Here is a 144,179-nt window from a genome sequence, read left to right as displayed (position 1 = left end):
CCAAACTCACTTCAGAGTGAGCGTTCCTTCTGTACCCCAGCATGGCCTGCTTTGGACTGAAAGTTTGCAGTGAAAAAGTTGGGACTGGTCAGGCAGATTTCTTCCCTCTTGCTCTCTGTAAGTCTTACTTCAGAGTTGGAGTTGGGATAAGGGTGGGAGGAGAAGTAAAGAACAGGAAGGTTCTACTTGTCAGGCACAGATCTATACCCTGGGACCACCCTGGGGTGATGTCTCTGTGCTTATTATTTCTCTGGTGGACTCCTCAAAGACACTGCTGCTGGGGCCCCTGGACTGTGAGGCTGGCAATGCCTCGCCCCAACCGGAAACCACTGCTCTTTCTGCATGCCGTGTGCATCTATCTGATGGCCCATCCCCTTTATGGGTATCACATTGTCCTTTCAGATAGGGATTCTTAATACCCTTGGAGTTTATTTCTGGTCTGTGAGAAACACCTGTGCTTTTTTGCCAGTTAGCCATACAAGTGTACCTTACTTCCAGCACAGCTCTTTTCTCCTGGCCCCGTGGCCTCAGGCTTAAGCAACCATAACCTCTCACAGTTTTTGTGTGCTTCATTGCCAGGGGTCTCATGTCAACAACTCCCAATGACTCTTTTGAAGATCTCTTTCTCATTTAGTTGAGAAAAAATATTACCCACCCTGCACTATGGTGATTATGCACAGTTCTCCAACAACTTTCTCTAAGTAAGTTGTCTTTTTAAAAAATCCATTCATTCACCTGTCCGTATTCTTTTATATGCTTGAGGTATGTATTGAGCTAAAGTTTGCAGTTGTTGACCATCCCCTTTGCAAGTACTGCATCAATGGTCTATCTAACACATTGCTACAAAATGTAGAGATACTCTGAATCTGTCATTTCATTCTGGGCCTTTGCAGATTCAGTGAAAACTGAGGTAGAGATTTTCACTTTAACATCCTGGTACACAATCTCTCTGCTTTTAAATGATAGAGGTTCTTTGGTTAATCACTAGATTCTAGTCAGTAGAATATAGGCTTCATGAAGGCAAGGATTTCTGTCCTTTTTCTAAGGTGCTATCTCCCCAGCTCCTTGAACAAATGTGACGTATAGAAGGAATTCAACAAAATTTTGTTAAATTCATGTAGTATTTTACATATAAGAAAATTTAAGCTTATAGAAGATAAACTTTTCAAAGATTATTCAGACAGTAAACTATGGAGCCAGGATTTGAATAGTGAGAGAAAGTAACTAATAACGACAGTAAGTAATAAGTCAGATGTTTTATTTAAGTTTTTATTTTGTGTATATTTACGTGAGCTGGTATTTGCATAGAGATTTTAAATTCATCTTATTTTCACAGAAATATTCTGGAATTTGGTTGTCCTGTATTTCAGACAGTCATGGTAGCTCATCTACTGGACTACATAGCTATCTAACCTTGGATGGCCACACTGTCATCTGGTATTAGATAGATGAATTGCAAGTTCATTGTCACTGTATTACAGGCTGTTAAGGAAATAATCATAATTTTCTAAGCTTTACATTCATCAACTCATTTAATCCTCATAACAACCCTATAAAACAGATTATGTGCCCACTTTATGGATGAATTTTACAGTGTCAGAACCACGACGTGATTCCAGGCTATCTAGCTCCTAAACTTACTTTTAACTCTTATATTCTACTATTTCTCCAATGTAGGAGCATTCAAGATTTTTAGAGTCAGGAATCCACTTCTGAGTTAGCCAAATAAATTTTTACTAGATAACAGTGGTATGCAAGAGATTTGACTAAAACATGAATCAAGTACAAGTAGACAGAAAAGTTATTCATGGTTATTTTCCTTTGTTCTTAATTCTTAATGATGCTCTACTTATTGGACACAGATTCAGGGAAAGTAAACTTTAAAAGCACAGAATGAAATATTGAATTTTTATATTAGTTTTCTAGAGCTGCCAGAACAAAATACCAGACTGGGTGGCTTGAACCCAGAAATTTATTTTATCAGAGTTCTGGAGGCTGGAGGTCCAACGTCAAGGTGTTAGCAGGTTTGGTTTCTTCTCAGGCTTTTTTCTTTGTCTTGTAGATGGCTGCCTTCCCACTGTACCCTTATATGGTCGTCACCTCTTGGTTTTTGTGTGGTTTGTGTCCTAATCTCTTCTTAGAAGGACATCAGTCATATGGATGAGGGTCTACCCATATGAACTTGTATTACTTTAATTATCTATTTAAAGGCCCTGTCTCTAAGTACAGTCTCATTCTGAGGTAATAGGAGTTAGGAATTCAACATGTGAATATGTGGGGAACACAATTCAGCCCATAACAAATTTTATTTAAGGGACTATCGTCAACCAGATCACTCTATTTCAATAATGTCTAAGGACCTCTGCTTCCTTACTCTTTGCTATGGTTTCAATGCTTTTGTTCCCTCTAAAACTCATTTGTTGAAAACTTAATTTCCAATGCAATAGTGTTGGAAGGTGAGACCTAATGGGAAGTGTTTAGGTCATGGGATCTCCACCCTAATGAATGAATTAATACCACTATAAAAAGGGCTTCTTTGAATCGGTTCTCTTTCTCTTGCTTTTTTGCTAAAAAACAAGTTCCTCCTTTCTGGAGGATGCAACATTCAATGCACTATATTGGAAGCAGAAAGACCAAGTCTTAACCTCCTAACACCTACATCTGAACTTCCCAACCTCTAGAACTGTGAGATAATAAATTTCTGTTCATAATAAAGTACCTAGTCTCAGTTATTGTGTTATAGTGGCACGAAACAGATTAAGATGCTCTTCGACAACCTGCTTATCTGATTTTATGGGGTTATAAACAGGTCCATTAGCCATCCAGCTAATGCTGGAAGGAGGGTAGTATGATTTGGCTCCATGTCCCCACCCAAATCTCACCTCAAATTGTAATTCCCAGAATCCCCATATGTCAAGGGCAGGACCAGATGGAGGTAATTGGATCATGGGGGTGGTTTCTCCATGCTGTTCTTGTGACAGTGAGTGAGTTCTTACAAGATCTGATGGATTTATAAGCATCTGGCATTTCACCTGCATGCACTCATTCCAATCTGCCACCCTGTGAAGAAGGTGCCTGCCTCTCCTTTACCTTCTGCCACGATTGTAAGTTTTCTGAGGCCTCCCCAGCAATGAGGAACTGTGAGTCAATTAAACCTCTTCCCTTTATAAATTACCCAGTCTTGGGTATTTCTTCATAGCAGTGTGAGAACGGACTAATACAGAGGTGAAACTCAAAACTATTATACTATTTACTCACATAATTGTCTTCTTCATTTCTTAGTATTTTACTACTAATCCCAGTGAGAAAAATATCAGGTATTTCACCAACTATAATGAAGCCTACTTTTTAATATTTATCATCTCTAATTCAACAAGCAATATGCAAGAATTCACATGTGATATATTGTAAAATAATGAGCCAACTGGAAACATCTACTTTTTAATGTTTAATTTCCATTTCTTTTTGGTTTCAAATTTTTATTTGTGATTATTGGGGTACATGTGCAGGTTTGTTACAAGGGTATATAGCATGATGCTGAGGTTTGGGATTTTATTGATCCCATCACCCAGATAGTGAACATAGTATCCAGTAGAAAAATTTTCAGCCCTTACTCACCTCACTACCTCCCCTCTTTTGGGAGTCCCAGTGTCTATTCTTCCCATGTTTAGGTTTGTATGTACTCGATGTTTAGCTCCCACTTATGAGAATATGCAAGTTTGGGTTTTCTATTTCTGTTAATTTGCTTAGGATAATGGCCTCCAGCTGCATCTGTGTTGCTGCAAAGAATATTATTTCATTCTTTTTATGGCTGTGTAGTATTCCATGGTGTACATGTACTACATTTTCTTTAAGCTACTGTTGATGGCACCGACATGTTGATTCCATGTTTTTGCTATTGTGAATAGTGTTGTGATAAACACATGAATGCAGATGGGTTTTTTTGTAGAACAATTTATTTTCCTTTGGGTATTAAACTTGTTAATGGGATTGCTGGGTTTAATGGTAGTTCTATTTTTAGTTCTGTGAGAAAACTCCAAATTGCTCTCCTTGGGGGCTGAACTAATTTACATTCTAACCAACAGTATATAAGTGTTCCCTCTTCTCCACAGTCTTGTCAACATCTGTTATTTTTTGACTTTTTAATAATTGTCTTTTGAGAAGTGTCTGTTCGTGTACTTTGCTTATATTTAAATGGGGTTTATTTGTTTTTCACTGGCTTATTTAAGTTCTTTATAGATTCCAAATATTAGACCTTTGACAGATGCATCATTTACAAATATTTTCTCCCATTCCATTTATATTTATATATAAACAGCAAACAAGTCTTAAATATTCTCCCATTCCATAGGTTGTTTGTTGTGTGTGTGTGTATATATATGTTTTAAATATATATATTTATAAGTATATATATCTATATACAAACAGAACAAACAGGTCTTACATTTAAATCTTTAATTCATCTTGAGTTAGTTTTTATACATGGTAGAAGGTAAGGGTACAGTTTCATTCTTCTGCATGTGGCTAGCCAGCCAGCCCAGCAAAATTTATTGAGTAGGGAGTCTTTTCCCTTATTGCTTATTTTTTTCAACTTTATCCAAGATCAGTTGGTTGTAGGTGTGTGGCTTTATTTCTGGAGTTTCTATACTGTTCCATTTGTCTGTGTGTCTATTTTTATACTGGTACCATGCTGTTTTGGTTGATGTAGCCTTATAGTATAGTTTGAAGTTGAGTAATGTGATGCCTCTAGCTTTATTGTTTTTGCTTATGTTTGGTTTGGCTATTCAGGCCCTTTTTTTTTTTCCATATAAATTTAAGAATAGTTTTTTCTAATTCTGCAAAAAATGACATTGGTAATTTGAGAGGCATAGCATTGAATCTATAGATTGCTTTGAGCAGTATGGACATTTTAATGGTATTGATTCTTCCAATCCATGAGCATGGAATGTTTTTCCATCTCTGTGTCATCTGTGATTTCTTTCAGCAGTGTTTTGTAGTTTTCCTTGTAAAGATCTTTCATCTCCTTTGTTAGATGTAATCCTGGGTATTTATTCTTTTGTGGCTATTGTAAATGAGGTTCTGGTCTTGATTTGCCTCTCAGCATGAATGTATAGAAACAAATACAGTGCATAGAAATGCTACTGATTTTTGTATGTCAACTTTGTGTCCTGAAACTTTACTGAAGTCATATATCAGATCTAGGGGCCTTTTGGCAGAGTCTTTAGGGTTTTCTAGGTATGGAACCATATTGTCAGTTAAGATCAATAATTTAACTTCCTCTTTTCCTATTTGGATGACTTTTTCTTTTGCCTGATTTCTTTGACTAGGTCTTCCAGTAATACGTTGAATAGGAGTGGTGAGAGTGAACATCCCTGTGTTGTTTTAGTTCTTAGAGGAGATACTTCTAGCTTTTGCATGTGCAGTATGATGTTGGCTGTGTGTTTGTCACAGATGGCTCTTGTTATTTTGAGGTATGTTCCTTCAATGTCTAGCAATTTGAGGGTTTTAATAGTGAAGGAATGTTACATTTTATTGAATGCTTTTCTGTATCTGTTGAGGTGATCATATAGTTTTTGTTTTAATATTCTGTTTTTGTGTTGAATCACACTTGCTGGTTTGTGTATATTGGACCAACCCTGCATCCCAGGAATAAAGTCTATTTGTGGTGAATTAACTTTTTGATATGCTGCTGGATGCATTTTGCTCATATTTTGTTAAGGATTTTTGCATCTAAGTTCATGAGACATATTGGTATGTAGTTTTCGTTTTGCATTTTGTCTTTGCCAGATTTTGGTATGAAGATGATACTGGTTTCATAGAATGAGTCAGGGAGGAATCCCTCCTCCCCAATTTTTCAGAATAGTTTTAGTATGATTGGTACTAGCTCTTCTTTATACATGTGGTAAAAATTGATTATGAATCTATCTGGGATTCCAGAACTTTTTGGTTAGTGTATTTTTATCACTGATTCAATTTTGGAACTCATTATTGATTTGTCTAGGGTTTCAATTTCAACCTGATTCAATCTTGGATGTGTGTTTCCAAGAATTTATCCATTTCCTTTAGATTTCCTAGTTTGTGCTCATAGATGTGTCCCTAATAGTCTCTGAGGATCTTTTATATTTCTGTAGGCTCAGTTGTCATATCACCTTTGTTATTTCCGACAGTGCTTATTTGGATCTCTCTGTTTTTCTTTGTTAATCTAACTAGGAGTCTATCAATCTTATTTATCCTTTCAAAGTACAAACTTTTCATTTTGTTGATCCTTTGTATGTTTCTTTGAAGGACTCAATTTCATTTAGTTCTGCTCTGATTTTAGTTATTTCTACTATTGGCTTTGGGATTCGTTTCTACTTGATTTTCCAGTTCCTATAGGTACAATGTGAGATTGTTAATTTGAGATCTCTCTATCTCCTTGATGTAGGTTTTTAATGCTATACACTTTCCTCTTAACACTGCTTTTGCTATATCTCAGGTTTTGGTATGTTGTATGTCTATTTTCATTTGTTTCAAAAAATGTTTATTTCTGCCTTATTTTCATATTTACCCAAAAGTCATTCTGGAGCAAGTTGTTTAGTTTCCATGTTTTGAGAGTTTCTTTTGGTGTTGATTTTCATTTTTACTATGCTGTAGTCTGAAATGCTTAGTATGCTTTCAATCATTTTTGAATTTACTAAGATTTGCTTTGTGACAAAGTATGTGGTCCATCTTAGAGCATTTTCTATGTGCACATGAGAAAAAAGTATATTCTGTGGTTTATGGGTGGAGTATTCTGTTGATGTCGATTAGGTTCAATTAGTCAACTGCTGAATTTAAGTTCAGAATTTGTTAGTTTTCTGCCTTGATGATCTGTCTAACGCTGTCAGTGCAGTGTTGAAGTCCCCCACTATTATTATGTGGCCGTTTAAATCTTTTCCTAGGTCTAGAAATAATAGTTTTAGAAATCTGAGTGCTCCAATCTTGGGTGTGTGTAGGATAAATCTTCTTGTTGAATTGAACCCTTCTTCATTATGTAATGCCCTAGTCCTTTTTCTACTGTTGTTGGTTTAAAAAGTCTGTTTAATCTGATACAAAAATAGTGACCCCTGATCTTTTTTCCATCTGATGACAGATCTTTCGCCACACCTTTACTGTGAGTCTATGTGCGTTCGTACATGTACTATGGTGATATGGGTCTTTTGAAAGAATGATGGGTCTGGTTTTTGTTTGTTTGTTTGTTTTTGGTTTGTTTTTCAAAATAGAGACAGGGTCTTGCTATGTTGCCCATGCTGATTTCAATCTCCTGAGCTCAGTCAATCCTCCTGCCTTGGCCTCCCAAAGTCCTGGGATTATAGGCGTGAGCCACTGTGTTTGGCTGGGTCGTGTTTTTTAATCCAATTTGCCACTCTATTTCTTTTCAGTGGCTCATTTAGGCTGTTTACATTCAAGGTTAATACTAATATGTGGGGATTTGTTCCTGTCATCGTATTGTTAGCTACTTGCTTTGTAGTATCAATTGTGTAGTTGCTTTATAGGATCCATGGGCTGTTTATGCATGCTTTTGTGGTAGTGTATTGTTCTTTTGTTTTCATGTTTAGTACTCCCTTAAGCATCTCTTGTAGGGCTGGTCTGGTGGTGAATTCCCTTAGCAATTGCTTGTCTGGAAAATAGTTTATTTCTCCTTCACTTATGAAGTTTAGTTTGGTGGGATATGAAATTCTTGCCTGGCATTTCTTTTCTTTAAGAATGCTAAAAATGGGCCCTCAATCTTTTCAGCCTTGTAAGGTTTCTGCTGAGAAGTCCCCTGTTAGTCTGATGGGTTTCCTATCATAGCCTGATATAGTGCTTTGCTCTACCTGCTTTTAAGACTTTTTCTTTTGCATTGACCTTGGATAGTCTGATGACTATGTACCTTGGAGACGGTCATTTTATATAGTAGTTCATGGAGTTCTCTGGATTTCCTGTATCTGCATCTTGACTTGTCTAGCAAGACTGGGGACATTTTCATGAATTATGTCCTCAAATATGTTTTCTAGATTGCTTACTTTCTTTTCTTCGTTCACAGGAATCCCAAAAAGTCATAGATTTTACCACTTTACATAATCCCATATTTCTTGAAGGCTTTGTTTTAAATTCTGTTATTTTTGTCTGAGTTGATTTGAAGGAGCAGTCTTTGAGCTCTTAAATTCTTCTGCTTGGTCTAGCCTGTTGTTAAGGCTTCAAACTGTATTTTGAAAAATCTTGCAGTAAATTTGTCAATTACAGAAGTTCTGTTTGGTTGTTTTGTAATACAGCTGTGTTATCTTCCAAATCCTGCATCTTTTTTCTATTTTCCTTGTGTTGAATTTCAACTTTCTCTTGTATCTCTTTTAGTTTTTTTGTCATCAATATTCTGAATTATTTTTCTGTCACTGCAGACATTTAATGTTAGGACCCATTGCTAGGGAGCTAGTGTGATCTTTGAAGGTGATGAAACACTCTGGTTTTTTGTACTTCTGGAGTTCTTATGCTGGTTCCTTTTCATCTGAGGGAGCTGACACTTCTTTTTTTGAATTGTCTATAATTTAGATGGAGCTTTTTGATATTTTATTCCTTTTTTGCCTTGAGGTTATGACTGTAGTGGATGTTGTGTATGATCTGTTAAAACTTCAGACAAATTAAATTTAGCAGAGTTTAACTGAGCAAGAAAAAACAAACAAACAAACAAAAACTGATTCACGAATTTGGCAGCCTCCAGAAAGACAGCAGATTCAGTGAGACTCCAGGGATGCCTCATGGGCAGAACAAATTTATAGACAAGGAAAGGAAAGTGACATACAGAAATTGGACGTGAGTTACAGAAATAACTGGATTGATTGGCATTTGCCTTAATTGAACATAGTTTAAACACTTGGCGGTGTATGAGTGGTTGAAGTATGGCTGCTGGGATTGGCCAAGACTCAGCTATTGTTATAGGTGCATACTGCTAAGTTAGGTTGTCAATCTTGTCTACCTATTAAGTTAGATTACAGTTCATCCACAAGGACTAAACTGTAGAAGTATAGAGTCCTTCTCCGGCCGTATTAACTTGTTTCAACAGATCGATTAGCTTTGTTTCTGGATGCTGTTATGGGACCAGGGCTTTGTAGAGTTCCTTGGTTGCAGATAGCTTCATATGGTGGGTTTCTCAGACTTGCTTGGTGTAATAATGTATTCTTATTTGATGGTGTAATTTAGGCTGCAGTCCAGTAGATGGTGCTTAAGAGTAAGAGATGAGCTGGCAGGAGGCTCCTACTCTGCTTATGCTAGCCTTCAGCAGGGGTGGAGGCAACAGAAAAGCACAAATGCCCTCCCAACTCTTCCCCATTCCGCTAGTCTTCAGCGGGAGTGGAGCCCCTGGAAAAGCCTGAGAGGCACCTCTTTCACCCTACACTCCCTGGGCCCCAGCAGGAAGAGGCCCTGCTATGTCCACGAAAGTACACTGGGGAGGCTGTCTGGGGGTGAGAGATGACCCCCATCTCCAAGTCTGTTCCCAGGCTTTGGTGTTGTGCTCTTTAGTGGCTGTCACAGCACTTATAATTCCTTTGACCCCAAGGGGACTTTGGCAGACCGCACTCCCCCTTTCCTTAGTGGCAGTTCATATGGAGGGTTAGATCTCTAGGTGAGTGGGGTCCACCTCCCTTCTACTCCTTGCATCTGGTGAAGCACTCTCCCTCAGTTGACCAAGGAAGCAGTCTGAGGCACCCATCAATGACCCACACAGACCTGCTCCAGGTTGCAAAGGTGTCTCTGGCTGCAAGTCATGCTGCTCAGGAGAAACGCAGTAGGCTTCTGCAATTCTCCTCCCACTCCAGTCTTGGGATGAGAGAGAGCCCAGTTTCAGCACCTACTGCTAGGGCACTCTCCAAACTCACTGCTCATTTCTGGCTATGGGAACATTTTCCTCGTTCCAAAGCAAATGCTCCAATCTCTGGCCCAAGACTAAAAGGCCTGCTGTGGCTACCATTGCCAGGTTACCAAACAATGACTGACTTTGTATGAGCCCAGATTTAAAAAGGTGTCCTAGGCCGGAGGTGATGGCTCACGCCTGTAATCCCAGCACTTTGGGAGGCCAAGGCAGGCGGATCACCTAAGGTTAGGAGTTTGAGACTAGCCTGGCCAGCATGGTGAAACCCCGTCTCTACTAAAAATACAATAATTAGCTGGGCGTGGTGGCGGGCGCCTGTAATCCCAGCTACTGGGTAGGCTGAGGCGAGAGGATCGCTTGAACCAGGGAGGCGGAGGTTGCAGTGAGCTGAGATCGCGCCATTGCACTCCAGCCTGGACAACAAGAGCAAAACTCCGTCTTAAACAAAACAAAACAAAAAAAAATGTCCGCCTCTCAGTCCCAGGTCTGGAAAAATGCCTGCAGCTTTTCCCAGTGTCTTTCCCTCTCAGTATCTCAGCCTCTCCCCAAGCTAGCTCCCGGGCTTGGCAAACAGGGTGCTGTCACTTGCCTGGGCTGCGCAGATTACTAGCGGAAAGGTGAAACGCAGGGGGAGATTGGCTGTTCCTCTCACATACTAGGGCTTCACACATTATCAGCAGAACGCCGTCGTGGGGACTGCTTACCCACCTTCTCCACAGGGTCTGGGGTATCCTTTGCTATTCCAGTGAACTGCCGCTTTCCTTCCTCAATCAAAGCTTACAGAATTGATCTTTATGCACTATTTTGCTAATTCCAAGAGGAGGAAGCACTCTGAAAGCCTCCAATCTGCCATCTGGGGCGCTCATGCTCCACTAGCCATGTTGGGTACCTCCTCCACGCAGGCCACAGACCGGTGGCTTCCTCCTGGCGCGTGGGCCCCCCACCCCTGTGACTTGGACCCACTCAAGGGGCATCTCCAGCTCAGGGATTGCAGGGCTTGGAGGGGGCTGCACGCAGTCTGTGCAGGAGTCTGAAGGTCAGCGGAGGCAAAGGAGGAAAATGTGTTACAGACTGGGAGGGGCAGGGGAGAGCCATTTGCCTTATTATGTTACAGTTATTTCTCCTAAAATTAATATTTCTGTATTTGAAAGTTTTCAAATAGAACAACTCCCCTTTACAACATCAGGAAACATGATTACTACAGATCATTAATGTAATGTCAAAGCATATTTGAAAAAAATGAGTAGGGCAAACATTCTTAGTGAGATCAACTTTTAATGCTATACCAATTATTTTCATAATAGTTTATATCTTTAAAGTTAAAATACCTTGCAATTTACATGGCCATTTCTCACTTTCTTCTAATCTTCAAAACATAATCTGAAGTATTCCTGTTCTCATTTTACAGCTGAGGAAATTGAGGCTCAGAAGGGTGTTTGCAACCTGTCCAGGCACATAGCTAATAAGTAGCAGAGCCCAGATTGGAACCATGTCTGATTCTAATGCAGAGTCAACCTATTTTAAAGGCTTTCTTAATGTCCATGCTAATATCAATTTCTAAATTAACTTTCTTTCCCAAGAGATACCTTCGTGAAAAAAGGATTTCATGGTCAAATAATTTGTTGGTGGAGGAAAATATTGCCCATTAAATTTGCCATTAAAAGAATCACAGACATCATTTTTCAAGGCTGTGAGGACTCCTGTATTAATGAAGCATTTTAACTTTGTTAAATCTAGGCTTATTCCTTGATTCCATCGATCACTCAACTTTTCCCCCCCAGTAATTGCTACTAACACTAAGAGGACCTACATTAATAACTTTCTAAAAGATCAGCTTATTATCAACCATTCAAAAGGCCTGGGTGCTACCAACACTACCTGTGGGCAAGCAGTATTTCAGGTGTGAATTTAGCAAAAATTAGAGCCAGAAAGTAGTCTTAAAATAACAGAGAATATATGCCTTTGTTCTTTAGTTCTAAGTTAAAGGACATGATACACTATAAATGCTGTAAAAGTAAGAACCATTTCTAAACTTTGAGACATACAGTGCAATCCACTATCAAAAATATATGTTTGATACACATTTATTTCTCAAGTCAGTTTAACCATAAACAATGGTTATAAGAAAACTGAACAAGTTAAGTCTACTTTTCTTATCAGTAAGCAGCACAGCACTGGGGTATTCTGCTGCAGAAAGATCATTTGAAAAACCTGCTTTATGATTAAGGGACTTCTCAACATCATCACTCAATCACTTGGCCAATATCCCATATAGAGGCATATTTTCTTAAAGGGCCACATGCAAACCAATGATATACTAGAGAGTCTTTAAATGTATTTGAAAATAAATTATCTTGCAAATGGAAAGAATAATTATTTTCTATGGTAATTTTCTGACAAATCAATTCTCTTTCTGTTTTCTCCCTCTTTTCTATTCGTTTATTCACCTCTTTTTATTCATCCAAATTCTTTATTTCAGAACTATATAGTAAAGGAATATCAAGAGCTGACCAGAATGGGTAGAAATGGATAAGGGTCATTTACATCTTCTTTAGTGCAACAAAAGCACTAGGACATTTGGACAACCTCAAATATAATCCCTCATATAGATGCATATTAATTCGACAGATTCTGCTCACCTCCTCCCCACTAGAATGAAACAGAAAAAATCCAAGAATCTCTATTACAGCATATTTCAGTCAAGTCTTTTAGATAATTATTTCATATTGGTAGTACATTGTATTCTTGGCTCCATTAATCTTCCTTGAGTAACTGCTTGTGATGAAAAGTCCAAAACAATTTTGAACAATTCAGTTTTCCTCTAAACATTTAGTTCTTGCTTGCATGAGTGCCTAAATATACATACCCACCTGCCCAGCACCACAACTCCCCTACACACATTTGCCAAATTATTTCTCTTTCCAAAAACTGACTTCCTTTGGTAAGAAAATTTGAAAACCCAGCAGCCAGCCAAAGTCTGAAAACAACTAAACTACTTGTAAACTACTAAATAATAGTGAACTTGGATTTAATCCTACGGTTTGCACTCTACTCTCATCCTTAAACCTTGAAATTTCACCTTGCTATAACTGATGTAACTTTGTACATCAGAAAGAGACACCTAGCCTATTGTAAACTGCCACCCTTGAGTTGCTTTCATAGTGGCAATTTTTACTAATAGTCAACTTGTATTGTTGGAGCAAATAAATGATAACAGCAGCTAAGGTTGAAATTTCATAAATGGCCTTTCACTTTCTTCCTTGAATTAGCCTAAGTGGTATCCTTTCACCTGTTCCACAGTATTGAGGAAATAATGGTATTTTACCTTTGTGATGTGCTTTGCAATTTGCCAAGCACTCTCTCATATATTATCTTATTGTTGCTTATCTCTCTCACACACACACACACACACACACACACACACACACACACACACACCTGGCAAAGCATGAAAAGCAGATGTTATTCCCAGTTTTACCAAGGAGGCAACTAAGGTTAAAGGAGGGTAAGTGGGTTGGGCACAGTGGCTCACGCCTGTAATCCCAGCACTTTGGGAGGCCGAGGTTGGGCGGATCACGAGGTCAGGAGATCGAGACCATCCTGGCTAACATGGTGAAACCCCATCTCTACTAAAAAAAAATACAAAAAAAAAAAAAAAAAATTAGCCGGGTGTGGTGGCGGGTGCCTGTAGTCCCAGCTACTCGGTACGCTGAGGTAGGAGAATGATGTCAACCTGGGAGGTGGAGCTTGCAGTGAGCCGAGATCGTGCCACTGCACTCCAGCCTGGGTAAGTGATTTGCCCAGGGTTATGTACCAGTAGAGAAAAGGGATAAGACAGACAAGACACCCAGATTCTCATTCGGTTCTTTTCCCATTACCACACTACATCTAAAGAGTTAACTGGCTAGCCATATGCACAAAACTGAAACTGGACCGCTTCCTTACACCTTATACAAAAATTAAGATGAATTAAAGATTTAAATGTAAGACCTAAAACCATAAAAACCCTAAAAGAAAACGTAGGCAATACCATACAGGACATAGGGATGGGCAAAGACTTCATGACTAAAACACGAAAAGCAATGGCAACAAAAGCCAAAATTGACAAATGGGATCTAATTAAACTAAAGAGCTTCTGCACAGCAATAGAAACTATCATCAGAGTGAACAGCAACCTACAGAATGGGAGAAAATTTTTGCAATCTATTCATCTGACAAAGGGTTATATCCAGAATCTACAAGGAACTTAAATTTACAAGAAAAAAAACGACCCCATCAAAAAGTGGGCAAAGGATATGAACAGCCCATTCTCAAAAGAAGACATTTATGCAGCCAACAAACATGAAAAAAAGCTCATCATCACTAGTCATTAGAGAAATGCAAATCAAAACCACAATGAGATACCATCTCACACCAGTTAGAATGGCCATCATTAGAAAGTCAGGAAACAACAGATACTGGAGAGAATGTGGAGAAATAGGAATTCTTTTACACTGTTGGTGGGAGTGTAAATTAGTTCAACCATTGTGGAAGACACTGTGGTGATTCCTCAAGGATCTAGAACCAGAAATACCATTTGACCCAGCAATACCATTACTGGGTATACACCCAAAGGAATATAAATTATTCTACTAAACAAAGATGTGTCTAAAAACACACATAGACACATATGTTTATTGCAGCACTATTCACAACAGCAAAGGCTTGGAGCCAACCTAAATGCCCATCAATGATAGACTGGATAAAGAAAATGTGGCACATATACACCATGGAATACTATGCAGCCATAAAAACAGGATGAGTTCCTGTCCTTTGCAGGGACATGGATGAAGCTGGAAACCATCATTCTCAGCAAACTAACACAAGAACAGAAAACCAAACACTGCATTTTCTCACTCATAAGTGGGAGTTGAATAATGAGAACACATGGACACAGGGAGGGGAACACCACACACCAGGTACTCTTGGGAGGTTGGGGGCTAGGGGAGGGATAGCATTAGGAAAAATACCTAATGTAGGTGATGGTTTGATGGGTGCAGCAAACCACCATGGCACATGTATACCTATGTAACAAACCTACATGTTCTGCGCATGTATCCTAGAACTTAATTTTTTTTTTTTTTTAATACTGAGTCTCACTCTGTCGCCCAGGCTGGAGCGCAGTGGTGCGATCTCGGCTCACTGCAAGCTCCGCCCCCTGTGTTCACGCCATTCTCCTGCCTCAGCCTCCTGACTAGCTGGGACTACAGGCACCCGCCACCACACCTGTGGCTGATGTTTTGTATTTTTTGGTAGGGATGGGGTTTCACAGTGTTAGCCAGGATGGTTTTGATCTCCTGACCTCGTGATCCACCCACCTCAGCCTCCCAGAAACTTAAGTATAATTCAAAAAAAAAAAAAAAAAAGAAAGAAAAGAAAGAGTTAAGATGTAAGCTGATTAAATAAAAAACAAAACTGAACTGTATTTCTTGAATGAAGACTCTTGGTATCCAGTCAAGTTACTTGAATTTTTGTGTACTAACTAAATACTGCTTCTAATTTGGAAAATACATCTTCAGTTATTTGTATCATGAACTACAAAAATCCCTAAGAACTATAGCCATGTAGCAAGGTTTGAAAGTTAAACATAAAGTAATAAACCTGAGAGAGAAATGTATAGAGGTTGGGCAAGTTGAATTCTTTTTCTAGTTTTGTCACTGACTTACCGTGTTTCCTCTCTGGGTGCTGACTCTTATCTGTCAAGTAAGAACAGTAATACATACTTTGCTAACTTCCCACGGCTTTTTGTAGAACTCAGCAAAACAATTTGTGTTGCAGCTAAAAACAATGTCTCCATACAAATAAAGGGCCAGCAGTTGATTTACTGGACTGTTTTAACATTAATTTATTTATTTTAGAGACAAAGTCTCACTCTGTCGCCAAGTTTGGAGTGCAGTGGCATGATCTCGGCTCACTGCAACCTCTGCCTCCCAGGTTCAAGCACTTCTCCTGTCTCAGCCTCCCAAGTGGCTGGGATTACAGGTGCCTGCCACCACACCTGGCTACGCTTTGTATTTTTAGTAGAGACAGGGTTTCACCATGTTGGCCAGGCTGGTCTTGAACTCCTGACATCAAGTGATCCTCCCATCTCAGCCTCCCAAAGTGCTGGAATTACAGGGATGAACTACTGCACCTGGACAGCATTTTTAAATTGTGTGTTGTATTTCTGGTAAAATGAATAAAGTTCTGAAAATGCAATTACATAACTTTATGTTCCTTCCTGATGTACTAATGACTACCCTCATCTATTCTATGATTTTGCTTCTACATTTGTTTCTCATGAAGTTGTCATGGAGGGTGAGATGTACACTCAACAAAATATTTAATGGTTCATTTTTAGTGTGATAAGAATGAATCAGGTCGCTAGAACTTACCATGTATTTAAAAACTAATAATAAATCAGGAATCAAAAGTTTGTCATGTTTCAATCCAAACAGATTTTGTTACAAATTAGTCTCTTTCAACTGAAAACAGAAACAAAGCTAGGAGTATATTCTGTGCAGTTTTGGCAATTAGCTTTTTAGTAATACAAGTAGAACAATGAGTCAATGAAACTATCTTCTCATTCATACTAGTTCAATGTCATAGTTAAAAGCTGGCAAGATTCCAGAAAGGTAAAATAACTTTATATATGGATTACAAAAGACTGTTAGTGAGATAACTCATTTTTATTATAATACCAATTGTTAAGCTCTAGTTAGATGCAAAAAGCACTGTTCAACTTTCAGATGCTTAGCCTGGAGAGCTTGGGGTGTATGCCATTTGAGAAAACTTAGAGGTAATTTGATACATAGCAGTTTTACAAATCTTGAGACTTTTCAAGGGTAGAAATGGTAAATGTGGAATTATAAGTTTGTTAAGGAAGTTACAGAACAGGATGTTGACATCATGGTGTCTACTTTCCTTTTTATTATTTTAAGCCATATTTACAGCTATTTTAAATTTTATTTATTTCCTTTAATTTTACTTAATTTACTTTGCAGAATATTTTTGAGAATAAATATTGTCTCTTAACCTAGAATTTGAGTATTGAGACTCAGGTAGATTTAAAAAAAAATAAATTGGTTATCATGTAGTTAGCAATTAGCACAACTAGGAGTTGAATTGCAGTATCTTCAAAGCCCACACTCTTTCTACTATTCTACACTGTATCCTTTTATAGCTTTTCACCTCATAATTCTACCTCTTGTGATATACTGAGATGAAATAATGTATCAGAAGAAAACAAACAGTGGGGTGTGGGGGAGGGGAGGGAAGGAAGGAATTCAAGTGCTCTACAATAAGGGACATTTAAACAAATTACAGTACATCACTTAATGGACTATTATACACATTATAAAAAAAATAAGATTTCCCATTAAACGAAGGTTGAACTTGTGCAGTTTATCTATACTTCCTTCCAAACCACTATAAACCAAGAAAAAAAAAATAATATTAAGAATAAGCTATAAAGAGAATATGAATAAAAATAATATCACATGAGGGATGTCAACAAATTTTTGGAAAGTAGAAAGCTCACCACATTGTGATAATGAATGTAAAGAGCAGAGGCAACTGCAACCAAAGACACGGCAGACAGGGACACCAAAGAAAAGCAAACTGACCCTTCCAAGAAATGCCTAAAGGCTTGGGGCATACGGTAACTGTGGGAAGCAAGGGTGGGATGGAGCTTGAATGAAAGGCTGTGTAAGGGACATCAGTGGTTTCTAGGCTTACCCTTCCTCCTTCTTGGAAAAACACTGTGACCCTGTGGCCATGTAATTCAGAGGAAGGTACGGGCAGAGAATCTAAAAAACACATGAAGTAAGACAGGAAATTAGGTGAAGCAACTTAGAGAGCATTTGGCCCAAACAGGAGCAGAAGGGAGGTGACTATTAAATGTTTTTTAAATGGCCTCAAGGGCAGTTTAGGGACACAAAAAAGATTAGAGAGTAGTCTATCTTTTAAAATGTTTAATTTACTAAAGTTACAAATTCAAACTCTGTGAGCATTTAAGGTCAACTTAAAGATAACATTTTCTATTTGTAAATCCAGCAAATTTTAGTAGCCTTTTGAAGGATCTCTTGATTGATGTTCAGTCCCATTTTCTTGATGAGTTCATGATACCCGTTTAAGCACTTTAAACTGCATCATTCCTAGGTGCTCATGGAATTCTTATAACGCTAAAATAAATTTGATTTGAATTTTAAATCAAATTAAATCAATTACATGTCTTAAAATTGGAATTGCAAGGCTGATCTGTTAGCTACAGTTGGCTAAATTTTTAAAAATATTATAATTAGGCGAGATGCAGTGGCTTACACCTGTAATCCCAACCCTTTGGGAGGCCGAGATGAGCAGATCACTTGAGGTCAGGAGCTCAAGACTAGCCTGGCCAACATGGTGAAACCCTGTCGCTACTAAAAATATAACCAAAAATATTAGCTGGGCACAGTGGCATGTGCCTGTAGTCCCAGCTACTTGGGAGGCTGAGGCAGGAGAATCACTTGAACCCGGGAGGTGGAGGTTGCAGTGAGCCAAGATCGTGCCAGCCTGGGTAAGACAGCAAGACTCTTACTCGAAAATAATAATTAAATAAATAAATAAATAGTTACATAAAAATACAAAAATGCAGTAACTCTTCAATGCAAGAAATATTGTTACTTTAGCTTGATTCCCTTAAATATTGCTCTATTTAATTCTCAAGCTTCCCATTGTTAGAAGATAAACAACTCTTTCCCACTAAGGAATAAATTATGTTACCCACCACCACCACTACCAAAATTTTGAAGCTACCATTTCATGCCATTATAGCAGCAACCTTTTCAGCTCAAAGTTTCTTTTCTTTTCTTTTCTTTTTTTTTTTTTAAACTTATATTTTAGGCTCAGGGTGTACAAATGCAAGTTTGTTATATAGGTAAATTACATGTTATGGGAGTTTGATGTAGAGATTATTTCATCACCCAGGTAATAAGCATAGGTAAACTTTCAATCCTCACTCTCCTCACTCTCTCCACCTTTACGTAGGCCCTAGTGTCTATTGTAATTCTTTGTGTCTGTGTGGACTCAATGTTCAGCTCCTACTTCCAAGTGAGAACATGTGGTATTTGGTTTTCTGTTTCTGTGTTAGTTTGCTTAGGATAATGGCCTTCAGCTGCATCCATGTTGCTATTAATACAGAGCATATCATCTCATTCTTTTTTGGGCTTGGTGGTATCCCATGGTGCATATGTACTATATTTTCTTTATCCAGTCTACCGTTGATGGACAGTTAAGTTGATTCCATGTCTTTGCTATTGTGAATAGTGCTGCAATGAACATACGCATGCATGTGTTTTTATGGTAGAATGATTTATATTCCTCTGGGTATATACCCAGTAATGGGATTGCTGGGTAGAATGGTAGTTCTGTTTTAAGTTCTTTGAGAAATTGCCAAACTGCCTTCCACAATGGTTGAACTAATTTACATTCCCACCAACAGTGCATAAGTGTTGTCTTTTCTGTGCAACCCTGCCAGCATGTTATTTTTTTACTTTTTAATAACAGCTATTCTGACTGGTGTGAGATGGTATCTTGTTTTGGTTTTAATTTGCATTTCTCTGATTAGTAATGTTTAACATTTCTTTATATGCTTGTTGGCCACATATATGTCTTCTTTGGAAAGTGTTCATGTCCTTTGCCCACTTTTTAATGGGGTTATTTTTTGCTTATTTAAGTTCCTTATAGATTCTGGATATTACACCTTTGTCAGATGCATAGTTTGCAAATATTTTCTCCCACTTTGTAGGTTGTCTGTTTAATCTATTGATAGTTTCTTTTGCTGTACAGAAGCTCTTTAATTAGGTCCCATTTGTCAGTTTTTGTTTTTGTTGCAATTGCTTTGGCCTGAGCAGGGACTGGATTCATGTTCTTACTGAGAGCATTGTTTATAGTTGCTATAGATTCTGGATATTACACTTTTGTCAGATGCATAGTTTGCAAATATTTTCTCCCACTTTGTAGGTTGTCTGTTTAATCTATTGATAGTTTCTTTTGCTGTACAGAAGCTCTTTAGTTTAATTAGGTCCCATTTGTCAGTTTTTGTTTTTGTTGCAATTGCTTTGGCCTGAGCAGGGACTGGATTCATGTTCTTACTGAGAGCATTGTTTATAGTTGCTATGTTAAGCATTCTATGACCCAAAAAAGGAGGTTGTTGTGTAGCATGAATGCCTTAGATTCAAAATATACATCATCTAATTCTTCTGCCTACTCATAGAAATCTTCAAGTTTGCCACCTCTATCTAATTGGCTATATGCCTTACTGGATTTTGAATTTTTTGGTTCTTTTAAAAATATAAATGTCTCCCTGCCTAACATTAGAAACTGAATTTTATGAATCCTTCATTCATTTTATTTTTTTTCAGTGGTTGTGTGTAGGACCACACAACTCTTAAGAATAGTAATATGACATTGATTGATTTCTGAGAATCTACCATTGTTTTTTCCTACTTTTTTGGGCCCAACTTCTATTAACAAGCAACAGGAGGAAATATTCAGGGAGAAAAAAATGTAACTGGTTATCTATAATGTTGAAAATAATATTGAGCTCTACTTTACATATTCATTGAAGACTCTAAAGAATCTGAAATATGCACACAATGAAAACCAAATAAATAATTCCAAGCAGAAACAAATATGGTACAAGAAGTGACCATAATATACTACTTGGCTCAGCAATAACAATATTTACATAGTCATTAATACTATAAGAATTGATTAATGACTTAACAATATTAAATTATTGAAGGAAAAAGATGAAGAGTAGAGTTTAGAAGGTTAATTTCTTACTTACCAAAACAATAAGTCAATAAATAATATCTAAAATCGGTAAATCAAAATATAGATGTATAACATTATTATATAGAAACATGGCAGCAAATATCTGAAGAAAAAGTTAGTACTGTTAAAAAGAGATCCTTTTAGAAAATTGGACTTGAGGTAGGTGTGGGTATAGGTCAAGGGAAAAAAACAGGCAAGGAACCAAAGCACTTTTGACGTATTTTGGTACGTCACTTAATTCTCAAGCTTCCCATTGTTAGAAGATAAACAACTCTTTCCCATTAAGGAATAAATTATGTTACCCACCACTACCAGCACCAAAATTTTGAAGCTACCATTTCATGTCATTATAGCGGCCACTTTTTCAGCTCGAAGTTTCTTTCCTTAGTTTTTAACTTTTATTTTGGGTTCAGGGGTACAAATGCAAGTTTGTTATATAGGTAAATTATATTTGACCTTCTAGATTATATGTATATATTACTCTAATAAAAAATTTTAAAATTTTTAGAAAAATGCCAACATTTTAAAGTGATATTTATGAACATTATAAATACTTTGTAACATGGGAAATATTGTCCCATATAAAGAATTTAGGAAAGACAAATGTTTTATGATACAATGATTGCAACTACATTAACATGCCTAAGGGTAATGGAAATAAATAACTAAAAGGGATAATGGAAAAATGAAAACAGTTTTACTTGGGAAATGAGATTACAGATGACTGAAAACATTTTTAACTTTACAATATTAGCTTAACATCACTTTATTTCACAAAGCTTTTATAACATATACAATAACATTTTAGAATACACACTTCCTGTGGGATTCTATTAGCATTTTATGAAAAATCTAAGAGAGTCTATTAAATAGCATCCTCATTTCCAGCCATTTATACTCCAATATTATGAAATCCTTTAAGTTCCCTAAATTAAAACCTCCCATTCAAGGCCAGCCCAGGCACACGTATGAAGTCATCATTGAATGCCTAACTTTGCTTTTAAAAACATCTTCCTACCCCCATGTCTTATTCTGTTCCCTATATGCCAGAATAACATACCACCATCTAGTTCCTCAGGCAAGCACTCTCCTAGAATGCCAACTGTTTCCTGTAGTTTACAGCTTGTTTTAAATTGTGAGATTTGTCTTCAGTGTGGTTTTCTATTGTGGGAGTCATGTGTGTGTCCTGGATTGTGAAAGTGTCTTCATGGTATGTTTTGGCATTTTATTTCTTTTATGGACCTATGGGGCTTATCAACATAATGAGAGGGCATGAGATTTTATATTTGTGGTCCAGTCAGGACAGACCCTTTCCCGTTCCCTCCTTTGTGGATGGAGCCCACTTCCAGCAATCTCTCATGCATATAGTCTACAACCTAAACCCCTGTTTATCTCTTCCCCTAGCTGTAATTTATGTTGACCAAACAAACAAAACTAAAACCAAAGCCAAAACCAAAGGTTAAGGTACCTTTCATATCCCTTGGACAGGAAGACTTCAAGCTTGATTTAGCTGTTGATTCCTTTTACATTCAGATAACTAGTTTTAATTCTTGCTTTTTCACCTGTAACATATATTTCCAAAATAAATATTTTATCTAGATTTCCAAGTGTTTGTAATGGAACAGTTAATTAGGTGGGTTATTTTGCTGTGAAATTTATGACTGCTTTTGAGCACTTTGGTTCCTCATTAGAAAGTAAATTCCCTGGAAACAGGATTTTTCATATTTGTATCATCAGGGCTTAGTGTAGTAACTGGTTTACAACTGACATTCAGAACACATTTAGAGAAGGAATGTCTGTTTTCAGGTCACTGTGAGAAGTGCATATGATTAGCTAGGGGGTTAATGGCCAGATTAATAAAGCCAGCCTTCAAAGGGCATTTGCATTTTAGAAGGGGCTACCTATACGTTTACCTGGGAATTCTCTTTGCTTTCTCAATGATATTTTTAAGGGAGAATCTCCAAGGCTAACATTTCAAACACGAGATCTAGTAAGTAGGTGAGAGTTTTTGAGCAGATAAATTCCTCCCAAATTCCCACACCATACTTAGCAACCAACTTTTCTATGTATATGGTAGCTTCCTGGTTTCACCCAGTAACATGAGGTCATCTGATCCCTATGGTCACACTAGTTTTCTAGGGACATTTTTTTTTTTGAGGGGGGAGTGGTCAAAATGAGTTATAATAAACTGTTAAAATGAGTATAAGGTCTATTCTTTCTCATAGGGCAAGTAATGTTTTTATTTGTGGTTACAGCATTGGTCAGAATAGAGGGCAGAAAGCAATAAGGAATGAAATATTCTTAGAATCACAACATTATGGACTGTAAGAGATAGGTCAGAACCCAGATCTCATTTTACAGATTAGTTTTACAGATGACAGTTTAAACAACCACTCAGACAAGGGTAATAACGCATATACAGTGGGAACACGAAACATACCCTATACACTCAGATTTCCCCTCATGGCCATCTACCTTTACAGTCTAGAAGACTACAGAACCTCTAAATATGTATACTGGCTGTATGTAATTTTTTTCTAGCAGCAGAAATATTTCTATAACTGCATTTCATTTTATTTAGGCTAATACAAAAAAAGTTTGCATTCACAATATCAAACAAAATCCAGAACTAAATGTATTCTGGATAATAACAAAAAGCTATTATGCAAATAAATTGTCTCATGCTGATAATTCTCAAAATTATTATTATAAGTATCATAATATTAACTGTATTAACCAAGTCAATTCCTCAAAAGAGCATCTGGGGAACAACAGAGTGTGATAATGGGAATCAGTACTAACTTTTAAGGTATATTATTTACCTAAATAATTGTTCAAAAAACACTTGTTGACTGTGAAAGAAAAGGGAGCTAGGAATAGTAGAGGGAATGGTAAAGATTTTAGGGTCTCACAGATATGTAGTGGTAGAGCTGAGATTAATACCCAGGTCTCCTTTTTCCCAACTCCTTATTCTATCCATTAGAGCAGACTACTTTGCTCTTTTCTGAAGAGGCTTCTCAAAAAATGTAGAGAAAAATCATCATAACCTCACGGTTAAATATAAATATTTTCACAAGCATAAGCTTCATTGTCAAAAATGGAATTAAAGCATCTATTCAATGCTCTATCCTCTTGCCCAGCCTGTGGAAAGCATATGGTAAGATTTTCAGCCACATGATTCCAAACTAGACATTTATCACTTCTTACTGGAGTTCTGAAATTACTCCATGCTTTCCTTGAGTTGTGAATCAATCAGTTTTCACTTTGAAAAGAAATTGCATTTTCCACTGGTGAAGTCAACTCTATTTGCTTCCTATATGAGTGTGGCTCATTGATTCTCTCTTTGTGGGTTTTACATCTATTTCACTGAGGAGGCAGGTGTGGCAATGGGACTTTCAAAAAGACTTCTGGATGACCAGTGAAGAATCAGTTATACAAAATTGTGGTAGTCAATAACACTTGGGACTCCTAGGTCTCATTTTATTGTCATGACTTTTGAGTACAGATATTATAGGACAAATCAGCCTTTCTATGTGGCATGAAAAAAAGTCTTAATGATCTGACTTCCAATTTATTCCCCGCACATTGGTGAGGCTGCTTTTTGATAACAGTAGAGCCTGTGTTCTTTTGTTCTCTGTCTCATCCCTCCTCTGCTTTCTCTTTTCTCCTCATTTTTCCTTCATTCATCCATCCACCCACCTACCCACCTTTATCATCAGGCTTTCTATTCAGCATTTATTAACTTAAGACAAATCTATGGCTCTTAAAAGCAGCAAAATACTTTCCAGAGGCATATTCATTTTTTCTTAAAAAAAAATCCTTCCATGTATCAAGTACTCCTGAAGCACTACATGTAGAATGACAAAAGAGACTGCTTTCCTTGTCAAGTTACATCTTTCTAACTGCTTTAAAATGGGTATCTAAACTGTACATCCACTATCCTACCTGGGTCACAAAATGGTGCCACTCATACCACACAATGTAAGATAGATGGGCGGGAGGGTATCCTTGATTTTGTTTAAATACTTTATTTATTTTTTTAAACACTGCTTTGGGAAGAACTGAATTCTCTTATTTTAAAGATTTTTAAAAGGGGAAGATGCTACAATAACCTTTATTTTTTTGGTTGGTGGGGGGTGCCTGTTAGATTGTTACTAGGCAGGCTGTTTCCCTGGCAACAGGAGCAGCCATAAAAGAGCATTAGGAGTTATCTCGAACATCTTTGACTATAAAAATGCTGAAGAGGCCTGGTTGACATCTGGACTATATACAACTCTATTACAACAAAAGAAAACAAATAGTCCTTCAAATTCAGTCTTCATTTTATAGTTTACCAAATATTATTTCATTTGATTCTGACAACACTACTGTAGGCAGGACAGATATTAACTTCATTTTTAAAATATAATTGAGATGGGCAGTCTAGAGAGAGGCAGGCTTCTTTTGTTCTTCTTCCTCCTCCTCTTCCTTCTTGTCAAAGAATATTAGTAGTGATATCCAGTTTGCAAATGAAGGAGAAATCAGGTCTTAATTTAAAAAATTATCATCAAATATGAAAAGAAACATAAACTATCTTCAACAGAACTAGAAGACACTTTAACCTCAACCCCACAATAGGAGAGAGAGCTGCCAGGTGCACTAAAAGTCAGATAGCCCCATATTGCAGCCAAAGTCATTAGACCAAAATACTCCAAAATAGATGACATAATCTGAGACACGGAAACAACAACAACAACAACAACAACTAGTTCCTTCTCTAAAACAATGGAAATGGGATGAGTGTCAGTAGTAGGGGATTTCCTTGATTCTGTCTGGTACAGTGGCAGGAGGGGCAAAGCCAAAGAAGAAAATACATACATGTCACATTAACAAGCAGTAGTCTGTAGACGTGGCAGACAGGAGAAAAGAAACTCCAAAGAGAGTAACCCTGTAGTTGCCAATCTTTGTTGACTGGAGAGAGTAAAAGGCTACAACAGCTCTCTCAGACCCACAATCCTATCATAAGGAGAGTCACTGTCACCTTGGTAGGATTGTGTGAGCTTAAAATGCCAACCTACGGCCAGGCACGATGGCTCATGCCTGTAATCCCAGCACTTTGGGAGGCTGAGGCGGGCAGATCATGAGGTCAGGAGTTTGAGACCAGTCTGGCCAACATGGTGAAACCCCGTCTCTACTAAAAATGCAAACATTAGCCAGGCGTAGTAGTGGGCACCTGTAATCCCAGCTACTCGGGAGGCTGAGGGAGAAGAATCGCTTTAAACTGGAAGGTGGAGGTTGCAGTGAGCTGAGATCATGCCACTGCACTCCAGCTTAGGCAACAAGAGTGAAACTCTGTCTCAAAAAAAAAAAAAAAAAAAAAAGAAAAGCCAACCTACCTACCATATGAAATTGCATTAAAACAAAAACAAAAACAAAACAAAAGCAAACAAACAAAAAAAAAGAAATTGTATCAAATAGATGAGCCAGAAAGAAACTTACCTCATATAAAGATAAGTAATACTTGAGAATAAATCTGCACAGTGTTCATGCACAAACACTTCAAGAAAAGGAGAAACGGAACAAGCAGAAACAATTAGCAGATAAAACCACTCAACAGGAAAGAATGAATCAACTGAGCACATGAAAAATGTCACCAAATATATTGTCATAACTCAAAGAACTTAAGGAAATAGAGTTCATAAAGAAATGTAGTTGATCAGAAACATAGCAAAACAACCAAAGGAAATGCAACATAAGCTAACAAAGTTCAGAAAAGAAATGAAAAGGAAAAAATAATCAACTAAAACTGTGCAGCAGAGGAAAAAATACACTAATTGGAGATATATATATACACACACACACTTTATATATATACTATATATATACTTTATATATATATACTTTTAAAGTATACACACACACACACACACACACACATATATATATATATACTTTAAAATATAATTCAAAATTATAGTGAAGGAAAAAACCACTAACAGAACAAGCGAACTACAGCAAATGTGAATAATATAATGCAAGTGTAGTGTACAGTGTACATTGCTGATTATGTGTCCATTATCCATGCCTTCATTATCCAAGATGATTTTGGTCATATATCCTTCTTTTCCATAGAATCACGTGCTTTAGGGCAGTGGTTCTTAACTAGGGCCAATTCTCCTCTCACAAAGGACATTTAGTACTGTCTGGAGACATTTTTGACTGCCACAGTTAGGAGGGGATGCTGCTGGCATTTAGGGCAAGGAGATATGTTCCAGGCCAAAGTCTGATCTGTGATCTTTCAGGCCTGACCATAAGCAATTACAAAGGCTTTGCTTGACAGACTTCATAGGGGAAAGGTGCCCTTCCCACATGAGATTTAAACACAGCCAGTCTCTGGAGGGAGTTGTACCTGGTGCTTAGGTCCCCCTGAGCTGGCCATGTCTATAAACCTAGCTGCATTCCTAGACCAGGTACCTCCATACTGAGTCTTCCTTATCAGGGGGCCTTGGTTGAGACACTTTTCAGGTGCCTCTACAGAGACCTCCCTATTGGTGGGCCTTGACTGAGACACTCATCTCCACTCTAACTCAGTTCTTTTCTACTCCTAGCCCTTCCCTGCTCCCTTTCTGCAGTCCTCAAGGTTCATAAGATGGCAGGAAACTTTTGTTCGTTGCTCCTTAGCATTGAAACAATTTCCTCTGCCTGCACTGCATGTCATCTGATTGACCCATGTCCAGTGCTAGTCCACGGTAGGGGTAAAAATGGAACAACAATGAGCTGGCACTACTTTCCTTTTTGGTCTCTTGCTTATAATTTTATCATAGTAAGTGAATAAAGATGTGATTATTATTTTAATTTCAGCTCATTACCTTAACTGACTCTCAACACTTCACAGCTAGGCACAGAGATCCTACCAGACATCCTGCTATGCATAGAACAGCTTCCTATGATGTAGAATTATATGGTCCAAAATGTCAACGGTGCTGAGGCTTTTCGGGAAAACTGATTCCATCATCTGCTCTAGGGTCAGTAAGGTCATGGGAATCTCCTGGAGAATGCTATTTATCTAGGGGTGAGCAGATGATCAAATAAGTTGGCTCAATCCCACTGAAGTAGATCGCTTCATATTAATATTCCAGGATTGGGAGAGAACTTCCCTCAATTTTTATTGTGTTGGACATGAACAAAGAAATACGTAGTCCTCACTGAAACCGACAGCAATCTTGTTAACACAAGAGAAAACAACTTTGGGACACAGTTTATACTATGCCAGAGATGACAGGGAGGTCACTTGGGCTTTTGATGACAATATGGCTAATATAACTGTGGCTGAAGCCAACTCCACCTTTGGACCTTCAGAAATGTGTAATAATAAATTTTCTTAGGATTTAAACTAGTTTCCATTGGAATTTTCCTGCTTGCAGTGGAATTTTCCTGCTTGCAGTATTGTTACACAAAGACAAAAAAATTTTAAAGCCATAAAAAATGCATAATCTAAAAGCAAAGATATATTACATAAAACAGACTACACTAATCTATCAAGTAAAACGGATCTTAAAATTGAATCACAAAGCAAAACCCACTATATACTATATTAAGTAACCTAAAACAAAGTGACACAAATACCAAAAAATAAAAAGATGAATATCAGGCAAATGCAAGCCAAAATAAAGCATAGGTCATAATCTTAATATCTGACAATTTATAGAACAAAAAGTATCCAGTGGACAAAAAGGACATGTTAATAATAATAAGGCAAAACCCATAATGAAAATCTAGCAGTCATGAATTTATATGTATCAGAAAACATAATCACATACTATATAAAAAGTAAAGTAAAAACCATTGATAATAAAAGGAGAAATTGACAGTGATCCTTAAGCAAAAAGATATGTTTTTCTCACAATCCATGACAAAGCATATGAACCAAAAGAAAAGCAGTTTATAAAAATCTCAATGGGATACCATCTCACGCCAGTTAGAATGGCGATCATTGACAAAGTCAGGAAACAACAGATGCTGGAGAGGATTTGGAGAAATAGGAATGCTTCTGTTGGTGTGAGTGTAATTTAGTTCAACCATTGTAGAAGACAGTGTGGCAATTCCTCAAGGATCTAGAACTAGAAATACCATTTGACCCAGCGATCCCATTACTGGTTATATACCCAAAGGACTATAAATTATGCTATTATAATGACACATGCACACGTATGTTTATTGCGGCATTATTCACAATAGCAAAGACTTGGAACCAACCCAAATGCCCATCAATGATAGATTGGATTAAGAAAATGTGGCACATATACACCATGGAATACTATGCAGCCATAAAAAAGGATGAGTTCATGTCCTTTGCAGGGACATGGATGAAGCTGGAAACCATCATTCTCAGCAAACTACCACAAGGGCAGAAAACCAAACACTGCATGTTCTCACTCATAGGAGGGAACTGGACAATGAGAACACTTGAACACAGGGTGGGGAACATCACACACTGGGGCCTGTTGGTGGGTGGGGGAGGTGGGGGAGGGACAGCATTAGGAGAAATACCTAATGTAAATGATGAGTTGATGGGAGCAGCAAACTAACATGGCACATGTATACCTATGTAACAAGCCTGCATGTTGTGCACATGTACCCTAGAACTTAAAATATTAAAAAAAAAAACTCAGCAATAGTTAAGGAGCTATAATTCATATAAATTATATAGTACACAATACTAAATAGATTTTTTACTGTGCTCTGTTCTCTGAAAATAGAAATTAGATCTTCCACAAAAATTGACCTATATAAACAACACTTTACACAGTAATATTTTGGTACCTATGATTATGTACAGAGGGAAACCTGTTTGTACTTGGACTCGTATCACAAATGACTCCTTCAGAAGGAGTGTAAAAATTGGTCCCATGAGCTGGTTGTGGTGGCACGCACCTATAGTACCAGCTACTTAGAAGGCTGAAGCAGAAAGATTTCTTGAGCCCAGGAGTTCAAGGCTGTAGTGAACTAAGACTGTGCCACTGCACTCCAGCCTGGGTGACAGAATGAGAACTTGTCTAAAAAAGAAAAATGTTCCCAATGGCAAGAATTCTGTTGTTTTGATATCTCCTGACACAGGAAAAGAGAATTAGAGAGGGGCTAAACAGAAGAGATCCCAACCCCAGCTAAATAAGAATATAGGCAGTCTACAGTGTCCAGATAGTAAGGCAAGGATAAAATGATGTAAAGTTAATAAACACTGTATACTATGTGTAAAGCAAACTCTTATAAACACACAAAGACTGATAAATTTCTACTAAAGTATGAATACAAAACAAAAATGTGAAATCTTGGTTCAAACTGGCAAGGAACTAGTTAATAGTGGATATTTAGGTCAGACAGAATCAACAGAACCCAAAAAGAAGTCCGCATGAAAACAGAAAATTTTTCCTTGGCTAGTGAGTTTTAAGTGGATATTTCTTGAAGCACTTTTAACTTTTCTCTCATAATTGCCATCTATTGCCTTTGAGCTCTATGTTTACACTAAGTACACTGCCACATGTTTTTGTTACTTTACTGTACTCCCTTCAGCCTCTATATCTTGTCTATCATTGACATAAGGTGTTCAGCACACTTTTCTTCTTCACCAAAAATTGCTGTAACACCCCCCACAAATTTGCTAGTATTTGAGAATGGACTATGTAACTCATTTAAACCAGGGCAGCAGAATCTGCCAGCACTAGACTTTAAGGGCTAAGTTAGGTCTGAGCTTATTATATGGCTTTTAAGGGTGAAGGAACTGAATAATATATTATGAAGATTAATATCTCAGGGTGAATAAACAATTCTTCATGCTGGGGTAGTTCACCTCTTTGGGATGCAGGACTGGGCTATAAGAAGAAATATCTTCTAGTATTTAAAACCAAAAATCTCACATCTTCTCAGGACAGAATCAAGTGAGAAACAGATGCTTCAGTCAAACTGCCACTAAATAGTGATAACTATAATATTTTGCTCTGATATAGTAGACTTTTTATTTGTTTTGGAAAATGATTCTAAGATTTTTACAAACAGACTCTCTACAGAGCAATACTACTGAGCTGGTGACTACAGTAAAGTAACAGTTCTTGCATAACGATAGAAAAAGTGAGTTGTACTGTACTTTCTAGTTTGGAAAGTAATATATTGCTATGTATATAGCCAATAATAAATTTCATTTAATATGTAAGTAGTAGTTAATAAAAAAATTCCTGATTTTTTCTACTTTGAAAACTAAAAAGAGATAAGAAAATTTTAAAAATTTACCATTTAAGTCTCTTTGATTCTGGAAATATTTTAATTAGGTTCCACTTTAAAAAAAAAGTCGTTTCCTTATTACCTCCACAGTGAGTACATTAACTACATTTTCACAAACAGAAAACTTACATATATTCAACTGTTTACAAGACATGTCTCCATATAACACATTTACATTCATGTGAAGTACATGAACTTCTTTAATTGTATATATTTATAACTCTTACATCTGGTACCTTTTAAAACAGCTAACATATAGTATGCTTATTTCCTATAAGTTAATTCATATATGACTAAAGTGAGAAGAATCTCTTTTGAAGAATTACGATAGTTATATTCATACCATGGGAAATCTATAGTTTTTCTAAACGTAAGTTTCAAGCTAAAGCTTTAGCAATTTAAGTTATTTAACTAGCAATGCATGAAATTCTTATCAGATTATCCCATTTGGATTACCAGTTTAAGTCATTTCAAGTGGTTCACAATTATTTGTGCATTGGTTGGGGGGAAAAGCACCAAGGATAATAAATTTATTTTTCATATCATAGATGAAATCACAGCACAATGATTTCAATATCCCTTCAAAAATCTAATCATTTATAAACAGCATTTATTTCAAATGCTCAATCTTTAAGCTTTCTTAGTGTGATCAACTGATACACTAGGGATAAGAATGGAAATGGTTAAAAACAGATGCTATACATAATATGTACTAACTTAACAGAATTCAGATTTCTCCTAACATTGTTGACTTCCATTTTTGAACTGACTTCTTTAGATCTAAAAAGAACTCTGAAAATAAATGTAACATTTATATATTTGTCAACTATACTTAAAAAGAAACTCTAAAGGTGCCTTTCTTGTCAACATATGAAACAAAAGTTTTCCTGATGAACAAGGCACCTTGTATGGTAAGGAAATATATAAAGAAAATATTTTCTACAAATTAATATATAAATCTATGTGCACAAAGGTGTAGTTCTCCCAGCTGCATATGTAATATTTTAAATAACATATAATAAAAAAAATTCAAAACACAGATTGAAAATTAGCCCATGTGGCTAATATTCCAGTTGTTAAATATTGCAGCATATATGTCACTGTAACAATTGGGAAAGATATTCTAATCTAAACGGTTAATGAAATCTCTCTGGAAAGATACTTTAAAAGTCCCCAGTATGTAACCCTGGCTATCAAATTTCAACCTAGAAGTTTTTACAGCTAAGATGCAATCCCATGAATATAAAAGTGTGCACAAAGGCCATCTAATCAGACTCTGCAGTACATAGCATTACTGGTGTGACTTTGGTACGAGCCTGCTGGGCTTTTATGTTCCTTTTCATTACTATGTGCACATGGTAAACATCATATTAACAACAATCAATTTTTATCACTATAAGTTTTGCTACTCACAGAATGCCTACAAACATTGTTTTAAACATTTCCAGATCATGACAAAAGTTCCTTACCTGAATATAAACAAAGAAACCCTTAGATTTAAAAACATTTTTAAGTGAACACATAAATGCATAAGGAGAAACATAAGAACATACTATTTTTATAAGTATAAAAAGTTCCAGCTTCTGCTAAGATTTCATTTCTTTTTCCCAGTGTTTTTTTTGTGTTCATGCGTTTCTGTTTTGCTAGTTATACTCTTTTTCCGAGATGAGGTATTAGGAACAACTGCACTAGAAGGTCCACTTGCAGCTACACAAAACAAAAACAAAAACAAAAAACTATTGCTTAAGTTTACACAAACAATCCAAGTTCAAATAATACTGCTGATTGACAAAACAATTCTTGTTATAACTGTGATGTAAATGAAATGTAAAAATTTAATATAGCATTTTTAACCTTTTACTTTTCAGAATTCAACACAAATATAGAAAGGTAATGACAATGGACTGTGTTCATAAAATTAATTTCTCATTTTACTCTACATTCTTCCTAGGAAATGAATATATTTTTATAATTTTTAACTACCATTCATTGTGCTAATGATTTTTAAATTTATACTTTTGGCCTGGGTCTTTTCCTTTAGCTCAAGACATGTATATACAACTGCCAATTGAAACTTTCTTTAAAGATATCTGACAAGAAAGACAAACCATGTGCATAAACTGAACTCATCATTTTCCCTACAAGCATCTATTTCCTCCTGTATCTTCTATCTTATCCCACTCTAAAAAGCTAAAAGGTAAGAAAACTAGAAGCACTCTTAACTTAGGAATCATCCTTCCATATCTAAACCAACATGAAGTCTTAATGAATTATCAAAAAACTACTCTAGGCCAGGCAGGGTGATTCATACCTATAATCCCAACACTTTGGAGGGCCAATGTGGGAGGATCGCTTGAGCCCAGAAGTTCAAGACCAGCCCTGGCAACATAGTGAGACCCCCTTCTCTACAAAAAACTTTAAAAATTAGCTGGGTGTGGTGGCACACACTTATAGTCTCAGCTACTCAGGAGGCCAAGGTAAGAAGATTGCTTGAGCCTGGGAGGTTGAGGCTGCAGTAAGCTATGATTGCAACACTGTAGTCCAGCTTGGGTAAGAAAACAAGACGTTGTCTCAAAAGAAAAAAATGATAATAATTAATAAATAAATAAAATAAAAAACCATTCTAGGTGGCATTACTTTACTACATTTCTAATATGGATGAATAGATGTATGGGTAAGCTCCTATCAGACCAATCTTCCTACAGATAACAAATATACACTCTGTACTAAATATGAGGAAGAACTACCTGAAGACACTAAATAGTGAACAAGAGCAGGCCGTTACTAGAGAAGAATGAGTACTTGGAAAAAGGGAACAATATGGAATAAGATTCCCCTTCTTTTTAGCCTGAGGATAGGCCCTAATACGCACCATGTACAATGGCTACAAGTCCAACATAAGAAGCAGAAGACAAGTATTGCGGCAACCACAGCTACTAGAAAGTAAGGTGGAAAATCTCAGAAAGGATGAGCCCACAATTCTATTTGTAAATGATGGTCAAATGTATGGCATGAGCAGAGTAAAGTCCAAGGAGCCCAGCTAAAGCAAAATGAACTGAAATTTTTGCCAGCCACTACATGGAACACCATGTTTTACAATCTGAGCTCAGCTAAGGCTAACTCTTTGTTTAAAAACAAACAAAACAATATTTTTTTGGAGGAATATAACAGAAATAACAAAATCCAGAGTTTCTATAACATACCATTCATAATGTCTACAATATAATCCAAAATTAATATACTAAGAAACAGAAAAAGATCTTTCTTGCTGAGAATGCATAAATTGATACAGATCTCTTTGGAGATGAGTCAGATTAACAGACAAGAATTTTAAAGCAACAATTCTAACTATGCTCTAGGACAAAGACACATAAGTTTATAATGAATAAAAAGAGAACAATCCCTGCAAAAAAACTATTTAAAAGAATCAAACAGAACATCTAAAAGAATAAATACCTGAAATAAAAGGTCTGAAATAAAAACTAGATGGGTTTAACAACAGAATGAAAAGTAAGTAAAAGTAAACATCAACCAAATCAACCAAATCAATATCAACCAAATCAACATCTTTTTTGGAGTATTACCAAAAAAGAAAAAAAATATAGACATAAATATGCCATAGTCAACCTGCTGAAAATCAAAGATAAAGAGAAAACACTGAAAGCAAGCACAGAAAAACAACCCATTGCATTTATGCGAACAGTAATTCAAATTAACTAAGTCTTCTTATCAGAAACAATGGGAACCAGAAGACAGTAGAATATCATTAAAGTGCTGAAATAAAAAATTTTCTACCCAGAATTCTCTATTTGGCAAAAACTACACTGCAAAAATGAAGGCAAAATAAAGCCATTTTTCAGACACAATAAAATGAATAGAATTTGTTGCCAACAGACCTGCAGATTAAGAAATGCTAAAAAGCTTCAGGCTGAAGGCAAATGAAACCAGATGGAAACACAGACTTCAAGGAAGGAATAAAGAGCAAAAAATGTGGCAAATATATGGATAAATATAGAACCTCTTTCTCCTCTAAGTTTCTTTAAAATACATATGACTGCTTAAAGCAAATATCATAACATTGTATTATAGTGTTTATAATATATGTGGAAGTAACACATAAGGATAACTATGTATAAAGAATGGGAAGAGGGTAAGGTAAATGAATCTATACAGTGGCAAGGTTTCTGTATTTTACTTTCAGTGGTGCAAAATTAACCCTAAGTAGATGGTGAAAAATTAGGAATATATATTTAGAGCAACAACAACAACAACAAAAATGCAAAAAGATACAGCAAAAGTCCATAGAAAAAGTTAAATAAAATTCTTAAAAATATTGAATTAGTACAAAATAAGGTAGAGTAGGAAAGAATAAAGGTATAATCATCAAAAGGAATAACAGAAAACATAAAGTAGTAGACTAACCTCAACAGATCAATAATTACATTAAATGTTAATGAACTGTAAACTGCAACTATAAGGCAGATATTGTTAGAATGCCTTAAATAAGAAAGTTTGATGACCTATATCACATCAGATAAAACAAACCTTAAAAACAAAACATTAATGGAAATTAAAGAGAAAAAAAGTCATGATAATAAATGAGTCAATATATTAGGAAGATCCCATAATCAAATATGCATTTAATTTTATAACAGAGCTCCAAAACACACAAAGCAAAAATCTGCCAAATGAAAGGGAGAAACAGACAATTCGGCAGTTGTGAGTGTAATTGCTCTCTGTACAATTGATAGAACAACCAATCCCTTCCTTGACCACCTCTCTGCCAAAGAAAAACCAAATAGTAAAGACTCACTATCTGAACATTATCAACAACCTTGACCTCAGGCACAATGATAAAATAGTGTCCATTAGGATCAATGAACTATAAGACAAACATTTGGGTTTTTTTTAGTACACATATTATATTCAAAATATTCCAGATGTTAAGCCATAAAATAAGTCCTACATTTAAAAGACTGAAATGACACGGCGTATGTTTTTATAACTGCAATGGAACTAAATAAGAAATTGATTAAAAACAATAAAAAACCCCTCAATATTTGGAATTTAACCAATATAATTCTAAATATGCAATGGATCAAAGAAGAAATCACACATAAACTAGAAAGTATTTCTAACTGAATGATAATGAAAATACAATATAACATTTGTGAGACGCAACTAAAATGCTTAGAGGGAAACTTAAAGTTTTAAATGTTTGAAATAGATAACAATCAATGACCTAAGAAACTAGAAATAGAGGATAAAAGTAAACCCAAAGAAAGTAGAATGTAGAAAATAATTTTTTAAATAATTAAAATAATTTAAAATAATTTTTTAAAAAATTGTGTTTTAAGGCCGGGTGCCGTGGCTCACACCTGTAATCCCAGCACTTTGGGAGGCTGAGGCGGGTGAATCACCTGAGGTCAGGAGTTCGAGACCAGCCTGGCCAACATGGTGAAACCCCATCTCTACTAATAACATAAAAAAATTAGCCAGGCGTGGTGGCAGTCACCGGTAATCCCAGCTACTTGGGAGGCCGAGGCAGAATTGCTTGAACCCGGGAAGTGGAGGTTGCAGTGAGCAGAGATCACACCATTGCACACCAGCTGGGGCAACAGAGGGAGACTCAGTTGAAAAAAACCAAACAAACAAAAAATTGTGTTTTAAACATAAAACCAACAGAAAAACAAAGAGCCAAAAGTTGGTTCTTTGAAAAAGCCAACAAAATTGATAAATCCCTAGTGAGAATGATCACAAAAAAAGAACACAAATTACCAGTATCATGAAAGTTATTACCACATTCATTAAAAAGATAATAAAAGAGCAACAAATTTGACAACTTACATAAAATGAACAAATTCCTAAAAAAAAATACAACTACCAAAAGTATCACAAAAAGGAAAGATAAATTCTATCAAAATTAATTGAAATAAAATTAATTCTACCAAACATTCAAGGAAGAAATAAAAATATTATAAAAACTCTTTCAGAAAATAGAAAGCACTTCCAAATTATTTTATGAAGCTAGCATTACTCTGATACCAAAACCTGGAAAAAAGGCATTACAAAAACAGAAACAAAAATACTACAGACTAATATCCTATCTTTTACAAATGCAAATGCAAATTTCTTCAAAATCAAATTCAACTATTTTTTGTCAGCATTTTTCTATCTTAACTTCGTGACACATTTGATTGTATTGTTGATCCTTCCTGAAATGCTCTCTTACTCTGACTTCCAAGATATTATTCTATCATGATATTCTTTCCGTTTCTCTGATATACTTTTCCGGTTGATGATCCTTCTTTTTCCCACTTTCTTATCCCATACAGTTACGTGCTACTCTGTTCGTTTGTCTTACCCTATGTTTTTTTCCTCCGAGAATTTTATAGACCTTCATATATATAATATATCATGACTGAGTAGGGTTCATCCTAGAAATGCAAGGTTGACTTAACATTTGAAATGTCAAATATAACACCATTTGTACTTTATTACTTAAAAATGTTGGCCGGGCGCGGTGGCTCAAGCCTGTAATCCCAGCACTTTGGGAGGCCGAGACGGGCGGATCACGAGGTCAGGAGATCGAGACCATCCTGGCTAACACAGTGAAACCCCGTCTCTACTAAAAAATACAAAAAAAAAAAAAACTAGCCGGGCGCGGTGGCGGGCGCCTGTAGTCCCAACTACTCGGGAGGCTGAGGCAGGAGAATGGTGTGAACCCGGGAGGCGGAGCTTGCAGTGAGCTGAGATCTGGCCACTGCACTCCAGCCTGGGCGGCAGAGCGAGACTCCGTCTCAAAAAAAAAAAAAAAAAAATGTATATGAACTAATGCATTTATTATGTGTCTAAAGAACAATGTACTGAGTCAAAATACATTCAAATCCTAGGTCTACCGACTACTACCTATGTAAGCTGAGATTAAGTTACTATCTCTGTTACTTTTTTCATCTGTAATGGACATAAGAATGGTATTGATCTCTAACATTTATAGTGAAAACTATGAGAATAGAAAAAAGCTTATAATATAAGTAACTATACAAATGTTAGCTTTTTGTGGTATATGGGATGCATCACAACTTATATTTAAGATACTTACTCAATTGTCTGTTGTTTCACATACTTATTAGTTGGAATGTGCAAGGTTCAAATCTATAATATTTGTGGTTTAAGATACTGCCCCTGACTTACAAGGCCTGGTAATCTGATAGTAATCAGGTATACTAGATCAAATCAGTAGCACAGAGCATTATTGAAGTTCATGTTTTGATAATCATAAAAATACATTATCAGTGGAAGAGGTCGGATTGAGTCTTGAAGGATGTGAGGTAAAAGGGATAACATTTTAATAGAAAAAAAAGGCATGAATGCTAAGGGAATTTATTTGGGGAGAAGTAAAGAGAGCAGTTTGGATACAATATAACAATAGCAGTTACCATTTCGTGAGTGTTTACTATGTGTGCCAAGTACTTTATATATAAAATTGCAATTATTTCTGACAATTTTATGAAGAAGGTAGTATTACCCTGATTTTATGACTATGAGACTAAAGATCAGAGAGGTTAAGTAACTTGTCCAGAGTCACACAGCTAATAAGTAGCAGAACTGAGATTTTAATCTAGGTTTCTCTGACTGTTAAGCATAAACTCTTAATCAAAAGAACATTTGAGAGCACTAAGAAGAAAAGAATGAAGACATCTGCAATGAGGCCGTTGTCAAAGCTTTGGAGGTATATGAAATTCTCTGAGGAAAAAATATATAGGGTAAGAAAAATGAATAGAGTATCATGTTCTTGTCTGGGATAAGAAAGTAGAAAGAAGAAGGATCATCAAATAAGAAAAGTAGAGGAATAAGATAAATGGATAGAATATCACAATAGAGTAATAGGGTAAGACAGCATTTCAGGAAAGGCCAAAAATATTAAATGTGCCATGAAGCTAAAGTAGAAAAATGCTAATAAAAGAGAGTTAATTTTGGTAGTCACATAATCAGACTGAGAATGGAGAGATGCAAATATTCTCAGTAAAGAGAAAACAATTTTTTTCTTTCTTTTTTTAATACTTGAGACAGGGTCTTGCTATGTTGCCTAGGTTGGGCTTGAACTCCTGGGCTCAAGTAACCCTTATACCTCCACTTCCTGAGTAGCTGGGATTACAGGTGTATACCACTATGCCTGGCCCATAGAAATTTTCATATAAGATGATGCCTTAAACTCAAAAGAAAGGCAAAAGAAGACAGTCCATAAATTAGTTTGGGGAAAAGTGTGATTGTGAAATACATTTTGTGAACAGATGTGGGGAGAGAGGAAGACAACAGACAAAAAACACATATATATCAATAGACTACAATAATAGATTTTTAACCCTTAGGATCATTACGTTCTAGGGAAGTGTAAAGATCCTAATTAAAAACAAATTTAACATTTAAAAAGCAAGTTACTATTCCTCTTATTTCTGGGGCAAATCCACAAACTCAACACACACACCCCTAACCTGGTTTGCTGCTTGCTTTAGTACTCTTTAAGGTAGCGGGTGGTGTTGGGAGGATCTTTGCAGGTGTATACGTATTTAAAGATACTTTTTTTCTCATTATTGGACTGGAACGCAAAGCTGTAGAGGCTGAAAAAAATAAACAAACGTTAATTTAATAATTTCCTGCCAATTATATCTTAACATCACAGAAAATTTCTTATAATTTAGTGAACCTACAAATATTCATAATAACAGAAGAAAATGGTCAAGGTAAGCTTTGCAAGGTAAATTCAGCAAAATCATCTTTTTAAATAAAAAGATAGTTCTCTTATGGCCTTAGACAAATCGATGTTTTGTTTATATTGTAAATAATAAGCATTTAAATAGTATGCACCAAAGGAATGCCAAGAAGAGAGTAACAGACTTATCTTTTGCTGACAGAAACTGAGGTTTTTAAGGCATGGAAAAGAGCTAATGGCATAGTTTTCTTGAATGGTAACAGAGTCAGTAATCCCCTCACCAGGTGTGGTAGTTCATGCTAGAATTACAGGCATAAACCACCATGCCTGGCCAGGGACTGGGAGGATAAATTTCAACTGGCTAATATAGAAAAATAATTTGATTTATTTATTACTTACAATTTAGTTAGGCCAAGGCAGGAAGATCGCTTGACCCCAGGAGTTCAAGACCAGCCTGGGCAACACAGGGAGGCCTCATTTCTATTGAAAATTTAAAAATTAGCTGGGTCTGTGGTTCCAGCTACTCAGGAGGCTGAGGCAGAAGGACTGCTTGAGCCTGGAAGGTTGAGGCTGTAGTGTGCCATAATTGTGCCACTGCACTCCAGCCTGGGCGATAGAGCAAAACTCTGTCTCGGGGGCGGGGGGGAATAAAGAGACAGAGTCTTGAACTGTTTTTCTCTAAGAAAAAATAATAATTATAGATTCGGGGATGTTTCATCTACAAATATAATGGTATACTAAACTACCATATTTAGGAATAAACTAATTAAGTTATAAGTAATAAAAGACACTATTTTCCTATATTAGCCAGTTGAAATTTAACTAAATAAGAGGGAGTGAATTTTAAAGTTGGGTTTTTCCGGTTCTCTTTCTAACTAAGACAGAGAAATTGAAAGGTGTAAAAAGGAGAAGTGGGGATAATTCTTAAGTATGGAATCCTCTAGGCAAGGACAGGCCAAAGTAGGGGATATTAGGAAGAACCAATAATCAAATATGCATTATATAACAGAGCTCCAAAACACACAAAGCAAAAATCTGCCAAATTAAAGGGAGAAACAGACAATTCTGCAGTTGGGAGTGTATTTATCCACTACCAGCATGAGCTTGTAGATTCCCTAAACAAAGGGAGATGCAGCGTGCTTTTGAAAATCAAGATGTGGGCTAGTTATGGCAAATGTGCCTTTGCTGGTTGACACCTACAAAGAATGATTATACATTTAACTGAGAGAGCTCAAAGTAGTTATTAATGAAAATAATCTAAGTGATAAAAAGTCCTTAAAACATCATAAAACAACATAAATTTACTTAGCCCTTTCCTGTTTGCATATTTTTACCCTACTCTATGAACTTCCATCACTAACTTATCCTAATTAATATACCTACTCCTTTTTCTCCAACCTGATATTGTCACTTCCCCATTGTAAGCTATCTTTTAGTATTAATATTTATTTATTTTGCCTTAGGTGAGAAAAAAAACTTGGAAGGACAGAGAATGATTAACAGTTCCTTTTCCCTTGATATAAACACCACAAAATGAATATAATTCTATGTATATGATGATATATATATATATCAAGTTACAGCTTGATAACTCAGAGAACTAATTGCAAATAATATAAATATCCTATGATTTAATAAATATTATTCCTATAGTTACTCTATAAAATGCAAGATTGAAATACTTTCATCATAACTGGCACCCTATTTTCTTTGCTATTCAAAAATAATGAGAAAAATAGAGGCTTTAGAAGACCTGGGTTTTAGTCTTGCTTGACCACTAACTCATTGATTTCCTTAACTGTATCTTTCTGTGATTTTTTTCTTTAAATGGTAAAGCTGTTCTTAAGTGAAATCTTAAATTAAATAGACCAAAGCAGATACTCTGGTTGAAGCAGCCATGAAAGACACAAGTCCTAACTATTCAGCATCTTTCTCTTCCTCATGAAATGTCCACAGTCTCTTGGGAATACAGTTTGAAGACCAATGAACTAGATTATCTCTAAGGTTTATCCAATTCTATGAGCCACATTAAGTACATTTACTTTCTCATTTAGTTCTGTTAGTAACTAATTGCATGAAATTTTAAGAGAGCTAGAGGGACTGAGGTACAATTTGTATCCATGATATACAGAAAAGCTAATTAGAAATTAGCACAACCGGAACAAGAATCTAATATCCTTTGCTTCATTAATATCCTGCAGTAATATACTCTGATGAATTGAATTCACTAACCACAAAAATGAATCCATCAAAAGTATCACAAAACAAACCTTAAAATGTTATCTTTTTGTAAATATTCTACTAAAATTCTCCTTTCGTAACAAACACCTCCTTACTATTTTTATTACCTTCAAATCATTCACTGCAAGTCTTCTAAAATCTAAATAGTATTGATATCTACCCCTAAATTCTTATTTACTAATTAGAATAATTCTTTAATCTCTATTTTAAGATTTCAAATCCTTTCCCCAGGGAAGCAATGAAACATCATTAAGGGTGAAGGGGTAAACTAGAATTTATTCAGGTTCTCTACTGTATTCTGAGGTAACAGCATTGTCCATTCTATCAGGTTATAGAAAATATAAAAGGAGATGACCACCTTCATTTTCCTGACTCTGACCTTTACCACTTGGAGAAGTTATTTCATTTGGAGTATTATCAGTTCTAAGAATCGGACACATATATATGCAAATTTTAAAATTAAGACCTACTTCCTAAAACCATCCCTTAAGTGAAATACTTTAGAACACTCACCAATATACATCTCTATTACTGTTAATGATTGAAAGCTGGCCTCTACTACCAAAAATGGAAGAAAAGGGAAAGGTCACTACTTTGTATAAATGCAGGGGGTATCATTTAGACAGAATATAAAGAGAATAGAGCTCTCTAGAATTATACAATGTGGTGGCCCAGGAAAGAGGAGAGTGACGGTCAGACATAAAAGTGGCATTCATTCCGAGAGCTCTAATACCTCATTTTATTCTTGAGCAAAATTTATTTACAGCACTCAAAAAAAGAGGAATGATATACAAAGAAAGTTTGTCACTTTCTAAGATATGACTAGAATAGTAAGATTCTTAGCTCTAAGCAAAAAGCACTCTCTCCCAAAACTAATGCTTTCCAAACTGGAATTTCCAAAGTACTGAGGAATCCTACAGAGCTGAAAACGACAACTGGCAGCTGACTTCTCACACCTAAAAAGGAAGCCCTGAGCATTTCCCAAAATGATGTCCCTCAGAATAGTGCCATATGATATTTAATGTGTTACCAAAAAAGTGTTTTCTAAAAAATAAGTTTTGGAAAATCTGGGTTATACAGCCTTCTTTACAGAAGAACGTCAGCCTTTTATATGCTAATACAGCTATACCTCTCCAACAGGAGGCGGGATATAACATAATTTCTAAAACTTATTTAACCATGAACATCTTTCCTTCAAACACACAAATTAATCTCTTCAGAATGTTTTCTGAGATACACAATTTGAAAAACTGTTGTCCTAATTTGCTGTCTTTAGTTAAAAGCTCTTTCTACTTACCAAAGGTAGTCAGGAGATGAGTGTGTATGAATGGGTTAATGCGGACTGTTATTTTGCAGTTTTAAAAAACTTTGCTATAAAATTATATATAATAGGAATGTGAGATTTCTAGCAAACATAGTTTTAACAAAAGACCACAACCCTATATTTTGTTGACTTCTACTGCTTTTTTTTTTTTTTGGTAAGAAAAAAAGAATTTGGCAGAGAGTAAAAAAAAGAGCTACAGTTCACATTACACCAAAGAATTCCTAATAATGTCCCTTTATACTCCTTTGTCCCCTAAACTTCTACTCATTACCACTACCTGCTTTTATGTTTTCATAATTTCTGTTATATTCGGATAGTATGTAGTTGCCCAGCAACTAAATAATAACAATGAAAGAAAAATTTCCTACAAATTTCAGGGGTCTTCCGTGGAACATCAGATGATGGAGAAGCAATGGAAGCAAGAAATTCATCCACTTGCTTTAAAGATAGGGCATTATGAAGAGTTTCTAGAGGACAAATAGATGGCACCATGGAATACAATTCAAAGCCTAGAAGAGAAAAAAACCAAAAACAAAAAATAAAAGATGGATATTTTAAAAATCAGTAATTAAAAAGGAAGACTACTGTTTAGAACTGGACAGTTTAGGTCTTTTCAATCTATCACATGCAAACACACAATATCTCTGAAGTCATGACACCAGATGCTATGCAATATGGAGCTGGAACAAGATGTGACAAAGATTTCTTTTTAAATGTAATCATGTAGTATAGCATGCACACAATTTCATTCTATATTGGTAAAATCTAAGAATAATACTTTAAAAACCTAGGGAAAAAAAAACAAAGAAATACAAGTTTTCAGTTTTTATTTTTTGAAGTCAGGTCTATTCAGTGGGTGAATTAAGCTGATGCCACATGATGTATCCCTGATGCCAGGATGCTAACAGTAAGTTCTTGTTGAAAAATTATATAATTACTTGTGAATAATTTTTTTAGATACTTTTCCAGGCGTGCCAAGACCAATGACACTCTCTAGTATGAGCCCAAAACAACATTCATTCATTCATGCTGGAATAAAAATTCCAAAACGTATTTCACCTACCTTTACTGTATTAACACATAATTATATTACTAGGAATCACTGGCTGTGTAAAGTTAGGTCAAGTTAAAAGCAATACAAAATACAAATATGATCCTATTTTTAACAATGGCACAGAAATACAAAAATTTCATGAAACAACCATGCAAATATGTATTAATACCATCACTGAAACAAAAGCACTTAAATACACAGTTTATGTTTTCAAACAAATAGGATATAGGTTATTCACTTTTTTAAAAAAGAAAATTGCCTGTTTATTTAAACTTTATTCAACTGAATGGCTTTTAAAATTGCTTTCATATACTGTTAAAAATAACGAGTCTTTCTGCATCTACTCTTCTAAAAATCCAAACAAATTTCCCCCAGTTAAATACCTACAATACTCAAATAAAATTTTCTATCAAGTCAAATATCATTAAAAGTAAAAATTAACCTCAGACTGCAAGACTCTTTGCTTCAATAGGTGTGTGCTCATTTTTAAATTGACTGATGTTTGATTTATTTAAATATTGAAGGAAATATTGACTCAAGAACTGCCTAATTCTCAGTTAGAATAAGGAAACTTTGGTTAAAAGAGAATCTAATCTTCCTAGGAAGATAACCAAAGGACTTGCAAAACTGGTATGTCTGATTTTCAGGTACAAACCAAAGCATGACAGAACATTACACATACTTTGAAAACAAAAACAAAAACAAAACTATACCATAACAGCAGCTAAAGCACCTAAATTAAGCACTAAAGAAATTAGGCTTGCACAACTGTTACATTTTTTAGAAGTACAAGATTCATGCAAACGAGCGCAAATCCTTTCTTTGCATTACACTAAACTTAACGATGAGATCTTTTCTTCTTTCCTCACAAGGTTTATATATCTTTTATAGCAATTATTTTATTTCATTTGCCTGCTAGATTTTATAACAGGCAAATGACAATATAATTAAGTTCCTCTAGACTACATTTTTTTCCACTTATCTTTAGTAAACTTTCCTTTGATGCACAATGAAAGGGTTAGCGCAGCAATTTAAAAAGCCACCCTGCTGACATGTTTAGAAGCTATAAAAACATACCACTGGAGCCTAGAAATTCCACAGAGGAAACGGACCAGCACCTATAGAGGTGTAGGTGTTCTGCACAGAGGCCCAGAAAATAAGGTAAAGCACTGTCAGAAGGTACTTGTTTCACCATGTTCCTTGAACTAAAGATGAAGGGAGGGGTAAGTCCATGATATGTGTTAAAGATGGAAATAACATGAAAGTTAGGGGAAATAAAAAGTAAAAGGAAGAGTCAAATGACAATTCGTAAGACAGATAAGACAACACAGTATTAAAAAAGGAAAAAAGGAAACCTTAAAACTCAAAATAAATATTTGTAGAATTGAAAGGAATGCATCTCATATGCATTTATATGTGCGGAAAATCCACATTTTTTTAAAAAGAGCCTAAACCAAAGGAATATAAAATTACTCTATTTTCTATTAAAATTAACAGAAATATTTTTAATTTTTAAAACCTTCAGTTAAACACAGATTCTCCTAGATAATAATACCTCGAATACTGGTTTTAAACACATAGCATTCAGTACAAAAACTATGGTCTTAAACCTGCAATGTCTCTTCTTAGAATTTTTGTGGCTTCTGTTTTTCTTGTGACTTCTGTGTTTCTTCTAAGAGGTTCTTAGGCATGCGGGTTCTTTAGAAGCTGCAGCTGTATCAAATAAGAATCACTTTCTTCAAAAAGTAGCATTTAAACAGCTACAATGAAGGGAAAGTACATTAAGCTTTAAGGCTAAATTTTTACTTGTTGAGGATGAGATCTTCTTATTCCACCTTCAAGAATTATTAGTGCAATGTTATTTAGACGTGTTGTTAAAGGATCCAGAACGGGGAGAATGACCATAAACTTGTGTTGAATCCTTTAGCTTCATAAAAGTTTCTGAAAGATCTGACTTGAGTTTTTGAAAGACTTACTTGCAGTTAAAAAGAAAAAGAGTTCCAGGGATAAAAGTATCTTCATTCCATGTGTAATACAAGCAAAAATCTGTAAGTTTTCTTTTAAATTCTTTGATCCTGAATTATTGTAAAATGATCAGTAAATATTCCCTCTTGCTCCACAATATCAAGGTCTATGTTAGATGTCATAATGCTGCAATAATTCCTTTTACAAATAATGGTCATGAAAAACTTTCCTATTCAGCCAGAAAAATGGAATTTAACAGAATTGGGTTTCTAGATCTTAACTTAATCTTCCTCTTATTAGGAGCCCTCTAAATTTTAAGAAAAGCAGTGGTACTAAAAGGAATTGGTTGCTTGATAATAGCAAACCACATTGCTACACAAGAACAAAGTGAATGCTGGACAAAGTTTTCAGAGTGCTCCAGACCAAATAGGGTTTTGCTTTAGGAAAATAGCCAGGAACAGACGATGTTATACAGAGAAATATGCATCACCCGGTGCCCAAGAATTTTTCAAAGACACATCTTATTTTGGCTATTTGACATGGGTGACTCTATATATTTGTTTAACTATCTCAATAAAACAACCATATGATCAGAAAATTAGGAAGAAAAAAGTTATTGAGAATTAAGAAAAATTAAAGAATACTAATTGAAATTTAAAAATTTGTGTAGACTGATCATCTGAGAAATTAGAAGAAATTTTCAGGTGTTAATTTAGCATTAAAACTCATCATCATTGTGGTCATTTAAAAGTTTGATGAGTAATGTTAAATTGCTATATAAATTACAGCTGAAAAGGGAGCTAGACAGTATCAATAATTTGGGTGAATAACAAGTTGGAATTGTATGCCAATTGATAATAAGGATGAAGAAATGAATGATACTGTATACCCCACATTTTGAAATAAAATAAAAATAAAAAAGGGATGAAGCAGGGGAGTATCTTTTAAAATAAAAGCAAAACGTACCATTGGTTGGGTGTCGAGCAAATGAGATAGAAAACCTTTTAACAGCAGAACCGCGTGTGGCGTCTAAGAAAGAGAAAAACAGGTACCTGAAATTCGTAACAGCTACAAAAAGAAGAACACTTAAAAGAAAGAAGGGAAAAACAAATATATGAGGTTAGAAAGGTGGCATGCAGAAGGGACAATGACAGAAGGTAATAAGGCAAATATTGGTTAAAAGAAGTTAACTAGCTTGATGACAGAGGAAAAGTGTCAAATGAAATATACAAAAGAAAGAAAAGCAAGATGAGCTGGCAATTCTGGTAAATCCATGTTTTACTGTCTAAAATAAATGTGTTGATAAATGAGAAACTGTTTTAAATAAAGATGATCCTGAAAGAGCTAGAACCACTACTCTTAACAAAAGGGACACGCTTCCATGAGCCTCAAAACATTCTGAATATTAAAACTTAAGGTATATTAACAACATTAAGAGGATCTCCTTCAGCTAGGGATCCTAAAATATTCTCATCCTGTGTTTATTTTTATAAAAATATTGCCAATATAATATTGTCCTCTACTTATAAACATTCCACTCACTTTAATTAGCTCAATAAGTAAAATAAGTGTTAACAATAAATAAAAGTTTAAAAGATCAAAGAAACACTTGTTCTTTATAATATAGATTATAAATTATCTAAAAGAAGAATACACACAATACTATTTTCCATTTCAACAAACTTATTGTACAAGTACTCTAAACCTAACTACAATTAACTGTCTGATGAAACATGGATCCAAGTTGTAGGTAACAGAGAGCACTGATAGTCATTTAGGCAAAAGATGACAGGATTTCACTCGAATCAGTCAGTGGCCTTAGATTTGCCTTTGAGAAATACTGCTCATGGGTGTGTGCTTGGGTGTAGATATGAATCTGTGTGTGCATGTGTGCACATACCATCTATGCAGCCAGAAGAGGTCAGCTTTTTACGATGAGTACGAGCATAATCCTGTAGGTTAGGTGCGCTTGAAGAACCCCCGAGCACCGAGGTGCTAAACAGGCCCGCACAGTGAGACCCTGATGGGAGTTAGAGAAAATACATACACAACGGGTGTTCTTCCATTCACATTGGGAATTCATGCAGCATGCAATTAACATGGCTCTTACCACATATAAGGCAACTTTTGGAAGTGCCTTGAACAGGCTCACAATATTCTTGTAATTTCCTAATGATGTCAGTTTTAATACAATACTTCTAAACACCACTATCATTTATCATAGGTACAAATGGGGTAATTTAACATTGGACAAAATGTTATCTTTGAGAAAAAAAAATATGTCCATACAATAATTAGACATATACATCCTAAAGTATTAAAAACACTGCCATAAAAATAACTTAGGACAAGAAAGAACTCTGTTAATCAATTCCCAAGGGCAAGCCATATTTAAAAAAAAAAAAAACCAAAAAAAAAACCAAAAACCTCTCCTAGCACAAATTAAGTCATATAAAATCAGTATTTTTAATGTATATTTATAAATGACAAATCTTTCCTGATGCCCCTGAATTAAGAATTACTACTCTTTCTTATGAAATAAAGTATATCAAAATTTATTTATTTGTGAGAAGACCAGGTTCTTTTCAGTCATTCAAGGCCTAAATCACTTTAAATACTTAACAAATGACTTAATATCTTAATTAATAAGACCCCCAATGAAAAACATTACTAGCAAATAAAAGAGTCAGTATAAACTGATACTCAATTTGTAGCAAAAGTTTTTACATCCAAATAACACTTTTATCACTGGGGAAGGATTAAATAAATTTCTATCAAATATACTATGATACATCAATAAGAAGGAGTAATATATAAATTTCTATAAATATACTGTGAGAATATTAAAAACTATCAGTACAAGCTATATGAAATTAACTAAAGAGAGATCCTCAAGTATGTAGGCATCAACACAGTTCATACACTTAGTACAGAGATCACAGTACATACATAAACTTACAATGAGATCTGTTTATGCCTTTATTAAACCTATCAGGACAACTATTTACAGAAAATAATATGCCACTATCTCATAGTTTATCAACCATGAGCTTTAAACCAAATGACTTTAGAAAGGTCTTTTCCAATGTTGCTTTGAGTGTTAGCAAAGAACCAATTATGTTCTATAGGTTAATAAAGACTGAGAGTGCCACTGTGCATTAGTTTTGCTTGGTTTTCCTTATGAGCTTCTCAAAGGAAAATTAATATATTCATATTTGGTGAAGTATTCCATACTTTAAAAATATTTTTAGTCAGAAAAATGGAAAGTTCCTTTCTGCATGCAATAGCATCTTTTCATCTTTATCAACTGGGAAAATGACATTTCCTTCATAAATTAACTTACAGAGTACAAGATTAAAAACTAGCATTGGCAAGTTAACTAAGTGGTTATCACTGCAGGCATTCAAAAGGGTTATGCAACAAAACTGAATGCTATCTCTTCTTCATTTTATCAAAACTATATTTTGAGTTATGCAACTCAACATTTCTGAATTAGTACACATCAAATAAAAACTACAGCATAGCATTTGGTCATGCTTTCACCAAAGAGTTTTACATGTGTGCACAATAGTGAGTTTAAGAAGGGTATGGAACACAATTTCCTTTACACCACATACCTACAGTAGGATTCTGTTTCTGTTCCACAAGAGTTCTCGGTGTTCGCAGGTAATTAGCATTTTCAGATACAACCTGCATAAGGAATCCAAAGTAAATGAAGTAAAACAGTAAAATCAATTAAGAAGTCCATACTTCATATGCAGCCTGTTCCAGACAGACAAAGGTTAATAAGCTGTATGATAAATATTAGTAGAAATACATAAAACATGAAAGATCATGCAAGATCCCCTTTTGAAGGGAGTCCATTTCATGAGGTCCTTGCAATGAAGTGGTGCGAAGCAGGCATTCAGAATGAAACATCATGTATGAAACAAGACAGATGAAAAGAAGCAATTAAGAGATTGATATAATTTCACTGTTAAAAGAAGCCAAATGCCCACTCTTAAACAGCTCCTGTATTTGAAGGGGGAAAAAACAACTACAAACAAAAGAAAGGGCAGACAGAGACTCTTGAGATCACCATACAATTATTGATCCATGCATGGGCTTTATCAGAGTAACCTTTAAATATTCACAGCCTTAATGGATACCATAATCCCTTTTCCTATAATCAAATGCATTATATTTCCAAAAGGAAATTGCTGAAATTATCAGAAACCTCATGTGTGACAGTAGACCTTCCAACATAATAGAAATCATGTATATTTTAAGTTTCCAAATGTCATCACGGAAAGTCCTTCTGAAGTCATTTTATTTTGACACATATTGTTGATGGACACATATGCAATTGTTCCCTCTTAAAGAGAACATTAAAATACTATACAGTCCAAAGAAAAACAGACTGTATGTATTCCTTAAATTAGATACTTCCAAATAATAGAATAATAAGGAAGAAAATTATCAATATTTGATATATTCTGCTAATTAAAACTGGGCCACATAAATTCTGGTATTTTCAAAAATGTTTACATTCTCAGCAAATTCCAAATTGAATCTAATTTTTTCAAATATGGAAGAAAATCTTAATACATTTTCTTACAATCAAATTACATAATTTGTTTCTGAAAGTTTTAAAAGACAAGTCAAAAAGAAAGATTTCTTTCATTTTTAAATAATTTTGTTAACAAGGTAAAATTCCAGGAGAATAACATTTATTGATTGTTTTTAAAATCCTGGATATTTGGAACCTTCTCAGTAAAAATACTAAACACATGCCATAGAAGTGATTTCTTTCCCTTGAATATTGGCAGATAATCATAAGTATTTTTAAATGAACTCAAAATTAAAAAACCGAAGGATTTACTCTGATGTGAAATACAAGGGATTAGATGTCCTCAAAGACAGCTGTTTGTTGCTCTGAATGCAGGGAGGAAAAATGTTTAATGAAGTAAAGTTTAAAAACCTGTTGCCATGAGCCAAAAATACTGGATGTGAAAGCCAATGATTTGGGGGAGACAGGGGAAGAAGTGATTTGTTCCCCTGATCTGCGTCTTCGACGCCCAGTACCCACACCACTGGTATAATGCAGCCAGGTACCAGTACCCTCTGGGCTAGACACACTCAGGGGGCTCTCTTCCTGGAAGTGAGAAAGGGGGCAAAAAAAAAAAAAAAAAAAAAAAAAAGCAGAGCATGCAAAGTTAGATACAACAGAGCCAAATGATCAGAAAGAAAAAAAAATACAGTTTGTTTGTATTTGCTTATTAATTTTTAAAAAAAACTATTAAACAGCAATTTGGGAGCCAAATATTTCACTATTTGAGAATTTGATAGGAATGACTAATAAATCTAATTGCATGTGATAACAATTATGGAAATATTCTATTACATTAAAAGACATAAAATACTTATACTGCTTCATAATTGTCCCTTCCCTGTTAAAACTGGAAATATTTTAGTAAGTTTCTTTTTTAGCAACTTTTAAAATATAAAGGTTTTCTGCTTAATTTTAGATATTCAAAGATTTTGTCCTATTTTGGGTGAATTTTTCAACCCAAGGCACTAAAGAATTGTGCAAAGGGTCAAAGGGATTTCAAGATACATAACTTAGAAAACTAAATCTGTCTGCCTGACATATTTAAAAAGTTCAGAGATCATAAGATGGACTCAAATTGCACCTGTTTATACTTTCAAGCTATCTATTTGCCCCCTCCAGAGATTATTTACAGATTTAGTAGGCAAAACATGCAGCAAACATTCTCATTATACATGTTTGCATGTTCAGGTTTCAGAGAGTGAGGACAGAGTAAAATCTACTTGCACAAAATGAAGAGAACAGTCTTTTTCTCTGTGTGTCTTTTGGAAGTACAAACTTCTGATATCCATGGAGATGATGGACGCTGGAAAAAGTCTTCAAGATTTTACTTGAGTAATTTACCTTATGGAAGTAAAAGTTTAGCATGGCATAGAAATAATCTCTTGAAATCAACTAAGTATTTATGAGAAAAAGGTTTATAAATGTGTTTTGCATTTTAAAGATTAACGAGGACAGTGCTTTTGTTAGAGGTTTTATAAATATAGATAAGTGGCAAAATGAAGATTTACAATACATTTTGCTGTATTCAGTGTTATACAGGCTTTTTGGAGGGCAGAGGAGAGGCTTTAATGGTGAAATTCTGAATAATTTGATTAACTATAGATTGCTTATTCAATAACACATCAAAATCACTGCACTCACACAAATAGTAGTATAGGTTATATTAATTAACATAGCTTATGTCCCAAATTTTCTGAAACTAAGGATACTTGAACATAATCCCAGATTTTTCATTTTTTCCATTAAGTTATAATAGTACAAATAATTCCAAGTTCTATAATTGTTAAACACCCTCTTTTATAACCATCTTCTTTTGTAACTAAAATATCACATTCAAGGGAACCTTAATGACTATATAATTTCCATTATAAAGTTATAAGGATCTACTTTATGGACAGATTTTTGCCTATACAAAATTGTCAAACTGGAGCACATATACTTTTGAACTTTGAGAATCATAAAACACATATATTTGCATAATTTGGGGCTGTAGAAATGAGCACAATTCTTTTTGTTGTTTTTATTCTCACCTATCAAATGCTAAAAAATGTTATACCTAATTCTTCAGGCTTGGCATATTTAAATAATTTTTTTTTAAGTTGATGGTTATATCTTAATTTCTTCCTTTACACATACATATATATATGTGTGTATATATGTATGTTTGTTTGTTTATTTTATTTTTGAGACAGAGTCTCGCTCTGGCTGCAGTGCAGTCAGGGGCAATCTCGGCTGACTGCAACCTCCACCTCACAGGTTCAAATGGTTCTTCTGTCTCAGCCTCCGAGTAGTTGGGATTACAGGCCCACATCACCACGCCCAGCTAATTTTTATATTTTCAGTAGAGACAGGGTTTCACCATGTTGGTCAGGCTGCTCTCGAACTCCTGACCTCAGGTGATCCAGCCACCTCGGCCTCCCGTAGTGCTGAGTTTACGAGCCACTATGCCAGGCCCCTCTTCCTTTACACTTTTACTAGAGCATTTAGAAAACAGGTATAAGCACTGACCTCAATCAGTGTTGGGAGAATCATCCTGCGGAAAATAGAGATAACCTCAAATACAACTTATTTAAAGTATTAAAAATGTATACAGGTGCTAAAGCTTTATTTAACAAGCTTCATTCTAACTGTTCAACTTTCCTCTTAAATGTTACTTTATTAATTATTTAAATGTTCTCCTATTAGAGAGCATAATAATTATTTTAGCCTATTTATAGATCTTAATATAAAGGTAAAATTTTCAATTATATTATCAAATATTCAAATTCCTACATAGACTTTGCAATTAGGCAAACAATTTGGAATTTCATTTTTTTACCTATAGTATCACTTGAATCAGTTATTGCTAAAGCATCTCCAGCAAATGCTGTCCACTTTTTTTTTTTTTTTTTGAGATGAAGTCTTGGAGTCTTGCTCTGTTGCTCAGGCTGGAGTGCAGTGGTGTGATCTCGGCTCACTGCAAGCTCCGCCTCCTGGGTTCACATCATTCTCCTGCCTCAGCCTCCCGAGCAGCTGGTACTACAGGTGCCGCCACCACACCAGGCTAAGTTTTTGTATATTTAGTGGAGACGGCGTTTCACCATGTTAGCCAGGATGGTCTCAATCTCCTGACCTCGTAATCCACCTGCCTCGGCCTCACAAAGTGCTGGGATTACAGGCATGAGCCACTGTGCCCGGCCTGCTCTCTACTTTTAACTAAAATTATTCTTGATTCATTAAATCAGGCTTTTAAAAAAATGTCTTTATTGAAGATTAACCTAATGTAAATATTCCTAATATAACAAGACAAAAAAAAGCATTCATTTTTCAAGTTCCTAGAAACAGCTTATTTTATATTTGCATTCTTTTTTATGAAAACTATATGTAAAGCTCAACATTCTAAAACTAATCTATTGTTGAACTGCCTCTATATTTTTTGTAATTTATTTAAAAAATAGATTAAATAACATTTAAAAATTTGCTGGTTTCTCAAGCTCCACAATTAAAGCTGTATTTTCTTTTCTGCTTTATTAAAATATAGTTAGTTTATTTTATGAAAAATGTGTTCTGATACATATACTTACATCATTTGTAGCCATCTTCCTAGATCTTGGAAGTGGAGACTTCCTGTGTATATGAATTGGCTCTGATACCATTGGTTTAAACAATATCACAGCTCGATCAACCTCATCTCTTTTAGAAGTATGTGGTTCATCATCATTATCAGTTTTAAAAGGTCTCCTGCCTTCATTCTGTGAGCAAAGAATATAAAACACTTCTATTCAGATTTAAGAAATATCTTCTGATGAACAGATTCAACTACCACTGGTAGAGGTACTTGAAATACATATACAAGTTTGTTTACCCAGATGAATGAACATTAACTGAACTCTTCTAACAGCTGAGTATTATGCTGTGTACTATGAGGGAAAAGGCAGAGTCTCTGAGTTCAAAAATACATACACTCTATGGAGAAATTAAACAGTAAAATGGCAATTAAAAAAACCACATAAGACAAAGTGTTTAATTACATTTCATCAAGTGCAAGAATAAACAAACAATAATAATAAATGACAGAAAGAAATAATAGAGATGAGCTTTGTTATATAGGAGTCTCATCATCCTAAGCACGAACTAAACAGCATTTGTATTTATAAATTTTAGACTATTTAAATATATTCCAAATATTTCTAATAAATGTGATAACTGCATTAAAAGTAACTATCATTCAATGACTCATTGAGCATTTACTAAGTGTATACCGTGTGCCATGAATTATACTAAAACATCCAACTGTAAGACAATGCAGGCCGGGAGTGGTGGCTCACGCCTGTAATCCCAGCACTTTGGGAGGCTGAGGTGGGCAGATCACGAGGTCAGGAGATCGAGACCATCCTGGCTAACACAGTGAAACCCCATTTCCACTAAAAATACAAAAAATTAGCCGGGCGTGCTGACGGGTGCCTGTAGTCCCAGCAACTCGGGAGGCTGAGGTAGGAGAATGGCGTGAACCCAGGAGGCGGAGCTTGCAGTGACCGGAGATCGTGCCACGGCACTCCAGCCTGGGAGACAGCCAGACTCTGTGTCAGAAAAAAAAAAAAAAAAAGACAATGCATATATTAGGCCACAGTAATACAGTAAAACACATATTTCAAAGCAGTAAAAATGGACAAACTAAAACTAAATGCAACTACATTGCTGAATCTCCTAAACATAATATTGGCCAAAAGAAAATAAGCTGAGTCCATAAAAACCCTCATCAAATTAAGGGTTACAGAGAATAAAAAGGTACTTTTTAAATCAAATAAGGGATATCTAAAACTTGAAGGGATCATTACAGTTAATAATAAAACACTCAAAGATAAGAATGTCCACTATCACTAAATCTATTCATCATTCATAGATGATGTTATGATCATATACATAAAAAATCCAAATGACTCTAAGGGTAAATTATTAGAATGAATAACAGTATATATTAAGTTATACATTTGCTACTTATAAAATTTTTATACAAAACTGAGTTAAAATTTAATATGACAACAAAAAATGAAATTTAAATAAATCATAAAAGAAATTTAAATTTATCATAAATAAATTTATGATAGCATAAAAAACTATAAAGGAACTAGGAATTAATCTGACAAAGATGGTATAAGACAATTATTTGGTGCAAAAGTAATTGTGGTTTTTGCTATTATGTTTAATGAAAAAAATCATGATTTTATCAAAAAATATATAGTTAAATAAATTCAGAAATATACCAAGTCCTTAGACTAGAAGACCCAATACTGAAAAAGTATCATTTTTTTCCCCAAATTGATCTGCAGAGTAATGGTAATCTCAACCAAAATCTCAAAGAGTCTTTTCAGGATATTATAAAATGATTATAAAATTTATATGAAAATGCATGAAACATGAAATATTCAATATAATCTTTAAGAACAACAAGGCTGGAGGAATTATGTACTCAATATCAATATTTATTATAAAGCTATAATAATTAAGACTGTGGTACTGGTAGAGAGAGAAACAAACAGAGTAATCAAGTAAGACTAAAAGTTCAGAAACCAACCAATCAAAATACACATACAATACATGTCTGCAGTATCATGTGTAGTACTATAGGCAGCAGAAAAAAGATGAACTCTTGAATCTATGATACTGGGGCTTAGTTATTCATAGAGCAAAGACAACAAAACTGGACTGCACATCACATGTACCATATCCAAAAAAGTCAATTTCAGTGAATTAAAGGTTTAAGGTTATCCATTCTAAACACGGCCTTAAAATTCAAACAATCTAAACAAAATATAAAATTCCTAAGTATTCCAATATGCATAAAAGTGTTGTCTATACAAATCACACTTTAAAAAATTTAAGCCATCTTCCTACTTAGTATTGAAATAAGAATTATTTATAGTACATTATAAAAATCTCTTATAGAAACCTCATGAAAATCTAGAACCACAGTAACTAAGCACTGAGAGTTCCACCTTCGTTACCTCTCTGGAAGCTGGTCTATATCCGTAGCCAGATGGTAAATTTTTGTCTTCTTCACAACCTTTGGCTCCTGGACTAAAGTGTAATTCAACATGAAAGCGTTCCTCTGAGGAAAGATCCTAAGAAATATGAAAGAACATTTTCAAAATGAGAAACTTTAAGCTCTTTATTTATGTCTGGTAAAACACAAATCAAGAGCTCTGTTTACCTTATTAGGATCCTCATAAAGCATGATAACAATCTGAGTCATGTAGTTGAGCTCATTGACAACATTTAAATAATCCATAGCTCTTTTCCACTGTTCATCCTTTGATTCCTGAACAAAAGATACATGTGGTAAGCATTTTCTCAAACTGTTACTTGAAAGTCACTTTATTGTCACTATGGTAGCTTGTTTAATCCTAGTGATACCACATAAAGTGAATACTTACTATATGCACAATTTTTAAAAATAATTCCACTACATTTAAAAATCTTACTAACTTATTTAAGCTTGTTTTGGTAAAATATGTCTAAACTCTCTACAAGTTTGAGTATCCCTAACTTGAAAATTCAAAATCCAAAACGCTCCAAAATTCAAAACTTTTTGAGCACTAACATGACACTCGAAGGAAATACTCATTGGAGAATTTCGGGTTTTCAAATTAGGCATGCTAAACCAGTGCAAATATTCCAAAATCCAAAAACAATTCTAAATTCCAAAAAACTTCTGGTCTCAAGCATTTCAGATAAGAGATAGTCAACTTATATTAGAAGTTCTAGTAGTAACCTTTTTTTAACTGCTTATACAAAATGAAAAATAAAGAATTTCTTGAAATATGACAAACACTACTGAATTCTGAGGGTAAGAGACAGTTTTTAACTTTGTTCAGTTCCAAAGTACCTAGTATAGTATCATGTTTCATAACCACAGAATACTATCCTATAACAGGAATGCTATTTTTTCCCACCATCATATATAGTTCATGTATGCGATATAAGCCTATCGATAAATATCCCTATTACACTGAAGTGATATTCAAAAATCAGCAGAAGGAGGCATATGCAAATTCTATTGATCTTACCATCTCCTTCACCATTCCTCCATCTTCATTCTTAGAATCATTGGTCTTTAAACATGTAATCATAGAGCATCAGAACTGAAAAGGATCTTAGAGAACATGTACTACAAGCATTCAAAGTAGAAAATTATATCTGAAAAGGCAAAACTACTCAAAGTCTATAGTCAACAATTAACAGGATCTACTTAAATTATATGTACATCACAGATAAATTTCCTTTGCTGTATACTATGTAATTACATTACAAATATATAAAAGCACAACATTTCCTTTTTGTATACACTAAGAGTATACAATATTAAGAACTTTAGTACAGGATGCATCTTGTTTTAAAAGCAAATTATAAGACCACACATTGTATGTTTTTTAAAATTCAGCATGTATTTTATTTCTATTTTAGACATTACACATTCCATGTGTATGTGTGTGTGCACATGCATGTGTGCAAGTTTAGGAGGTAATATGTGAAAAGATGTATTTTTTTCAAAATTGATAAGGGAAAACATAAATTAGCATTACTGAGCTTCACTAAATGTAAAGTTAGCACAAATGATGAGTTTAAATACTGAAAATTTTCATTAGGTGAAGAGATAATTGATCTTGTGATTTTGTGATACTCCAGTATTAAGAACACCATTTAATGTCTAACTCAGTGTTGCAGTTATAGATTTTGCTAGGTCTTCTCTAATAAATAGATAAAATTAAGTAATATTTAGTAGTAACTTCCAGAACATAATTAATATGTAAGAAGACACAAAAATGTTTTTTTAAATTAAGGCCCCATTACACATATTCCTGAAATCTTGTTTATAATCTTAGTTCCTTAACAAACTTTACAAATAATTCTACAGAAAGATTTTACCCAGTCCATTCTGAATAATTAAAAATTACAACTGGTAATACACGGAGTAAGATTTTAATTATATTACTTACAGATTCTTATAAGGATAATAAGAGTTGGGATAATGAAAACAAAACATTTTGGTATAGACTTCAATTTTCACCTTAGTAAATACATGTAATTATTTTTCCCCCTGGAAGCACTGATTTTTAAAATAATGAAGTTGTTCAGTTTTTGTTTTAGAAATGAAGCCTGAATTCAATATATGCCCAACAAACTCTAGATCCACAGCCACCACCCTAGTCTAAATGACATCTTTTTGGACCACTGTACTAATTTCCTAACTGGTTTCCTCATACCCACTTTCACCTATCTACTGTCCACACAACAACCAAAGTCACCCACTTCCCTGCTTAAAACCTTTCAATGGCTTCCCAATCCACTTAGAATACAAGGCACTGGCTCTTCAACCACATCTGCTGTCATTTTATCCAATACTTACTGCTATTCTCCAACCACAGGCTTTCTATCAGTTCCTATATTATTCATGTTCTTTATACCCTCTATATATGTCAAAAAGGACCATGTAAGAGATGTATCTCTCCTCCTCACAAACAATTCCATCAACACTACTGTTTATACAAGCTTTTGCCTTGCTAATTAAGGGTCATTTTTTTTCCCCACTAATCCACATACTTATGCAAGGATGTCACTTTGCTATTCCTTAGTGGGACAAAGAAGAAACAAAAAACCAGAAGAAATAACATATGGGTTTGGAATTTTAATTGGAATAGAACTTTGAAACAGCCTTAGGATAACTATGATAATAATTACTCTCAAGGACCAGTAATAAGATTGATTAGGAAACAGATATACACCAAATTATCATTACATATTTCACTGCCCTTCTTTTAAAAGTACATAAGAAAACAAAATTGAATTTTCTTTTATAGATCACTTTCTATACAGACGTGCATATATTCATACGCACAGAAAAATAAAGAAACATTCTTATCTTTTGGCTAGTTTAGAGATGACTGATTTAGATGAGATTCTGGACTTCAAGTAGTATTACCCTATTACAGCATGGCACTGAACGGAGTGGGTGGCACTGAGGGAGAAGTTAAGTGAGTTTTGTATGCAGGAAGAATATGAATTACTGTGGCAAATGGGTATCACCGTAGCAGATTTTGTGTTTTCCAAAGATGGCTGACATATGCATTCAATTCTACATACTCTTCGTACAATTGACAGAGACACTCAGCCCATCTAGTGCTGTGGGTTGTTTCCTCTCCTTCTAAACCTGGATGAACCTCTGTGATTGCCTCAACCAAGAGAGCTCAGCAGAAGTGATGCTATGGTTTTAGAAGTTAGGTCATAAAAATGCCATGCACTTGCACCTTGGAAGCTCACTCCTGGAACTCACTCCTGGAACTCAGGTGCAACATTTTGAGGAAGCAGGCCACGTGAAGAGGCCAGATGTAGGTGTTCTGGTTGATAACCGCAGCTGAGGTCCCAGCAGACAGCCAACATGAAGCACCAAACATGAGAGAAAACTCTTGAGATTGAGACCCAGCCACTGTCTGACCACAACCTCATGAGACTCTAAGTGAAACTTCATAACTGATCCTAGTCAACATTCTAAACTGTATGAGATAAAAATGAAATGACTGCGGTTGTTTTAAGCCACTAAGTCTTGGTATGTCATTACATAATAGTAGATAACAGTAGATAGTACGTAATAGTAGGTAAGTGGCACAACGTCTAACCAAACACCAAGTCCCATCAATTCTGACCCCTAAATGACTCAAATTCATCAGGCTTCTCTTTACTGCCATCCGTCTATAAAATCACCTAAAATAATTTATATTATTGTTTGCTTGAATGTATCTTCTCTGAAGAGAACATCTTTATCCCTAACATCTAGCAAAATGCTTGGTATATAGTAGTCCCCTGAAAGACGACATTAAGTAGTAACACTTAAGGATGAAATACTAAAATTTCACAGTAAAAATAGCAGTCAGTGATTTAATTACAAAATTAAATATATTTGTTAGACTGATGTAACTTATTCTACTTACATTGCATAAGGCACCATAGCGAAGAATAGACAGCAAAGAATGTACATGACTTTCACTAGTAAAATATAATCTAGTACGAACATGACGTTCAGGAGAAAGAACACCTCTAGAATACCTAAAATTAAAAGCAGACAGTGTTCAAACATAACCACATAATCAAAAACTCGCTAAATATTGAAATTATTTTCCAAAATTAAATTTAATTTCACTAGAAGTAAAAGACCATAAAAATCTATTATTCTTCCAATCACAATAGAGAATTTATGTTAGTACATATTCTTCTAACATGACACAAACTATAACTAACTAGGACCTCTGAGAGTAGTCAAAGAATAGACTTAATATTAGTCAAGTACACTGTAAATAGGTTATTTTATGTCTTTTAGTAGCAATGACAGAGGTTATAGACCTAAAGATGATCACAGACATTAATGCTGCTAAATGGGGTACACATTGATGATCCCATGTGAACGATGACCTATATTCCCTTTTCCCCACTCACCTTAGTTTTCTCTAAATTGGAACCAAAAATAACTTTGGTTGGAAGTTAATAGAAATATCTAGGTAATAGTATTTTCACAGTATGCCAATGACACACTTCTTACTTCATAGGATCATCAAAGTGTAATTGAAATTTGAAGTATGCAGAAATAGATGCCTAGAGATTTAAATAACCAGTACAGTTTCTTACACAGGATGAAGTTTATTTACAGTGTCATCATCTTGTGTCCTCTGAAGGTCTGAGCGAATTTTTCTAACCAGAGGAGTACAGTAGCCTTTGGCAATCTCCAGTTTTTCAGCTTTAGTTATACCATATTCCTGAGCAAAAAATACTTGACATTAGAAAAAGGATATAATGACAAAGTACTCTAAAAAAATACACTCCTAAATTAGTCTAGTGAGAGACAAATATTTTATCAAGCCTTTTTTGAACGTTGGATAACTCCAAGTTTGCATTTTTTGCAACTGCAAATGTATGATTTTCAAACTATTAAGTATAATTGGAAGGATTTTGTGGTGGAACTGAACAAAAGCCAGTAATTTCTAAAGGAGGAGAATGAATGGGTGAATGTAATTTTTATGACTAGTATTCACTAAATCAGAGGTTTTAAATGTAAAAACAACCCTAAAAGAAAGGTGGATTAAGGACACAAACACTAAAGCACAATATGTAATAAATATATGAAAAAAATTAAACCTTGAGATTTCTGTCTTTCCAAATGTCAAAGATTTAAAAGACTAACACGTTCTTCAAAAGCCTTTGGCCAATATTTTTAAAGTTTTAACTGGTAGTGAGCAAAGATTCCATGAAATTATCAAATTTAATGACATAATCATTATGGGTTAATTGGATTTGTAAGGAATTAACACAATGTGAAGTGTCCAGAAAACATGGCAATTTTAAGAGTAATTGCAATGAAAATTATAGTTCAAAGCAGTAGAAGAGGAGAAAGGAAGAAGGCAGAAAAGTAGGGGTAGAATGGAAGAGAGGGAGAAAAGGGAAGAGGGAAGAAACACACATACCTTCTCTCTCCAAGTTCATTTTAGGATATCTCAACTTAAAGGCTATTTTCTGCTACCAGATACCTCCAGAAAGATTCACATGGAATAACATCAGTATAGACAATAGATCTCAAAACTGCCTAATAAAGAAAATGCTGACTGATTACAGATGAAAGACCTATGAAAACAGAACTTCCTGGGGGTGATTTACCTTAAACTAAAGCTAAGGTGGTTCAATAATCTTGCCAATGTAGGTGACTATATAGTGAATATGCAACTGTGTATTTACGTGTAAATGAAAGAAAAATGTTGGAATTACAAAATCATCAGGGAAGTACTTTTTTTAAAATTTGTTATTAGCAAGGTGTGAGGAAACGGATTTTCACACACTGTTGGTCTGGGTAAAAACTGATTAAAAATTTCTGGAGCTACAGAAATGGTCTTGAGTGGATGGAAAGACGTGTAAAGAGAGTGAAACACATTTCAAAAGTCTAGATTTCCAAATACAAGTTGATTAAATAAATTATTCTTACATTCACACCACTCAGCCATCGGGAATAATAATGCATATTAGCTTTATTGGCATGGAAAGAAGTTCTTTATGCTAAATGAAGGAAAAAATTAGGTTGTAAAATAGTATGCTTTTTCTGATTCAGTTTTCATAAAGAATGTATTTTCTATATATATGCATTTATGGAAAAAATTATATGTAAATGAATTTAAGGAAAGAGGCCTTTAAAAATATTCCAAAACATTGATATGTTTTTCTTTTGTTGGTAATGTTGTAGTAATTTTTTTGCTTTATTTGTATTTTCTAGTTTTATTACAAAGATATATTACTTTTATAATCAAGAAATCTCTCTCTTCAAAACAGTGACATATTTTGCTCATCTGCCTCTATCAACTAGGACCAAATAATTTTTAGATATACAAATTCTTATATGTAGTTACAATATCTGTGCCACAAATAGAACTGATTAAAATACCAGCTAAAGCGACTTGAAGGCTTTCTATAATGATTTCATTGAGAATGTCATTGAACTATCTTTGGGAAATGCTACTATAAAGAACTGTCTGCATTTCATAATCTACAGATAACCAAAGAAAACATCTTTAAACTTCAATTAATACGTGTCATCTCAATTAAGAGAATTTTAATATCAAATATGGTCTCTAAATGTTTTTATTTACCACCATACCATCAGAGTTATAAAGCATCATTTTTAAACCAGGGCCCCAATTTTCTGAGGATTAAGCCTGGTTAAAAAGTGAAAATTTGATTCTATTGTAGCATAAACACCTATCAAAACTAGTTTAACTGTTAAAATAACTAAAACAGACCATACGCATCATGTAAGCCTAGATATGATTGGAATTACAGAATTCACATAGCATAGACGTAAAAATTAAACAATCAATGTAAGAGTAGAAACTGATTTTTTAAGGCATAGTATCATTTTGAAGTACACCAGAATATATGTATATACATTTCTCTTTCATAGTCATACCCTGTTAGTCTGCATTAAATTATTCCAAACAAGTTAAAACTTTGTATTATTTGACTGAGTCAAATCTTGAAGCTTGAAATATTATTTGCTTGAGAACTATGTACGCGAAATTTTATTTTTTTCCTACAAACCACATTTTCATTATAAATTACTGCAAATATGTTTATAATTGCTAGTTTTTTTTTTTTGGTGATTGAAAATACCTGCCTTCTGTCCACAGTTTTTGTATTTACGAGGTCTAAAGTAACAAAGCAAGGTAATATTTATTGAACTGATTCAACGATCTGAAAATAAAAAGAACCCAAAGTTTCTGTTAACAATAAAGATTGTCATACGAAAAAGTTACGGAGATAAACCCAGAGTTGTCCTCTCCTCAATTTATAAAACAATGTCAGGACACCAGGGAAGCATATAAAAAGACCTTCTTGTTTTAAAAGTATGAATTTACCAAAAATAGAACTGATTTATGTAAACTTGGGCATAATTTTATCTGAAGAGTCAAACGATTTCAAAAATAACTTTTCCAAGAAAAATAATTTTAGAGTTGTCTTCAAATAAATTCTCAGACCGTCATGAAAATCTAACCTAATTGCAGCAAAGAGAATTACCGTAATAGACTGAGAACAGCTGAGCGAAGAATTACTTTGATAGATACAAATGATGACTCAACTCCTTCGTAACATACTAATCTTTGGTGCTTCTTTTGGTATTTAAAAAAATTTATTATAACTATTTAAGTTACACAGACATGGTGAGAAATGTCTTCAACTATATAAACAATACACCTGAAATACATACACCATGTAAGGAGGAGAAATGACCATCTACAATACCATTAACACTTGAGTTTTCTTTTGGGCTCAACTCTTAGAGACTAATTTTTCATTCCCAGTTGTAAAATATTTAGTATATATAATGGAAACAGTAGAGGGGTGAGATTAAATAAGCAATGCAATGGCACAGACATGGTTATGCTAAACATTAGACAAAGCAATTGTGTATTTATTTAGCCTCTGAGTAGGTGATAAATTTAGATATACTGAAAGCCCACCTTGAAAAGTGCTTATAGCCACCATAAATATCTTAAAGTCTCGTATTCACAGCTAATTGTTAAAAAGCATACTTACAAAACTGAAACATTTTATTATGCAAAATAAAATTTGTCTTTTACAGAATAAAACTTACCTTTTTCATTTGGTAAATGAAAGAAATTGTGAGGGAATGAGTCCTGTTTCCTAAGTAAATGTTTCCTAAAGTAAGACCTAAAGACATATTCGTAAAGTCTGAGATATTTTCATCCTCTTTTAAAAATAATTTTTAAAATCACAGGTTCATACAATATACCTAAAATTGTCTACACTATATATCTGATCAAATAAATATATAGTTCTCTTTCATGTTGAAGAAACAAGCTAATTGTTAACATGTACACAAATACCTATAGGTAAGTTGTACAACTGTCTGAATTCTCAGTTTTTCAAAATCTATAGGTTTTCCTGTACTGTCTATGTATATTAGGAAAGGAACAGTTATTTTAACCATTGTTATACATGGGTATTCATAAGTTAGGCTTTTTGAACTTGTTTCACAATCTTTATCTTTTTCATATATTTAACATTTTCCTGCTGTCAAACTTTATGTAGTCCACAGTTGGAATATCTGATCTACTCCAACCTCCTATTTACAATATCCAAATAATCTTCTACTGAGTTGAAAAAAGGTCCAAAAATGGCATCTGGAACTTTATTCTTCTAACACATTCCTGATCTCAATATATTTTGTCACTTGCCCCTTTATTATCAATCCAATTCTGTTTAATTGCATTTTAGTTATTTGAATTCTTATTACACCTTTATTTTTATTCTCCTATAATGAAAAGATCCACGCCCCCCAAAAGAACAACTATGTATATCTTGACCTCTAAACATTATTTTCAAAATACTTTTGCATAAAAAGATTTGCAAAAAATTTCATATAAGGCCGCAACTATCTTTATGTCTTACTCCCCACATATTTCCATATATAGATGGCAGATGCAGAACAGGTGTTCAATAAATACTTAATTTATTTATTCCATATGGAATTATTATTTTCCATTCTTTAGCTTGTTCGCATATTATTACTAAGAGTATCAATTCTTAAATTAAAAAAAAATTACTACATTCTTATGGCACTGAAAATACTCTGTATACTACTATGATGATAGAAACATGTCACAATAAATTTGCCCAAACCCATATGTACAACACCAAGAGTGAACCCTAATGGACTATGGACTCTGGGTGATGTGTCATTGTAGGTTCATCAGTTATAAAAAATGCACCATTCTTGTGGAGGATAATCATAATGTGGGGGAGGATGTGCTATGTATGGAGGCAGGGGGCATATGGGAAATCTTTGTACCTTCAGTTTGATTTTGCTATGAACATAAAACTGCTCTAATAAATATAGTCTACTAAAAAATGTCACTGTAATCAAACTATTAGAAAATCAAATAATGTGATCAATATAACCATAAAAAGCTTAAAATATAAATTCATAATTACCTAATTTCCTGTTTAAAGTTACTGGTTTTCCAAGGACATGAAAACCAACTACATTTTTTTCCACCAACAGACATTTTAAAAGTATGTATTTATTTAATATTGTAAGAAAATTGATTCTTAAGAATGACTTACCTGAGGGATAACAATATCTGCTAATGCCTTCGAAAGCCTATATAATTCCATTGTGTTTTCTAATTTCAAGGAACCATTATGCTGGACATCATATTTTATACAGTCATATATGTCAGGGATTTTACTAATATCGTATCTCCCATTCTTTGTTTTAAAGTCTTTCTCTAACTTGGACCATCTACGTAGCATAAGCTCCAATGTTTCACTATGGTAAAGCTGAATATCTAAAACAACATAACATTTTTAGTTTACACAACTTAAAAATCTGATTTAGAATATATATTAATATGTTAATAATTAGAAACTTTTTAAAGTGTCAAAAATACAACGGTATGAAGTTAGGAAGTTACTATAGGCATAGACTACTAGCAACCATGTATTTTTTAGACTTGAAGGGTTAGGAACTAGGCTTATAAAAGACTTTTTCCATATATTATAGACTTTAATAACAACAAGAAGAAAAAGGGCAACAATTTTAACAAAGCTCTTTTAAGCTCATATATTTTTAATTTTCAATACTGTTACTCTTATTAGATTCACATAACTAAGTGAATAGGTAGACTATCTTTAGCAGAGGAACCTTAGACATTAAAAATAGTCCAACTGATCCATTTTCTGACAGAAAAAAACCCAAGATGCCAAAGTTGTCTAAGTTACTAACCAACTAAGCTTTGGGGCCAGAGCCTAGATCACTTTCCTATTGCTTGCTCCTTCTTATTACCCTGTCTACTCACTGCTTAACTATATGGCAATGCTGCATAATATAATCAAATGATAATATTTTATCTTTCATGCTGTCATAGATAAAAACCACTATAACTTAGCCATTCTTTTTTGCTTGATATATATTAACTCATACTACACATAGCTCTCAAGAAAGGCTTATTTCTTAAAATAAGATTGGTGCATCATATTTTAAAACGCTTAATTGAATAGTAACTTTTATTTGTTCTATGCTCTAAGAAAAACATATTTACCTGATGATTTGGGATCTTCCATTCGATGTCTGATTTGAGAAGTCAAACTCTGAATTAAGGAATAAACTTTATCACAGGTCTTCACAGGATTTTTAATTAAATGCATTGATTTGATAAGAGAAATGCTTCCAGATGGAGTAAGCTACAAATGAGTAAAGTATATATTTTATATGTGGTTATGCCTAATTGTCTAAGAAAACAATATACATATACAAAATTTTCCAGTAGCTGGAGAATAATTCCATAGCAGAAATTAAAATGACCACAAAATACAGTTGACCCTTGAACACCACAGGTTTGAACTGCAAAGGACCACATACATATATGCAGGGTTTTTCCCTAAAAGTTACACCAAAATGTACTGTTTCTCCTGCCTCCCCTTCCACCTCCTTCACTTCTTCCACCCTTAAGACAGCATGACTAACCCCTCGTCTTCCTCCTTCTTCTCAGCCTACTCAGTGTGAAAATAAAGATGAAGACCTCTAAGATGATATACTTCCCCTTAAGGAATAGTAAATATATTTTCTCTTCCTTATAATTTTCTTAATAACATTTTCTTTCCTCTAGCTCACTTTAGAATTTTCTTAACATTTTCTTTTCTCTAGTTCACTCTATTGTAGGACTAGAGTATGGAATACATATACAAAATATTGGGGAACTTCCAAAAAGTATGTGAAAAAAATTGAATTAAAAGATAAAAGTAAAAAACTTTATTTCTCAACACAAGGTCTGTCAGGGTCAAGACACTTTTGTAAGCAATGATACCAGCCATTTAGTCTATTCCTAAAAAAACTGAGGATCCTGGGAATTTATCCATGTCAATGCAGACTTTTTACATTAACTGAAGAAAAATGAGTGCCCCTTAAATTTTTTTTTAAGATTAGAAAACAAACAGAAGTCAGAAGGAGCCATATCAGGACCACAAGGTAGATTCCTAACGATCTCCCACTGAAACTCTTGCAAAACTGCCCTTTTCTGAGAGGAATAAGCAGGATCATTGCCACGATGGAGGACTCTGTAGTGAAGATTTTGTGGGTGTTTTCTGCTAATGCTTTGGCTAACTCTCTCAAAACAATCTCATAATAAGCAGATGTTATTGCTTTTCAGCCCTCCAGAAAGTCAAGAAGCAAAATGCCTTGAGAGTCCCAAAAAACTACTGCCATGACCTCTGCTCTTGACCAGTCTGTTTCTGCTTTGACTGGACCAATTCTACCTCTTGGTAGCCACTGCTTTGATTGCGTTTTGTCTTCAGGGTCATCCTGGTAAAACCAGTTTCATCTTCTGTTACAATTCTTCAAAGAAATGCTTCGGGATCTTCATCCCACTTGTTTAAAATTTCCATTGAAAGCTCTGCTACTATCTATAGCTGATCTGAGCACAATGGTTCTGGTACTCCAAATCAAGCAGAAAGTTTGCGCAACTTTAATTTTTCAGTCAGAATTGTGTAAGTTGAATCAACTGAGATGTCTATGGTACTGACTATTGTTTCTGCTGTTAATTATTGGTCTTCTTCAATTAGGGCATGAACAAGATTAATTTTTTCCTTGCAAAATTGATGTAGATGGTCTGCCGTTGAGGGCTTCATCTTTGACATCATCTTGTCCCATCTTAAAACGAGTTATCCATTTGTATACTGCTGATTTCTTTGGGAAACTGTTCCTATAAACTTTTTGTAAAGTATCAATGATTTCACCATTTTTTTTGCTTAAGCTTTGCCATAAATTTGCTGTTTGTTCTTGTTTCAATTTTAGCAGAATTCATGTTGCCCTCACAGGGGCTCTCTTCAAACTGATGTCTTACTCTTGTTAGTGCCTCAAACTAAATCCTGTTCAGACATTTTATAACAAGTTAATACGAGTTTATTTTACTATAAAAAAAATTGAAATTTTTGTATAGTTTTTGCATAATGAGCATTTTCCACTAACTTTTGAAGACCCTTCATATATGTTCACTGTTCACATTATTGCTAAGGCTTCTAGTCAGAGGTAGGCTTAACTTGGTAGTTAAGTTTTTGCAGAGTCAAAAGTTAAACACTAATTTTTTTTACTGTGAGGGGAACTGGCACTTCTAACTCCAATATTGTCTAAGGGTGAACTGTATAGTAGTAAGATCAGGGAGGAAGTAAAAGACTCAATTCATGTTAAAAAATATTAAACCTTAGCTGTCATTATCATTAAAGAAAATTTAGCAGAAATACTCTAACTTAATAGAATTTGATGTCAATCTGCTGACTCTCTTAACATATGTGAATATAGTTCTGACCACTTGACATATATTTACATGTAATAACTCTAGGCATCTATTATTTTCTTTTCCCAGATGAGTTACTTACCTGAGGTTAAGCTACTTGCTTAAGATCAAACCACTAGGATGTGAAGGAGTAGGACTCAAATGCAGGTAGTCTGGCTACAGACTGGTGCTCTCAACCACTATCCTATTATGCCTTTGTAATAATTTCTTTTTTTTGAATTTAATAAAAGCCATCAATAAAAATATAGTTTCACATTCCAGTTTTGACATTTAGCTTGGCAAGTTATTTAACCACATTAAGTAAGTTTCTACAAATATAAAAAAATATAAAGTGCAATTCTACTCCTGGTTATAATAAACTAGGTAGCTTGGACCAAAATATCCACTGAAGGTAAGTAAAAATTCTGGGCAAAGAATTTCTATACTTATGTTTTAAGGAATCTGTGAAATAACAAGATGGTAAAGAATTATGGAAGCAAACTCAAAGGTCAGTGATCCAGAAAGTGAGTCTAGAATTTAAGGCTGTTTCTCCGTTGGAAATATTTATATTTATGAATATAATAAATGACTCCAGTCAAAAGAGTGCATAAAGGAAAATTTACGGCCTAGGGTGCATATTTTGTAAAAGACAGACCATTAATAACTTAGTAAGTATTCACCTGGTGTTATTAATTTTGAGAATCAGAAAAATAGCAAAATAAAACTAGAGAGGTAGAAGAAATAAAATACTAAGCAATGAGAATTAATCAAATGGAAAATAAGCATATAATTCAGAGACCTAACAAATCTAAACAATGGTTCTTTGAAAGGACTAATAAACTAATCAACCATGGTGAAACTGATCAAGAAAAAAAGGAAAAAAGTATAATGTTATGAAAGAAAAAGGGACATCTCTATAGATCCTACACAAATTACAAAGAAATTAAAGAGGAAATTATGAACAAACTTCTAAAAAATGCAATTTAATACTGACATAAACATAACTGAGAAGTACTAAACTATTCTGAAATCCATAATTAGAAACTTTCCCACAAAGAAAACACCCACAGGAATTACCATACTATTTACCAATAAAGTTTACCAAAAATTTAATGAAATATTTGTACATATACTATTCCCCTCAAATAGGAAGTATTTCCTAACTAATTTTACAAGACTAGCATAATCCTGACATTGAAATAAAAGACACAACAAAAATAAAAAAGTAAAGGCCAATCTGACTCATGAACATAGATCAAAATTCCTAACCAAAAATATCAGCAAACTAAAATCAGTGATATGAATGAAAAAGATCATACATGGAAAAGTTGAGGATATTCTAGAACTAAAGTTAGTTTCACATTCAAAAAAACTGTATGATGTAATAGATGAAAGAAAATATGACAAAGTTCAGTAAGTTTTTATAATCTATTGGCCAAATAGAAACAATGAAATTTCCTTATTTTGAAGAAGGGCAGCTATATACAATATCTAGAGAAAACTTTATATTTAATGTCCAGTGTTACTAGAAATGCTACTTTTACTTAATATTGTTTTGAGGGTCCTAGCTATGGAAAGCAAGAAAAATAATTTTTAAAAAACAAAGATTGGAAAAGCAAAAAACATATGGATGTGCTGTTAAAGAATCAAACAAATCTAGATAAATTATTAGAACTAATGAGTTCAACAAGGTTGATGCCTATAATCTCAATATTTTAAAACTAATTATATTTCTACACACCAACAACAGAGAATGAAACTTTTAAAGAGGGGCCATTTATAATTGCATAATATCAATCACCTCAGCCTAAATCTAACGAAGATGCACAAGAACTCTGTGAAGTAAATTATAAAACATTATTGAAAGATATTAAAGAATATCTAAATAAATGAGCTACACATTCACAGATTAAAAGATTAGAGAAAAAAATGTAAATTTGCACAAACTACAGATATAATGTAACCTAAATAAAAAATCCCAACAGTATTTTTGACCAGCTTGTTTTAAAATTTACATGAAAATGCAAAAAAAAAAAAAAAAAAAGGCCAAGAAACACTTGAAGAAGGATCCATTTGCATGTTGGGAGATATTATTCATTGGCACAAGGATCAACAAACAGAATACAGGGTCTAGAAACCGATTACACATATATAATAAAGACGGTACTTCTGAGTAGTGGGAAAGAACAGTCTTTTCAGTATGTTCTGCTGGGACACCCAGATGTACATATAGTTAGGGGAAATATCAACCTTGATATTCTTAGTTGATAGCACACATAAAAGTCAATTTTATCTGGATTGCTGATAAATGTGAAGAGCAAAACAGTAAATTTATAGAATGAATATATATATATATACCCCTTATGGCCTCTAGTCAGAAAAAGATATCCTGACAATGTATTAAAATGCATTGACCATAAGGGGAAAAAAATGAACTTGGAAATCATGAAAAACTAGAACTTCTGCTTATCAAAAGATATTACTGGCTGGGCTTGGTGGCTCATGCCTGTAATTCCAAAGCCTTGGGATGTCAAGGCAGGAGGATCACTTGAGGCCAAGAGTTCGAGACTAGCCTTGGCAATACAGTGAGACCCAGTCTCTACAAAAATTTAAAAAGTTAGCTGAGCATGGTGGCATGCACCTGTAATCTCAGCTACTCAGGACGCTGAAGCAGGAGGATCGCCTGAGCCCAGGGGTTTTAGGCCACAGTGAGCTATGATCATACCACTGTACTCCAGCCTGGGTCATGAAGCAAGACCCTTTCTCTAAAACAAAAAACAAAAAAAAAAAAAAGAAAGAAAAGAAAAGAATCATGACAACATGAAGGCTCAGAGTAGGTGGTGTTATCTACATATAACAAAGAGCTCATATCCAGAATAAAGAACTTCTGCCATTCAAGAAGAAAAACATAGACAATTCATAGAAAAAAGACAAGAGACTTGTCCTCATTCAAGAGGATATTTAAATGGTCAACAGACACTGAAGCCACAATAAAGTGAATTCTAGGTATATCCACCAGAATGGCCAAAATGGAATCATCTGAGAATCCCAAGAATGGAGAATATGTGAAGCAATGACAACTATCATGGACCTCTGGTGGGACTGTAAATTAGCTCAATGGCATTAGAAAACAGTTTGACATCACCTACTAACATTGTAAATAAGCATACCATGGTCACAATAATTCCACTCCTACAATATACCCAAGAGAAATGTATGCTCATTGCACAGGTGGCATACAAGGGTATTCATGGCAACTTTAATCCTAACAGTCCAAAACTCTAACAATAATATAAAGCATATATAAATTGTAATATGTTCATAAAATAGTACATGGGTCAACAAACTATAGCCTGCAGGTCAAATGTGGCCTGTCACACAGGCCATGGGCTAAGAATGGTTTTTACTTGCTTAAAAGGCAGTTAAAAAAAAAAAAAAAAGCAACACAGACCATATTTGGACTGCAAAGTCTAATTTTTTTTAATAAAATATTTACTATCTGGTGTCTTACAGAAAAGTTCTGCCAACCCTGAAATGGAATACAACAAACACAGCAATGATTATTAACTAACTATGACCATTACTTACTATGGTTGAATTTCACAAATAAAATATTAAAGAAGTCAAATACAAAATAGAACATGTTCTATTATATGAACCTTAAAAAATAGCCAAAGTAAATTAATATTGTAGAGCCACTATAGAAAACAGTATGAACATTGCTCAAAAAACTGAAGACAGAACTACCATATGATCCAACAATCCCAATGCTAGGTATATAACTAAAGGAAATGGAATCATATGTCAAGGAGATATTTGCATTCCTATGTTTATTGTAGTACTGTTCACAATAGATAAGATCTGGAATCAACCTGTCCAATAACAGATGAACGAATAAAGGAAGTGTAGTATATATACACAATGAAATATCATCATCTAGCCTTAAAAAGAAGGAAATCCTATCATTAGCAACAACATGGATGAACCTAGAAGACATTATGTTAAGTGAAATAAGCCAGGCACAGAATGACAAATATGTGTAATCTCATTTATATGTAGAATCTAAAAAAGTTAAACTCAGAGGCAGAGTAAAATGATGGCTACCAGAGGCTGGAAAAGGAAGGAGTTGGGAAGATGTTGGTCAAGCGATACACAAGTTCAGTTAGATAAAAGGAATAAGTTCAGGAGCTCTATTGTACAACATTGTGATTATAGTAATAGCAATGTATTTTATCCTTGAAAATTGCTGAGAGTAGATTTCAAATGTTCTTGTCACAAAAATATAAGGATGTGAGGTAATACATAAATTAGCTTGAGTTAGCCATTTCACAATGCATATATACTTTAAAACATGTTGTGTTATAAACATATATAATTTTAATTTGTCAATTAAAATCAATAGATTTAAAGTTAGAAAAAAGCCAAAATGAGACTACACTGGTTAGAGACTATACTCATTATCCAAGTAAGTATTCTGGATATGAAAAGAATATAAAAAGTCAGGACAGTAGTTTTTTTGAGGAGGTAGGGAATGGGTTGCGATTGGGAAGGGGCATACAGAAGCCAAAGTTGTTCCAATGTTCTATTTCTTTACTTGGAGGATGATAACATGTGTATTAGCTTTATAATACAATAAGCTCTACATTTATGTTTTATGCAGTTATCACTTTTCTGTGTGTGTGTGTAATATTTCACAATATAAAAGAGTTTGCTAAGACCCACCTTTTCATAATCTTCAGCAGTAAAATCTCTGTCTTTCTGAAGTATTTCATGAAGCCTTGCCTTCACACGTTGCTGACAACTGCTCAAAGAGTCACTATCACTATCCAAAAGACCGTTCATATTTGCACTTTTCACCATTTGAACAAGAATGGGCGTAAGCTCTCCTTCCAAAGCTAAAAGCCCCTAAGCATATTAAATAAAGAAAACACGAATTTAAAAAATTAATATGTAAAATAATATTTGTTACATATTGATTTTCATAAGGTATAAAGTTTACAGTAAATAAACTTTATTAATATGACAATTGATTATTGTCATTTTAGGGTTTTACTTGAAAGTTCCAAATACAGAATTTTTAAATATTCCTTAGTTAAAATTTTTTTTTTTTTTTTTTTTTTTGAGACAAGGGTCTCACACTGTTGCCTGGGGTAGAGTGCAGTGGCGTGATTTTGGCTCATTGTAGCCTTGACCTCCTGGGCTCAGGTGGTCCCTCCCACCTCAGCCTCCTACATCTGACTCATTTTTTTTTCTTCAATTTTTTTGTAGAGACAGGGTTTCGTCATGTTGCCCAGGCTGGTCTCAAACTCCTGGGCTCGAGTGATCTGACCACCTCAGCTTCCCAAAGTGCTAGGATTACAGGTGTAAGCCACTGCGTACAGCCAAAAATGTTTTAAGATGCAGTATTAGATTAAAAACTCTAGTAATTCTAAAAAAAACTTATTTGTACCTTTGCAAAAGCAGCTGCAGTCATCTGGACTCGTCCTTCATCAGAGGCATATATTTTGAGGTCATGTCTGTAGGTGCTATGTAATCTAAGTAAACCACAACCAGGAAATCCTGCATAATCTCCTGAAAATAAATCCTCAAATCACTTCAGCTATATTTTCATTTCATTGTATTTCTATAAATATTTAATAACATCAAAAATGAGGATTTCAAAATACAATTTATGAAATTAGTCAAATTAAAGAAAACTCTAAGATTTACCTTGACCTCCAGGATACATACACCTGAAAGCTCTTCCAAGTTCTTCAGCCTGGACCCTGCCTGCAGGAGTTAATTCACCTCCCCATTTTAGAACCAGAAGTAAAGATGGTTCTTCTCTTCGGCTGTCTATGACACATATGAATGAATAAAACAAATGTTAAGTTTTTTTTTTAAACAGACTTAAGATTAATTTTTTGTCTGTGCTCTCTTCTGTGGTGAAATATGGCCCATATGTAGGATATTTTCTTCCTTAAATGTTGTTGCATATATGTCCCTTAATGCTGTTTGTAGGCAGTGCTTCGGTAAGGAATACTCCCTTGCTATTCCTGTTTAAATCTTACTGAAATTTGAAAATCTCTCTCATACTTTAGAAAAATGCCTCCCAATTTTCTTCAGGGATGTAACGTTTCTCCCTTGCCTGTTTTCATAGTAATTTCTTCAGTGTACTTAATTTAGTTGTGCTATGTCTGCTGGATTGACAGCTCCTTGATGCCAGAATCCAGGTTTTATGTGCCTTGCTATCAAGCACCCTTTTCAGTGCTGTCCCATAAAAGAAAATACATTAGTTGAAGTGAAGAAGATATATATTTTGTTGTTGTTGTTTTTTGTTTTTTGAGACAGAGTCTCGCTTGGTCGCCCAGGCTGGAGTGCAGTGGCAAGATCTCGGCTCACCGCAACCTCTGCGTCCCAGGTTTGAGCAATTCTCCTGCCTCACCTTCCTGAGTAACTGGGACTACAGGCGCCTGGCTAATTTTTGTCTTTTTAGTAGAGACGGGGTTTTCAGCATGTTGGCCAGGCTGGTCTCGACCTCCTGACCTCAAGTGATCCACCCACCTCGGCCTCCTAAAGTGCTGGGATTAAGGCGTGAGCCACTGCGCCCGGCCAGATACACGTTTTTAAGATTGGAAATCGGTGATTTGCATCATTTTTAGGAAGATGTGAGATGACAGAGCCTAACATTTATTCTAATTTAAATTTTATGCAATCTAATAAATTTCATACAATCTAATAAATTTTATGCAAACAAAAGGTAATCAAGAGCAGCTTTTTAAATTTGAACTTGTGGAATCTCTGCATGTTACACATCAAAGTATTTTCTTGGACAAAGAAAATACTATAAGTTAATGAGTTTCTGTACTTAATTTTGACCTACTCCTTTTCATGATATTAAGATCTGTGTCGGGTTCTGAAAAAAAAGTAATTCAAAAATAAGCATTATAAGCACTAAAAGAACTTAATAATGATTCTTTAAAAGGTGAGAGGAAATCACCCCTTCACCTGCAGCTAGTCAGCAGTTCTGTGAGCTTTGTCATATAGATCAATATTAATTTACGGAAGGAAAGTTAGTTACCTAACTTTTTAAATTATTTGTTTACAGAATGTTTTTGATGATAAATACTAAGATATAGAAAATTAACCTGTATTACTATTAACCACAAAATGTGATAAGAGCAATATATCAAATGTTAAAATATATATATGTAAAAATTATTATAAATTTGTGTCTGCATTTAAGATAATCATTACTTTAATTTTTGCTACTATAAGTAATACCACTATGAATATCCCTATAGATCAATCTTTCCCTGAACATCTGATTACTTCTTTGGGTTAGATTCTGATAAGCAGAATTCAGGTCAAAGCATAAGAACATCTTTTGAAGTTTTTGATATACTGCCAAATTACATTTCAAAAAACTGTGCCAATTTATACTTCTACTATAGACTGAAATCCTGTCTCAATGAATTCTCATCAGCACATTTTATTACCAGTTTAAAACAGAAATGAAGAAAGTACTTTGCCAATATGATAGGCAAGACAGATTCTTATTATTATCATTTTATTGGTCATCTGCATTTCTCTATGAAATGACTTCCTCAATCCCTACCCTTTTCTTTTGTAAGGTAAATGTATTTATAAATGTGGATACTAACTGCTCTTAGGAGACCAAACTTGTTTAAACACTTACTCTGGTTTACTGGGTGGAAGAAAATATCCATTTATTTTAAAAACAGGTTAATTGTATATTTTTTCAAAGTCTTTTTGTACTTCTTGGGCTTTCTTCTTAGATACTCTGCCCTCTGCTATCAAAAGGTGATGTAAGGGGCCCATTAAATAACAGTTATAAATAAATACGTTTTCTGAAACAATCTCACAGTTAAAAGGAAGTCCTATGCAGTTTTCAAAATAATAAAATCTATCCTTTATTTAAAGAATAGGTGATGTAAAAATGTATCCTTTATTTAAAGGAAGCATAGCTAAGATAATTCCACTTTATTTTTCCTCACCATGCCAGTCCTAAACTACGAAGCAAAAGATGGTCCAAAAGTAATCAACAGTGAATAACAAGTTACTACATATAAATAAAACTACTGTATAAGCATTAAGAATGACATACCCTCCTCTTCACTAGATGTTTTAGGACAACCATGAGGGAGATAGGTCAACTGAACCTTACGATTTATTCCAGAAAAATGACCATACCTGAAAAATAAAATGATAAGCAGAATAGACAATGTAGGGAAAAACTAAATCTCACATATTCATGCTCCCTTTTATCTGTAATCGCCTGTTTAATTCTTCAAAATATTCTAGCCAAAAAAAAAAAAAAAAAATTGCACCATATAATCATTCTAACCACATTAAAAACAAAAATGTTTTTCTAAAAATTACAGGCATGGGTGCCATGGCTCAAGCCTGTAATCCCAGCACTTTGGGAGGCCAAGGTGAGCGGATCACTTGAGGTCAGGAGTTCAATACCAGCCCGGCCAACATGGTGAAACCGTCTCCACTAACAATACAAAACTTAGCCAGGCATGGTGGCGTGCACCTGTGGTCCCAGATACTTGGGAGGCTGAGGCACGAGAATCGCTTGAACCTGGGAGGGGGAGGTTGCAGTGAGCTGAGATCATACCACTGACTCCAGCCTGGGTGACAGAATAAGACCCTGTCTCAAAAAAAAAAAAAAAAGACAACTCTGAAGAGATAAAGTACAGAAATATGTAAAAACACAGATGTATGTGTTTTAAGAAATAAAGGAAATAAGATTATAAGAGGTTAAAAATGTAAAGCTATAACAGGAATATTGATGGGTATCCATTTTACTTGATTAAGGCAAAGCTCAAATTTTTTATATTTAAACTGCAATGAATCTATGGTCAAGTTAGCAATGTGGCCTTGATTCTAAGCAGTATTTCACAGAAGACACAAATCTGATGTCCTTGTTTAATCTTCTCACCTAAATTAAAACCAGAGCTAAAACCTTCAATACAACAATCTATTTTTTTCACATTAGATTTTCCTTCACGTCTCAACTATAGTAACAAAGAGTAAAAAGATCAGACTGTGAAAGTAATTAAAATGGAAAATCACATACATGAAAAAGAAGAGCTATATGTAGTATCGCGATTAAGGGTTTCAAAAAGATACTCACATCTCTAATACAGTCTTAAGTTGTTCAAGTTTTGGCTTGTTTTCTTCAATTTCAGAATCATTATTTTGTCCCAGCTCCATAAGAAGCTGTCGTGCAATATCTAGCACTTCCTATAAAATAAAGTAACAGAAAATTGAATTTTTATGTAATTTTACCATTAAAAAATTTAAAACTAAACAAGAAAGCAAATACACTTGCCTGTAACTGTTTTGGTTTTTTGAGTTTTAATTTCCCTGATTTATATCCATCACATTTTTCAAAAAGATCAAAAAATCTTATAAAAAAAGACAGAACACTGTTAGTCACTTGCAATAATTAACATTACCAATATATGTTTAAACTAACAAATAATAAATGATAAGCTATGGGACTAGAACTTGGGATCTAAGGATTTCAAGTACTGTGTTTCCTCTTTCACTATACATGTTGCTGCTCAACTTTGACTGATAAAACTTAGTACTTTCCTAAATGATACCAAACTAGTAATCACCATACTACTTTTCAAAGTTTTTTCACGGAAACCAAACATACAATTATAGTTCATAATATTATATATTTTCTGAAGTCATTGCATACACATTGAAAATTACTTGTGTCAACACATACTTAATGGTTCAGGGTTTTCAAATTTTATCATCTCCAAATCAAACACTGTATAGAAATAACAGAAACTTTCATTCTACGAATTTTCTTCTAAAAGGCTGAGGGATTATTCACTCTCAGAATGCAATACAAGAGAGTGATAAGCAAAGATTAAATAGAACACTTTTATGACAATAAATGAAAGCCAGGGCAGACTGATGATATTTATGAATATTGCCACAATAATTTTAGATGCTAATGAACATATTTTAAATGGATTTTGTATGCATCCACTGGTTTAAATATAAATGGCCAAGAGAGGGTAGATAAAAGTTTTTCTATATGATGTATTAATCAAAAGAGTTGATCACTTATCAGAAATCTTAAAATTATATCATGCATGTTAAATTATTCATCTTAAAACATACTTTTGATGCCTCACTTCCATTTTCATTTTTTGTTTTGGTGTTCGATCCCCATGACGTATAACAGCTATGACACATCTAAGTTCCATCCTAAAATGAAAAAATATATATGTTCTTAATTCTCTAAAAAAGATTTGTGTTGTATAATTCAGATTAATATGAACATTTAATCATTTATTTAGAGCCATCTTTTACCATTTCAAGATCTTTCCCACGAAGAATAATACTTACAACTATCTAGTTTTAACTTTATGAAATGAAATTCAAAATGAACTTAAGAAGCTGGGGGAGGGGGGTGATATTAAGCTATATAATAGAATATAACCTTTTCTTCTCTAGAAATGGCTACCTTAACTCTGGGATAAAAGTAGACGGACTACAATTTCTGAGCTTTATTAAATATCTGCTCTGTAGCATTAGATCATTACAGACTGAGACTTCATTAAATCAAAATAAAACTTTACATGATGGTTGCTATATGTATATATTTGCTAAGTTTTGCCCATGTAAGGAGAACAAGTATTTAAAACTCAAATTACTGGAAGATAAAATCACCTTAGAAGCATGCTAGAATTAAGAGGTATAATCTAGTGTTTGCTGAAGTGTGAACTGCAGAACATAACCCTGCAGGATATCAGCTGAGTTACCTGAAAAAATTTTATTTAACACTTTTGTGTTAAATCAGTATGAAAAATACTGATTAAAAATAAAATTTGTTCCCCCTATCATCAGTACATCTCAGGATATTTAACATGTTAATATAAATATCTAAGTTGTGGGAAAAAAAGCATTCAGTCAACTGACATGAATTTAAAGGAATTTTCGGTAATAGAATGTTATGAAACATTTTCGCAATACTGGTATAATTATGCAAGATATGACTTGAGAGAGCAAAAGTTGTAAGACCACTGTGAACCTTTAAGTAACATACCTATTGGTACCTTTTTTATTTTTATGGCTTGATTAAACAATTCTATAATTATCCAGGCATGTTTCAGTAGTTTACTTGTAACAATTAGTGGACCCTTATAAATACGTATAATCTACTACTTTATCTTTAAGCTGAATCATATGAAATCATACACAGTAAAGTGTCTAATCATCATTCGGAAATTTAATTTTTATCCTAATAGCACAGATGACAAGGGGAACTCAATTTCTAAAACAATTCAGACTTACATAGTTCCAGATGTAGTTGGTACAATTGGGATATCTTCAGCTTCTAAGGGTATTGACCACGGAATATGAAATTGTGGAGCCAGTTCTCGCATTACAATATTTCTTCAAGACAAAAAAGGAAATACTTAAAATTAGTACATTTTAAGACAAAACTGGCCGGGCGCGGTGGCTCACGCCTGTAATCCCAGCACTGTGAGAGGCCGAGACGGGCGGATCACGAGGTCAGGAGATCGAGACCATCCTGGCTAACACGGTGAAACCCCGTCTCTACTAAAAAATACAAAAAACTAGCCGGGCGAGGCGGCGGGCGCCTGTAGTCCCAGCTACTCGGGAGGCTGAGGCAGGAGAATGGCGTGAACCCGGGAGGCGGAGCTTGCAGTGAGCCGAGATCCGGCCACTGCACCCCAGCCTGGGTGACAGAGCGAGACTCCGTCTCAAAAAAAAAAAAAAAAAAGACAAAACTGGGTACTTAACGATAATGAGAGAGAATCGTAAGACTTAAAATATCTAGTGATTACATCACATAAAAAATAACCCACAGAATCAAATTCTGATCAAGAAAAAATAAAAATCAGCAGTTCTAAATTGATGTATTAGACACATCAATGGGATTTCACAAATTTGAGATTATTTGCTTTAGTTTTAAAATATCAATCAGCATTGGATTCAAATAAATCACTACAATTACATCATATCTAATTACATACATTCTGAAATTCAAGATTGTCTCTTCTGTGTGGCTACTGATAAGTTCTTATCAGTTTATTGAACACCTAAAATGCTACTATAAATATTGTGTTCATCTTAACAAATCACTACTATACCAATAAGGTTAAAAATGGAAAAATGTTTACTTTTTGGTTTTGTTTAAATTTAGCATTTATTTATGCTAAAATTTAGTAAACTCTCCCTAACATCACTTTAAGGGTAAGTTTGTAAATCTTTGAAACATACTATGGGTTAAATGTTCTTAATCTGAAAATCTGAAATCCAAAACACTTCTGGTCCCAAGCATTGTGGATAAGGGATACTTAACCAGTAAAAAAGCTGGCTCCAATTATTGAACATTTTTTAATGTAAGTTTCCTATGGATTTGTCATATATACCTGGAAATGTCTTAAAAATAGTTATTGCCTTGCTAGTCTTCTGAATCAAAGTATAAAGAAAACAGGTTGAAGAATATAAAAACGGCATTTCTACCTACAATATTTTTTTTACATTCACTTGACAATCTTATGAAAATATCATCAAGTAACATATGCTTGTAGAACGAATTGTCATGCAAAAGAGTCATGAATTCTAAATATTTCTATTTTACTCTGTTTATTTATTTCATGAATGCTAATTTTGTCCATTAAGTGGAAGAAAACCTTTTCCACTGTAGTTACATGGCAAAAATTTGAGGAATAATGTATTCTAACAAATAAACTTTTGACTAATAATCAACATGTTATAGTATTTGTAAACGTATGAAGTTAAAGGTTTTCATCTATACTGATCATAAATTAATCTGTCTTTGATAAGCCAAAGTATAATTCAGGATCTGGCATAGTCTTCGGGGGTATCATTTTATGAACACTGATCTTTACTCTAGAAGGCTTAAAAAAACCTGACCATTTAATGTTAACAGTTATTTGGTTTCTGAAAAACTAGTATATGAAGGTAAAAAGAAAATTTAAAAAATTCTTACCCAAGTATTTTTGCACAGTCATCATAATACTTCATGGAATTTTTCACAAAACTGAAGCCATTGACATCACAGACATAGGACTGTCCATTGGCCCGTAACAAATCAAAGCCACAAACTGTTTGCTATTTAAAATAAGTTATAAACTTTAAGGTTTAATTTAAATTATTAAGATTCACAGTTTTCTAGTCGTATCAGAACATATCAAATTTTATAAATGCTTAAAAGTATATTACTATATATTGGTTTACTTCACAATAAGAAATGAAAGAAATTATTTATTTGTAACTTGAGTACTCTGAAAATACATTATAGAGGCTATATGATTATTTAAGTCTTTTATCATAAAGTAGATGTAGAACAATAATGCATAAGCGGCTAGAGAGGCCCCCAAATAATATATTCTATCACAAAGTTCTACAATTAACATCTAATTTAAAAACAAAAGCAAAATTGTTAAAGGATCTGAAAAAAACAAAAAACAATAAACTTGGCAATAGCAGAAATTACATCATGTTAATCAAAAAAAAAAAGAGGGAGGGCGGATATGGAGAACAGTTTTGAGGACATATTCCAGAGGAAATCCTGTGATCTGTTTTGTTTGGTTTTGAGAGGTAGTGTCACTCTGTCACCCAGGCTGGAGTGCAGTGGCACAATCTTGGCTCACTGCAACCTCCACTTCCCAGGTTCAAGGAATTCTTGTGCCTCAGCCACCCAAGTAGCTAGGACTACAGGCGTGTGCCACCACACCAGGCTAATTTTTGTGTTTTTTAGTAGGGACAGGGTTTTGCTATGTGAGCCAGGTGAGTCTGGGGTTCCTGGCCTCAAGTAATCCACCTACTTCAGCAACCCCAAAGTGCTGGGATTACGGGTGTGAGGCACCACACCCAGTCAAAATCCTGTGATCTTTTAAACCCCCAATACCACATATTCGTGAACACCTGTAATAAACTTACTTTATTTGGGAGAAGAAAATGGCCAAAAGGCATGAATTTGCCACTCAGGCTCTAAGAACTTTCTGATCTAACATTTGATGTTCAGTCATCAGGTATTAGTAGAATGTGATTTTTTTGTCACAGCTTTCAGAATCCTGGCATAATAAAAGGATTTCTATAAAGCTATTAAAACTTATTTACAGGCTAACATTCCTTCCATGAAAGACACTTCAAATTATTAAGGCACAAAGTAATTCTTTATTGTTTAATAGCCAGTAATATATACTAGCCGTTAAGTTAAAGATCCAAGGCAAGATTTCAAAAAGGTAAAATTTTTATCCTTCATTAAATGAAGGTTGTACTATTTCTATTTAAATCTTTACTATATAGTAGTTAGGAAGAAACCTAACAATATAGATTGAGAGAATTAGTCAAATGTCAAAAGTCAAAAAGTTTTTTTTAAGAAATGTTTTTGGCTGGGTGCAGTGGCTCACACCTGTAATTCCAGCACTTTGGGAAGCCGAGGTGGGCGGATCACGAGGTCAGGAGTTTGAGATTAGCCTGGCCAACATGGCGAAACCCCCTCTCTACTGAAAATACAAAAATTAGCCGGGTGTGGTGGTGGGTGCCTGTAATCCCAGCTACTCTGGAGGCTGAAGCAGGAGAATAGTTTGAACCCGGTCGTGCCACTGCACTCCAGCCGGGGCGACAGCAAGACTCTTGTCTCAAAAAAAACAAAAACAAAAACAAAAACAAAAAACAGAAAGTTATGTTTTTATATTGTTTTCATGAACATCTTTTATCATATATTAGGCCAAAGAATCAATCACCAGGGCTAGACCACTGAGAACTGTTTTCATTTAACAAAAAAACTTACCAATTATATGAAAGTAACACTTAAAGCCAGTTTCAAAAAGTACACTAGACAATAACCCTAAAACACTGATTAGTTGAGTCATTTCTGTAATTTTAATTTCTGAATAAACTGACCAGGTTTTCTTTTATATAATGCAAAAGAATATACTGGCACTACAAGAATCCCTTGAAAAATACATGAACCATTCAGATGTATTAATTACTTTCTCAGTTTACTTCTCCAATTATAAGCACCAATAATGTCTTAGTCAAAAAAGAAAATTAGAATTTACCTTTATAAGGATCTATAGATTTGTATAACATCTTACCTTAAAAGCAAGGCAGACTTTCCAAGCAATTAATTTCTCTCGTGCATTGAGAATAACAGGATATCTTACTTCTTTTCCTTCACTGTCTCGTTCCACCTTGCCATCAAGTGCTGGAGATTTTCGAGCTTCAGCATGGGCATAATCTGGACCCACTGTATAAACCTTTCAAAAATGTTAAATAAATGTATAAATACATATGTGTGTGTATGTGTGTGTGTGTAACCAGCAGACAACAAATCCAGTAAAAATCAATAACTAAAAACTAGTTCTGAATCCAGGCAATAATAGACACATCTTTTTATTTTACATGCCCAAATTTTCAGTTCATTGGGAAAGGTTGTAAGTAATCATTATATGGCAAAATTGGTAGAGTGAAGTTTCATTCTCTATAGAGAACTATTATACTGAGTATTATGAGGGAATACTAGGATGTATACAATGTGATTGCTGTCTTCAAATTGTTTTAGTTTAACAAATGAGAGATGCAAATAACTATTATAGGGGAAAAAAAATCCCAAAAGAAAATCTTTAAAAGGGTGAGGGTATGAATCTGAGTGCAGATAAGAGAAGAAAAGTTAAAGAAAGAGGCAAGAACAGCATGATGTATTCAGGTATTGGCAAGTTATCTGATGTAGTTTATACTGTAAGAAATGAGGTTTATAAGACAAACAGAGGACACTGAAATATCTTGTATGGCAGGATTATGAATCTGGTTATTATCCTGTGGTCAATAAGGATCCACTAGAGAACTTTTAAGGATTCATACTCAGATTTATACTTTAGAAAACATTCCGGTTAGAGAAAGAATGGCTGAAGGTAAAGCAATTAAGACCTTATTTGTCACCAACTAAAACGACAGATATGTTTTATATCACATCACAGTTGTCACAGATCTCAAAACCTCACTTACACTAATCACTGCTTGGAAACTGTGATGGTTATTAGACCTTTATCCCTGGTATCTTATTATTTAATGCCCCTTTAAAGACTTATTATGTGTAACACAAAGTTGGTTTTTAAATATTTTATTATATTTTAATAAAATTTGTCTCCATCATAATCTTACATGTTTAAAGCATTTAAAAACACTACTCTTAAAAAAGAGTCTTAAGACTCTTTTTTAGGCTTAAGACTGCTAAAGATGTTGATGGTACAAAACATGAGGAATCCCTAATCAAAAAGAAAGAGATCCTGAATAAAGGTTAGATACAGTTAAAGATTAACTTCTTTTTCTGATATCATTGGTAAACTTGAAATATAAAACTAAAATCTATTTTAATCAATCCTACCTTAACATCAGTACCATCTGTGGGCATAAACTCTTCATATATATATGAGCCTGTTTTTCGTACATTGCTTTCTGGAGAATAAACACTACTTCTACTGCCAATCTGAAAACAAAAGATGTCCATCGATATAAAAAAGCAAATTATTTCCCTCATTTTTATGATAAAATGACAAATAGTTTATTAACCACCTATTTACATCTTAGACATTTTCAAATACATTTTTAATCCACAAATAATTAACAAAACTTACTACATACTTGGCACTATAGTAGTCTCTATTGTTACCATAACTTACATATTAAAGAGTATAGAAATACAATGAACAGTAAGAGTTATATTCCTAAGATTCATCCAGGTTGCTGCATGTAAGCTTGTTCATTTTTACTACTCTAGAATTTTCCACTGTATAAATACACCAGAATTTATCCATTCTCCTATCAATGTATGTTTAGGTTGTTTTCCAAGCTTTGGTGATTACAACGTTGCTTTCAACGTTCTTATGTGTCGCAACAGCAAACTTGTATGAGTGTTCCTAAGGTATATAATAAAAGTGGAACTGCTCGGTGATAGAATGTGCTCATATTCAACTTGTGAAGATAATGAAAAATCTTTCTCAACTATTTTAACAATGTAGGGTCTCATCAGCAATGTGTAAGTTTTCACTGTTCTACATCCTTGTTTACACTTGTTACTGTTAGGCTTCTTAATACCTGCTACTTTAATGGATGTTAAAATGGTATCTCACTGTGTTCTTAATTTGAATTTTCATCAATTTTTATACATGTATATGCATTTTACATTCTGATACATTGCTAAATTATGTTGTTAAGAGGCTACACTACTTCGTATTTCTGCCAACAATGTTTGCCCTTGTGCTTATTTCTCAACTAGTTCAATATTTTTTATCTTTGTCAATCCAAAAAGTAATACAATGTCATTATAGCTAGATTTGATTTGCATTTATTTTATTATGAGTATAATTAAGTGTACTTTCAGGTATGTAAAGTTATCAGTGTTACTTTTTCTATGAGCTGTTATTTTTCTGGACCATTATTCTAAAAGACTGCTACAGTTTAAGTGAATTTCTAGTTTGACAGATATACAAAATGGGAGGGAAAGGAAAAGTCAAGTATCCTTCCTGGCATTCTGCAGGCAGAAATTCTGCTTAACAACATTAAATACTAAAATGATGCCATGCCTTTCTAACAAAGTATATCAGTTTTATAAATTTACCTCTAAATGATACATTTTCAAGAGTTCAATATTTAACCATAATTAAATGCTTGATTGCTTTTAATAACACTTACACAACAATGTCTAAAGAAGAGTATTCACACAAAAGTTACAAACGTTTTACCTTTCTAAAGAGTCTTTGACTTCCACCACCAGCAGAAGTTGGGTAATAAATGTAAACATTGTGATCTTCTGCACTGACTGGCTTTTCTACAAATGGCTTTTGAAAAACTTCCCCATTTACTTCTACATGATCTTCCCCTTCAATCAGATTACATTCTATAAAACAAACATGATTGCAAGAAATATCACATATTCTTATTATATTATCAGGACACCACATTATTATCGAGGACTTTTTTTACTAAAAGACCGTAAAAGAAAAGTAAATTTGGATAATGTACTCACTTGATTTCAATCATACATGTTTATATAAATAACATATGTCAACGTTTATGATATATATGGCATTAAAAGCTATAGTTCTTCAAAATTTTACAGACTTACCATTTCACACTACCACACCACAGAATTCAAAGTTAGACGTGAAATTATTATATCAAGACTGAGAAGTAACTCAAGAATGTCACCATCTTCTGAAAACTGTGTGAGATTATTCGTATCACAGATATCGTAAAACATGAAGTTATTTAAGTTAGAAAGTAACTCATATGCAAAGTAAGCCAGCAATTCAATTAGAAAGTTAAATTTTTACCTCTAGACAAGAAAAGTTTCCTGCTTCAGACGATGATTACTTTATCTCTTTTTTAAATGTTATTTTTAACCATCATGGGTACATAGTAGTTGTATATATTTACGTGGTCCATATGAAATTCTGATACAGGCATACAATGGTCTAATAATCAAATTGGAATAGTTGGGGTATTCACCATCTCAAACATTTATCATTTCTTTGTGTTAGGAACATTCTAATTTCACTCTTAGTTATTTCAAAATATAAAATAAATTATTGTGAACTACAGTCACCCTATTATGCTACCAAATACTGGATCTTATTCATTCTATATAACTGCATTTTTATACTCACTAACCATCCTCACTTTATCCCCGTCATCCTTGCAACCCTTCCCTCCAGTAACAATTATTCTATGCTCAAGCTCTAAGAGTTCATCTTTTTTTTTTAAAGCTCCCACACGTGAAAACATGCAATATTTCTTTCTTGCCTGGCTTATTTTACTTAACATAAGACTTCCAGTTTCATCCATGTTGTTGCAAATGACAGGATTTCATTCTTTTTATGGCTGAATAGTATACCATTGTCTATAGGTACCACATTTTCTTTATCCATTAATGGACACTTAGGTTGTTTCTATACTGGCTATTCCAAGTGGTGCTGCAATACACATGAGTGCAAATATCTCTTCAATATACTGATTTCCTCTTTTTTTGGACATATACTCAGCAGTGAGATTGCAAGATCATATGGTAGCTCTATTTTTAGTTTTTTGAGGAACCTCCATTCTGTTCTCAATAGTGGCTTTACTAATTTATATTCCCACCAACAGTATTCCCTTTCTCCACATCCTCACAAACATTTCTTATTGCTTGTCTTCTTGATAAAAGCCATTTTAACTGGGATGAGTTGATATTTCATTATAGATTTGATGTGCATTTCTCTGATGATTGGTGACGTTGAGCATATTTTCATATACCTATTGGTCATTTGTATGTCTTCCTTCGAGAAAAATCTGTTCAAATCTTTGCCCATATTTTAATTAGATTGTTTTTTTCCTATAGAGCTGTTTGAGCTTCTTATATATTCTGGTTACTAGTCCCTTGTCATGACGTTGAGCATATTTTCATATACCTATTGGTCATTTGTATGTCTTCCTTCGAGAAAAATCTGTTCAAATCTTTGCCCATATTTTAATTAGATTGTTTTTTTCCTATAGAGCTGTTTGAGCTTCTTATATATTCTGGTTACTAGTCCCTTGTCAAATGGGTAGTTTACAAATATTTTCTCCCATTCTGTGGACTGTCTCTTCACTGTATTATTTCCTTTGCTGTGCAGAAGCTTTTCATGTTGATGTGATCCCATTAGCACATTTTTGCTTTGGTTGCCTGGGTTTCTGAGGTCTTACTCAAGAAACATTTGCCCAGACCAATATCCTGGAGTGTTTCTACAATGTTTTCTTCTAGTAGTTGCATATTTTCAGGTCTTAGATTTAAGTATTTAACCCATTTTGATTATGTATATAGAGAAAGATAGGGGCCTAATTTGATCCTGCATATAGATATCAAGTTTTCCCAACACTACTTACTGAAGAGACTGTCCCTTCCCCAGTGGACATTCTGGTCAACTTTGTTGAAAATGAGTTAATTGCAAATGTGTGTACTTTTTTCTGGATTCTGTATTCTGTTCCTTTGGTCTATGTTTCGATACCAGTACCATCCTGTTTTGGTTACTATAGCTTTGTAGTGTAACTTAAAAGTCAAATATTGTGATTCCTCCAGTTTTGTTGTTTTTGCTCAGGCTGGCTATGACTATTCTGAGTCTTTTGTGGTTCCATATAAATTTTAGTATTTTTTTTTCTATTTCTGTGAAGAATGTCTTTAGTATTCTGACTGCATTGAATCTGTAGACAGCTTTGGGTAGTATGGCAATTCTTTCAATCTATGAAAATGGAGTATTTTTCCATTTTTTGGTGTGTTCTCTTCAATTTCTTTCATCAGCATTTTATGGTTTTCATTGTAGAAGAGATCTTTCATTTCTTTAAGTGAATTCCTAGGTATTTACTTTATTTGTAGCTATTGTAAATGGGATTACTTTTTTTTGGTTTCTTTTTCAGATTGTTTGCTGTTCGCATATAGAAATGCTATGGATTTTTGTAAGTTGATATTGTATCCTGCAACTTTACTGAACTTGTTCTAATAGTTTTGTGGTAGAGACTCTAGGATTTTCTAACTATAAGATCATATCATCTATAAACAAGGATAATTTAACTCCTTTCTTTTCAATTTGGATGCCCTTTATTTCCTTCTCTTCCCTAATTTCTCTGGCTATAATTTCCAGTACTAAGTTGAATAAAAGAGATGAAAGTAGACATCTTTGTCTTGTTCCAAGTCTTAGAGGAAATATTTTTACCTTTTCCCTGTTCAGTATGATGTTAGCTGTGGGTTGGTCATATAGGCCTTTTATCATATAAAGGTAAGTTCATTCCATACCCAGTGTTTTGAGAGATTTTATCATGAAAGGATGTTTAATTTTATCAAATGCTTTTTCTCCATCAACTGAAATGATCATATGTAGACAGTATAGAGTTGGGTCTTATTTTTTAATCCATTTTGCAACTCTATGTCTTTTGATGCAAGAATTTAGCCCATTTACATTCATGTTATTATTGATAGGTAAAGACTTGCTTCTGCTATTTCGGTATTTGTTTTCTGAGGTTTTTATTTTTTTGTCCTCCCTTCCTTCCTTCCTGTATTCCTTTATGGGAAAGTGATTTTCTGCCTGGGCACGATGGCCCCCAGCACTTCGGGAGTCTGAGACAGGAGGACCACATGAGCCAAGGAGTTTTGAAACCAGCCTGGGCTACACAGTGAGACCCTGTCCCTACAAAAAATAATTACTTGGACATGGTGGCTTGTGCTTGTAGTCCCAGCTACTCAGGAAGCTGAAGTGGGAGAATCACCAGGGAGTTGAGGCTATAGTGAAAAGTGATCACGCCACTTCACTCCAACATGGTTGAAATGCCATTATGCCACTTCACTCCAACATGGGTGAAGAGCAAGACCCTGTCTCAAATACATATATATGTATGTAATGCTCTCCGGTAGTATGTTTTAATTTCTTTTTATTTTTTGTGTATCTGTTATAGGTTTTTGTTTTGTGATTACCATAAGGCTTACAAATAACATTTTATTAGCAATTATTTTAAATTGATGACAACTCTGATTACAAAGAAAAGAAAAAGAAAGAGAAAATTTTAAAAACTCTACATTTTAACTCCATTTCGCCCATCCATGTTTTGGCGTTTTGTTGTCTCTATTTTTATGTTTCTATACTCGTAAGAAGTTGTTGTAGTTATTATTTCTGACAGGTTTGCCTTTTAGTCTTCCTATGAAATATATAAGAGGTTTGTACACCACAATGACAGTGTTAGAATATTATGTACTTATCTGTGCACTTACTATTACCAATGAGTTTTACACATTAAGATGATTTCTTGAATTTTTTTTTTTTTTTGAGATGGAGTCTTTCTCAGTCACCCAGGCTGGAGTGCAGTGGCACAATCTTGGCTCGCTGCAAGCTCCGCCTCCTGGGTTCACGCCATTCTCCTGCCTCAACCTCCTGAGTAGCTGGGACTACAGGCACCCGCCACCAAGCCCGGCTAATTTTTTTTGTATTTTTAGTGGAGACAGGGTCTCACCATGTTAGCCAGGATGGTCTCGATCTCCTGACCTCGTGATCCACCAGCCTCAGCCTCCCAAAGTGCTGGGACAGGCGTGAGCCACTGTGCCTGGCCCAGATGATTTCTAATTGTTAATGTATTTTTCTATCAGATTGATGAACTCCTTTTAGCATTTCCTGTAAAACATTTCCTTAGAGACCCTGTAAGATCTTTTTCTTATCCTATCCTATAAGGATAGGAAATTCCAGGATATTGGTAATTCATGAATCCCTCAGCTTTTGTTTAGTAAAATCTATTATGTCTTCATGTTTGAAGGATAATTTTGCTGAATAGAATATTCTAGGTTCGAAGTTTTTTTTTTCCTTCAATACTTTGAATGCCATCACACTCTCTCCTAGCCTATAAGCTTTCTGCTTAGATGTCAGCTGCCAGCTGTATCAGAGCTTCTTTAAATGTTATATACATCTATTCTCTGGGTGTTTTAAGGATCTTTGTTTATCCTTAACCTTTCAGAGTTTGATTAATATATGTCTTATTTGAGTTAAATATTCATATTCTTCTATGACCTATGGATATTCATATCTTTCTTTAGGTTTGGAAAGTTGTTATTGTTTCTTTCAATAAACTTTCTACCATGATCTCTCTATGTTTTCTTTAAGAGCACTAATTATTGGATTTGTCCCTTTGAGGCTATTTTTAAGATATATATATATATATATATAAACATTTTCCCTTCCTCTTATTAACTACATAGGTCCCAAAGTTGTCAAAGAAAAATGAAGAAAGGAGTGGGCCAAAAAGATGAAAAGTGCTACCTGAGAAGTTTGTTCAGACTCCTCTGTCAGGTCTCTTTAGTCCTTAGGTGTGTTTCATTCTTTTCCTCTCTTTCTCCTCTGGCTATGTATTTTCACATAGCCGGTCTTCAAGCTCACTAATTCTTCTACTTGATCCACTTTGCTGTTGAGAGGCTTTGATGTATATTTCAGTTTGTCAACTGAATTTTTCAGTTCCAGAATTTTGGCTTGATGGTTTTGAATTATTTCAATCTCTTTGTTAATTTCTCATGATACAATTCTGATTCACTCTCCATGTTACCTTGCAGTTCTTGAGCTTCCTCAAGACAGCTATTTTGAATTCTCTGTCTGAAAGGTCACATATCTACATCACTCCAGGATTGGTAACTGGTACCTTATTTAGTTTGCTTGGTGAGGTCACATTTTTCTGGATGTTCTTGATGCTTGTAGACATTCACTGATGTCTCGGTATTTACAAGTTAGATATTTATTTCAGTCTTCACCCTTTGGGCTTCTTTGTGCCCATCCTTCTTGAGAAAGCTTTCCACATATTCAAAAAAGACATAAGTGTTACGATCGAAGCCTGAGGTCACTGCAGCTATATTAGCACTAGGGGGCGCCCTAAGCCCAGGAATGCTACAACTCTTGCCGACATGTTCACAGAGGCACCACCATGGTAGACTAATTTTTCGGTTCTTACGAAGGTGCTTTCTTGCATTGCTAGTTTATAATTTGGTGCTCCTGTGGGGAGTGGGACAATCACTGGAGGGTATATTCGGACATCTTGTTCTGCACCCCCCTCTAGTTTTTAATAAAAGATGGTTTAAGGTATGATAAATTCATCAAAATTCCCCACAATAGTAAGTGTGAACAGAATGTTAACTCTTAAACATATATCTTGCCTTCAGACTAAGTTAGGTATAGCTTCCATGCTATGTTTTAGATAACCAGAAAAAAAGGAGCAAACAGTGCTTTAAAATACTAATAAATACTTAGAAGTACTGTTGCCCCTTGTTATAAGCGGTGACTGGTTTCAGGAACCCCTTGATATACCAAAATCTTCACATACTCAAGTCCCAAAGTTGGCTCTGCAGAATCCATGTAAATGAAAAGTTGGCTATCAGTATATGTGGGACCCACGAATCCAGTATTTTCAATTCATGTTTATTCCGTGAATAAGCAGACTGGCAGAGTTCAAACCCATGCTGTTCCAGGGCCAACTGTATTTCCAAATTCTTGGCCAGTATTTAGTTTTTGGCATTGTAGCATGAAGTTTCTAATACTTAATTCAATAGTCATAGATAAATCACTTGTTCACCCTTAATCAATAAAAATTCACTCGTATGTAATTTCAAAATTCTAACCCATGGTTCTTAGAGAGATGTCAAAGGTAGGCCAAAGAAGAGAAGGATAAATAATTCCTAAATTATTAGTTAGCCTTTTAACTCAGTGTCACCTTTTAATTGAGTGTGTTTGGCTGTTTAGATTTTTTTTTTTTTTTTTTTGAGACGGAGTCTCGCTCTGCCGCCCAGGCTGGAGCGCAGTGGCGCAATCTAGGCTCACCGCAAGCTCCGCCTCCCGGGTTCACGCCATTCTCCTGCCTCAGCCTCCTAAGTAGCTGGGACCACAGGCGCCCGCCACCGCGACAGGCTAATTTTTTTGTATTTTCAGTAGAGACAGGGTTTCACTGTGTTAGCCAGGATGGCCTCGATCTACTGACCTCGTGATCCTCCCGCCTCGGCCTCCCAAAGTGCTGGGATTACAGGCGTGAACCACTGCGCCCGGCCTAGATTATTTTTTAAAAATGGAATAGAACACTATGAATTCTTTAAATTTCTTCCAGTTAAGTATTGTAAGAATGTGGCCCAAAAGTATGTCAAGTGGCAAAGAAAGCTAACCTAAAATCTCTTACTCTTACCTTTGGGATTATTTGGGTCACGGTTCAAAATTGCATAACGAGGAAGTAAAATACCTTCAGCTTGAAGAATACTATATACTTCTCTCCTGAAGAAAAAGGAAAACATCCTTATTGTTTTATTGCTCCATTTCACAATGAATATATTATTGTAGTTTTCTTAAAAGACACTACTGTTCTACAAATAAAAAGGGTATATATATCAACCCTTTTTATTTTTTAAATAAACAAATGTCATTTCAAATATTGAAAAAAGGTATTCTGAGGAAATATTCAGCAATAAGAACAAAAATTTATGCACAATTCTTTTCTAGCTTATTAGGATACTAATTATTAAAACTGAGAACATAAATGTATTTTAAAAATGGCTGAATAAAGTTGATATATCACAGTGATAGAACATTACCTAAGCATTAAAAACCTTATGCTCAAATAGTATTTAATGACATGGAGAAATGTTCACAGTATACTAGAGAAAAGTGATTCTAATTTGGTAAAATGTGATTGTGTGTATGTATTGCTTTCTATAGAAAAAATATGATATAGTGACAAGATTAAATGGCTTTCAGTATGCTTTTACTTTTCAAACCTTTTAAAACATACATTTCTATAGCTATAGCTGTATATATATATAAATACATATGTATGAATTAATATGTAAATCTAGAGAAAATGTTTTAAATTTTAGATATTAATAATTGTTACTCTCTGGAAGAACAGAAAAAAATAGCAGAGTGAAAAAACCATAGGGTCTCATATTTACAAAGCATTTTCGTATATATAATCTCATATTGTAATGGTAACAATAGAAAATAGAATGCTGGTGAGATTATAATAGCTATAGGAGTGAAACATCGATTGAATGAAATACATAAATACACTCATATTTTATAATGTATTAGAAATCCATGCTTTTTACCTGTTCAATGAATGCTAAAATATATAGTATAATATTTTTCAAAATAGGTATACTTTACCATTTAAAAAATCTAGTTATAATGAGTAAAGTCCTAATTTCATCATCAGTCCCATGACAGAAAAAGTGCTCATAACTTTCAATGGTTTAGTAGGCTCTGGAAATTGTTAAACAATCTCGGTGAAGTCTGTCCTACTACTTGGGGAACTACTTGTGGCTTTGGCTAGATTAATCAATCTTCCTAATTATCAAGATTCCTCATCTGTAAAATTAGGTAATAAACAACTCTTTCTGAGTATTTTGAAAGTACAATGAATTAATAATGCAAAAACACCTGATGCCATGTCAGCATAGAGTAGGTACTAAATTAATGTTAATTTTCCTTCCCTTAATTCAGCCAACTTCACCACTCACCTATCTTGTATGAGATACTGCATATTCAAGTCATTGATTACAAATGGATTCCTGAGTTTTGCATAGGCAACCGCTTTGTCCAGTGGAAATCCTAAGAATACATATTATTAACATATTCTGTATAATCTCAAGATAAGCATCTATACTTTATTAATTTGAATTGATGCCACTTCCCATAAAAGATTAATTTCATTAACACATAACTGCCTTCTATAAAAGGTATGGAATAATATATACATAAACCTTGATTTAACTTATATATTAAATCTTATTTTTTCCTAATTGATTGTTAAGGCACAGCAAACCAGTGGTTATATAACCAAATTTGGAGCACTGACATGTGAGTCAAGGTCTGACTAGTCAGTCACCTGAAATAAGGTAAAATTCACCTCATACACCAAGAGAAATCTATATATAAATAGCATGGGTGTATCAGAATCACCTGGTGATTTTTAAAAAATATATTCAACATCTCTTCTTTTATCTTAGATATTTTGATGCCTACACACATAAATTAGCCGATAACCAAAGAACGTATGTACCTTTAAAAACAGTGGGCCAGGAGTGGTGGTGCACGCCTGTAATCCCAGCACTTTGGGAGGCCAAGGCAGGTGGATCACCTGAGGTCAGGAGTTTGAGACCAGCCTGGCCAACATGGTGAAACCCCGTCTCTACTAAAATTACAAAAAATTAGCCAGGTGTGGTGGCGTGCACCTGTAATCCCAGATACTTGGGAGGCTGAAGCAGGAGAATCACTCGAACCCAGGACACGGAGGTTGCGGTGAGTGGAGATTGCGCCCTTGTACTCCAGCCTGGGCAACAGAGCAAGGCTCTGTCTCAAAAAAAAAAAAAAAAAGCTATACAAGCAAAAATTAATTCATATATGACATATATGCTCAAAATATATAAGCAGAATCATGCTATTGCTCGGTCAACATTAAAATATTAGAAATTAACTCCCTAAAACTTCTAGACTGGTAAAAGTACTAATTACAATGAAAACAAATCAAATAGTAGATATAGTTAAGAACAGCTCCCCTCCCCCAAAATCTAAAAAAATCTTATGATTATATTTTATTCTCTATATTGGCACTAATGCCAGGTACAGCGGCTCTTGCCTCTCCCAGTACTTTGGGAGGCCGAGTTGGGAGGAGTGCTTGAGGCCAGGAATTCAACACCAGCCTGGGCAACATAGCAAGATCCCATTTCTACAAAAAATTCAAAAGAATCAGCTGAGGGTAGTGGCGCAACCTGTAGTTCTATCTATTCAGGAAGCTGAGGTGGGAGGATCACCTGAGCCCAAGAGTTTGAGATTACAGGGAGCTATGACTTTACCACTGTACTCCAGCCTGGTTGACAGAGCAAGACCCTGTCTCCAGGGGGAAAAAAAAAATTGACAAAACGTCTCCAATTTTATCCATCAATACACATCATTAGTTGTATACCGTAACAGTTAAAGACATAAACCAGCATTCAAATCCTGGTTCCATCTTTCACTAGCTATGTGACCTTGGGCAAATTTATTTAACGTCTCTAAGCCTCTGGTACCAGCATAAAAGAGTATTATACCAGTCTTACCTAGTAGAGTTTTGAGGAATTAATAATAGTGTGGATATAAGGCACTAAGCACAGTACCTGACATAGTAAGGGCTCAATAAATGTTATTGTTATTATTCCTTAAGAGGCAATATTTTAATAAATATCTATGGAAAAGGATAAAAATCAGCAAGCATACATAACTTTAGTATTCAACTATATAATACTAAGTATACCTGTGAAGAGACTATATTTTACAGCACTACCAGGATAAAGAGAAAAAGTATTGAAACATGCTGAAAATAAAACAAAACAAAAAGCTGTGGCCAGTTAAACCAGATTTATTCCTAAACTCCTCTTAGTTTTCGAAATTTAAATACAGATACTTTATATCAAGAATCACTTAGCCACAAATTACAAATCCTGCAAGTTTTGTAAAGACTCTCAGAATTCATTGCTTGTAAAGATGTCTCGATGTCTATGATTTGAAGCCTCCTTATAGAATTTAGCAAATAGAAAACACCTACACCGTTTCCTGCTTTTGTTTTTGTTAAAGAGAAACTTTTTCCCTACCAAGAGATGGTATGTGGAATATGACATTAGCTATAGCACCTAGTTTTTACAGGCAAATATAGCATTAACAGGAAGAACCATCTGAGGGTAAGGGAAGAATGCTTTACTCTCAAGGAGGAAGAAATTTTAAGGTTCTCTAAAATAAGCAGCCTGAGTCTTTAAAGATCAGTGTCTTGACTTCTCTATGAAATAATGAACATCAATTTAGGCTATGGTAGCACAACCATGCTCCATCTTCTTCCTGCTGAAGTAAGACTTTAACATAGCTCAGGACAACATATTTTGGTAACAAGAGATGATTAAATATGAATACATTTACAACCGAGAGCACATCTTTTCAATTAATAGTTCTTAGTGGGAAATTCACTTAATTCACAGATTCTTAGGCTATGAATTTTCAGATGTACCCTCAGCAATAATTTGATTAGTGGACTTTACAATGACATAATACTTAAGCTGAATTGATATTTCAGTTTGATTAATAAAATATAGCAAGGAATATCTAAAAATCTCAAATTATTAAGTTCCTAAAAATGAAGTATGAATATGTATATGAAAAATGATAGATCTTGTTCTATACAGCATAGAAAGGGACTTAAAGTATTCAATAATTCAAGAACTTGTCCTAAGAAACTTACAGATGCAAACAAGAGCTCACACAACCTTATTTTTAATAGTGAAAACTGGAAACTGTCCAAATATTAGGATATTAGATAAATTTAAATATGTTATGGTATATCCACACAATGATATACTATGCCACTATTAAAAACCACATTATCTAAGAATGATATGGTGGGGGAAAAAAACTTCTTGATATAATAGTGAAAAAGGTTAAATATAAAATTATACATACACTATGACATTAAATTAAAAGAAAATACACAGAGAAGACATACACTGGAAAGAAATACATAAAAATGTTAATATCACCTGTCCATGAAAGTGTCTTAAAGTTTATTTTTGTTTTATCTCATAGTCTACAATTAATATGTATTAGTTTTATACTCAGAGAAGATAAAGGAGTTTCTCCCCCACTCCCCTTAATACCTTTAGAATGGAAAGAAATCAGACAATCACATAAAGGCCAGTTTTCCACTGGTTCATTCAAAATAACCTCCTCTTCAAATACTACTACTGTGATATATTTAAATAAGGAGATCCGTTCAAGAATTTCCTTCATTGGTTTGGATTTGGATTTCTTTGCCATGGAACATATTCCAACCACAATCTGCCTTTCTGGTGGCTAAAACAAAAATGAAACAAAAAATCGGGTTAACTTTACATGAACTCCAAAGTACAGCTATCTTCATTTGTTTTCCAAAAGTAGATAAGGCATGTGATCAATCAATAAAAGGGACACATTAACAAACAAAGGAATTTTAAAAAATTATATCATTGTTATAATAAACACTTAAAAAACAGTTTTCTACAAAGGTCTGGAAAAAAATTTAAAAACAAAAACACTTTCAGAACAAATATTGTTGCTATTTTCAATGAAATTTAAAACTAAAAAAGTACCCCCTCTTTAACTACCTCTAGCATTTATTTATCCTCCTCCTACCAGTAAAGTATAGTAACAGTCAAAACCCATCTACTCTATGTAGAAAGATAAAGAATTCTCTTGCCTAAAATAAGACATAGTCCTGACTACAAAGCTATACAGTATTAAACTATTATTGTAGTTTGCACTTGAATATTAGTTGGTCACCAATGACAACCTGGAAGAAAATTTTAAAGAAAGCCACACTGCCAACAGAGGTGTCAAGTCTCTTTGCCCCTCCTGTCTTCATAGTCAATACTCCTATTTATTGGGGTTACTGATCTCTGGCATCCTCGTAACAGCTCTAAGGCCACGAGTCAGTCTAAAACTTAAAAAGCAGGATATAGAAACTAATTATGAGTAGCTCCTAGATTTATAAAATTACTCAAGATTCATTTGGTGATCTTTGCATTTAAGTGCTTGAGAGTTTTATCAAATATACAAAAGCTGTCTTCAGTTTCTCATTTCAATTCTTCTTTCTTCCATGATACTTTATATATTTCACACAACATTATAATCTAGGCTCGAAAGTGCTTTACTGGGCTTTTTCTTAATATATCTAAAAATAAAATTGGATAACATCAGAATTAATTAATTTTTTTTTTTTTTTGAGACGAAGTCTCGCTCTGTCACCCAGGCTGGAGTACAGTGGCGTGATCTCAGCTCACTGCAACCTCCGCCTCCCAGGTTCAAGTAATTCGCCTGCCTCAGTCTCTCGAGTAGCTGGGACTACACGCGTGCACCGCCACACCTGGCTAATTTTTTTTCATATTTTTAGTAGATATGGGGTTTCATCGTGTTAGCCAGGATGGTCTCGATCTCCTGACCTTGTGATCCGCCTGCCTCGGCCTCCCAAAGTGCTGAGATTACAGGCATGAGCTACCACACCCAGCCTAAATTATTCTTTTTTTATGCCTAGAACAATATTTCTGTATGGTCTCCTCAAACTCATGAAATGTAGAGTTAAAATTGTATTACAGTTGACTGGTAAATCAAATAGATTATAAATGCTAACCTTCCTGGAACCTTCTGTATTTATCCCTCTGACCATCCACTTTTATATAAGACCTTATTCAATGCTTTCCTGATCAAAAGTTTTGATACAGTTCATTATAATGTTCCTAAGGTAGATTTCCCCAGACAAAAAATGTACTCTAACCTAACATTTCACATTGCTTTACAATTTTTTTAAATGCTAATATATTAAGTCTTATGTATTACAAATCTATTTAATGAATATCTGCTCAATGGCTAAGATGAATAGGAACCATTCAAGTTTAAAATGTATAACTAAACTTACATTCTTAAGACACAATAACAGAGGTTCTCTGTTAGGTAAAACCTTAAAATCATGAAGATAATTTTTTTTTTTTTTTTTTTTTGAGACGGAGTCTCGCTCTGTCGCCCAGGCTGAAGTGCAGTGGCCAGATCTCAGCTCACTGCAAGCTCCGCCTCCCGGGTTCACGCCATTCTCCTGCCTCAGCCTCCCGAGTAGCTGGGACTACAGGCGCCCGCCACCTCGCCCGGCTAGTTTTTTTTTTTGTATTTTTAGTAGAGACGGGGTTTCACCGTGTTAGCCAGGATGGTCTCGATCTCCTGACCTCGTGATCCACCCGTCTCGGCCTCCCAAAGTGCTGGGATTACAGGCTTGAGCCACCGCGCCCGGCCTCTGAAGATAATTTTTTAAACTGATCTGAGGTATTTTGTTAGGTTGAATGTCTAAAAAAACTATATTCACATCTTTGAAGTCTAAAAATGGGAGAGAAATCTTAAAAACAGAAGAATGATCTGGAATAAATCATTTTATAAATATAAAGCTATAGATCAAATAAACTAAATCAAGCTTCTGTAAAGTGATAATAGTGCACCATACCATGTGCTGAAGATTAGATATACAGACGTACCTGTACTCAAAGTACTTTGAGTCTAACAGGGAACACAGTAATAATAAAAAACATTGTGATACATGGAATAGAAGTACAGTTGGCCCTCCATATCTATGGGTTTCACATCCATGGATTCAATTAATCATGTATTGAAGATATTTGTGGGGGAAAAAGCATCTGTACCGAACATATACAGATGATATTTCTTATCATTATTCCCTAAGCGATACAGTATAACAACTATTTACATATTTATATTGTATTAAAGTAATTTAGAGATGATTTAAAACATATGGGTAGATGCGGCTTACATGTAAATATCACACAATTTTATAAAAAGAGCTTCAGCATCGGCAGATTTTGGTAGCCACAGGGAGTTCTAGAACCAATCCCTCATGGATATTGAGGGACAACTGTATATACACCAATGTAAAGACACAGTAATGAGGAAGAAGTATTCCAATCTGTGATGAAAGAAAAAGCAAGGAGAGTGGAAAGAGTGAATGATGTGAAATCTGAGGAGGGTTTGGAAGAATGAAAAATAATTCACAAGGTATTCCAAAATAAGGTCATTTCAGAAAGGTGAAAGAGTACACACAATAGCAAAGATGCATGGTATGACAATAAATATGTGGAAATAAAAATGTTGATGTTACTAAAACATAGAAGGTAGAAAGAATGGGAAAGAGGTATGGATGTAGATATAGATGAGACATACAAGCTTTCACATGTAAGAAGACTGGCTTTGATCTGCCAGTGGTGTTCACACTATATTCAGAAGAACTCTAGAAAAAGGGGATAAAGGTAGTAGAGGCTGAGTCAATAGTGCTTTCTAGTTTAAGTGAGCCAGAGATGCTCTGCTTTCATGTTTTACTTATAGAACTTCTAGATAAAACTTCAGAAGAAAAAAAGTTTGAGCTGGTAAGAGAAGCCTGCCTGAAAATCTAGTTTTTCAGGGGCAGGAGGTAGCAAAGGTGCTCTGCATTGAAGGTTTGAAATGAGCTAACAGTAGAATTTGCATTTCAAATATGTGTAACTCCACTGTGAAAGATCGTTATTATAAAAAAGGGCTTAAAGAGTCATCTAATCACTATTTTTGGTTTTACTATTTTTACAAAATAGAACAGGTTTTTCTCCTAAAACTAAATTCTCTTTCCAATTAGAAATATATGAAAAACAAACACGTACTGTAGGTATTTTAAATCAGTATTCACAGTAAAGTAGTCTCTACTTAAAAAATTAAATGATGAGTAAGAAAAATATTGGTCTAATGTAACTATAGCAAAATGAGCATAATAAATGTATATCATTCCTAAGATCCAGTATGGATAGAACATTATATCAGAAAGAGAACAAGCTTTAGACACACACACAAACACATAGATACTTTAGGTAGCCTACCCTTTTAGCCACTCAGTTTTCAGACTTCTGAAGTTAATAAATATGAGTATCTTCAGTTCAACCAGAACTCACATTGGTAACATAAGCTTAATGAATCTAGTTAAGTAATCCTTCTTCTTTAAACCTTTAAAATTATTTCCTTCTACTTATCATCAATTATTTGCTATGTATTTCTACATACAAGAAAGCTTTTGGATTTATGGCCCAGATTACTGTTTCTCTTTGCCACTTTTTTTTTTTTTTTACCTAACACTGAGTTACACTATGAATATCACTGAAAGAAACTAAAATAGGCATCATTAAACAACATAAAGGTTTGACCCATAACTGTATTTACTGATTCATCATAGATTCAACAATATCAGTCATGAAACAAAATATACTTTTTCAGTTTAAAAATTTTCCAACAAAAAGAGTCTTAAGATTAATTCACATTAACAGTGATTAGTAAAAAGCCTATACTGTATCGGTCTTCTCTCACCAAAGAAAAAACAAACAACTTACAGAATCATCTTCCTCCTCATCGTCTTCATCTGCATGGTGGAAGAAATGTCGATAATTTCCAGGATTTATTTCTGTGTCTTCTGGTCCAACAAAGAATCTGGGGGCTTCACTCATTTTTATTTTATTTGATGTAGATATAATTGAAATGATTTATATTAGAACTGCCTCTAAGTAAATAGCATCAGAAGAAAGCATTCTCCATATATTAGCTGACACACAGGTCTGCGACAGCTTGTTTCTGCTTATACAATCACTTGATATTTTGATGACTGTTGGCAAATACTCTTGTTCTTAGATATCATTGCTTCATTGTTGATATCAAAGTTGTTGCAATTCAAAATACAAAGACAGTGAAGCTATTGCTTTCTTGAGTTGATACAGCAATCTTCTTACCTAAAATGCAATGAAAAAACTAATTTTGGGAGGTGCACTCCAAAAACATTCCTGTAAAAAATAATTTTTAATGACTCTTGTAAAATCAGCACCAATAACTTGATGTATATTGTCAAAATGAAAATACAATTTCTCCCATAAGAAAATTACTTATAACTAATAAAAACGAAAAATTAAGAAACTAAAACTGATCCTCAGTAGTATACATCTTAGCAACTTGACAAACATATGAATTAACAAAAAGACTACACATTAAATTCTTCATCCCAAAATATCTAAATCAATTAAGAGAAAATTACTCAAATTATAACAAAATTATATTAAAGCTAAATCTGTTAGCACATAGTTACGAAATATCTGAATGCAATGGAAAAGAACAGACAAAAGGAATGCAGCTTTAAAAACCACTGACAAATATTAATCTGAAATTACATTAAGTCAATTTGTAAAGCTGTCTGTAAACAGGTATTTTAGGGAACATAACAATTCTATATTCTGGTCTCATACATAAATGAACAAAAAAAGATTAGAATCAGAACAAGATTTCATTAAATAGCAGCTCTTAAACGTGTAGAAGTCGAAAACTCTTTAACAAATCTAATAAAATCTATGGATCTTCTCCTCAGAAAAAAAGAAAGTACATGTGCACTAAATTCTGCAAGCAATTTTATGTGATTCACTGACATTCAAACTCTTCCACATAACCAGGCATCCATGAGTATCAGTTAAAGAACTATCATAGCTCGCACCTGTAATCCTAGCTACTTGGGAGGTTGAGGTGGGAGGATCGCTTGAGCCCAGCAGTTTGAAGCTCCAGTGAGCTATGACTGTGCCACTATACTCCAGCTTGAATAACAGAGAAAGACTCTGCCTCAAATAAATAAATAAATTAATTAATTAATTAAATAAATATATAAGAACTATCATATATGAGCAGTATCATCTCAAAATATTCCTTACCATAGTTGTTTACATGTACTTGTTTCCTGGTCATATTAAAATTAATTATATACCAAGATGAAACTACGTAACAAATGCTTCATTTGATTACTGGTAGTAAAATAAATTAATTGATCAAATATTCTTAAAAGTCAAACAATATGCTAGGTAGAATTAAAAGCATAACTCCAAAAGTTCTATTCCTAAAGATCTAATTCCAGTATAACTGGTGACTCCCCAGTAGATATTAAAATCAATTTACCCAGTTAGCCTTCACTTTAACCATCTTTAAATTACAGTGTTACATTTAAAATAATTTGCAATTTAAAAATAAAAGTAGAAATAATTTACTTTATAAATCAATGCCTTTTGTTCTATTCCTCTGCATTATTTAACATGTAAAAAATGTCTACTGAAAAAAAAAAACAAAAAAAACAAAAAAACCCAGAAAGTTTCTAGTTGCTGTAAAACTTGATGTTGGTGGATAAGTTGATCTCAGTTCTGTTTTCTATCAAATAGCAAATATCTCTTGGTTTCTTTTAAGTTTTTTACTCTTTCCATCTAAAAAGAGCTCAAATATTTCAATAGTGGAAGGGGAATGTTCTGGAGTCAGGTACATCTGTTTTAATCTGTCACTTCGTAGCTAGTGACTTACGCTAGTTGCTATTAGTCTATAAAAAAGGGAGAATAGTAACATCTGTAACCCTGTAAAGACTAAGTGAGATAGCATAAGTGCTTGGCGTATATTAAACAATAAACCATAGGTTCCATAAACACTCCTATAAACCAAACTCCCTACTGACTCTAACATATAAATCTAAAAGAATCTGAAATGAGTATTATGCTACTAAAAATGTCCACACTCAATGCAGTAGTTCTCAAACATTAGAATGCAATGGAATCACCTGTAGGGACTTGTTAAAACACCAAACTCAAAACTCTGGGGGTGGGGCCCAATATTTTGCCTTTCCAAAAGTTCCAAGGTGATGCTGATGTTGCTCATCTTGGAATCACACTATAAGAACAATTGCTCTAGACTCAAAACTGGATTTGAAAACTTTTTCTGAAAGTTGCTCAGCTCTGTGTCCTTAGTCAAGTTATTGAACCTCTCTAGTCATCATCTGTAAAATGGGATTCTAAATTTCATATATTGTTTTGACAATGAAATTACAATACAGATGCCACAGCAAATAGCACATATTAAGCACTCAGTAAATGTTAGTTGTTTAATATCTTGTTAAATGTTGTTATGACAGTTTTCTAACAAATTTAATTGGCAAGGAACAAATATAAATAACTCAATTTAGAATGTATCTACTTACCTCTTGTCTAATGAGTCACAGAAACTCCCCTTTGCCACTGTTGTTGTTGGAGACCTCTACATCTTTTCTAGTCTTACCACACTGCTTGAGACTATCATGAACACTACTGCCTGGGATAATCATTCTTCTCTTTCATACTTTTACTGGTCACAGCCAGAGCTACCTGATCCTCAAAATAACACCCTGGATCATCCATCAGTCCCACCTAGTATTCAGATCCCCCTTACCTGAACTTAATATTTCCAAGCCATCATTGTAGCCCTTTCCATCGGTTCCCTCAGGAGCCCAACTATAAACTAGTAAATCTCTGCTCTCAAAATCAGAGGAAATGGGAGCTCCTGCTCCTGCTGCTCAGCCTGAACGCAAACACATAACCAGTTTTCCTGAAATTCCAAAAGCATTTTCCAATGGAAACACTGTTATAAATTGTGTCTCCTTTCCAGGGCACTAATAGTACATCCATGTAATAGGGAATAAATAAGCTTCTGCAGGCTGGCAAAGGCAATCTGGTTCATTTATAAGATTACACAAAAAAAGCCCATTCCAAGTTCCACACAACCTTCATGTTGATTTTTTTTTTTTTTCCTTCTTCAAACGTTCATTTAATACCTTTTTGCTGAACCTGCATTTCCTTCTGCCTGGAATTCACTGCTCTCCTTGAAAGTTCCTATGCCGCATTCAAAAACCAACTGGAAGATCTTCAATGAAGGTTTTCCTGAGAACTATCACACCTTTGATAGGCCCTAAATATACGTAAAAACCCTCTCCCATCTTCTATGTTCCGCAGCATTTTGGATCTATCTTTTCACTTATCTGTTTCCATCAGAGTTGGGTTTTTTCCTCCCCAACTTTTTATTATGAAAAATTACAAATATTCACAAAAGTTGAAAGAACAGTTTATTAATCATCCATATGCCCACCATTATACTTAACGATTGCCAACATTTTGCCATGCTTGCTATTTATACACACACACACACATACACTTGCTGTACCATTTGAAGGTACTAGATATCAACACACTTCAACTCTAAGTACTTTTGTATGCATCTCCTAAAAATAAGAACATCTTCCTATATAAACACAATTCCTTTTCCACATGAGAAAATAGTCCATAACACTGTCTATATTGTGGTTGTATGGGAGCTCCTAGAGAATGAGGACCTAATCTATATATTCCCGCTACTTAACTTGGTTCATAGCACTTATTTGGGTAATCAACAAATGTTCTACCAATTGTTCAGTTTAATACTCTCACAACAACTACTCTGAAAGTTATATGAATATAAAATTTTAAAATTTTCTGCACATAGGTTTAGTCATTTGCTTTAAATAAACCTGTGCTGCAGTAAGTACAGCATTCTGAGTTCTGTACTACTTAATTCTGCATCACAATGCTACATAAAGACAGAGATCATGTCTAACTTTTGTCAGACATATAAGTAGGTACACCAATTTTTTTTAAATGAATGAATACTTTCCGACACTGAAAATGTTAGTGAAGAAATTGAAATCAAGGAAGAACAGAACGGGACAATAGAATACAGATTTTGAAGGCAGACAGATCTGGTTTTTAACACAGATTGAAACGTTTACTTACAACTGTTTACTAGGGCAAGTTGCTTGACTGCTCCTCAATTTCTAACTCTGTAAAATGGTGGTGATAATCTAACGTATCTCCTGGAATTGTTGAGAGGAACGAATGACAAAATATGTAAAGCACTCGGCACACATAAGACTCAGTTAATGGCAACTATCATTATTTTATCTATCTAAGACAAAAAAAATTAGCTATTTCATTAAATAATTCACAATAGCAAAACAAAATCCTGTCCCAGTGTAGAGCGAGGATTTTATGTGCTAAGGTCAGCTACGCTTCCCACTTCCATAGTTAAGCCTTCCAGCAAGACACCTACTACCCAAAGGACTCCAGGAGTCGCAAACTCCCAGGAAGAGGTCAAGAACCTCGTGAATGAGATCCCGGGATCACCACCCTGGCCCTTTCTCCTTTAAGGCGCGGAAGGCTGCAACGCCCTCCAAATGATTAGGTGCGGCAGTGACCTGCAGCCTCGGTCCCTACTATGAAAGGCTGCAACACGCGAGGCTTTTGTTCTGTTAAAGTGGGTGTGGGGTTGACAGAGAGGGATAAGGACTAAGGAAGAAAATTTTTTAAAAAGCCACCTCTACCCACAGCAGTCCCATAACTCGAGGCTAATCACTTCGGTGGAGCCAGGAACAGCGTGGGGTAGAAGCTCGACAGTTCCCTTTTAGCTGAGCTTCAATTTCTGGGGTCTCAAACCCAAGAAATGAAAAAGGGAAGCAATGGAGGAGCAGGAGGAGAAATCAAGGCGCGAAAGGACCCTCAAAGCTATACTGTCACTCCACGCCCAGGCTGTCATTCTCTGCAGCACATGCCCCTCGGTGGAGCGCGTGTTTAGGCTCTGCAGAGCACAGGAGACAAAGCAGAAGCCCAGCAGCCGCCTCAACCCTGGCATGATCAGGTTCCGCATCTCCGGTTCTCCTCCAGTTTTGGGGCCCTCACCTGCCACGAATGCGGTCGTCACGCGAGCAGTTGTGAGATGGTCAAGTCCATTCAGGTCTAGGTTACCCACTTTCATCCCGGAGGCAGGGGTGAGGTGTTCGTCAAGTTACTTCAGTTGTAGGCGTGGACGTAGGCTACTTCCTTCAGTAACAGCTATAGGGCCACATAGGGGCACCTCAGGCTACTACACCTCAGAAATCTCCGTCACGCCTCTTCCCCGCCCTCCTCGGGTCTCACGCCGAAACCTCACCGGGCGGAACGATTTCCGGCAAGAGCCAAACGATCCGTCCTAACCTTTCTGACCGTGGTTCCAAGGCTCCCAAAAGGACTGGCCTCTAAAGGACCTGGGTAGTTCCGCTTCCGGCAGCGCCAGATAAATCACGAGAGGAAGCTTAAATCTGTCGTTTGAATTTAGGACCACCTCGGTGAGTGGTCGTTCTGGTGTGCTGTGTCATACCTACTTGTTTTTTAAAGTGAGGCGTAACCCGACAGTAATTTCAAAACCATTAGCCTCGACCGGCCTAAGGAAGGGTTTAATTGACTCTGTGGGGAGATTTTGCGCAGGCGCCGTTGAGACGGGAGGGCCTTGGGCGTTGCGATGTCCCGCGCTAGCTGAGCAGAAAGGGCGAGTGCCGTTTCGGGCCTGGGGAGGTGCCTACTGGGTGTAATTGAGTTTTACCAAATGGTCATTTTCCTGCTGATTCTAAGTGTGGTTGGACCTTGCCCTTAAGATTCCGTTAACAAGTCGCCCAAAGCTTAGGAAATGCTCCCTCACAGCGTTTGAAACTCCGAGCACTTTTGGCCGGCATTGAAGAATTCTCCCCATTACTTTGATCAGTCATTTAATCAGAAATTTTGCCCCAAATTTAAATAAGTGGCGGGGAGAAACGTGAGGTCAAGAGGGAATCCTGTCACGTAGTTTTAAAAGAAAAATGTCCACTTTATCTCAGTGTAGGTTTTTCTTAAATGGGCATTTCTGAACCAAAGTAGATACTTTTTAAAGTGGAAATGCGTTTATCCCATGTGGCTTCATGTGAATGCATATGGCGATGAAGGCATTTTTTTTTGTTAAATGAATTTGTACTCTGAAGTGAACCAGATTACAGAGAAGTGTATTTAAATTTACAACTCCTTGACGTTGCATGAAATTGTGCGTGTCCATTTTTTGGAGCTTAAAATAGAATAATTCAAATGTCAGAATTCCGATCCAAGTTAACGTGTTGATTGAAAATTGTAGATTTTAAGATGGAACTAGCGGGTATTTTAACCTTTTAGGGGCTTAAATTGGTAGCTTTGTTTTTAACCCTTGGTGAAACAGTTAAATCCTAATCTTGACGTAATACCTAACTGTCTTACTGTATTGAAGACAAACATAAAATTATCAAAGGAATTAAGCAATGAGTTGATTTTATTTGATGTTATGGAGGGGACAAAGTGTGTAAAGCTTAACCAAATAAGACCCTGACATTCCTCATGCAAAACTACAAGTTGTAATCAACCACTTTCATTTTTTTCTTATTCCTACACGTTTAAGTACATAAGTAATGATTTTAAGAGAAATTCTTGAAAATATGAGCATATCCAAAGAAGTCCCAGGACAGTCTTTCTTTATGTAGTTGAAACCACTTAATAAGAAGATACTTATATTTGTCCCGAATATTACAGTTTCAAGCCATTTTCTCATATTAACTACTTTTCAAATACGTTGTTCCTAGGGACCAAGTAGTGTATGTATGGGCTTTGAAAAAACAAAAACAAAGACTGTTTCTTTTATGTTACTTTTGTGTATGAATACCAATTATTAGCAGTAAAACTTTAAACTACTTCAAGGGCTATGCTTTCTGTGAACTGAGTTTTCTTTCTTACGCATTTTCTTTTTCTCTTGTCATCTGCCTCTCTACCTCAAGAACCAGCAGTTTGTGAACTGCATTAGACTGTAATATCGTTATAAAAGAATACAACTCCTGAGTCTTCTGATTTTCTTCTTAGCACTAAAGCTTTATAAACATTGTTATAAAGCATTAACACCATTAATGAAAGGAAAGATATTTTAAAATATTTTTTCATGTAGATGAAGATTTTGAGAAAAGAAAGGCTTCTCTGTTACTCTAAATAGCCTGATATGGATGATAATACTTAGATATGATAATAATTATACATTACTTTACCATATACAAAGGACTTTTAAGTCCATTATTTTCATCCTCATGATTGCAAAAAAGGAAAAGAGATTATGTCCTCTTCCAAACATAGATATTAAGGCTTAAGTCTGTACCTTCTTAGACACAGTTTACTTATAGTGCCATGTTCGTGAAAGTGAACTATAATGTTTTCAAAAGTGAAATAAGTTACCTTTGGAATATTTGCTATAATTTTTAATTCTCCTTTCAGGAAATGCAAGTAATTCTTTATTCATTCACAAATAGTTGAGTGTCCACTGTGTTCTGAACATGATGTTAAACAATGTAAACATAAAAAATTAATAAGCTATTTCCATTCCTCGTTTATAATCAAACTTATTGATTACAAAAATCACTTTAAAATTTGTGTAACAGAGGCCTGAATCAAGTATTATAAAAGCTAAGGATGACAAGTTAATTGACTTATTGGTATAGCACCAGGGAAGAGCATAAAATTTGAAGTAAGAGACTCCAAGTTACAAATGTCAGCGCGTGTACTCACTTTATTACCTTTAGTAAATTGGACAATCTCTGGACCCCCATTTTCTTACCTGTAAAATGGATATAAAACTAATACCAACTCCATGGAGTATTGTGAGGATTATCATAGTAAAATACTGCATAACTATTTGCAGCTGTAGTCGTGAGTCATTTAGCAGTGGTAATAAATTCTGAGAAATGCTTTGTTAGGCAGTTTCAGCAATGCACGAATACAGACTACCTACATGAACCTAGATGGTGTGTGTGTGCGTGTGCATATATATATATTTTTTTCTTCATATAAAAAAAAATGTCCCTGCACATTATTGGGTATCATTGATTTCTCCTGCTTGATCTGCAGTGCTAATATCAAATGCCCTATATCAGGTTCTATATATGCTCCGCTATCATCTTATCAGACCAGTAGGCAGTCCATCCTTGACCAAAACATTCTTATGTGGTGCAATTGCATTGGCAATTGTTTTTAAAATTTTTAATTTTTTAAAATTATTTCCTCTTCCTATACTTTTGGCTTTTCCAGATGTCATATAAACAGAAATATATGATATATAGCCGTTTGTGTCTGGCTTATTTCACTTAGCATAATGATTTTGAGATTTATTCATATTGTTAGGTCTATTTGTAGTTTGTTCCTTATCAATGCTTAATAGTATTCCGTATGTGGATCTACTATAATTTGTTTATCCATTCACCAGTTGATGAACATTTGTTTTCAGGTTTTGGCTGTTAGGAATAAAACTTCTAGAAACATTCACTTACAGGTTTTTAGGTGTATATATTTTCTTTAGGGTTAGTATCTAAGATTGGTATTGCTGGACCATATGGTAAATTGATGTTTAATTTTATAAGAAATTGCCAAACTGTTTTCCAACATGTTTACATCATTTTCTATTATCACCAGCAAGAGTATCCTTGGTAGTACCTAGTATTGTTAGGTTTTGTTTTGTTTTTGTTGTCGTTAGTGTGTAGTCATGTCTTATTGTGGTTTTAATTTACATTTTTTCATTGTCTATTGATGTTGAGCATTTTTTCATGTGTTTATTTACTAACCATATCTCTGGTGAAGTGTCTGTATTTCTAGGTTTTAAATTGGGTTGTTTTCTTGTTAAGCTTTGAGAGTTCTTTATAACTTCTAGATAAAAGTTATTTATCATATATATATGTATTGCAAATATTTTATCCCAGTGTTATTTTTCTCTTTTTTTGGCAGTTCTTTAAAGAATAAAAATTTTAATTTTTTCTTTATGCATAGGTGCTTTTTCTTTGCTATCTAGGAAGCCATTACCCAACCTAAGCTCACAAAGAATTTTTGTTGTTGTTTTCTAGAAGTTGTATAGTTTTAAGTTGTACGTTTAGATCTGTGACCCATCATGAAGTAATTTTTACATAACATGTGAGGTATTAGTTGAGGTTCACCTTTTTTCAAAGGATGTTTAATTGTTACAGCATTTGTTGAAAAGATTATCCTTTCTTCATTGAATTACCTTGGCACCTTTGTTAAAAATCAGTTTACCGTAACTGAGCGACTGTTTCTGGCACTATTCTGTTCCATAGATTTAAGGTTGTCATTTTGCCATTATAACACAGTCTTCATTACCATAGCAGTATAGAAAGTCCTGAAACCAAATAATGTGAAATTCTTCAACTATATTCATTTCTCAAAGTTGTTTTAATTATTCTGAGTCCTTTAGCTTTCCATATCAATTTTAGAATCAGCTTGTCAGTTTCTGCAAAAGAGCTTGAGGGTTCCTGATTGGGACTGCATTGAATCTATAGATCATTTGGATAAAATTGGCATCTTGTCCCACTTTTTCTCAGAGATAGAGGGGGAGTTACTCTAGCTTTCTGCATTCTAGTCAGAAGCCTATATGGGAATTTTTAGTGGTATTTCAGAAAGAAATAATTTTGCTCCACGATTATATTCACTATAATATCTTTAGTGGAAGAGATCACGGACGAATCCCTGTTTGTGAATTGGATATCATCCCCTGCTGCCATCTCAGGAACGTCATACCATAATTTTTTTCCCTCTGTTTTCAGTGGTCTTTCTAGAAGCCCGTCCGCTAGCATTAAACTTTTTGGGTTATTCCTTTGTTGAAAGCAAAACAATCTTGTTTTTTAAAAAAAATTGTTGTAATTGTAGTAAATCACACATAACATGAAATTTACCATCTTAATCATTTTTTTTTTTTTTTTTTTTTTTTTTTGAGACGGAGTCTCGCTCTGTAGCCCAGGCTGGAGTGCAGTGGCCGGATCTCAGCTCACTGCAAGCTCCGCCTCCCGGGTTCACGCCATTCTCCGGCCTCAGCCTCCCGAGTAGCTGGGACTACAGGCGCTGCCACCTCGCCCGGCTATTTTTTGTATTTCTTAGTAGAGACGGGGTTTCACCGTGTTAGCCAGGATGGTCTCGATCTCCTGACCTCGTGATCCGCCCATCTCGGCCTCCCAAAGTGCTGGGATTACAGGCTTGAGCCACCGCGCCCGGCCCATCTTAACCATTTTTAAGTGTACATACAGTTCAGTGGCATTAAGTACATTCACATGGGTTTACAACTATTACCACCATCCATCTCAAGAAGTCTTTTCATTTTGTATAACTGAAACTCTTGACCAGTTAAACAATAACTCTTCCATTCTCTCCTCCCCACCCTCTGTTCTATGCAACCATCATTGTTCTTTTTGTCTGTATGTATTTGACTACTCTGAGTACCTCATATAGGTGGAATCATACAGTATTTATCTTTTTGTGACTCATTCATTTCACTTAGCTTAACGTCCTCAAGATTCATCCATATGGTAACGTGTGTCAGAATCTCCTTCCTTTTAAAGGTGTGTGAATAAATACACCATGTTTTGTTTATCCATGCAGCCATTGATGGACACTTGAGTTGCTTCCATCATTTGGCTTTTGTGGGTGATGTGGCTAATAACACGGCTGTCAAAAATTTTAACCCCACTAGAATGTAAACTCAATGAAGGTCAGGAGAATCTACATCTTGTTTATTATCCTGTCTCCGATGTTGTAACTGGCACATAGCAGTTACTCAGTAACGTTTTTTAGATCAAGGAATGAACCTTACATCTGCCTCTAGCAACTATCTTGTAGCTCCTTGCCTTTATAGCTAAGCTCAAGTTTCTAAATCCACTTTCTGACTTTCCACTCTTTCCTTGTGTCATTTCAGTCTGGTTGCCAACCGCCCTGCTATACTGTAACTGTACTGTTACCAAAACCACTAGCTACATTATGTTGCCAAAACCACTAGCTACATTATGATTCTTATATCACTTAGCCTCTCTGTCTACTTCTAAGAACGGTGTATTTGCCAAACTTCTATTACCAGAACCTCTTCCTGCTTTTTTCCTATGTCTCTGGCTATTCTTATGTCCCTAAAGGTTTACAATATATTTGGGAGAGAGACATATAAACTAATATATTCAATAGAGTGTTTCAGATTTTATGATAAATGTTGACCCATATTACTGTGAATGTACCAAGGAAAGTGTGCACAGTTCTCCCTGAGATTGGAGATGTGATCAGAAAGGATTCATGGATGAGTGAACTCATTAATGTTGAAGGATAAGGATATGTCCACTGCACTTCCTACTCTGTACACTTTCCATCTGATCCTTCTTCCATTGCCTTAACTTCACCTACTTTTTACATGCCGAGTTTATCCATGAAGAATACAACCTGCTTAATATTGTCATCTTTCTCCCTAAGCCAGAGCTTCAGACAGAAGTGATCCCAGATTCTTCTTTGCATTTACTCCACACATCTAGTCAGTCACAGTTATTATATAATGTATCTATCCATCTATACTGGCACTGCTTTGGCTCAGAATTTCCTCATTTCTTGCTTTAATTGTACAGTAGTTTCCTAGCTGACTGGTACAGATATTCCTGTCTCTACCCCAATCTCTATTCCATATTGGTGTACAATACACTTTATAGAATAGAAATCTAATCTTGTAACTCCAAGTCATTCTTAAAATGTTAAGTTATTCCAGGTTGGAGTGGTTAGAAGACACTCTGTAGGAAATGACACCTAGCCAGAGTTTTGAAAGATGATTAGGGGCTGGAGAAATAGCAATAAAGTTCATTCCAGGCAAAAGTATCAATGAAAAGGTATGAACACACTGCATGGGATAGTTGAAGAACTGTGGTTATTTTTTGAATTGAGAATGCCAAGAGAAAAACGTGGAGAGACTGATAAAGAACCATATCTTATAAAGCTTTGCATAATGGCAGAGGTATTTAGATATCATTAGTGTCATGGTCTTAATGGTTGTATTCTCCCAAAATTCATGTGTTGAAATCCTAACCACCAAGTTGATGGTATTAAGAGACTGCACTTTGGGGCTGGGCGCAGTAGCTCACACCTGTAATCCTAGCACTTTGGGAGGCTGAGATGGGTGGATCACTTGAGGTCAGGAGTTCGAGAGCAGCCTGGCCAACATAGTGAAACCCCATCTCTACTAAAAATATAAAAATTAGCTGGACATGGTGGCATGCGCCCATAGTCCCAGCTACTCGAGAGGCTGTGGAACGAAATTTGCTTGAGCCTGGGAGGCAGAGGTTACAGTAAGCTGAGATCATGCCACTGCACTCCAGTCTGGGCGACAGAGCACAACTCTGTCTAAAAAAAAAAAAGAGGTAGAACTTTGGAGAGGTGACTTGATCAGGGCTCAGAGCTCTCATTAATGGGATTAGTGCCTATCTTTTAAAGAGTCTGAGAGAAACCCCTTCCCCCTTCCCTCATGTGAAGTTACAGTGAGAAGACAGCTGCCCATAAGAAAGTGAACCCTTAGTAGACACTAAATTTGCTGGCATCTTGATCTTGTACTTCCTAGCCTCCAGAACTGTGAGAAAGAAATTTCTGTTGATAAGCCATCCAGTTTATGGTATATTTGTTATAGCCTCCCAAGTGGACTAAGACAATCAGGAATGGCAAAAGGCATATTTCGAGTTAAGTGAATATTTTGATAAGATTTGTGTTTTAGTTTGACCTCTGTGACTGCAGTGAGGACAAGGACTATATTAGAGACAGAGGACACAATGTCAGATAGAAGGTGAGTGTGAAGTAAGGCAGTAGCAATGGAATAAAGTTCAAGGTTCTACCTCATCCATAATCAATGCTTTTCCTCCTTCTCCAGGTGGGTCTGTGTCTCTGCACATCTGTTTTGATAGTTCTCTTCGCATACATCTGTTATAACACCACTCTAAACTATATAAATGCTGATATACTCCTCTTTTCCTCTCATACCATAAGCTCTGTGAGGACAGGGATTTCATCTTATTTAACTTTGCATTAGTGTCATCTAGTATATATAAGGGTTTTAGAGCTCAGGAACTGAATGAGCAAATTCAAGGTTATATGGATGAACAGGCAAAAAACTATTAAAAAGGGTAAAACTTGGAAGTTCTACAGTAGCAACAAGGAAGATTAGGAGAGGTCAAGATCACTTTAGATTCAGAGATCATGGAACGTTTGCTTCATTGAGGTGCTAGAGCTTGATTTCGAAAGATGGGTAAGGCTTAATTAGGTGGAAGGATATACCATTTAGGGGGAAATGATGTAAACCAAGGTATAGAGAATGGTTGGGGATATGGCCATGGGTATACAAAGGAAACTAGTGAGAGAAGAAGCTGTGTTATGTCCTGCCAGGTTGTAGAGGATAGGCTAAATAGTCTAGACCTTAGCCACTAAGTAGAAGATAATGCCCAGAGGCAGTCTCATAGTGTCCACTCTGTCAAGTAAATCATTTGGAAGAAAAAAATATGCTAGGAATAGTCTAAGTAAGTTTCAAGGTGACTATGTCAGGCAAATAACCACGCCTTTAAGTCTTAGTTCTGTTGTCGAGTCAAGACAACTCACCCATATAAAAATGAAAATAATATACTTGTGAAAGCATTTGTGAAATATGAAAATCTGTAGGAAATTTATGGTTTTTATGTCTTCTCCCAGTGATTTTTATGTCCCTCTCCCTAACATAGATATGTGTTAGTCTTCTCCCACTAGTTTGATAAGAAAAAAACAAACCAAAAACCTTAAAGAGCTCAGTCTCCAAAGATTTTTGTAGTGGTTTCCTTTTCTCCTTGTCCCTGTGTACTATAGGTTTACTCTGAGGAGAGCAAATTTCTCTATTTCGATCTATTTTCAGTTATTCAAAAGTTAAAGATTTCAAAGCAGAGAAGTTAATTTCAGTAAATAGACCTTTTCTGAGGAGTTTTTATATATTCGTTATAAATAGAAAAACCAACAGTGTTCTAATGGCATAGACTTAATATACTGAAGACTTCATCTTTCATTAGATAGAAAAGTTTTCTGGTCTCTCCAGGAGGTAAATGGGTAGGGGGAGGAAGACAAGAGATGGTAGGAACTTGGAACCCCAGAGGTTTTTAAATATAAGAGCAAAATACAGAAGCTACTGTGTATTACACAGACTCACATTTTTTTTTTCCAATGGCTAGTTTGTTTTCTGCCAGTTCCAGTTACCCACATCCCTCTGTGTTTTGGGGCCTGTACTTCCTCTAAGGTGTGAGAGTTTGTTTTTTTCCTTCTGTGGGCTTTTACAGGCCTGAAAAAGCTTCTCCCCTTTTCTTTTTAAGGCCCTTCAGGAGTTTTTGCAATCTTTACTGGTCTCTAAAAGGGAGGAAATACACAATTTTTATCTTTCTTTTATAAACCTCATCTTCCTAGAGACACCATGCTCCCAGCTGGCTACGATGGGATATTTCTAGATTTTCTTTTAGATCGCTTAGATGATTTGGGACATTAATAGTTACAAAAACTATTAAGGGAAAACTATAACAGGAGGTTATATATAGTATATTATTAATTTTATAGTATGTATAGTCTGTATATTGATTTCATCTATATCTCTAAATATATAGATTTCATCTATACATTTATAGTATGTATAGTCTGTATATTGATTTCATCTAAACAGGTTTCTGTCCCTTAGACTTGAAAGAACGTGTATCACTGTAGTGTAGAGATGAAAATAAAGGACACAAACTAAAAATGATTTTGGTTTCTTTTTTTTTTTTTGAGAGTTGAGGATGATTAATGCAGAGCTAGAATGACAGGCAGGCAAATGGATGGGTAGACAAACGGGTTCTATATTCCCAACTTGAAATCACACAACGCTTCATGAATTGAAAATTGATTAGGAAGTAAAAGTTTGCCATGGAATCCTGGCAGAGGAGAGAGTATAGTGAGGATGACATGGAAAGTAAAGGTATCAAGAGGTCTTACGTGGCAGATTGGAGGGCAGTAGGATACCACTAGTGTTTCACCACAGATGGTTTGAAAAGCACTGACCTAGAGCGACGTGAAACTTGGTAGCAATAGAAGTGGCTACAGGACCAGAACAGAGTATATACGTGGTAAAACTTCTTGATACCTTTACTGTTTCCATGTAGTGGCTATTATGACTATAAAATATTTATAAACATTTTTGTACACAGATTTTGATAGTCATAGACTCATTGCACTGGAATATAAACTTAGAATTGCCAAGCCTTTAGGGTAAATTTGTGTTTAGCTTTAGAAGAAACTCAGTTTTCCAAAGTGGTTGCAACATTTTTTCCTCCCACAATGTATGAGAGTTCCAGTTGCTACCTGTCTGCACCAACACTTGGTGTTGTCTTTAGTTTTTAATTTTAGCCGTTCAGTAGTGTGTAGTTCTTAGTCATCGTGGTTTTATTTGCATTGCCCTGAGGAATAACGATGTTGAGCATATTTTCACTTGCTTATTGACCATTGGATATTCTCTTTTATGAAGTGCTGTGTAAAAATTTCCCCCCATTTTTTGAATTGGGTTTTGTCCTTTTCTTTTTGATTTTTAGAAGTTCCTTACATACACTGGGTCTGACTCCTTTGTTAGATATATGTATTAAAGGTATCTTCTCCCAATGTGTGTCCTGTGTTTTCACTTTCTTAATGGTGTCTTTGATGAGTACACATTTTTATTTTGATAAAGCACTATTGTTAATTTTCTTTCTTTTAAGGATAGTGTTTTTTGTGTCTTATTTAAGAAATCTTTGCTTATCCTAAGATTTGAAAGATCTTTTCCTATGTTTTCTTCCAGATTCATTGTCATTTATCTTTCACATTTAAGTTTATGATTTGTCTGGAATTAATTTTTGTGTAAGATGTGAGGTAGGTGGTTAAGGTTCATTTTTCCCCCTAGTACAGTTATGTAGTTGTCTAGCATTATTTATTGAAAAGACCACCTCTTTCCTCATTGTATTGGTATCTTTGTTGTAAATGTATTGACTTTACATGTGTGAATATAATTCTGGACTCCTTGTTCAATTACAGTGATGTGTCTGTCCGTCCTTACGCCAGTTGACTTATCTTATTTACTTTATTTGTATAAAAAGTCTTAAATCTCATCCATTTATCTTTGAGATGATTTAGAAACTGTGATAGGCTACATTTGTTTGGTTTGGGGTACAGCCATCTATTAGATGAAAAAAATCATATATTTAATAATCAGTTGGAAATGAATTAAACTTAGAACAAACTAATTGTCTTATAATACTTTATAGAGATAATTAACTTGTTTTTTAGGTCATGATGGGACTGTGTTAACATTTCAGAACCTTTGTTTTTAAATTGACATACACTTTGTGTTAACTTAAGGTAAGAAATGTACTGTGACTCTCTCTAGAAGTTAAAAATAGATCAGAAAGATGGATTTACATTTGCAAAGAGCTGTATTATAGGGGAAGTGAATTGATAAGCTGTTTAAGCCATGGTGATAGGCACAGTCTGTTCTGCTTTGTTCCAGCATTCTCTTTCCAGTAAATACTCTTTTAGTCTCATCCCTAGATCCTCTAGTGGTCAGTAAACATCTTTTTTTTTAATGTAATTTCAAAATTGTAAGATACGTGTCAGAATCCTAGCAGGAGACAGAAGACATTCTGGTGGGATTTTAAAGAAAATTTAATGGAACTTCTTTCTATAGACAGACAGTAACAAAGTAAACAGCATGGCACCTGGCGACTAGCAGCAGCAAACATAGTTACCACCTTAGGGCTGAGGTGCAAGAAGAAGAAATAACCATGAATATATTTAGAAATAATATAAAGCTGTATTTCTTCTCTTATAACTTATTTATTTAAATGTCACATGACAGGATCTTCCTGTGTTACCATCCCGTGAAAGTAACATTTCAGTTGATAGCAAATGAAATTTTAAGTAAACGTTTTTGAAGTGTACTGGTTCATTTCCTTTTTTCTCAGTATGTGGAAAATTTTCAGCATTTCTTATCAAGTGGAAAGAGACAAGATAATTTGTCATGGGGTATATCAAAAATAGCATTTGTGTATTTTCGTTCATATACATCACTGTTCCTTTCCTGTACTGCAATTATCTCCCTCACAAATAAATTCTGGGAATTCTCAGTTCATATGTAAATAGAAATATGACAGAAGTCTTAACTTAAATAGCAATTCAGTTAGCTTAAAATTTAAGTTACCTTTTTAAATACCTTTTACCTAGGTTCACAATGGTCCGTAGTGGAAAAAATGGTGACCTTCATCTTAAACAGATTGCATATTACAAACGAACTGGTGAATATCATCCAACTACACTGCCAAGTGAGCGAAGTGGTATAAGAAGAGCAGCAAAAAAATTTGTCTTCAAAGGTAAAATTAATGTTCAAAATTTTGATTATTGATTCTTCCCTACATTCTTCTTTGTGGAAATTTGAGAACTTCTGTAGTAATTGGTTGTTGCTAAATAATTACCAGTTGAATTGATGATGCCACTCAATCAAAAGCAAAATAAAAATTACACTCAGCTAACTGAAGGCCAGTAAGCATGAAAAGGGTGGTTTAAATTATAGACAGAATATGATACCATGAAAGAAAACAAAACATTTTTCTAAATTAACGACTTCTGCTTTTACCCTTTCGTGGTCTCTAACGGTGTACTTTCCAGCACTGATGCCACTTTCAATGAGGAACTTTTTTGATGCTTAATAGGAAAATGTTGACAAAGTTAACTGGTTTGTTTACTAACATGAAAATTGGAAGGAATTAACTATATTTCTGTGATCATGTCCCCCCAACCCCACCACTGCCATTAAATATTCTCAGGATCACATTCATTTTAGGACCCTTGGATCTTCCTGAATGGACTAAATATTTGAAAGGCAGTGGGATATTTATCTTGGAAGGTCATGATAATTTTTCCCTCTTTTTCCGCATATAAAGGGGAAGAGAAATTTGGGATGAGATAAGCAACAAGTAGTCACCAGATAATTAAATGGATTTTGTGTTATAAATGGTAATTTTGTCTCTTAGGCTTACCCCAAAGCAGGTTAATAAAACTGTAAGATAATAAATAAATGCCTGCTTGCGTCTCCCTGTGTATCCCTACCAATAACTCCCTTATACTTAAGATTAGGCATACCCATTACCTCTTAAACTGAAGTGAGGATTCATTCATTCATATATTTGATAATTTATGTAACAAATATTAACTGGGTTTCTGCTATGTGCCAGTCACATTCTAAACCTTGGAGATATATTGAAGAATAACATAGATAAGGTTCCTGCTCTTAGATTGCTTATCTTCTAATTCTAAAAAGTAAGGAATGTTCCACTCATCAATCTGCTTACTCATATTAGTAGCTGAATGGTGTATTTTGGAATTTGAATAGCTAGCCCATTCACACTAGAGAGGTAGATGGTGATTTGCTCCATCCCCTGGTTACTTCCGAGCTGAAGATTCTTCTCAGTTGTACTCCTAAGGAAACAGAATTGTCTTGAGGATTAAAGTTTTTTCCACTTCCCCACTTCACCATCCCTACCTTCTACTCAGATATAGAAAAAGCGGAGAGAGCTGTTTGCTTGCAAAAATGCAGTGATGATAAAACATTATTTTAGAAAATTCTGTTCCAGGTAGGTGTTTCTCTATATGTAATTTATTTGCTAATCTGTTCCATTTTTAGGATGTGCCTGCAAAATCTTCCTACTTTAAGTACTCCCATAGAGAGATAATTTTGTATTTCCGTACTTATTACATGCTTTGGTGAACAAGCTGGCTCTGTTTATATTGATAGGTACAAAATTATAGCAGCTACCGCCCTTCCTAAGTGTCTAAGTAAGTGTAACAGCAAAGAACTTTTGTGTGGTAGCATCATTACAAATAAATATTTTGTTTTAAATGCAGTAAGATTTTGTAAAACAAAACAAAAACCTTCATGGTTTAAACAGAAGGCTATGATTCTCTTAGAACTACATACTTCTCTAAAAATTACAATTCTATGTTTTTGGTATCATTTATTCCAGATAAAAAGCTGTTTTATGTTGGAAAAGACAGAAAACAAAATCGTTTGGTAATTGTTTCAGAAGAGGAAAAGAAGAAAGTCTTAAGAGAATGCCATGAAAATGACAGTGGAGCTCATCATGGTATATCTAGGACCCTCACTCTGGTAGAATCCAATTATTATTGGACATCTGTGACCAATGATGTCAAACAGTGGGTATGGCTTATGTATTTAGAATATTATGAATACTGTCTTTCTGATAGATATTTACAATTTATTATTTCTCCAGGTTTATTCTGGGTATCACCTCTCATTAAGTATTTTTGGCATGGTTATTTTTATTTAAAAACCATTTAAAGGGAGTTGTATTTTCCTTCACAGTTTTTTAAAATAACTTAAGTATAATTTGAAAAGGAAAGAAGCATCATTTAAACACTTGAAAATGCCATATTTAGATAAGAGATTATTTAGAATCAGATTTGTATCATTGAATTTTTTTGTGTAGGCAGAATTTAAATGGAGCTGGAATTCGTTTGACTAAATCATTACCTTTTCAATGGCAATCATACAAGGTTTTTTTAGGAGGAGAATATGTTCATAGTAAGTCAGGCCTAGTATGTGCTCTCATCTTTTGTGCTTGTTCCATCTTGAGTTAGAATGTCATGTATGACAGAAACCCAAAACCAAATATAACCAAAATCAAATTTTGAGAATCATGAAATAAGTCTGAGTTTTGTAACTTTATGACCCATTGGGACCTTCAACTTCTCCTAATAGAAAATTCACCTATAGGAATTTTGGGGTTCTTGCTAGAAGTCAACTGATCCTACTCTTTCCAGTGTACTGTATGCCAAATGGTAGGCATTCCTTGGTATATCTGTGAAATCTCCTTAATAATTGTAGTAGTGCATCAAAAAGACTGGCATTTCAAGCGTAAAGAATTAAACCAACAGTTAAGTATCATTTGTGAGTTATCAGTTTATGGGTCTGTTCAGGTATTCCAAAGACCTTCATAATTTATATATTTTTCCTGCCATGCATTTTTTACAAACATTCAGTTAAATCTTTGTCGAATTGTTATCACTGCAGAATGAATATGATTTTTGGAAATAATCAGAAGTTATTTGTGATAAAATCCAACAAATAAGTTTAAATTGGAAAATGAAAATTCTGATCAAAAGTAACTGTGACTATAAGGTGATTAAACAGCTTTTTAATTTTTCTTCAGAAGCTAGTTTGAAGGTAGTTTCTAGAGTGGAATTCCAGAGATATATTGAGAAATGGCACCCATCCATAAATTGAGCAGTTAATCTTGTCTCTCCTCACTTAAATGAAAGCTGCAGGACAGCATGGGTTTTGTTTATGTTTATTCTTTTCTCATGATTGAGATAAATTTCTCCATCTATACATATTTTATGAATGAAATTATATTTCAATAAATATGGTTGGAATAGATTAATGAATAGACTTCTTAACGTGATAACTTTAGGAGGAAACATTTTGTGCATATAGAAATTATTGTAAACTTACACACTGATTTTAAATTATAGGAAACTTGTTTAAGATCTTTTAAAGTATTTAATAAATATGTGTTCAGTGAACCAGATTCATGTTTCATGTGAATAAGACCCAATAAGATGGTCATTTAGTCGTATAGTCCTCCTTTAGTATAAGCAAGGGATTGGTTCCAGCACCACACTCATATAACCAAATCTACTCATACTGAAGTCTTTCAGTCGATCCTGTGAAACTCGCATATGCAAGAAGTCAGCTTTCTGCATCCTTGAGTTTCTCATTCCTCCCTACCAATACTGTACTTTTTATTTGTGTTTAGTTAAAAAAAAAAGCCATGTATAAGCTGACCTTCTCAGTCCAAACCCATGTTGTTCGAGGGACAGCTGTAGTGGCAACTACAGTTGTTTGTTGTTGTTTTATTTGTTTGTTGTTCTAAATAGGTTTAATCCAGTGATTCTCAGTCCAGAAGTTTCTTCTTCAAAACAGGAAGTGTACCTATTAACCATTTTAAAATTCAGATTTATAAGACTGCTTTTATATTGTGTAGAGTGTTAACATTTGTATGTATTTTCTTTATTGTGTGCCTGTTTGTAGGTATATGCTTGTCAGCATTGCCAAGTGGCAAAAAATACAGTTATTGTAGCACCGAAACAGCACCTTCTCAAGGTGGAAAATCCATGGAGTTTAGTTACTGTTGATCTGATGGGACCTTTTCATACAAGCAACAGAAGTCATGTATATGCTATAATCATGACAGATTTGTTCACCAAATGGGTTGTGATTTTGCCTCTATGTGATGTTTCAGCATCAGAAGTTTCTAAAGCTATTATCAATATATTTTTCTTATATGGACCTCCTCAGAAAATAATAATGGACCAAAGAGATGAATTCATTCAACAGGTAAGACAAATAAACTACTTAGGTCTGGGAACATATCTTACTCCTTTTCAGTGTCCAGAACCAGTGCCCTCTGCATTATATTACAGAGTGCTTAATATATTCAGATAAATTGCTATAGCTATAGAGGTATGATATTAAATACTACAAGGATAATTGTACTGGAAATTAGGAGATTAAGATTTTAATACTTACTGTGGGTTATTGTAAACCCATCTTCAGATATCCTCAAATTAAAATGAAGAGGTTGGACCAAATCTTTATTTACTTCTAGATTAAAAACCCGTGATTGATTGGACCTGGTGGCTCACGCCTATAATCCCAACACTTTAGGAGGCTGAGGTGGGTGGATCACTTGAGCTCAGGAGTTCAAGACCACCCTGGGCAACAGGGCAAAACCCTATCTCTACAAAAAATACAAAAATTAGCTGGGCATGGTGGTAGGAACCAGTAATCACAGCTACTCAGGAGGCTGTGGCAGGAGAATCGCTTGAACCCGGGAAGTAGAGGTTGCAGTGAGCCGAGATCGCACCATTGCACTCCAGCCTGAGCGACAGAGAGACTCCATCTCAAAAAGAAAAACAAAAAATTAGCCAGGTGTGGTGGCATGCACCTGTGGTCCCAGGTACTTGGGAGGCTGAGATAGGAGGATCACTTGAGCCCAGGAGGCAGAGGTTGCAATGAACTGAGATTGTGTCACTGCACTTCAACCTGGGCAACAGAGTAAGACCTTGTCTCAAATAATAATAATAATAATTAATAATAATAATAATTATGATTGACAGGTAAAGGGAGACTTAAATAAATGGAAAAATACATTGTGTTCATGAATAAGACTATTCAGTATTGAAAGGTACTTTTTCCCTTGTCCTGGCCTTTTCCCAGTTAAAATTAACCTGAAAGGATAAACAGGGGAGAATATATATGAAAACTTTTTATAAGAAATATAATAAGTACTAGACTTAAGGCATATGTTAAAACTTTTTGTAATTGACAGGGTACATGTTTAAGAAAAATCAGAGATAGCCAGACTTGGTTCAAAGCATCTTTGATGGCTCAGTCCAAAAGAAATATCTAAAGTTATATTTATTAAGTAGATAGGACATATCATGGCACCCCAGGATTATTCCCAGTTTTCATAATTCTCTAGCAGGACTCAGCATATAGTCATATTCATGGCTAAGATTTATTCAGCAAAGACAAAAGACACATTGGGAGAACCAGGTACAAGTTTCTAAGATCTCCTTCCCCAATAGAGTTACACAGGACATGTTTAATTCCTTTAGCAGAGTTGTGACAACACAGGGAAGCTCACTAGAGGCTCAGTGCCTAGGGTTTTTATTGGGGTCTGGTGACATAGGCACCTTCTACCTGGCATGTACAAAAATTTCAGACTCTTAGAAGGAAAGATTGTATTTGGTCTTATAACCAAAACCTAAGCTCCTAGATGTTAGCCAAGGTGCAACCTTGTAAGCAGGCCTTTCAAAGAATAGCAGTCACAGATCCGCTGTGTTAATATGTTAAAGTTAACTGTCAGGTTAATTCTTTTCTTCACAGGTCCATCCAAACAACTTAATAAGTATTTATGTTGTAACCACTTAGTAGGAATTTAAAATACTCATAAATTGAAAGAAATATATTTTTGTGTCATTCTTTTTTTTTGAGACAGGGTCTCATTCTGTCACCCAGCCTGGAGTGCTGTGGCACTGTCTTGGCTCAATGCAACCTCCGCTTTCCAGACTCAAGTGATCCTGCCACCTTAGCCTCCCAGCTAATTTTTGTACCTTTTTTCTTTTAGAGACAGGTTTCACCATGTTGCCCAGGCTGGTTTCGAACTCCTGAACTCACACGATCCACCTGCCTTGACTTCCCAGAGTGCTGGAATTACTGGTGTGAGCCACCACACCCACCCCTTTCATTTCATTCTTAACCGTAATTACTTGCTAATGGGTAATGTGTACCTGTTGACCACTGCTTACCTTCTCAGACCTTGGAATCATATTGTACACTGCCACCCTCATTTCCTGTTTCACACTGATTTTTACATAGTAACTGCTTTTTATCACAGCATTTGATGAAGAAAACAGTTCTGTAAAGATGTGATGTCATCAAATGAATTGTAACCTGATCTAATGTTGAAACTGAACTGCCTTAAACTGGTAGTTTTCATGGTGTCCAACAGATGTTAAGGGGTAACTTAGCACAAAGTTTGGTAACAGTGCTTTAAATGATAAAGCTAGTGTCACAAATGTGTCTAGTAGAGGAGGAACATGTAATTAATTAACAGGTAACAATTTGCTAATTGTTTAAAATTATTTCTGTAATATGATTTTAGAATCTAATACCAAAAGAATTTTCAGGTAAATTAAAGAATTTTAGTTTTTAAAGTAGAAACAGAAAAAAATATATTTGACTTTTAATCTCTAGAAATGGAGGTCGCATTCTAAACCTAGGAACAGTGGTATAAACTTCAATGGAAAAAGATTAAATTTGGCTGCATAATAATAGGAGATTTATGTGGTCATTTTGTAAATGAAGGCAAGGTAGTCTTGCCTGCCTTGATTGACATAGCAGTGGTCTGTGCAGTGTAGTACGTAAGGCAATCCAGTCTGGGGGAAGACTATTGGAACTTCTACTTATATTTTTTTAAATCCAAAAAATAAGAAATGAAGCTTTATTAATAATGTATACAGATTGATAATAGCATCCTGACTCAATCAACAAGACAGCTATGTCACACATACTATATGAAGGTATCCTGAAAGAAAAGTGAGAATCCACATGTTTCCTCACTCATACTTTTGCTTTCAGCAGTTGAATGAAAATATGGATATCATCTAGCATTCACCACACTACTCACAAAATGGCCAGGGAGCTTAGAGTGTTGCAGTGAGAGCAGATAATACTAAAAGGCAAACACCCATCAACCACAAGAAAATGATAGTGCTGGCACGTCTACGTAACTTCCAGCTCTTAGTTAGACACAGCAATGAGATGAATACAAATATTAACTATAGTAGTCCTCATTTATCTGCAGTTTTACTTTCTGAGGTTTCAGTTCCTATAGTCAAGTGCAGTCCAAAAATATTAAATACAAAATTCCAGAAATAAACTATTTATATTTTTTTTTAATTGCACACCATTCTGCGTATAGTGATGAAATCTCATGCTGTCCTGCTCTGTCCAAATGGGATGTGAATCATCCCTTTGTCTAGCATATCCTCATTGTATATTCTACTCCCTCCCCATCATTACTCACCTTGTAGCTATCTTGGTTATCAGATCAAATGTCCTGGTTAGTAGTGTTTGTATCCAAGTTACCCTTATTTTACTTAAGAATAGCCCCAAAGTGTAGGAGTAGTGATGTTGGCATATTGTCAGTCATCCTATTTTTAGTTGTTAATCTCTTACTGTGCGTAATTTATAAATTAATCTCCATCATAAGTGTATATGTATAGGGGAAAACATAGTATAGATAGGGTATGGTACTATCTGCAGTATCAAACATTCACTAGGGGCCTTGGAACATATTCTCTGAAGATAAAGGGAGACTGCAGTTATCAGATCTGATAGGAAATTAGCCATCAAAATTCAAAATTATTGAGAATACTCTTTGAAATATTGGTTCACTTCCACTTTTATTAATGAAGAGCCTTACCCTAAGTGCATATAATGTTTCAGGGTATTTGCTAATGATAATATGAAGTCATTATGATTAGCTAGCAGGTTTTCCAGTCGTGTTTAAAGTCATCTGGTAGCCAAACCACGACTTGGAAAATTTTACTAAAGGTAACAATAGGGCCAAGTGTGGTGGCTCATACCTCAGCTTTTTGGGAGGCTGAGGTGAGAGGATAACTTGAGACTATGGGTTCAAGACCAGCCCATGCAATATAGCAAGACTCCATCTCTACGAAAAAAAAAAAAAAAATTAATTAGCTGGACATGATGTTGCACACCCATAGTCCCAGCAACTCAGGAGGCTAAGGTGTAAGGATTGCTTAAGCCCAGGAGGTCAAGGCTGTAGTGAGCTATGATTGTACCACTGCATTCCAGTTTGGGTAACAGTGAGACCCTGTCTCAAAAAAAAAAAAAAAAAAAAAAAAAAGTAATAATAGGTTGTGCTTGGTGGCTCATGCTTGTTGTAATCCTACCAGGCAGATTGCTTGAGCCTAGGAGTTCGAGACTAGCCTAAGCAACATGGCGAAATGCCATCTCTACAAAAAATACAAAAATTAGCCAGGGGTGGTGGCTCACACTTGTAGTCCAGCTACTTGGGAGGCTGAGATGGGAAGATCGCTTGAGCCCAGGAGGTTGAAGTTGCAGTGAGCCAAGATCATGCACTCTAGCCTAGGTGACAGAGTGAGACCCAGTCTCAAAAAAAAAAAAAAGTAACAATAAATATTTGCAGGCCTATTTTATGAGATTGCTTAAACAAAAAAGGGACATATGATTGGGAAAACTTGTTCTTTTTGCTGTGATTAAAATGGCTTCACTATTACACAGAAAGTATAACGATGATAGTACAGAATGAACTCTTGTCAGCAAATACTGAAACAGAAAACACTGCTAAAGATTATAACATAATACACAATGTAGGAGGTTTATTGTATACTTGAATAAAAATACAGATGTTTCTTAGAGTATTTGCTAAATTGTTTCAATAAAATGCACGAATAACTTTTTGTAAACCTCTGAAGGAAAGAAAATAAACATATTCAGTAGAAAAATTAATTTTTTTACAACGTCTTACAGAAAACTAGAATTGTAAGAACTGATGGAATATCTGGTTTGCTGGTTGGGGGGCTGATAGGGTAAGATAGGATAAGATAGGATAAATGATATCATTTGTCAAGATACCATTTCACAAATGGATTCCCTGGATCATTTCTAGGCAACCTTTTGAAACAAAGAAGGTAAAGCCTTTTTCAAGGGTCATTTAAAACCATTGATCAAGACTCAGATTGAAGCTGACCCAAATGACACCTATTCTCTGGGATTTGTTTCTAATTACTTTTGAATTAAAAATAGGCATCCTGAATTAGTATGTATATCAGCTAGGAAGTGTATTCAATCCAAGTAACAGACTGTCTTTCCCTATCCCAATATAATAATATGTGTTACATATATTAAACCAATTGGGAGTGATTAAGAGTCACTCCTATTGTATTCACAATATGGCTGCCAGAGCACATGCCACAATGCCTACATTTCAGTCAGAAAGAAGGGAGAGAGTATTGGGCAAACAAAACTAGTACCAGCTGAGTTTGCCTAACAACTTTTTGGCTAGAATTATGTCACATGACCACCCCTACCTGCAAGGGGGTTTGGGACATGTAGTTTTCTTTTTGTTGCTTTCCGCTCTTGTATTAACTTTGCTTATTTAGTTATTCTGATGCTACTGGTCTGAAATACTCTTTTTTTAAAAGACAAATTTATGAGCCAAAGGTTTACTCAACTAAAAATAATAAGGAAAAAAGTCTGAAGGGTGAGGTAGGAAAAAAATATTATTTTATATTTAACAGGCTTACTGTTACAAGTTTTGTAAACTCATTTTGGTTTCTTTTAAGTGTTACACTTAATATGGTAACACCAATAATAGTAGTTAAAAGTTATAAAATGCTTATTATTGCCAATAACTGTTTTTACATGCTTTTTAAACATTAACTTACGACCTAGTGGGTTGTTTTTGAGACACTGTCTACTGAATTAAAAAGTTACTTGAGGGCTGGATGCAGTGGCTCATGCCTATAACCTCAAAACTTTGAAAGACTGAGGTGGGTAGATTGCTTGAGTCCAGGAGTTTGAGACCAGCCTGGGCAACATGGTGAAACTCCATCTGTACAAAATATTTAAAAATTAGCTGGGCATGGTGACACATGCCTGTAGTTCAAGCTGCTAGGCAAGCTGAGGTGAGAGGATTGCTTGAGTCCAGGTGGTGGAGGCTGCCCTCCAGCCTGTGCAACAGAGCAAGACCCTGTCTCCCACTGCCTACCCCCACAAAAAAAGAAAAAAATTAAACTCAAAGTTAGTGTTAAGTTCTCTTCTCCTGTTTCCTTGTTGTATGTGTGTATTTGGCAAGGCATTTAATCTCTCAAAGCTTCAGCATCTTACCTTTAAAATGAAATTAATAATACCTCAAAAACTTGTTGTAAGGTTTAATGACAATAATGTAAAGTGTCTAGTGTGATGATCAGCATGTAGTAAAGACTCAATAAATGGTAACCACTATTTTATACATGAAATTTTCCATATTTTCATATAGAATGTTATGGTCAACAAAAAAGCAAGATTCAGCCAGGCATGGTGGCTCACACCTGTAATCCCAGCACTTTGGGAGGACAAGGCAGGTGGATCACAAGGTCAGGAGTTCAAGACTAGCCTGGCCAATATGGTGAAACCCCGTCTCTACTAAAAATAATGAAAATTAGCCGGGCGTGGTGGCGCGTGCCTGTAGTCCCAGCTACTTAGGAGGCTGAGGCAGAAGAATCGCTTGAACCTGGGAGGCAGAGGTTGTAGTGAGCTGAGATTGCGCCACTGCACTCCAGGCTGGGCAACTGAGCGAGACTCCATCTCAAATAATAACAATAATAATAATAAAAATAAAACACAAGATTCTAATTCTTTTGAAGCTTTTTTTAAGTCAGTGGAAAAATAAAACACAAATTTTAAAAAGCCAGCTTTGTTTTATATATTTTTCAGATCAATATTGAACTGTACAGATTGTTTGGCATAAAGCAGATTGTAATTTCTCACACCTCTGGAACTGTTAGTCCAATGGAAACTACACCTAGCACAATCAAAGCATTTCTCTCCAAACACTGTGCTGACCACCCAAACAACTGGGATGATCACCTATCAGCTGTTTCATTTGCCTTCAATGTAACTCACTTGGTACGTGCCTTTTTATAATTCTGTACTTCTGAGTTATGACTATTTATTGGCCAGATAAATGTTTTATTATAAAATTGACATTTATTTTCTTTAAAATAGGAACCTACTAAAAATACACCATATTTTCAAATGTTTAGTCGAAATCCTTATATGCCTGAGACTTCAGATAGTCTTCATGATGTGGATGGTGATAATACAAGTATGTTTGCCAAAATTCTAGATGCAATTAAAGAAGCTGATGAAATAATGGAGAATAAGACAACTTCACTGGGCCAGGTGATTCTATTCAATAGAAAAACTATAATCTAAAACTTTATAAAGTTATATTTATTTTTTAAATTTCAGCATATACATGTGTGCATGTACACAGATACGCATACATACTTGCCATAATTTTTTATCCATCAGATTTTTATTGTCTTGATTAAATAGTTTACTAGCTATGACATGCTGAGAGGCAATAATGAGAAAGCTATGGATTTTGGAATCAAGTAGAGCCGGATTCAAATCTTTAGTCTTAACTGCTTTTGAGTTGTTTGACTTTGGCAAATTCCTTAACCTATCTTAGTTTACCTTCTATATAAAGTAGGGGTTAATAATACTGACTTGGAAATGTTGTTTTAAGAATTAAATATAATTCATGCCTACCTTTTAGTAGCATTTCAAGTAACCATTTTGTTGTAATATTCTCATTGTCTACATTTACCTTCAAGATATTATAGCTCTTCCATCTCTTCTTTTTCTTTTTACACTTGTAGATGGAGAACAACAATTTGGATGAACTAAATAAAAGCAAGATCATTGTTAAAAAGAAACCCAAACAATTAAATCCATTTCATTTAAAAGTGGGTCATGAAGTTTTAAGACAAAGGAAAAATTGGTGGAAGGATGGTCGTTTTCAATCTGAATGGGTTGGTCCTTGTGTCATAGACTATATTACAGAAAGTGGATGTGCTGTCCTGAGAGACAATACTGGGGTTAGACTGAAAAGACCTATCAAAATGTCCCACCTTAAGCCCTACATAAGAGAATCCAGTGAACAAGGTAAATATTTGTCACTTCTCTACATTTTTATTGCTTTGGGTAAGGAGAAAAGTTAAAAATAACAGAAACCTTTCTCCCCTCTTTTGTTATGTTTTCTTTTCCCTTCTTCATAAAATTTGTTAGCTATCCCAGGTAGTCTGTTTTATTACAGTGTCTCTTCTGGAACTGTCAGGCCTGTGAGAATTTTTTTTTTTTTTTTTTTTTGAGACGGCGTTTCCCCCTTTTTGCCCAAGCTGGAGTGCAGTGGTGCGATCTCGGCTCACTGCACCCTCCGCTTCCCAGGTTCAAGCAGTTCTCCTGCCTCAGCCTCTGAGTAGCCGGGATTACAGATGCGTGCCACCACGCCCGGCTAATTTTTTGTATTTTTAGTAGAAACAGTATTTCACCATGTTAGCCAGGCTGGTCTTCAACTCCTGATCTCAGGTGATGCACCCGCCTCGACCTCCTGAAGTGGTTGGATTACAGGTAGGAACCAGGGCGCCCAGGCATTTTTATTTTTTATTTCTAGTATATTTTTCATAGTTTATGTGGGAGATACTGAACTTGTTTTCTTCTGAAGGAAAGATAACAGCTTAACATCTCTATTTTTGCTTTCTCAATTTTTTTTTTTTTTTATTATTTTATTTTTTTGAGACAGAGTCTCACTCTGTCCCCCAGGCTGGAGTGTGGTCGTGTAATCTCAGCTCTCTGCAACCTCTGCTTCCTGGGTTCAAGCAATTCTCATGCGTCAGCCTCCCGAGTAGCTGGGATTATAGGCACATGCCACCATACCCAGCTAATTTTTTGTATTTTTGGTAGAGATGAGGTTTCACCATGTTGGCCAGGCTGGTTTTTAACTCTTGGCCTCAAGTGGTTTGCCTGCCTCAGCCTCCCAAAGTGCTGGGATTGCGTGCATGTGCCATTGCACCTGGCCTCACAAATATTGTTAGTCACTTCGTGCCTCTTTTTGGTGTGAAAAACAGCACCTACGATCATTAATGCCAGAAGCAAACATACTGTCCAGAATCCAGTTGTGAGATAAATATTTGGGTACTTTAAAAATGCCATTAATTTTTAATATTGCTTTGTAGTTAGTTAGGTCATGGTTGGGGGCCAGGTGTGGGTGTGGAGTGGGGTTTCCTCAGAATGCTGTAAGGTGCTGTAAGAAGAGGTGATAGCACTCTGTAAACAAGTTATACTTGCCCCTAAATTTGACTGGTTCTGAACAGTCAAGATATCCTGTTCTCTGTAACTCTTTCTTTCATAGCCTAGTTAAGTGATGTTTTTGCCATGGCTTTTAGATTATGTTCCCTGCTTTTATCAAGGCTTTTATTTTGTCCTAATGCATCTGCTTCCTAGAGCTTCTCTGAAGTGGATAACTGAGAGGGAGTTAATGGGTAACTTAGCCAGATGAAGCATTAATGTTATTTGGATATAAGTAACATTTAATGGAAAATATATTTATAACAATATAAACAAGTTGTATGACAGGCTTTAGCAAATATTAATAACAAAAAAAGTAACAACAACAAATAACCTACACTTACCCTATGCCTTTTCTTAAGATGTAAAACCCTTGTGGGCTGCTTAGTAATGATAGCTCAACTCTGCTTCTAATCTGGGGTACAACTCTCATGTTAAAACCTCTTAGTACCTTCCCTTCTTGTGACAGACCCAGTTGTTTAGTCAGTAAACTTACCTTAAACTATGTTCTAATCCTGAAAACTCACAAGTGCTTTCGTCTCTTTGTTAGAAGATAAAAGCTTGCATTGTTTGTGCCTCTTCTCAGTTCTGAGCTACCTTTAATGATCTCTCTCTTCTGCAAGTTAAGTAGGGAAAAAAAGGTTATACAAGTACATGTTGTTCTGTCTTCTTTAGCATGATTTTCCCCTTAATATTTGACATTCATGATTTGCTCACTTCTAATTTGTTAACCTTCTTTAATACAAAATTTACATTTAAAATTTTGCTAAACCAGGATCCATCAACATTTTGTAATTTGTTTTTAAGAAAAGAGTTTCTCAGAAAAGAAGTCAAATATTGTGCTTCTTCTGAACATTTCAGAACTCAGTGTTTCAGAACTCATCTTCTCTGTTTGAGAACAGTCTCTAAACAGAGGCAGTATAATATTTGCCTCATACTTGAATTCTTTGCACAAGTTTCTTCCAGTAATATAAGGATAAGTAATATTGCAATATGACTACTGGTGTATGCATAAGGAACTTAAGACTAATAAATGAATCTGTTTTAGTTTTTGTTAACCAAAGGAACTACTGATCCGGTCATCCTAGAATCTGGTTCTTACTACTTGATCCTTTTTTTACATTTTTCTCATTTGTAGAAATTCAAAGTAAGTGTGATTTCTACCATCTTTTCCCTCTATATTACATATTTTCTTGAAAATCTTTTCCATGATTTTCTTGAAAATGACCTCACAAATTGATTTTAAAGAGTCCTTGAGCTGAATTAAAGCAAACAAAATGATTTTGAATAATCATTGAAATTTTTATTTGACATAAGTTTCGGTATGCTATAGCCAAAAGAACTATAAATTTATTTGTCCACATTTGTCATTGCTGCTCTTTGCTAGGCTTGAAATTTCATAGCTGTATTAAAGACTGTCTAAAGTAGATATACTTCTGTTGCCAACTTCTTATCCATTCTTATCTAGAACTAAATGTGGAGTGAGCACATTCAGTACTAGTTATATAATATTTGTCATTGCTATTTTAAGCAGGCCTGTTTGTTTTTTTGTGTAGTTCATTGCCAAGTGCTTTCTCAGACTATTTGGACAAGAAATCTTAAAATACCGTAGTGTCTTTTTGTAATCATAATGCTCCTCTTTGAAAGGAAAATTAATCTGACAGATTTTGCATAGTTTTGAATTTATTTTTTTTGTGATATATTTGGGTCTGCCTCACCCAAGATTTTAGCCTGATTTCCCTTCACAGTTGAAAGCCCCATTTGTGAAATGATTTTCATTATTGTATAAGTTTCTTCTTGTTGCCGTAACAAATTACTACAGATTTAATGGCTTTAAAACAACACACGTTTATTATCTTACAGTTCTGAAGGTTAGAAGTTCAACATAGAGCTTACTGGGCTAAAATCAAGGTATTGGCAGTGTTGTGTTCCTATCTGGACGCTCTAGAAAAGAATCCATTTTCTTGTCTTTTCCAGCTTCTAGAGGTTACCTTCATTTCTTGGCTTGTGGTCCCTCTATCTTCAAAGCCAACAATAGTGGATTGAGTTTTTCTTACATCACCTTACTCCAATCTCCTCTTCTGCCTCCCTCTTCTGTATTTGAGGACCCTTGACCTTTGGCCTGCCCAAAAAGTCCAGGATTATCACCCTATTTTAAGGTCATCTGATTAGCAACCTTAATTCCATCGCTACCTAAATTCTCCTTCGCCATGTAAGGTTATATATTCACAGGATCCAAGGAGTAGTATGTTGACATCTTTAGGGGTCTATTATACTGCCTACTACAATTATGATCTGCATTCATGAAACAAAGCAAAGCACAGTCTCTATAGTATCAAGTCCATGATCTTGACGTTATTATTAATATAGTTTATGCAGAGAGCCTTTCTTTGGCCTCTTAGTTAATATCATTTTTTCTTTCTTTCTCTCTTTTTTTTTTTTTTTTTTGAGACAGGTTCTTACATGGTTGCCCGTGCTGGAGTGCAGTTGCACAATAATAGCTCACTGTAGCCTTGACTTCCTGGGCTTAAGCAATCTTCCCACATCAGCCTACCAAGTAGCTTGGAATACATGTATGCATCACCATGCCTGGCTGATTTTTTTATTTTTTATAGAGACAGGATCTTACTATGTTGCCCAGGTTGGCCTCAAACTTCTGGGCTCAAGCAGTCCTCCCACCTAGACCTCCCAGAGTGTTGGAATTACAGGTGTGAGCCATTGTGCCCAGTCCAGTTATATAATTTCTAAACCAACAGTTATTCAGTTCTCTATTGACAGTATTAGTTATTATAATGACAGTGATGTAGTATCAAGTTATAGTTATTATTTTGTCTTGAGAAAGGATATACTAGTATGGCAGCACATTCTAATAGTTTGAGGATTATCAGACCATATATAGGAGTAGTTTAGTCACTTTAAAATAAGAAAAGTAGTCTGAAACCTTTATCTTTTTTTTCTGATTGAAGAAATAAATTAATCCAAATCAGACTTTTTTGAAGCTGTAATTTTTATTTATTTTTCTCCTTAGGGAAATTTAAAAATTGATTTTTTTAATCTATTATTTTTACTCCTTAAAACAACATTAAGGCTGGGCGCAGTGGCTCATGCCTGTAACCCCAGCATTTTGAGAGGCCGAGGTGGGATTGCCTGAGCTCAGGAGTTTGAGACCAGCCTGGGCAATATACTAAAACCCCGTCCGTACAAAAAAATACAAAAATTAGCTGGGCATGGTGATACGCACCTTTAATCTTAGCTACTTAGGGGGCTGAGGCAGAGGATCACTTGAGCCTGGGAGATTGAGCTGCAGTGAGCCAAGATTGCACCACCACTGCACTCCAGCCTGAGTGACAAAGTGAGACCCCATCTTTTTTTTTTTTTTTTTTTGAGATGGAGTTCAACTCTTGTTGCCCAGGCTGGAGTGCAGTGGTGCGATCTTGGCTCACTGCAACCTCTGCCTCCTGGGTTCAAGTGATTCTCTTGCCTCGGCCTCCCAAAGTGCTGGGATTATAGGCATGAGCCACCACGCCTGGCTGAGGCCCCCTCTCTTAAAAAAAAAAACCCTACAATAAAAATGAGTATCAAAACTGCTGATTAACACCTTCCTGAAATATCTTGAAAATATTTTAATTTCAAAGAAACTAAAGACTTACTCATTCAGTCTTGTCAAAACTGTGATGATGCTTTCATCAAACAGATGTCATAATCATAATTAATAGAATGAGAAAAAAATACTTAGTGAAATGTATTATGTTATGTAACTGACTGGAAAAGATCTTTAATGTGATATGTTTGTTTACTCCCCACCTCTGTGTTTTGAGGGCAAAAAGTTTAATCATGTTCTTTTCTATATCCCTAACTCAGGATTGTTTTAGATTAGTGCTGTCCAATAGATTAATAATAATACAAGAGCTATGTAATTTAAAATTTTCTAGTAGCCACATTTTGAAAGGTACAGAAATAAGTGAAAATAACCTTAATAATATATTTTATATAACCCAGTATCCAAAATATTATTTGTTCAACATGTAAGGCCCCAAGAGTCTCTTTTCTGATTATCTTTATTGAAATTAAAGAGCATTTCTCTTAGCTCCACTAGATTTAGACCATAGTAGGAGTTGAAACACATTTAACCTTGCAAATGAATGAGAATTTTTTTTCTAAACAAGCAGGCCTTTGACATATTCAGAGTAGTTTTCTATTGTGTATAAAGTGATTTATGTAGAATTTGCTGAGTGTAGTCCTTGTTCTCTACAGTTTTACTACAATAAGTTACTTTAAAGATTAATTTTTTTACAAGAAAAAGTGTGTGTGTGTGTGTGTGTCTTATTTTACTTACATACAAAAGTTCTCCTCTTAAAATCAAGTGAGGTTGGTAATGTCCAATTGTTTCTAACCAGTGTAACTAGGAGGTACTCAAGTTCAAGGTCTCTGAATCCATTTCAGCAAATTAAAATGATAATTTCTAAGAGCTTTACATCTAGGCATATTTTTTCCCTATTGACATATGTTTACTAGACATATTTTTCTAAAATAGTCCTACTTCATCTGTATGGAAAAACTTTTACAGACAGAAAACCTCCCAGTTAATCCTCTGAAAGAGTCTTTAGACATTTCTTAAATGCCTATGGTATCTGCCATCACTGATAACTTTGCAGGAGTGTACAGGCCTTGAACCTATGGAATTCTCCATGACTTAGTAGAAAATTTCATCAGCAACACTTTTACCCTACCTAACCTTTTAAAGTTCTCTTATAAACCACTTCTTAGCCTTTTCTAGTATTAACAGTAGGGTAGTTGCAAACTTTGATGTTAAACCTCTAGCAACATACTCTGAAAGTGTTTCGAGTTTATTGATCATGTTTTCTTCCCTCTTGCTGTTATTGGGTATAACACATCTCATGTGTTGTTTTGTTGTTGTTGAGAAAGAGTCTTGCTCTGTCACCTAGGCTGGAGTGCAGTGGTGCAATCTCACCTTACTGCCATCTCCACCTCCTGGGTTGAAGCGATTCACCTAAGCCTCTCAAGTAACTGGGATTACAGGCACATGCCACCATGCCTGTTTTTGTATTTTTAGTAGAGACGGGGTTTCGCCGTGTTAGTCAGGTTGGTCTCGAACTCCTGACCTCAAGTGATCTGCCCACATCGGCTTCCCAAAGTGCTGGGATTACAAGCATGAGCCACTGCCCAGCCGCATGATTTTTTTTTTTTTTTTTTGTCTTTCAGAATTATGGGCAGAATAAATGACCATACGAGCCCAAGCCCACTTATGCCATCTTTTGGTAGAGAGAATAGCTTTGTGTGATCTATTAAAGTTTGTAAATTGAAAGTTGTTAAATGCATGAACTTCTGGGATTGAAATAGGTTCAGTGAGCTATTTGTAATAATGTTATGAGGATGAGTAGAGTTGGACTGATTTTTCAAAATATACTGGCAAATTCATCTGTTCTGAGACACTTAATATACTAGTAAATTCATCTGTTCTGAGACATTGGTCTCTAATCTAAACAAGCATTTAATCTTCCTTTCGCTTTTTTTATCTTAAAATTTGAGGGCTCCTTAACCCATTAACATCTTCAGGAGACCAACCTAGGCAACACAGTTAGCCAGGCATGGCGCCATGTGCCTATAGTCTCAGCTACTCGGGAGGCTGAGGTGAGAAGGATCACTTGAGCCCAGAAGGTCAACGATGCAGTGAGCTGTGATCATGCCATTGCACTCCAGCCTCGGTGACAGAGCAAGACTATGAATGAATGAATGAATGATAAGTAAATAAAGATAAATATATCTATATCTATATTCTGATGTTTTGGGGGAACATTTAGAAAGAGAAGGCAGGGGTCCAGGAAGTTAATCAGCTTTGGTAAAAGAGTTTCTTATAGTAATGGATTGAAATATCAGATAGGGAGGAATCCTTTTATACATATTAGTCTGTATATAGAAGATTTGCCATCAGTTTAACATTCATTTTAAACATTTTTTTCTTGATGGTGATGATACATTTGCTCAACGTACAATAAAAGACTGACAAGGAAGACTCCCCGTCAGCACTTCAGTATGGCTTAGGTAGACCTTAAAAGTTCCTAAGAGTTTTGGTGTCAAATTAGATTTAAATAAGCTAAGCTTTTTACGCTACTCCATTGCAACCTACTTTCTTACACATTGTCACATAAGCCTGAGTTGGCATGTTGTTTTTAACTTCATACTGTAACAATTTGATATTATTTTTCCAATATGGGTTTTATAAAGATTAGAAAATTATGTCAACTTGTAAATGCAAGGATTTAATAATTATATTTGTTAAAATAATTTTATGACCCTATTAATTCACCCAGAAATGCTTTACAGAAGCATATTAAAGATAACATTATCAAAAATAGTTTTATAATTTTTTTTTTTTTTTTTTTTGAGATAGGGTCTTAGTCTGTCACCCATGCTGGAGTGCAGTGGTGCCATCATGGCTCACTGCAACCTCAATCTCCCAGGCTCAAGTGATCCTTCCACCTCAGCCTCCTAAGTAGCTAGGACCACAGACACCCTCAACCACACCTTGCTAATTTTTTTGTATTTTTTGTAGAGACGAGTTTTTTTTTTTTTCCGCCGTGTTAGCCAGGCTGATCTCGAACTCCTGGGTTTAAGCAATCCACTGGCTTTGGCTTTGGAATGCTGAGATTACAGGCGTCAGGCACTGTGCACAGCCTTATAATTTTATTTTTAATCTATACCATAATTTTCACTCCTATCCTGTGTTCCTCATACATACATATCTACCAAAGACAGGTCGAGGGAATAGAAAAATGGCTGTTTTAAAATCCTTGACCTTTCCTGCTTTTTTTATGTATGAACTGTCAAATGTATATGTCATTTTTTTTTCTTCTTTGACATTCATATTTATTTAGTAGACCGTAGAACTCCCTAGAAGTTAATCTTGATAGTTAATTTTTATTACTTGGGATTTTATTCCTCACTTAAAATTGTTTAATTAAAAAATATGCTTAATTATAATTCTAAAAGTCAAATGTATGATTTTTCTTGTTTCAGAAAGTCTTTATCTCTTACAAGGATCAGTAGTGGCAGATCATGACTACATTGGATTACCTGAAATTCCGGTTGGAGCATATCAAGCAAATATTCTGGTGGAAGATGCAACTATTGGTATAGTTGATAATGAATTACTGACATCAAGCAAGGATCGTGAACTATTAGAATATAGAAATACGAAAATCTCTCCATTGATAGACGATCATAGTACTCTTGAAAAGCAGACTTTCAGTCTGTTGGACTCTTCAAACCAGGTTCTTGAATACTTAAGTTAGTAAATACCAAAATTTATTTAAAGTGCTTGTTTAGAATGTATAAATTCTTAATGATATTCATTAAAAAAGGTTGTATAGAAGAAGTATCTTGACACATTCTTAATGACTAATTTCTGAAGGTTTATTTTATAGTTATTATCTAAAATTGTGCCACATTTGAATATCAGTATACATATGTATGAAGGCAAAGGAACATGTAATATATAGAATTCACTTCTTCTTCTAAAAAGAGAACAGGCAAAGCACCCCTACTTCTTAGGAAATAAATTCCAGCCCAAATCTCTCAAACCTTTGTATGGTTTTGGTACCGTTTCTCAGTTTTAAATTTTCTGAAATTCTCTACCTTTTAAACAGTAAGTTTGAACTACCTTGAGTGGAATTTATAAATATTGAATCAACTGTAACAATGAATGAAATGAAGCTGCTTTCTGTTTCATTAGAACTTCTAAAAACAAGATTGTATGAAAAAATATCGGATTATTTAATGAGCTTTCACAGGATATTGGTAATTTCAAGTTATCTAATTGGTTAGATAGGGTCAGGATTAGGGTCTGAAACTACGTATTGGTTGGGAAGCATTTGTTTATTTTCATACTATATATTAAAGATAAAACCATCAGCCAGGCATGGTGACCCACACCTGTAATCCCAGCACTTTGGGAAGCCAAGGCAGGATAATCACTTGACCCCAGGAGTTTGAGACCAGCCTGGGCAACACAGGGATTCCCCATCTCTTCAAAAAATGTTTAAAAATTAGCTGGGTGTGGTGGCACATGCCTGCGGTCCCAGCTACTCAGGAGGCTGAAGTAGGAGCATTGCTTGACCCCAGGAGGTCGAGGCTGCAGTGAGCCGTGCTCATGCCACTGCTCTCCAGCCTGGGTGACAAGGCAAGACCTGTCTCAACAACAACAAAAAAAGTGTCCATTAAGAATTTTTTTCTGCAATCAAAAAACATGAAATAACCAGTGTCAAGATTTTAAACTGTAATTTCTATGATATTCATAAATATAGAATAAATATTGTTCAATAAATACTTATTCTAAAGCACTGTGAAAAGAACTGTGGGAAGTAAAAGATGAGTCAAATGTGTACCTCATTCTTATAAAGGACTTACTGTCTGGTAAGTAATAAACTATGTAAGCCATGTACAACACAAGTTAAGGCATGCTAAATTGCAGAAGGCAGGTGTAGATAATGTACTTAGGGAGGCAAAAAAGAGAGAAGTTGTTTTTACATAGGAAATTTGTGTTTATCCTTATGGAAGAAGGATCATTTAAGCTTGTTAAGAATGTTTAGGATTTGGTAAATGGATACAAAAGAATTAGGGGAGAAGTAATACACAGAAATGGAAAAGTATTTTAATGGTTCATAAAAGGGCAGGGCTTCTTGTTGTCTACACTTCCTCGGATATAAAGTAAAGAAGCAAGATGAGGGATAAAGCTGAAAAGGTAAGTGGGAAGCCTTATGGAGACCTTTTAATACTTTTAAGGATTGATATGTGTCCCTCCCAAAACTTGTGTTGAAGTCTTAACCTCCAAGACTTCAAAATGTGATCTTATTTGGAAATGAGGTTGTTGCAGGTGTAGTTAGTTAAGATGAGATCATATTTCAATAGGGTGGGTTCTAATACAGTATTACTGGTGTTCTGATAAAAGACGGAAATTTGAACACAGACTCAAGGAGAATGCCATGTGAAGATAAAGGCAGAGTTTAATATGATGCTTCTGTAAGCCAAGAAATGGCAAAGATTGCCAGAAAACCACCAGAAATTAGGGGAGAGGCATTGAATACATTTTTCCTCATTCCTCAGAAGACCAACCCTGTCAATACCTTATCTCAGGCTTTTGCCTCCAGAACTGTGAGACAATAAAATTCTGTTATTTCAGGCATCCAGTTTGTGGGACTTTGTTACAGTAGCTCTAGCAATAATACAAATGCCTGGCTAAATTATTTCTTTTCTGAGAGCAAAAACTTTGTATAGGAAAGTGTCATAATCAGAACTGTGTTTTTGGAAGTTTAATCTGGCAACTAGTAAAGAATAGGTTAGAAGAGGAGAAAACAAGGCATGGAGATTAGTTGAGAGGACTTTGCAGTGATGATGAATATTAAAAACCTAAACTAGGCCTGTAGCATTGGTAATGAATACAGTCTGTCTTAAGATCATTACAGAATATCTCACATATTTTATTTCACAACCATACTAAACAGTGATGTGATATCAAAAATGGAGACCTGGGATATTCTGATTACTCATTTAAGAAGAAAGATTTTGTTTAATATAGGCGAAAGGAAAAGTGTTTAGTGTAGGGTGTGAATCTAGGACCTCATCTTATACCACAGACCAAATAAACTTCAAACAGAATTCCAGGAAGAAAAAAAAAATTTTTTTTAAAGTATAATTGTTTCAAACAGTGCTACCTATCCTGCTTTCCTCAGTAGAACAAAGTTTAGAAGAGAGTCATATTAGAACATCTTTTTGATAAATATAAGTGGCTGTCTTTTTCTTAGCTCAAATGAAGTAACTTCTTTTTAATGATTATCTAACTCAAAATCAGCCTCTTTTCCCCCCATTTCAAGAAGGTGATTCGTATTGAGTCATTTTAAAATAACCAACTCTAAACATTTTTTTTTTTTTTAATTTTTGCTTCTCCTAAGTAGTGTCTCATTAAACAGACTTTTATCCTATGTTTACTAGTCATGTTAGGCTAGATTATTCTGTGTCTGCAAACCACTGCCAAGATCTTAGTAACTTAACAAAGCTTCATTTCTTGGACTCCCCCACGTATTTCTCTTTGTTCATCAAGGGCTTGTCTGCATTTTCATCACCACTTCTGGATGTGGGGCCATGGTTCCCCATCTCTGGAATAACAGGTCACCATGACAAGGGAAGGAAAACATGATGAACTGAGCATTAGATCTTAACAGTTGCTGCAAAGTTATGCACATCTTTCCTACAAA

At 34.9% G+C, this 144,179-nt stretch overlaps 2 protein-coding genes across 41 annotated transcripts; one reads left to right on the top strand and one right to left on the bottom strand.

Moving 5' to 3' along the window:
- Positions 1-30,976: 30,976 nt before the first annotated feature.
- PPIP5K2 (diphosphoinositol pentakisphosphate kinase 2) lies at positions 30,977-108,650 on the bottom strand. 39 transcript variants are annotated; one of them, XM_065546607.2, is made up of 33 exons: positions 108,414-108,650; positions 103,218-103,610; positions 98,934-99,129; positions 95,775-95,865; positions 94,448-94,533; positions 87,484-87,638; positions 86,127-86,228; positions 84,838-84,999; positions 82,722-82,843; positions 81,032-81,133; positions 79,856-79,942; positions 79,040-79,119; positions 78,846-78,951; positions 77,811-77,896; positions 75,413-75,538; positions 75,153-75,274; positions 74,426-74,608; positions 67,475-67,616; positions 66,498-66,721; positions 61,500-61,627; positions 60,809-60,923; positions 57,890-57,934; positions 57,034-57,141; positions 56,828-56,944; positions 54,407-54,574; positions 52,064-52,184; positions 51,213-51,382; positions 49,870-49,942; positions 48,153-48,272; positions 47,219-47,281; positions 43,602-43,742; positions 39,451-39,576; positions 30,977-32,662 (listed from the first exon to the last, which is right to left on the bottom strand). In XM_065546607.2, the coding sequence occupies exons 2-33, from the start codon at positions 103,329-103,331 to the stop codon at positions 32,550-32,552; spliced, it is 3,894 nt and encodes a 1,297-aa protein (XP_065402679.1). In that variant the 5' UTR covers positions 103,332-103,610; positions 108,414-108,650; the 3' UTR covers positions 30,977-32,549. The 39 variants fall into 39 exon arrangements, 36 of the variants coding, with proteins under 36 accessions (XP_065402679.1, XP_065402680.1, XP_065402678.1 ...); XM_065546608.2 differs by lacking the exon at positions 52,064-52,184 and adding an exon at positions 45,365-45,424 and having other exon boundaries at positions 51,213-51,386; XM_065546606.2 differs by lacking the exon at positions 57,890-57,934 and adding an exon at positions 45,365-45,424.
- A 110-nt stretch (positions 108,651-108,760) lies between these two features.
- Positions 108,761-141,301, top strand: GIN1 (gypsy retrotransposon integrase 1). Of its 2 annotated transcripts, none has more exons than XM_073994002.1 (8): positions 108,761-108,838; positions 120,606-120,751; positions 122,402-122,591; positions 124,489-124,794; positions 131,491-131,682; positions 131,782-131,958; positions 132,441-132,726; positions 140,947-141,301. In XM_073994002.1, the coding sequence occupies exons 4-8, from the start codon at positions 124,597-124,599 to the stop codon at positions 141,219-141,221; spliced, it is 1,128 nt and encodes a 375-aa protein (XP_073850103.1). In that variant the 5' UTR covers positions 108,761-108,838; positions 120,606-120,751; positions 122,402-122,591; positions 124,489-124,596; the 3' UTR covers positions 141,222-141,301. The 2 variants fall into 2 exon arrangements, with proteins under 2 accessions (XP_073850103.1, XP_045250012.1); XM_045394077.3 differs by having other exon boundaries at positions 122,402-122,595.
- The last annotated feature ends 2,878 nt before the right edge of the window (positions 141,302-144,179 follow it).

Source organism: Macaca fascicularis, chromosome 6, assembly GCF_037993035.2.
Source record: "Macaca fascicularis isolate 582-1 chromosome 6, T2T-MFA8v1.1".
In the NCBI taxonomy this organism is placed as follows: Eukaryota; Metazoa; Chordata; class Mammalia; order Primates; family Cercopithecidae; genus Macaca; species Macaca fascicularis.
Note: the sequence above shows the minus strand (reverse complement) of the source record. Positions and strands in the feature narration are given on the sequence as shown.

What these genes read in the sequence shown, in the direction of transcription:
- PPIP5K2 (XM_065546606.2), bottom strand. Translation starts at nt 103,331, where the DNA reads ATGAGTGAAGCCCCCAGATTCTTTGTTGGACCAGAAGACACAGAAATA. An exon ending in CAGATATTGTTATCCCTCAG is followed by an intron (nt 61,628 to 66,497) that starts GTAAGTCATTCT and finishes TTTTTTGCTCAG; the next exon opens with GAATATGGTATAACTAAAGC. An exon ending in GTAAATAAACTTCATCCTGT is followed by an intron (nt 60,924 to 61,499) that starts GTAAGAAACTGT and finishes TTTTAATTTTAG; the next exon opens with GTATTCTAGAGGTGTTCTTT.
- GIN1 (XM_045394077.3), top strand. Translation starts at nt 120,613, where the DNA reads ATGGTCCGTAGTGGAAAAAATGGTGACCTTCATCTTAAACAGATTGCA. An exon ending in CCTTCAATGTAACTCACTTG is followed by an intron (nt 131,683 to 131,781) that starts GTACGTGCCTTT and finishes TCTTTAAAATAG; the next exon opens with GAACCTACTAAAAATACACC. An exon ending in AGACAACTTCACTGGGCCAG is followed by an intron (nt 131,959 to 132,440) that starts GTGATTCTATTC and finishes TTACACTTGTAG; the next exon opens with ATGGAGAACAACAATTTGGA.